This window comes from Oncorhynchus mykiss, chromosome 9 (assembly GCF_057628025.1).
Source record: "Oncorhynchus mykiss isolate SJ-2025 chromosome 9, ASM5762802v1, whole genome shotgun sequence".
Taxonomy (NCBI): Eukaryota; Metazoa; Chordata; class Actinopteri; order Salmoniformes; family Salmonidae; genus Oncorhynchus; species Oncorhynchus mykiss.
In genome coordinates, this window is record NC_143030.1 from 44501723 (window position 1) to 44645901 (window position 144179).

Sequence of the window (144179 nt, forward strand, 5' to 3'; positions counted from 1 at the left end):
ATTCAAATGGTGAGATTAATGCTACTGCCACAAACTACAGACAAACCGCCAAATTTACATCCAATCTATTAAGTCAGGCAATGTCCACATTATTCTCACATATTTTAGAATGTAATAATAGTTTGAATATCAATGCTAGGCCTAAAAAATGAAAGTGGTAATGGCCTACTTTTTCATTTTCTTTTAACGCTTTTTGAGGGGAGATCTATACTACGCCCTATTTGTACAATTATATACATTATACAATTGCATTACATCGAGGTCCTTGAAAATGAAAACGAAGTGCTTGACAAAGTCTCTGAAAGTCCTTGAATTTGACTTGCCAATGTCTGTATGAACCCAGCTTTAAACGATCCTTAGTCCTAGGCCTATAGAACCCAAAATGGTTCTACCTGGAACCAAAAAAGGGTTCTCCTACGAGGACAGCCAAAGAATCCTTTTAGGTTCTAGATAGCACCTTTCTTTCTAAGCGTGTAGGCAGACAGGGTTAGGGTAACAGTCTCTCACCCTCCTCATCCAGTGACAGCTGGTTGAATTTGAGTCCGCTGGGCTCTTTGCCCACGTAGCGATGCACATGCTCAGTGCCAATCTCGTGCACAGCGATGGCGTACTCCAGAGGCTTCACACATGATTGAAGACAGAATGGAACCTTGGTGTCACCTGCAGAATGTCTGCCTCACGCCAGCAGGGCACAGGGGAGAGATCATGGGACAGTGAGAGGAAGGCTGAGGTGAAAGCAGATACAGAGGAGGATTCTACATGAACAAGTTAGGCAGACACTGACAAGGCAAGATGGGGTGGGGGGGGGATGACATGCGAACTGCCTGTTCAATGCTCTTCATTTCAGTGACATGGGATAAGTGTCTTAAAATGGAAACCAGTGGGGGATAAAAGGAGACTATGTACATAGAGCAGATAACACAAATGCTGTAATCTCACCTCTGTCCATCCACGGTGCATAGTGACACACCCCACAGATCAGGGCTGAATTTAGCCAGTTGAGGAATATAATCTGCCACCTGAGCAAAAGACACACACACACACACACAAAGGAATGGAGTGGATAAGTCACGTGTCATGTATGTCAAAGGCAGGTATGTACAGTACATGTGTGTATAGCATGTGCATGCGTCTACGAATGTACAGTGTGTGCATGCTTTCATTCAGTACGTGCTTGTGAGTGCGTTTTCAGTGAGCTCTGGTCCGTGAGCTTGTGTGCAGTGATGTAACCTAGCGAATGTTTTTTTAATGCGTGCAAGCAAATGTTTGGTGGTGTGCTTATTTTAGCATTCATATGTGAATGTGTAGGTGTGTCTGTGTACAGTATGTGAGAGAATGTTTTTAACGTGGGAATGAATGTGTGTATTGTGTAGCCCAGCGGTTCGCAACCTTTTCCATTTCCCTGAGACCATCATTGTCAAAAGCTCTCGAGGACCAAAGATATTTTACGTAAAATATCTGGGAGGTCAAATTTTCTCAATTTTAGCAGTGCATTTAACACATTAAAAAGGCCTATTATAAACTATTTACATTGTAAAAAGTCACCCCAAAAACATCTACCAACATTTGCAGACCACCCGCAGTGCACCGGTCCGCGGACCCAAGGTTTGAACACAGAACTCACGTGTCCCCCAACCTGCCTCTGGGTGCTGTAGTACAGCTGGTTGATGTTGGACGCAAACGCCTCAAAGTCTGGGATGATGAACTTCCTCCTGAACGCCTGGGTCAGCAGCAGGATGTTAGCGCCCACACACCTGAAACACATACATAAATATCACACACATACTTCAGATACTCACTGTGGCTCAGTTGGTGGAGCGTGGTGCTTGCAACGCTAGAGTTGTGGGTTCGATTCCGGCTGGGGTCAGCCATACAAATGTATGCACACACACTGCAATCAGTCACATTAGATTTTTTTTTTTTAATAGTATAACTACTGTATTATCACACACAGTGTCAGTGACCTATGGCCCCAATACAAGGCTGTTGACTCTTATGCAGTGTCTAGGAGTCAGCAGCCATGTATCAGGGCTAAGTGACCTGTAACTGTGGAGCAGATACACCACTGACCCTATGACGAAATCCTAATGACACCAACAACCTAAAAACTGGACCCCAACCCGGGACCAAATTAAACGCTGAGAATAGACAGCCTATCATATTGTAGACACACACCTGCCTTTACCACTAGACAAACATTGCGCTAAGTTTAGTAAGCACTGACGTGATCTCAAAGAACGGCATTGAAAATTGCTCTCATAGCTGTGATGAGCCGAAAGATCCGCCGGGGCTTGTCAATACGCAACTTGGTTTAGAGTTTGGGGCACTGGGGAGGCGAACAGAAGGATCGCATCATTTATAGAAATGGGATTTTTTTTTAGTGGCCTATCGCTAGTGACCACCACAGAAGAAAAGACCCATGTCTAATCACAACACATTCTTATTCTGTTCTACATGACTTTATGTAGTGTGTGTGTGTGTGTGTGTGTGTGTGTGTGTGTCTTTGGACCTAGTTTAGAAACAATACCAAGCACAACACCAAGTATCAATCCAAGATTTACAAAGAGACTGTAGGTATGCAGTATTCAATCACTGGAATATAGTAATTCAATGTAAGAAGAAGTCTACCAGACAGGACTCGCTACTGTAGCAGGCCAGTGTCTGAATCATCACAGCATTCATTAAGTTAGCTTTGCCACTTAGGAAGTAATACTGTTTGGACAGTAGTCTAGAGCCCATCAGACCTCGCTGATAAGCCGAGCTCCTAATACAACCAGCCGCCTGCAGTTCACCCACTACGCTGGCCTTTCATTAGCTCCTGTCCAGCCTTAAGCCCTGCACAAATGTCATACTCTGTTCGCCAACAATTCCAGAACTCTCTCTCTCTCTCTCTCTCTCTCTGCATGTGTTACGTTTACATGTGCATCAGTGAGGATCAGAGGCAGCTGTCGTCCATTAAAACGACAGACGCTGTCCATCTGTTTTCGCCTCACATTAACCGCAACAGAAACACTACTACACACCCACATTCAAACATCCCTGACAATCAAAACATCCCTTCCATAACAAATCTCCACCTGTCCACTGTAGAGGCATGAAGAGCAGACACAGATACGGGCAGAGAGAGAGAGAGTGGAAAAACAAAGTCTTGGACGTTTCTCGTTAACACTGGGGGCAATAGTATAAACAGTTCCTCCGCACAGTGAAATATATATATACTTTCAAGAAAATGCAATGTAAAAAAAAAAAGGTGCGTGTGGTGTTTTGCCAATCAGCCAGAAGAATGAGAACACTCTATGTGGGATAGAGAAAGACACAATACATCATGCAACATTTCTGAATTAAATCATCAGTGTTTACTAGTAAATACTCTCTCTAAACCATCCTACAAGGTCATTTATATGATAAAAGGGCCAAATAAGGATATATCCATTCCATCTAATCCCAAATCATTAGAGAAAAGAATAGAATACAACTTTATTGTCCATCCAGGATGGACATTTTTCCATTCAAATAATCAAATACACATAAATTCTCACATCAGACACATTTAAAACAGTCAGTCCATCATGTTGCATACACTAACAACAGAGGACATTAATACATTCACTCACAAACAACCACAGTCCCAACTGCACTAGATAGATAAGTACATTATACTGATACAATTTACTTTACATTTAGTAGTCCAACAGTACAAGGAACAAATTCATGTTTGAACACGTTCTTCTCGGCCATGGTCATTCTGAAGCGCCGGCCAGAGGGAAGCCTCTCCAATTGAAGGTGTAGAGGGTGGGAGGGGTCGCCAACGACAGCCAGTGGCTTCTTTTTGGTTGCCTTGTGAAACAGACTGCTCAAATGTGCCTGTGGTCGACCAATTACAATTGCTGTGTTTACTATGCTGATAAGTTTGCTTTTGCTACTCACACTCAAATGACTATACCAGACTGTCATATTGAACGTGTCACGCCCTGGTCTTAGTATTTTGTGTTTTCTTTATTATTTTGGTCAGGCCAGGGTGTGACATGGGTTATTTATGTGGTGTGTTTTGTCTTGGGGTTTTTATAGGTTATGGGATTGTGGTATAGTAGAGTTGTCTAGGTAAGTCTATGGTTGCCTGGAGTGGTTCTCAATCAGAGGCAGGTGTTTATCGTTGTCTCTGATTGGGAACCATATTTAGGCAGCCATATTCTTTGAGTGTTTCGTGGGTGATTGTTCCTGTCTCTGTGTTTGTTTTCACCAGATAGGGCTGTTTCGGTTTTTCACGTTACGTTTAGTGTTTCTGTATTGTACGTCATAATCTTTATTAAAGATGTATGAAGATAACCACGCTGCATTTTGGTCCAATCCCTGCTACACCTCCTCTTCAGAGGAAGAGGAAGAAGCAAACCTTAACATAATCACCCACTACAACAGGACCAAGCGGGGTGGTGATAGGCAGCGGCAGCAGGAGCAGCGAAGTATGGAATATACAACTTGGGAGGAAATAGACAGGTGGGCGGTCGACCCAGGGAGAGTGCCGGAGCCCGCCTGGGATTCGCTGGAGCAGTGCGAGGAGGGTTATAGGAGAATGGAGTTGGAGAGACGAACACAGCGGCGTGGATGGAAGCCCGAGAGTCAGCCCCAAAAATGTCTTGGGGGGTGGCACACAGGGAGTATGGCGAAGCCAGGTAGGAGACCTGCGCCAACTTCCTGTGCTTACCGGGGGGCTAGAGAGACCGGGCAGGCACCGTGTTATGCTGTAGAGCGCACGGTGTCTCCAGTGCGGGTGCATAGCCCGGTGCGGTACATACCAGCTCCTCGTATCGGCCGGGCTAGAGTAGGCATCGAGCCAAGTGTCATGAAGCCGGCTCTACGCATCTGGTCTCCAGTGCGTCTCCTTGGGCCGGCTTACATGGCACCAGCCTTGCGCACGGTGTCCCCGGTTCGCCTGCATAGCCCAGTGCGGGCTATTCCACCTCGCCGCACTGGCAGGGCGACCGGGAGCATTCAACCAGGTAAGGTTGGGCAGGCTCGGTGCTCAAGAGCTCCAGTGCGCCTGCATGGTCCGGGCTATCCAGTACCACCTCCACGCACCAGCCCTCCGGTGGCAGCTCCCCAAACCAGGCTTCCGCACAGGAAGTGTCCTCGGCCCAGTACCACCAGTGCCAGCACCACGCACCAGGCCTACAGTGCGCTTCGCCTGTCCAGCGCTGCCAGAGCCTACCTCCTCTCCAGCGCTGCCGGAGTCTCCCGCCTGTCCAGCGCTGTCAGAGCCTTCCTCCTCTACAGAGCTGCTGGAGTCTCCCGCCTGTCCAGCGCTGCCAGAGCTGCCAGTCTGCAAGGAGCCGTCAGAGCTGCCAGTCTGCAAGGAGCCGCCAGAGCTGCCAGTCTGCAAGGAGCCGCCAGAGCTGCCAGTCTGCAAGGAGCCGCCAGAGCTGCCAGTCTGCAAGGAGCCGTCAGAGCTGCCAGTCTGCAAGGAGCCGCCAGAGCTGCCAGTCTGCAAGGAGCCGCCAGAGCTGCCAGTCTGCAAGGAGCCGCCAGAGCTGCCAGTCAGCATGGAGCAGCCAGAGCCGCCAGTCAGCAAGGAGCCGCCAGAGCTGCCAGTCTGCAAGGAGCCGTCAGAGCTGCCAGTCTGCAAGGAGCCGCCAGAGCTGCCAGTCTGCAAGGAGCCGCCAGAGCTGCCAGTCTGCAAGGAGCCGCCAGAGCTGCCAGTCTGCAAGGATCCGCCAGAGCTGCCAGTCTGCAAGGATCCGTCAGAGCTGCCAGTCTGCAAGGAGCCGCCAGAGCTGCCAGTCTGCAAGGAGCCGCCAGAGCCGCCAGTCTGCAAGGAGCCGCCAGAGCCGCCAGTCTGCAAGGAGCCGCCAGAGCCGCCAGTCTGCATGGAGCAGCCAGAGCCGCCAGTCAGCATGGAGCAGCCAGGATCCGCCAGATCCGCCAGGATCCGCCATTCAGCCAGGATCCGCCATTCAGCCAGGATCCGCCATTCAGCCAGGATCCGCCAGTCAGCCAGGATCTGCCAGAGCCGCCAGTCAGCCAGGATCTGCCAGAGCCACCAGTCAGCCAGGATCTGCCAGAGTCATCAACCAGCCTGAGCTTCCTCTCAGTCCTGAGCTTCCTCTCAGTCCTGAGCTACCCCTCAGTCTTGAGCTACCCCTCAGTCTTGAGCTACCCCTCAGTCTTGAGCTACCCCTCAGTCCCGAGCTACCCCTCAGTCCCGAGCTACCCCTCAGTCTAGAGCTATCCCTCAGTCCCGAGCTACCTCAGTCCTGAGCTGTCCCTCAGTCCTGAGCTGTCCCTCAGTCCAGTGGGGCCCTTGGTTAGGGTTACTAGGCCAAGGTCGGCGGCGAGAGTCGCCAATTTAAGGACGCAATGTAAGCGGACTAAGACTTTGTTGGAGTGGGGTCCACGTCCCGCACCGGAGCCGCCACCGTGGACAGACGCCCACCCGGACCCTCCCCTATGGGTTTAGGTGTGCGGCCGGGAGTCCGCACCTTGGGGGGGGGGGGGGGGGGGGGGGGGTTCTGTCACGCCCTGGTCTTAGTATTTTGTGTTTTCTTTATTATTTTGGTCAGGCCAGGGTGTGACATGGGTTATTTACTGTGGTGTGTTTTGTCTTGGGGTTTTTGTAGGTTATGGGATTGTGGTATAGTAGAGTTGTCTAGGTAAGTCTATGGTTCCCTGGAGTGGTTCTCAATCAGAGGCAGGTGTTTATTGTTGTCTCTGATTGGGAACCATATTTAGGCAGCCATATTATTTGAGTGTTTCGTGGGTGATTGTTCCTGCCTCTGTGTTTGTTTGCACCAGATAGGGCTGTTTCGGTTTTTCACGTTACGTTTAGTGTTTTTGTATTGTTCGTCATTATCTTTATTAAAGATGTATGAAGATAACCAAGCTGCATTTTGGTCCGATCCCTGCTACACCTCCTCTTCAGAGGAAGAAGAAAACCTTAACAGAACGCGAGGATGCTCTCCACCAAGCTGCTGTACACTCTCTCCAGAACATCCTGTCTGACCCCAAACCCATTTAAATTCCTGATTAAGAACAAGTGTGGGCTTGCTTTTAAATAAAAAAATACAATTTGTGTCCCTTGGTATTTTAAACACTCAACCACCTCCACTGGTTGGTCGTTCAGAGAGAGTGGTTGGGACATTGGTAAGAATGGTAGCCCTTTTCACTCACAGCTCCTGTCATCCTGTATACGGGTTGAAAACGATTTTGCCATCGATAAGCAAAATTGGAACCCAGAGGCTGTACAGTAAAATACTATACATGACGTCAGAGCTTAGGTTCTCCGGTTAACAGCGTTGTATGGGTCTTGACTGAGCGCAGTTATAAACTTGAGCACCGCGCACAACAAAACGATTCCCCCATCCCACCCGCTAATTGGGCTAACTTTTGCACCTTTGTTGTCATCTGAGAGAGTCGATGTGTTCTGAAAGATGAGATTTCAATAAACATCACTTTGATGTCACACAAGCAAACCGCACACCCGTGGGTCCAAATCTACACTTCACATTTCTACATTTGAAAACATGTCATTTACAGTATCAACCTTTATGATTGCTGTGTTTGATCCACAGTTAGAAGGATGACATGCGCTACAGCCTGGACAGAATGAGCCTGCATTTGTCGTATTGTGTAGAAAATTTGCTGCAGAACACACACTTGAATGCACGCCATTCTATGCACACAAAAAATTACAATCTGTTAGTCTGAAGTGCCTTTTAAAAGCCTAACCATGTATGAGCATATTTTACAGCTTAGCTAGCCATGTTGGCAATAGAATAAGCTTTCAAATTATTCCCGCCTGACCCAGATGGCGATTTTCAAATGGACCGTTTTTTGGGATTGCGTAAACAACAACAGTAATTGTGTGAGGGTGGGGACACAGGGCTGTATTACAAATACAAAGGGGCAAGTGTGCTTGATTCAGTTCCTCAATGGCAAAGCTAGGAGAGCTCAAACAAGCACCTTATAGTTGAAGGCTCTTTCCTTGAGTCATAAAAGTGCATTGAAATTACTAAGGAACTGTGTAAAGTTTGGAGAGGTGTGTGGCCACACCAAGTTAGACCTTTCACTCAAAACCTTGTAATCTTTTTTCCCTCATCTTGCACATGCTTCAACATGCATGTTACTGAATGTATCTAAAGTATTTTGTTATTGACAAATGCTGTGTAAAGTACTGTAAATGTAAAATGCACGTAGAATCAACAGTGTCATTTTGGGGATTCAGTGTTGTGTTGTGTCCTCATCTTTGGTCTGATCATTTCCCCATTAATATCCAAAGTGTTATCTTTCAAATTGCATGCCTATTCTTATTATATTTCTTCTGTTAGAAGATGTGGCCCTATCCTGTTTTAAATGACCCTATCCTATCCTGGCCCTATCCTGTTTTAAATGTTTTAAATGTGGCCCTATCCATATAGGCCAATTTCCACAAGTGTAAAGGGTTAACGTGAAAATAGAGCATTGCTCACTTCCTGAAGAGTTTCGGGTCCATCATGACTGTTCCGGCAGAGTCCTGCATTGACTGGCGCAGCTGACGCATACAGTCACTCAGCCTGGGATCCGATGTCAATAAACCTGTGCTCCTCAACGCCTGGAAGAAGGAGAAAGGAACATTTGCAAAATGAGAGTGAGACAGAGAGACAATTAGACCGAGAGAAATGAGAAGGGAGAGGGGGGGGGGGGGGGGGGGCAGGTTGTGGTGAGCTGATCAACACTGACACACCATCTCTAGAGTAGGGAGGTCCATATTTGAGCTCTCTCAGTAGACTGCTGAGCTAACCCCCGTGCTGGTCCTGCAGATGCTGGGCCTAATAGAGTAGATATATATTTGTACATAATGATAAGGATATGCGTAGTACATTAAAAGGTTAATAATCATAATAATAACTTTTTATTTTCGTTTTAGAGAAAACTGAGGTTATACAGGACTACAATAATTGTTTTAGTGTGTCATCTTCAATACCTGAATTGGAACAAACCCTGTTTTCCATTAAGTGAGCAACCACAAGGGTTCAAGCAGTCCTGTAAACGACTCTGTAAAAGAGGAAGGAACATACTGTACCTACTGTATTGAAATCAGTGGTGTAGAGGTTTTTGTTGCCCACCTTTGGCGGACAAAATGCATTAAACGTTTAGGGAGCGCAACTTTTTTCACCGCAACCAGCGATCAGTTTAGCCACCTACTTTTTTTTTTTTTTACCAGTACATCACTGATTGAAATCCCTCCCCTAAGCCAACTTCAAGTCATTCTGACAGCTATATGCAACAAGTATGCCTATTTCTGGGGCATCATGTGGAGTGACAGCAGACTTGCCTCATGGGAGGGTCCGGGAGGTTATTTTCAAGCCTGTGTGTCTGATCAATGCATTAATGATCAACACACACTGCTTGACTGAACTGTTGTGTTTAGCTATCGCATGTCAATACTTCACATCGGGCAGTGGCTTTCATGAGAGGCTGATATCATATTCAGACATACTGTATAGGACAGCAATATTCAAAGCTATATTTACTGTGGGAAGTACAGTGTATGTGTAATTTCTGGCAGAAGAAATTATGACAGAATTGTAAAGCTATTGAGATATTGAGATGTTAAATGAGAGAAAGTACTTCAAAGAAACTAGTTAAAAAACAGAATTGCTGGCCTCTCGAGTAGCACAGTGGTCTAAGGCACTGCATCGCGGCGTTGAGGCATCACTACAGCCTGGGGTTGTAGTGACGGGCTGTGTCATTGCCGTCTGTAACCGGGAGTCCCACAGACGACGCACAATTGGCCCAGTGTGGTCCGGGTTAGGGGAGGGTTTGGGGTAGGGGGCCTTTACTTGGCTCATCGCGCTCTAGCGACTCCTTGTGGTGGACCGGGCACCTGCATGCTGACTTCGGTTGTCAGTTGATGGTGTTTCCACCGACACATTGGTGCTGCTGGTTTCCGGGTTAAGCGAGCGGGTGTTAAGAAGCGCGGCTTGGCAGGTCATGTTTCGACGACTCGACCTTCGCCTCTCCCGAGCCCGTTGGGGAATTGCAGCGATGAGACAAGATCGTTATCACGAAATTGGGGGATTAAAATGGGGGGGGGGGGGGTTATTCAGTAACCACAGCTACAGTTCAGTGACAGTCCTTTCAGATCACTGTGTGTTACAGCTCCTCTGCCGTGTCACTGTCATGCTAAACATATACAGCATAACATGACAACAAATGGCAGATCTCCCTTGTCTAAACTGGCAGATCAATCTAAGGTCAAAGCAGATATCATTATGTAAGAATATCAAGCATTGCAACATCTTGAAATACAAGGTGGTAAGACATGTTGGTATGTGACATGCACACAAAGATAATACAGTGCTCAGATAGGAAGAGGCAAAGCGAGAGGCTTGACTCTGCCCCAAAATCTGTCAGCACGAAAAAAAACTGCGAGAAGCAGAGAAAGCGTAGCCTGACGGCTCACAGTATATTCTTCCACTGCTCTGTCGCACGCTACATACTACAGTCGCGACTGCCATCATAAAAGTTGTTTGTGGGGATGTACAAAAGAAGTCATTAGCGATTGGATCGTCTCTAACCAAGTAGAGTATCAAAGCCAGTGATGGATTTTCAAACTGCCGCTTTATCCACGTGTTCTGGCTCTGGCCCAACCCATCGGGTTCTGGACCTAGACTAGCTGGCCTAGCTAACTTTAGCCACAACATATTGGAATTTGTGTAATGTACACGAACGTGTTATGAAGAAAGAAAAGGGTGTAATACGCATGAAATGCGTTGTGATGAAAATCGCATAATACAAATGAAAAATGTAACTTTTTCGTGTGCCTGTCACGAATTTCAAATAAGTAACTTGTGTCTATTTCACAATAAGCTGTGACAATGTGATGCATCCTTTCCCAGTTATTTTTACAGCTTATTTCTAGCATAAAATATTACGGTTTCAGATCACTTCATATAATCGGATCCGTTTTTATTTTCTTCAAAATCTTAAAATAACAAGGGGTAGGCCTGTGCTTTAAAAAAAATAAAAGGTAGGCCTATGCAATACCCTCTCATACCTCCTCAATTCGAGTCTTGGATTTAATTTAACAGCCATTCACTGACACGGAGGTAGGCTATTTAAAGAGTACATGGTGGGTGGAGGAATTATGAATATAGCAGCCTATTGCCTAATTTCGTCTGTCAAACCGGTACACCTACCTCTTAAATAGGAAGAAATAGGCTATAACACAAAGCCCCCTTGTTGTTAGTAAAGTCTAATTAAAATGAAATGAATCATGCCTACTATAATTTGCCTACTTTCAGCACCATGAACTGTCCATTTCCCATTGATTATGCCTGCTGCTTCAAGTTTCAGCACCACAATGTCATTTACTCTAATCTGGTTTTACTGTGAGGTCAATAACTCTGCTAAATACATCATGGGCAAGAAACATTGTTTTTAATCAAATCAATTATAGTAGTAGCAAGCTATCAATGTTGACCTCCGGCTCCGGTCTTCCTCGCCTTCGTTCTCCGCTTCTCAAACAGAACAGAACATAGGCTATAAGGTTAGTCCGCTCACAAGATAACAATGAATTCATTAATTCGGAAGAAGCCTTTGACTCTCCTCCTGAACTGCCACCATCGCTCTGCACAGCACAGCCCTTGGTTAAGCAGCACAAAAAAAGGTTTTGATCAGCAAGAGCAGAGCAGGGGCTCAGGGTTGGAATATCCATTGCAGTGTGTAATGCAGCTTAGTTTTATTTACACCATCCCAGCAGCTATCTTAGAAATATAACTTTGCTCTGTGCTTCTCCGAGCATGCACTTCGTAGCCTATAGGCTATGGATTATTTGATTGAGAGCGCACTAAATGGCCTATAGGCCTGCTTGATATTGCGCGCCCAGTGGAGATTCAGAAATGAGGGGCGGCATCGGGCACACATCAATATATATATAGCCTAATGAGAAACTCATTCTAAAACACAGAAAAATATAGAAATTTCATCAATTAAAAATGACATGTCCCTTCTCTGGACTGGATTAAAAAAAAATACTAAACACTCCCCATGACTGAAATTGAAAAAGCATGGCCCTCCCCCATTTTCCTCCAGGTAACCATTCTGTACATTTGGAACCATCCCTAAGGATCATTTAGTTGCTAATGGCAGCCTGCTGTACCCCAGTCGGCCATCAACTTGAGATTCTTAATAAATGGTGGCAGCACTGAGCTGTCACTTCCTGGAGTAGCTCAAACTGCACTCTGTCTCTCCATGAGACACCATCTTTAAAAGGTCCAATGCAGCCGTTATCTCCATATCAAATCATTTCTGGGTAACAATTAAGTACCTTACTGTGCTTGTTTTCAAAAAAAGAATTAAAAATAGCTTCTTAACAAAGAATTTAGCTAGGACTGTCTGAGAGTGGTTCATAGAGGGTAAGGGAAAACTGAAAACTAGCTGTTATTGGCAGAGAGGTTTGGAACTCTATTTCTTATTGGTCTATTAACTCATTTACCACCTGGTGATGTCACCAGGCAGGCCAAAACTCCATCCCACCAAAACAGGCTGAAATTTCACAGTGTGGAAATATACACTGCTCAAAGGGAACACTAAAATAACACATCCTAGATCTGAATGAATGAAATATTCTTATTAAATATTTTTTTCTTTACATAGTTGAATGTGCCGACAACAAAATCACACAAAAATGATCAATGCAAATCAAATTTATCAACCCATGGAGGTCTGGATTTGGAGTCACACTCAAAATTAAAGTGGAAAACCACACTACAGGCTGATCCAACTTTGATGTAATGTCCTTAAAACAAGTCAAAATGAGGCTCAGTAGTGTGTGTGGCCTCCACGTGCCTGTATGACCTCCCTACAACGCCTGGGCATGCTCCTGATGAGGTGGCGGATGGTCTCCTGAGGGATCTCCTCCCAGACCTGGACTAAAGCATCCGCCAACTCCTGGACAGTCTGTGGTGCAACATGGTGTTGGTGGATGGAGCGAGACATGATGTCCCAGATGTGCTCAATTGGATTCAGGTCTGGGGAACGGGCGGGCCAGTCCATAGCATCAATGCCTTCCTCTTGCAGGAACTGCTGACACACTCCAGTCACATGAGGTTTAGCATTGTCTTGCATTAGGAGGAACCCAGGGCCAACCGCACCAGCATATGGTCTCACAAGGGGTCTGAGGATCTCATCTCAGTACCTAATGGCAGTCAGACTACCTCTGGCGAGCACATGGAGGGCTGTGCGGCCCCCCAAAGAAATGCCACCCCACACCATGACTGACCCACCGCCAAACCGGTCATGCTGGAGGATGTTGCAGGCAGCAGAACGTTCTCCACGGTGTCTCCAGGCTCTGTCACGTCTGTCACATGTGCTCAGTGTGAACCTGCTTTCATCTGTGAAGAGCACAGGGCGCCAGTGGCGAATTTGCCAATCTTGGTGTTCTCTGGCAAATGCCAAACGTCCTGCACGGTGTTGGGCTGTAAACACAACCCCCACCTGTGGACGTCGGGCCCTCATACCACCCTCATGGAGTCTGTTTCTGACCGTTTGAGCAGACACATGCACATTCGTGGCCTACTGGAGGTCATTTTGCAGGGATCTGGCAGTGCTCCTCCTGCTCCTCCTTGCACAAAGGCGGAGGTAGCGGTCCTGCTGCTGGGTTGTTGCCCCCCTGCCATCCTCCTCCACGTCTCCTGATGTACTGGCCTGTCTCCTGGTAGCGCCTCCATGCTCTGGACACTACGCTGACAGACACAGCAAACCTTCTTGCCACAGCTCGCATTGATGTGCCATCCTGGATGAGCTGCACTACATGAGCCACTTGTGTGGGTTGTAGACTCCGTCTCATGCTACCACTAGAGTGAAAGCACCGCCAGCATTCAAAAGTGACCAAAACATCAGCCAGGAAGCATAGGAACTGAGAAGTGGTCTGTGGTCACCACCTGCAGAACCACTCCTTTATTGGGGGTGTCTTGCTAATTGCCTAGAATTTCCACCTCTCTCCACCTGTCTATTCCATTTGCACAACAGCATGTGAAATTTATTGTCAATCAGTGTTGCTTCCTAAGTGGACAGTTTGATTTCACAGAAGTGTGATTGACTTGGAGTTACATTGTGTTGTTTAAGTGTTCCCTTTATTTTTTTTGAGCAGTGTATATAAAACAGAGAGAAATCACATTTTTGACTGCACTGGGCCTTTAACCGACTTCCTTGGCTTCAAATGCGCTATATGAGTCTTGGCATGGAAATGAATGGTGTCACGTGATTAATTGCTTTGTTTATTCATATACAGTCATTGGTTGGAGCCATCTAAAAATCATTGCCAGTGTTTCTTTGATTCAATGTTAAAAAGCCATGTTGATGATGATTCAAACACAATGGCCTGTCAAATACCATGCCGTGCCACAACACCACCCAGCGTTCTAATAGACCCCGGTACCCTGTACAGTTCAGAGTTCATTTGAATATGCATATGAGGGGCACCAAGAAAGGCTCCGAAGGTATGAATTACGGTGTAAAAGCAATGGGAGGGGACACTGGACACAGAGTCTCTTCACACATCGTAAAATGCCAAGTTCAGCATGCATGGTGCTATGGATGACTGTGCTTGTATGACCTTTTCACCAACTGAGCTGAGACTTCTATGATGTTCTAAAATCAGGGGATGGACAACTCCAGTCCTCGGGGGCCTGATTGGTGTTACACTTTTCGCCCCCAGCTAAAACAACTAACAATGCAATTTGTTTAATCAGCTGTGTTTGCTAGGGATGGGGGAAAAGTGTGACATCACTCAGTCCTCGAGGACCGGAGTTGCCCATCCCTGTTCTAAATTGTGTCGTAAAAGCCCTGGGAGGGAACACAGCAGGTGTTTCTCCAGTATGCATACTTCCGCGCTCCACACTCTCCTGCGCCGAGTTCGAGGAAGTTCTCTTGAGTATGTTCTGGTGAGGACAAGAGTGTGGAGAACGCGTAGAAATTTACATTTGAGAGGCACTGCGCACTCACCTTTGACCCCTACACACAGAATAAGACGCACTACATCTGATCATCACGAGCACCGCACGAGACTAGACCTCCATCCCTCCCGCGAATTGGGAAACTTTTGCAAAATGTTTTGTTGTCCGAGTGAGGGAAAGGCTGTACATTTTGAGCGCTCTATTTATGGGGAGACGTTGATTATTACAATAAATACTGCTTTGATGTCATACAAGCAAGCCAAAACTCCCGTGAGTCCAAATGTGCACTGGTCCAAATGCCCATGTCATACTGTACACAGTGTTAATGAACACTATGTTTGATGTACAGTTGACATGGCGTCATACCCTGGGTTGTTCTGAACAAAAATTGCCTGTTGTCTATTGTGTAAAAAATAAATAAAAATGAATACACTCATGGTTCCATGTGGACCAGAATTACGATCCGTTTCTCTGTTTTGCCTTGTGAAAGCCCAACACTGTAAAATCACATTTTACAACTTAGCTAGTCATGTTGGCAATCGAACAAGCTTTCAAATGATGCCCACCTGTTCACAGATTGCGATTTATAATGGACCGTTTTTTGGATTGCGATAAACAACAACAGTAATTGTGTGAGGGTGGGTGGGGATGCAGGGCTGTGTTCCAAACAAAACAACTACAAGTGTGCTTGTTCCAGTTCCTCAACGGCACAGCCTGGAGAGCTTCAAAAAAGTACCTTGTAGTTGAAGACTCTTTCTTTGAGTCATAAAAGTATATTGAAATAGCTTAGGAACTGTGCCCACGTTGGAGAGGTGTGTGTGGCCACATGGAGACACCAGTCAGTCCTCTCACCCAAACCTTTTGTAATTTATTTGTCTTAAGTTGCACCTATGGTCACATTTTCCAGGAATATTCTTATCATGTTACTGAATGTATCCAGAGCAGGGGTGTCAAACTCATTTGGCTCCGGGGGGGCCGCATTCAGTCTTCAACAAGGTCCAGAGGGCCATACTGAAAATGTGTTATATTTCCTTGCTGTCCAAATGTGTTAATAATAGTCCCATAACCATAGTTTAGGGAATTAACGATGCAACCTGGCTGTCTAGTGATTATTAGTGAGCTGGACAGTCAAGAAACTGTATGAATATAGGCACATTATTATTTCTACACAGTTTTGATTTGGTTTTAGTAATTTTAAAGTAAATTGAGTTCCCCCCCCCCCCCCCCCCCAAACATATTTTTTTTACTCAAACCACCCGCAGTCCGGATTGGACCCCCTTGATGCTCCTGATCCAAAATATTTTTAGATTTCGTCATCAACAAATGCGGCGAAAAGTACAGTAAATATGAAATGCACATAAAATCAACACTGTAATGCTTGGATTCAGTCATGTGTCAGATGAACTGTTGTGTCCTCCACTTTGGTCTAATAATGTTACCACAATCTCCAAACAGTTCCCTTTTAATTGCTACAATGCTTATGCATTTCAGATTTCTTCCGTAAGAAACATTTCAATTTTGCCCTATCCATATATGCCAATTGCCACGTGTGTAAAGGGTTAAGGGAATTCACTTCTAGCCTCATTAACAACAGCTACACCTGTCTATTAGTCATAAAGTTACATAAGGCGTTTCCTCAACACTTTTCAAACCTGAGCCTGGGCTGGTAACATGGTGTGATGGATTCCTGCCTTGGCTCGTCTTACACTTCCTGGGATTCATTCGGTGTTCATTTAGCTGGAGTGAAAACCGCAAGCCCAAAGGCCGCTTTAGGAACTAGAATGTGTTGTGGAACAGTACATGTTGGGTCAACTTTAAAAGGACGTCACGGAAAGCCGCAGTAGTTGTCAATATGAGCAACTCTCATTCCAGCAAAAAAAAAAAAAAAAATAGGTTAAAATAAAAAAACACTGTATGGGTTAGTGTTGGTGGCACACAGTGAGGGTGGATGTGGTGAGATGGAGACTCACAGAGATGAACTGAGAGACAGGGATCATCTCTTTGCCCTCTGTAATGGTGTAGAAGAGAAGGTCCTCCATCCCAGAGATCAACCTGCTCCTGTGAAGACCAGACAACACAGTGCATCATGTCAATCAGTGGAGGCTGATGAGGGGAGGACGGCTCATAATACCGGCTGGAACGGAGCCAATGGAATGGCATCAAACACATGGAAACCATGGAAACCATGGGTTTGGTGTCTTAAATACCATTCCCCTTTTTCCGCTCCAGCCATTACCACGTGCTTGTCCTCCCCAATTAAGGTGCCACCAACTTCCTGTGATGTCCATACTACTGTAGGTCTGACAGGGTCATTGTTAAAGATTACCAGTGCATATACGTTGTACACTGTGTTTTGATAGTTGACTCTCATCTGCATAACTTTTCTCAAAACATACAACGTGTGCAAAAGAGCACTTAACCACTAAAGACAAGTGTGTATGAACAATGTTCTATGTTTTTGTTTTCTCCCCAGCAAGGAGAGTGTAGTAGTGTTTGTAGTGTAGGCCTAATGTACAGTAGTGTAGTGTGGTGTAGGTCTAATGTACAGTAGTGCAGCATAGTGTAGGTCTAATGTACAGTAGTGTATTATAGTGTAGGTCTAATGACCTGTAGTGTAGTGTAGGTCTACTGTACAGTAGTGTAGGTCTAATGTACAGTAGTGTAGGTCTAATGTACAGTAGTGTGTGTATGTCTAATGCACAGTGGTGTAGTGTGGTGAAGGTCTAATGTACAGTAGTGTGGTGAAGGTCTAATGTACAGTAGTGTGTGTATGTCTAATGTACAGTGGTGTAGTGTGGTGAAGGTCTAATGTACAGTAGTGTGGTGAAGGTCTAATGCACAGTAGTGTAGTGTAGTGTAGTGAAGGTCTAATACACAGTAGTGTAGTGAAGGTCTAATGCACAGTAGTGTAGTGAAGGTCTAATGCACAGTAGTGTAGTGTAGGTCTAATGCACAGTAGTGTAGTGAAGGTATAATGCACAGTAGTGTAGTGAATGTCTAATGTACAGTAGTGTAGTGTAGTGTAGATCTAATGCACAGTAGTGTAGTCAAGTGTAGAAGTGTAGTTCATCTTAATATCTGCTTTCAAACTAATTCCACTGACTATTCAGCTCCATGTTCCTACATTTAGTCTATGATTAAAGTAGTTGTTTGGATGGAGTATTATTGGGAATTTCGTTTGAAGTCCACTTTGTATGCATAACAAAATGTCTGAATCAAAAATAATAGCTTCATTCAATTTTCTGTAGACAGGCCTAATTTGAATACAAAATCAGCAGTTATAGGGATGTTACTCCGAAAATATACCCTGAGTGTACAAAACATTAGGAACAGATGCTCTCTCCCTGACATAGACGGACCAGGTGAATCCGGGTGAAAGTTATGATACCTTATTGATATCACCTGTTAAATCCACTTCAATCAGTGTAGATTAAGGGGAGGAGATGGGTTAAAACCTCTAGTGACTCACCATCCCGCATGAAGGAGCGTAATCATCGACTGACACGAATTAGCATAACGCAGCGGACATAAAAATATTCCTAGAAAATATTCCTAGTCATGAAAATCACAAGTGAAATATATTGTTAATCACCCTGTCATCTCAGATTTTCAAAATATGCTTTACAGCCAAAGCTAGACAAGCATTTGTGTAAGTTTATCGATAGCCTAGCATAGCATTTTGTCCAGCTAGCAGCAGGTAACTTGGTCACGGAAATCAGAAAAGCAATCAAATTAAATTGTTTACCTTTGATGAGCTTCGGATGTTTTCACTCACGAGACTCCCAGTTAGATAGCCAATGTTCCTTTTTTCCTAAATTATTATTTTTGTATGCGAAATAGCTCCATTTGTTCTTCACGTTTGGCTGAGAAATCGCCCGGAAATTGCAGTCACGAAAACGCCTAAAAATATTCCAAATTAGCTCCATAATATCGACAGAAACATGGCAAACGTTGTTTATAATCAATCCTCAAGGTGGTTTTCAAATATCTATTAGATAACATATCCACCGGGACAATTAGTTTTTCAGTAGGACCGATTGGAGTAATGGCTACCTCTGTATTTTACGTGAGAATCTCTCTGGGAGCATCAGTTGACCACTTGCGCAATGTAGCCGCTTACGGGTATTCTTCAACATAAATGCGTAAAACTACGTCACAATGCTGTAGACCCGTTGGGGAATACGGAGAAAAAGTAATCTGGTTGATAACCCATTCACTGCTCAATAGGGACGCATTGGAACGCAGCGCTTTCAATACATGAGACACTTCCGGATTGGATTTTTCTCAGGCTTTTGCCTGCAACATCAGTTCTGTTATACTCACAGACAATATTTTTACCGTTTTGGAAACTTTAGAGTGTTTTCTATCCTAAGCTGTCAATTATATGCATATTCTAGCATCTTGTCCTGACAAAATATCCCGTTTACTACGGGCACGTTATTTTTCCAAAAATGAAAATACTGCCCCCTCGTCACAAAAGGTTATTAAAGAGGATTTTTAAGCCTTGGGACAATTATGACACAGTTCATGATGCCGATTTGTGTCAAGAACTACAACACTGCTGGGTTTTTCATACTCAACAGTTTCCCGTGTGTATCAAGAATTATCCACCACCCAAAGGACATCCAGCCAACTTGATACAACTGTGGGAAGCATTGGAATCAACATGGGCCAGCGTCCCTGTGGAACGCTTTCGACACCTTGTAGAGTCCATGCCGTGACCAATTGAGGCTGTTCTGAGGGGAAAATGGGGTGCAACTCAATATTAGGAAGGTGTTCCTAATGTTTTGTACTCTCAGCGTGGTTTACCAAGCCACCAATGACTTCACACTGGAAGGAGTTAAGCTACATTAAAACTAGAAACATATAGTTCACTTAAAGTTACATTGAAAAAGTAGTTCACTACATCCAAACTACTTCGTGAAAAATGATATTTAAATCTGAAACGTCACCAACTACAAATTGGAAGAACAGATCACTTTGGAGTCAGAAGTTAACATAATATGTCATTTAGCCTATTAAACACAAAAACTGTTTTAAGTGAAAATTAGGCATGTCTGATGCTGAAAAAGAAAGGAAATGTTGCCTACCGTAGCCATATTTTCTGTTCTTTTTGAAAAAATTTAGTGTGTAGTTCCTGTAGTTAGCTACACCACTACATGGCAAAACAATGTATTACTTACTGGGCACGCACTGGTTGAATCAATGTTACTTCCACATTATTACAATGAAATGACGTTGAGCCAATTGAATTGATGTCTGTGCCCAGTGGGTAACTACTGAAAACACTACCAAGATTTGAATTTAGTTCAACTACCACCACCAAGCTACAGCTACATTTATTTAAATGACTAGTTGATGTACATGTAGTTCACTACTCCCCATCACTGAAAATCAGTAACTCATTATTATAGGGTCGTTCCATTTGGTTTCAATCCCTTTTTTTCCGCACCCCTTTTGATTTGAACAGCACTTCCCATACATATTTGATTTGAACAGCACTTCCCATTCATATTTGATTTGAACAGCACTTCCCATACATATTTGATTTGAACAGCACTTCCCATACATATTTGATTTGAACAGCACTTCCCATATATATTTGATTTGAACAGCACTTCCCATACATATTTGATTTGAACAGCACTTCCCATACATATTTGATTTGAACAGCACTTCCCATACATATTTGATTTGAACAGCACTTCCCATACATATTTGATTTGAACAGCACTTCCCATACATATTTGATTTGAACAGCACTTCCCGTACATATTTGATTTGAACAGCACTTCTCATACATACAGTGCCTTGCGAAAGTATTCGGCCCCCTTGAACTTTGCGACCTTGTGCCACATTTCAGGCTTCAAACATAAAGATATAAAACTGTATTTTTTTGTGAAAAATCAACAACAAGTGGGACACAATCATGAAGTGGAACGACATTTATTGGATATTTCAAACTTTTTTAACAAATCAAAAACTGAAAAATTGGGCGTGCAAAATTATTCAGCCCCCTTAAGTTAATACTTTGTAGCGCCACCTTTTGCTGCGATTACAGCTGTAAGTCGCTTGGGGTATGTCTCTATCAGTTTTGCACATCGAGAGACTGACATTTTTTCCCATTCCTCCTTGCAAAACAGCTCGAGCTCAGTGAGGTTGGATGGAGAGCATTTGTGAACAGCAGTTCTCAGTTCTTTCCACAGATTCTCGATTGGATTCAGGTCTGGACTTTGACTTGGCCATTCTAACACCTGGATATGTTTATTTTTGAACCATTCCATTGTAGATTTTGCTTTATGTTTTGGATCATTGTCTTGTTGGAAGACAAATCTCCGTCCCAGTCTCAGGTCTTTTGCAGACTCCATCAGGTTTTCTTCCAGAATGGTCCTGTATTTGGCTCCATCCATCTTCCCATCAATTTTAACCATCTTCCCTGTCCCTGCTGAAGAAAAGCAGGCCCAAACCATGATGCTGCCACCACCATGTTTGACAGTGGGGATGGTGTGTTCAGTGTGATGAGCTGTGTTGCTTTTACGCCAAACATAACGTTTTGCATTGTTGCCAAAAAGTTCAATTTTGGTTTCATCTGACCAGAGCACCTTCTTCCACATGTTTGGTGTGTCTCCCAGGTGGCTTGTGGCAAACTTTAAACGACACTTTTTATGGATATCTTTAAGAAATGGCTTTCTTCTTGCCACTCTTCCATAAAGGCCAGATTTGTGCAATATACGACTGATTGTTGTCCTATGGACAGAGTCTCCCACCTCAGCTGTAGATCTCTGCAGTTCATCCATAGTGATCATGGGCCTCTTGGCTGCATCTCTGATCAGTCTTCTCCTTGTATGAGCTGAAAGTTTAGAGGGACGGCCAGGTCTTGGTAGATTTGCAGTGGTCTGATACTCCTTCCATTTCAATATTATCGCTTGCACAGTGCTCCTTGGGATGTTTAAAGCTTGGGAAATATTTTGTATCCAAATCTGGCTTTAAACTTCTTCACAACAGTATCTCGGACCTGCCTGGTGTTCCTTGTTCTTCATGATGCTCTCTGCGCTTTTAACGGACCTTTGAGACTATCACAGTGCAGGTGCATTTATACGGAGACTTGATTACACACAGGTGGATTGTATTTATCATCATTAGTCATTTAGGTCAACATTGGATCATTCAGAGATCCTCACTGAACTTCTGGAGAGAGTTTGCTGCACTGAAAGTAAAGGGGCTGAATAATTTTGCACGCCCAATTTTTCAGTTTTTGAATTGTTAAAAAAGTTTGAAATATCCAATAAATGTCGTTCCACTCCATGATTGTGTCCCACTTGTTGTTGATTCTTCACAAAAAAATACAGTTTTATTTCTTTATGTTTGAAGCCTGAAATGTGGCAAAAGGTCGCAAAGTTCAAGGGGGCCGAATACTTTCGCAAGGCACTGTATTTGCTTATGGGAGGAGCGGTAACAAAGTGACCTGAATGCCAAAACATGTAATTATTTTAATAACAATCATGTACTTAAAAATACATTTTTAAAAAATTATTATTTTGCTTTTCGCAAATGTTGTAGCTTAAGGCCCTTTTTTGACATCATCTGAGGTGTTTGTGTTGCGCCTGCCATCGGTTGAGACACAGCATGCTCTTGAATAAGGGTGCATGTCATTCAACCATAGAAACACAATTCATCGTTGAATATCATCGTAAATGCAACTATCTATTGTATTAGCCATCGTTCCATGATTTCAATAGGTTTCCTATGGAGGGTTGACAGTATAATTGATTTATAAACTAATATTCCCATGCAATTCCCATTCAACATTCTCTGATGTTTGGACCTCCAACCATCTTTGTGCTACCATTTTAAAGTTGAAATGCACATTTCATTCCCATTTCAGTCAACCAATCAAATGTATTTATAAAGCCCTTTTTAGATCAGCAATTGTTGCAAAGTGTTTACACAGAAACCGAGCCTAAAACCCTAGAGAGCTCTCAATGGAGATGTAGAATCACGGTGGCTAGGAAAAAAACTCCCTAGAAAGTCAGGGAACCTAGGAAGAAACCTAGAGAGGAACCAGGCTACGGGTGGCCAGTCCTCTTCTGGCAGTGCTGGGTGGAGATTATAAGAGTACATAGCCATTAAGGCCAGATCGTACTTCAAGATCGTCAAAACGTTCATAGATGACCAGCAGGGTCAAATAATAATCACAGTGGTTGTAGAGGGTGCAACGGGTCAGCACCTCAGGAGTAAATGTCAGTTGGCTTTTCATAGCCAGGTATTCAGAGGTCAAGACAACAACATGACACCCACCCTGTATTCAAGAGCATGTTGTGTCTTAACCCATGATGGACACAACACAAACTCCGGGGGTCTAAATTATGACATATGCAAAAATGTTATTATTTTTGATCATTTAAGTTAAAAGTTAAAAAATGGCATGATTATATACATTTATCTTATGTTTCAATAAATTATTAAATAGTTTGACAACCTTGTTTGCAAGCTTTTAAATCATATCAAACTCGACTGTTCATCTTTTCTAGTGATGAAGACGTGGATGTCTCATGGTAGGTTAGTGTATACAAAATGGGTCAACTTTGAGCACTTCCATTTTCGAAATGTTTTGGCATTCAGGTCCAAAAAGTTACTTTCTGTCCACTTTACCATCGGCAAATATGTATAGAAAGTTTCGTTCAAATCAAAAGTTGTGCGGTCAAAAAGCGATTTAAATTAAATGGAACGACCCTATAGGATCGCAACAGAAGAACATCATTTCACTCTTTCAGACAACGTGCCACTACTGTAGGCCAGGGTTCCCCAACTAAATTCAGATTTGGGCCGATTCTTTCTTGAGCGGATGGTCGGGGGGCTGGAACAATTATATTCAATTGTTGCAGCTTGACATCAAGAAGCACAAGGATATAGTAATTGACAAAAACCGAATCATTTCAAACCTGTATTCCATTAGGATACGATAACACATGTCTATATTTATGGGTGGGAATACTTGGGAAAATATTTCCTCAATTAAAATTGATATCCTGGTGATTTTAAAGTATTGTATGTCCAACAAAGAAAATGTATTTTAATAAATGGAGGTTTAAATAAAATCACCTGCTGGTCGAATTCGGCCTATGAGCCGCCAGGTGGGCAACCGTTCTGTAGGCACTGCATAGTCACATTATTCTACAGTACCAATTAGGGAAAGAGTAAGTATTTACCTGCACTCTGCTTCATCCATGTCATTGACAGCTTGATGATGGAAGGGTTGCTGACGCTGGCTGTGTGATGCTGCGCTTGTGCATAACAGCTGAGACTGTTGCTCGATCCTGGATAAGCCATTGCTGTCACTCCCAACCCGTGCGGAGTTGACAGCGTGTTTGAGCAATTGTAAAACTCCCGCATTTGTAGTCCGCAGACGTTTCAGACAATGCATTATTAAAGGGGTGGATCGCAACCAAAAGAACAATACACTTAGAATATAATAAACACTGTAGAGGCATCAGATCTGTGTCCAGTGCTTCGTTCCTCGGAGGCTTTATGTCAGTTTTCATGTACGCGAGCGCACTTGAGGACTTGATACTATCGCGTGGGGGGTGGAGTTGTGACTGGCACAAGTTGGTCGACAGATGAAATGGGCCAGTGACCAATGACAAGTGAATCCAGAACGGGAAGGTGGCTGTGCTGTTTCGGGATCCTTGGGACGTCCATAACTTAAACCTCAAACCTAACCTAACACCCTACCATTACCCCGACCTTTACCTAAACCTAACCCCAATCTTAACTCTTACCCGGGTAGAGCTGTCAACCTCAATGGGGGTGACGTCAGAGTTTTTCGTCCCGAGGATCCAGATTAGACTTTTCCCAGGGAAGAGGGTGAGAAATGTACGATCCTTGGCACGCGCATGGATAGGATTTCAGTTACGTGATTCAGTGGCTAGGGGCACAGTACAAATCTAATTATAGGCTACTTCTCTGAGCAGTTTCTATGGAAAACATTGCCAAAACCTTTAAATACCTCGCTGCAAGATGTAATATGATCTAACCTTGTTGCAACTGTTGAACAAGAAGTTGTATTATCACCTGTGTCGTGTCTTTGGCTATGCCGGAATAGGTGATATGACATGCTATTCTATAAAATCCTTTCTCTGTAATTAACATTACCTGATTAAGCTAATCATGTAAATGTAATTAACTAGAAAGTCGGGGCACCACAAAATAATATTTATAGAGCAGTTATCTTCCGAATAAACTCTTAAAGACCTTTGTAATATTTTACATCAATAGCAGTCAATTATTAATCTTCACCTTATTTCAGTCTCATCTGAAAGTTGTAAATTCCTGGATATCTTCACGAACCCTGGCTAACAGGTTGAATCAGCAATACAAAATTGGGTTTCATTATTTATTTACTAAATACCTAACTAATCACACAGAATTACATATACACAGAATGAACCATACATTGATTACAAATGATGTCATAAAGGAAAACGTCCCTAGCTGAGTGAAAGAGCAGGAAGACTGAAGAACAAAGGGAGAAGCGATGTCTCTATCTATAGTTATTATCTGAACCCTTCTGACATCGGATCATCATCCTAATGTACCCGGAACAGAAAGTTATATTGTCATCAAGGCTTTATATAGGATGGGAGAGGAGGGCGTGTTTCATAGTTTATAACCAATGTCTCTTCACGTGGGCGGGCCACTGAGTCGGGCCTAATTCACTCATGAAAACCTAATTCTCACATTTTAGAAGCTAAAATCACATTTCATCCCCTCCCAAATAATTTCATGTTCAAACATTTAAATTGCACAACAATTCCATGTGAATCTGATAAGCATAATGTGTAGACTTTCCACTGTACCGTTTATGTCATCCTATCATCGATGAGAATGTCTCAGATGACAACCGAACTGACATCATATTCATTAAGTACCAACGCATATGTTCAACTGGTTGGATTACCAAAATATAGTTCATTTCCCCTCACCTTCTGAGGTTCCCAGAATCTCTGTTTAACAAAGGCTATTCAAGAGTCCCTCTGTAGAGTCAAGAGAGAGGGAAGGGAGAAAGGGGGGAGGGGGGGGGGGGGGGGGCAACGTCATGACACCTGTGAACCTGTGAATAAATAAATAATACAATTACCAATTATTATTATTTTTGAACTACTTACAATTTCATGGTTACATTGGTTATGGTGAAATGAAGCATGCCAATGAGCAGAGGGGGATTTTCTAGTAATTTGCAGCTTGTGTAGCGACACCATATGGTAGTGTGTCACGTAGCATACATTGCTTTCAGAAAGTATTCTTATTTTATTACACATTTTGTTCTGTTACAGCCTGAATTGAAAATGGATTCAATTGATGTTCTCCCCCATCTACACACGATACCCCTCAATGACAAAGTGGAAACGTGTTTTTAGACATCTTTGCAAATGTAGGCTATTGAAAATGAAATACAGAAATATCTAATTTACATAAGTATTCCCAACCCTTTGCTATGACACTCCAAATTGAGCTCAGGTGCATGACATTTTTGTTGATAATCCTCGAGATGTCACTACAACTTGACTGGCGTCCACCTATGGCCAATTCAATTGTGTGGACTTAATTTACAAAGAAACACACCTCTTAATATAAGGTCCCACAGATGGCAGCGCATTTCAGAGCAGAAACTATACCACGAAGTCCAAGGAACTGCCAGTAGATCACCAAGGTAGAATTGTGACGAGACAGATATCTGGAGAAGGGTATAAAACAATTTCTATAGTGTTGAAAGTTTCCGAGAGCACAGTGGTCTCCATCATTGGGAAATTGTAAAAATATGGAACTACCCAGACTCTGCTTAGAGCTGTTTGTCTGACCAAACAGGACCTTGTTAGGGAGGTGATCAAGAACACAATGACCGCTCTGACAGAACTACAGAGTTCCTTGGATGAGATGGAAACTACAGTTGTAACAATGTGTACTTTTATTTTACTAGGCAAGTCAGTTTAGGAACAAATTCTTATTTACAATGACGGCCTAGGAACAGTGGGTTACACTGCCTTGTTCAGGAGCAGAACGACAGATTTTTACCTTGTCAGCTCTGGGACTCAATCTAGCAACCTTTCAGTTACAGGCCCAACGCTCTAATCACTAGGCTACCTGCTGCCCCAGGAAATGAATGGGGAAAGAATGGGGTTTTGGGATAAACGCAGAAAATAAGGTCTGAAGTTAACACACGCTTGGGAGATCTTAGACGTTCTGTTCAATGATGTAATATCAGTCAGTTAACTTAACCTTTAGGAATTTTGAAGCTTTCGTGTGATTCAAGTGCTTGTTTTGATTACACAAATGTCACAAAAAGTGACGTGAGCTGATGAAAATCTCATAGAACAAAACGTATTAGAACGCCCAGGCCAGTGTTCACCACGATCTTATTCTCTGCGTTTATCCAGTTCCCCATAGGCTTTGGCCAATGAGCCATGCTGGAGTTAGTGCCTAAAAAAGACTGTTACTCTATTGTTTAAAATAACAACCGGTCCCCCCCTATGCACTAGGCAAGTCCACAACCTTGAAAAACAGTAAATACACAACCGTTTTAAGATCAGTAGGGCAGGGCAGGTGGCGCTTCACATTTCTAGGCTGAGGCAACTCAATGCTACTCCACAAGAACCCCAGAAGACCTGTTCTGCTGTCTGTTTACATCTCTTGCCTGCAGGTGGCAGACTGATCCCAGATCTAAGCACCTCACATCCGGGCTGCGTCACTGTGTCTGTTGTATCCATGAGAGGGCATCCCTCAGGGGTCCATCACACACAAGCACACTTTCTCACGCTGCACACACACACAGGCCCAGTGTTCCTACCCACAAGCCTCTGAGTGAGGGGACACATCACCTCTCTGATCCTTCATGTGCTCGTGTACAACACAGGTGTAGAATATCAGCACACTGGTATTTATTTTACTAGGCAAGTCAGTTAAGAAAAAAACCTTATTTTTAATGACTGCCTAGGAACAGGGGCAGAACGACCTTGTCAGCCCGGGGATTTGAACTTGCAACCTTTCAGTTACTAGTCCAATGCTCTAACCACTAGGCTACCCTGCCTCGCCTGCTAAGGGGAAGTTATTTGACTGATTAAGACATTACCGGCTGTTACAGTAAACATAAGATAAATGGAACCGACACAGGTGCATTTATCAACTTTTTCCTCAAATCTTTAAACAGTTACAACTCGCATGTAGCATGAAAAACCTCACTAAGGAGAGGAATACATTGGTGGATTACATTTACCAAGACTCTATCAAGAGGAGCTCACTTCAAGGCACTTCAAGGAATTCTTTCAGGAGACATTATTGTCATGCAGACGGTCAAGGCCCCCCCAATGGTCCCCAGACTCCCCATCCAAAAACGTCCTCGTAGTTGAAAAGTTCCTGCACCCACCCGTATAGGGTTACATGTTTTTTTTAGACTGTGTAGTCTGTGCAGCTGTTGGGTGTAGAATGCTATAGTATCCTCTCCCAGATTGACTCTACGAGGTGACATAATGTTACCTGCGTTACCAAATAAACGAGGCCTCACCCGGCACTGGTGGAGCCTTTGGATTTGCCTCGCTAGGAATGTGACCGCTCCAAAGGGCCACACGCTAACCAATGGTCTACCTACACCACCTCTCCCAGGTTGTAGCTTCAGGAGTTTTCAGGAGAAAATGTTTTCCATTCCTCAGCCCATGAATGCCAGCTTTGTCCCCCCCCCCCCAGCCTCCATCGTGTGTGAGAAGCCCCCATGCCCCACCCTTCCTGCCTGCACAAACTTAACTACCCACCCCCACCCCCGTCGTCGTCTCACACAGGAAAATAAATATACCGGAGCCTGCTGCTTTGATTCAGCCTCAGTAGTCTGAGAGCCTGGATAAAGCCCTGGAGCTTAGAATAACCTACAATGGACAGTCAGTTTGAAACACTTGGGGGTTGGAGATTCTGTATTTGGACAGGATTATGGGTCAAAAAGTATTCTGGTGAAATATGGTAGTTAACAGACTCACCTAAAATGTCACCATGATATCCTGGATTTAGGAGAAACTGCTATATATTTCTATTGGGTCCAAAGCTTGTCTGGGATTCCTTCAGCAGTTCAGGGCGTCTCAAATAGTGGTATCTACCTGACCAGGTTTGGGGAGTAACTGATTACATGTAATCAGTTACATGTAAACTGATTGCAAAAAAACCCTAACTGTAATAAGTTATGTTACCAGCTAATATATTGTATTCAGATTACAGATACTTTAGAAAAACTTCATGATTACTTCTTGGATTACTTTTAAATTCAGAAAGGATGTTTGCAGAGAAAATACATTATGACATTCAATTCAACATTGAAAAAAGGTGCAGATTTAAGTTTGTTCCACATGAGCGAGTCTGACCACAAGTCAGATACCATTATGATGACACACCAGATGCGTTTGATGGAACATTTCTGTCTTCTAATGCCTGTTAAAGTGAAAGTAATCCAAAAGTAACTGAAAGTAATCAGGTTACGTTACTGAGTTTGGGTAATACAAAAGTCACACTACTGATTACAATTTTGGGCAAGTAACCTACTAGTAACTGTAACGGATTACATTTAGAAAGTAACCTACACAACCTTGTACCCAGCTAATATCATTGGACGATTTCACACAAGCACATATCAGAGTGCACACAACCCCAAAATCACAACTACTTCCCGAAGTGCTAAAGAAGAGATCAAAGAGAAGTGTTTTGCCCACTTCTCACTGGCATCTTTCTCCATCTACACTGTCGTTCTCTGAGGAAGAGGGGGATGTTGTTTTTTTGCATTAATACTGAGGGTTTGGCGGGACTTTGCAACATATTACCACAATCATGACTACCTCGGTTGGTGGAATTAAAAGTACAGGCTTTGCTGTTGGCAAAATCGTTCAAATACAGTACAAAGAAAAGTCTGCAAAAAGTTGGCGGTACGCTAAAATTGGCGGCAAAACGTCTTGGTTTGAAAGGTTCGTTTTTCTGACCCTCGCTAAACTCTCTTGGGTCTGAGAGGCATGCTTTCTACTTTGTAGGACAGAAGGTTAGAATGATGTTGGAAGAAAAGCCAATGAGGAAAAAAGTGTCTGCGACATCTTCATTTTATGCTTTTACTATCCAAAGGGAATTGCTACTTTCCAATCTCAACATATCCTCTGCTTTCAATTTTAGATGACTTCTTAGACCTTAATTTGATATTGATCATAGCGAGAGGAACATTTTAATTGTGTGCAGAGTGGTGAAACAAAACTCCCTAATTAGAGAATTGTAGAGATTTGATGCATCGTTCATTTCGCTTCTCAAATTAAAGAACACGGTCCATTATCCATCTACCACCCAGCGTGAATGGAATTCTCACTCATTGCCAACTTTACTCTCTCCCACATTCCTCCCCATAATGACACAGACATACAGGCCTTACAGTGCAAACAGGCACGCACACACACACACACACACACACACACACACACACACACACACACACGCACACACACGCACACGCACACGCACACACACACACACACACGCACGCACACACACACACACACACACACACACACACACACACACACACACACACAGCTAAAGCAAGAGTAGCCAGACAGTTCTACCCGACTTCCACTGGAGGGAGTTTTTTCACCAAGACATCTTTACGCCAGAGATGTGCACTGAAATCCAAATATTCCACAGATTTCCCTCATTCTCTTCAGCAGAAGTTAGAGTTCCTTTAGTTAAACACAGCGCAATTGTACAGCGTTGAAAAAAATGTAGATTATATTCTATCACCTTTTTGGTCCCATTATCTACTATTTGGTAATCTGGGTATGCTATTCAACTATACAAATGTTACCTCCTGCACCATTTATGAAATTATAATAGAAAATGGATACAATAACAAATATATTTCATAGACTGAGCCTGGCCCTGTCCTTTGCTCGACTTCCCCAGGCACGTTGTGTACTCAGCAAACCACAGCCACCCTTCCACAGTGGTCACCGTGCTGAAACCTAGACACCCTCTAGACCCCTGGAGCCTCTTTGCAGTCATACAGTCCTGAATGATCACCCCCCCCCCCTCCCCCCCCGAACCCCTCCATCCTCCCACCTTACCCACCATTCCTCAACCCCCCCAGCCACCATCCTCATCAGGCAGCGATCCCCACTGCCCTGCCATCTCACAGCATTCCGTGGGCCCAGCACACAGAGGCCTATTGTGTGCTCAGGGAGACGGAGGCAGCGTACAGTCGGGGGAACGAGAGACATTTCTTGAACGGACAGTTTTCTATCGCACATTAAGTTCTTTGGACCTTGGCTACCATTGTGGAGGCGCAGTTCAATTGATCTAATGTTGTGATCATAAGGCATGGTACACTGTGAAATCCAGCAGAAGTTCCAAATAAGTCCCCAAGATGGCCGTCTAGTAGTCATGCATTTGAGTGATGCTTTCAGATTGCAGTTCTATGTACAGGTAACTGCCTAAATAATGGAGACACATGAGTAAATGAGGGATACACAATACCTTGAAAGTAGGTGCTTCCATACAGTTAATTAAGCAATTAACATCCCATCGTGCTTAGGGTCATGTATACAAATGCTGGGCAGGCCATTATTTTGGCAACCATGGCTATGTCCCAATAGGATGACAATAGGATGACATCACAGGGCATCACAGAGTGGTCACCGAATTATTTGATGAGCATGAAAACAGTGTAAACCGTATGCCACGACCGTCTCAGTCACCAGATCTCAACCCGATTGAACACTTCTGGGAGTTTCTAGAGTGGCACCCGAAACAGTTTTCCACCACCATCAACAAAACACCAAATTATGGAATTTCTCGTGGATGAAGGATGTCACGTTACTATGACAGAGTTCCAGACACCTATACCCTATTTAGTCACTTTATGTTGCCATTTCCTTTATTTTGTCAGTTACCAGTATATTCCAGTTCTACAATGAATACACCAAACATTAGGAACACCTTCCTAATATTGAGTTGCACCCCCTCAACCCCTTTTGTCCTCAGAACAGCCTCAATTCGTCAGGGCATGGACTCTACAAGGCATTCAACGGGGATGCTGGTCCATGTTGACTCCAATGCTTCCCACAGTTGTGTCAAGTTGGCTGGATGTCCTTTGGGTGATGGACCATTCTTGACACACACAGGAAACTGCTGAGTGTGAAAAACCCAGCAACGTTGCAGTTCTTGACACAAATTGGTGCGCCTGGCACGTACTATCATACCCACGTTCAAAGGCACTTAAATATTTTGTCTTGATCATTCACGATCTGAATGGCACACATACACAATCCATGTCTCAATTGTTAAAAGGCTTAAAAATCCTTCATTAACCTGTCTCCTCTCCTTCATCTACACTGATTGAAGTGGATTTAACAAGTGACAAGTCAATAAGGGATCATAGCTTCCACCTGGATTCACCTGGTCAGTCTGTGGCATTGAAAGAGCAGCTTTTCTTAATGTTTTGTACACTCAGTGTATGTACCTTCTGTTGGTGCTATGATCTACCAATCTCCCATTCTCTGGGGCAGCAGGTAGCCTAGTGGTTAGAGTGTTGGACTAGTAACTGAGAGGTTGCAAGATCAAATCCCTGAGCAGACAAGGTAAAAATCTGTCATTCTGCCCCTGAACAAGGCAGTTAACCCACTGTTCCTAGGCCATCATTGAAAATAATAATTTGTTCTTAACTGACTTGCCTAATAAAATAACCTGGCTTCACTTTGTAAATTGGAGAGGGTGTTAATGAGAGTGTGATATTGTCTTAATAGAACGTAATATTGGTTTAGCTAGGACAGGCATGATGGTCATTTAAGACAGACATTCAGAGCTCGCTAGTTGCTTTAGGAACAGATATGAAGACTGCATTGGTCAAGATGCTTCCTGTGTTCTTCCAAATTAACTGATTTAGGATCAGCTCTCCCTAACCTTAACCAATATGCACCAAATAATAAAACTGTCCCTGGATCAGGGGTGTGATGGAGGGTTCAGACGCTTTCTTCCCTATATGACAGGTCTCTCGAAAAGGTTATGACCCCGGTGTGACTGTGCCTCTCCACTCAACAAAGACCCGCTTTCAGACCCTCTCACCTGGCCCTATCTGCCTCAGAAAGATACACGATAAAGATCATACAGGCATTTCATCCCCTGGTTCACTATTTCTGAGCTTCACAATGAAGAGAGCCCATGTTGTTTGCCTGGAGGGGACTGTTGGGCATCTGAACTGTTGTGACAGGTAACTAGTATAACATTAGCAATAACAACAAGCTCCATGTACTGGTGGAATTTGGATGTACTGTATGTACTGCAGGTACTGTAATTTGAAGGGATACATTGTTGGTTTAGAATAGACAGTGGGGTGCTGCTTGCTGAGTAATTACAGTTGGTGTGTATTTCTGTTCACAGTTACATTTAATCAAGCCAACACTATTACTGCATATGCAGGAAAGTTCATGGAATTGCATACAACACGCCTTCAGTTTCCAGCCCCTTAATATACATTGCAAACAGTCATGGCAGACATCTTCTTTTAACTGGTTCTCACAGCCTCATGTCAACTGGTCTTTGCTCAAACAGACAGGCCTCTTGCCGAAACTCTGACTGACCCTAAGTATGCAACGTGACCATGACATAACACTGTCATCGACTGGAGTGCTCTACACACCCAGGGGTAGCCTCAGGTCCCGCAATAATTAGACACCCATAAAGCCCTAATCCAAGAATCTCTGTAAAGTCAGACAGGTTTAGAATGAGTTAATCCTCAGAGACAGGCTGGCCGTTTCCCATGCCCTCAGTGCTCCCTATGGTAGTTCACACCATGGTCCACTTCATACACCCTCAACTCCCATTGTTAGCTAAGTGGATTAGCCTTATTTTATTTTGTATATTCTTTTTACATGTAGGTTAGTTGGAGGCCTGTGAGCAGATGAACACCAAGTTTATTAACATTTCCTGCCAATAAAGCCCTTTGAATTTAATTGAAAGAGAGAGCGAGAGAGAGTAAGAGAGAGAGAGAGACAGAGAGAGAGAGTGACAGACAGAGACAGAGAGAGAGAGAGAGAGAGAGAGAGAGAGAGAGAGAGAGAGAGAGAGAGAGAGAGAGAGAGGGAGAGAGAGAGAGAGAGCGAGAGAGAGAGAGAGAGAGAGAGAGAGAGAGAAAGAGAATATTGAAATGTAGAAACTTTCTAAATATAGGCCTACAACATTTGCCAAGTGTGGGCACATGTATAGGTGGACAGGTCGACAGTGTCATTCACTCTCAATGAGGGGATCGGTTTCCTCTTGGGGGAATCCATGGACTTCAATACAGTAATCCTATATTTGTGTGCACAATAGCTGATCCATCTTAAAAGCCTGTCTCTCATCTATTGACCTGAGTAAGTTCTGTTCTGGGTCCTAAATCTAAACTGCAAGTCTATGGACATGATCCCAGGTAGACTTCCGATACTATTGCATCAAAAGAGCCATGATGTAATTCAGACATCAGGTCATTACTGCATTACACCTTTGTTATAAGCCCATATATAAGAGAGTTGCCTATTTTAAGTGCCAATAAAAAAAAGTGTATGAATAAACATGAGTTGAATGAATGTAGGCCTATCCGTGAAGGCCTAAATCCACTTGCAAATGGTAAAATGGAAATCTGTTATTGGTTATTGTAGCCTATTGAGCAACATTCGGAAAAGGTCTACTTCAAGTATTGTAATGCAAAATTGTGGTGAGTGGCTATACTCCACGCTATTGTAATGGGGGGTCGAAAGCGAAGCAAAAAGTGTGATTTATAGGTAGGCTACCTCGTCCTCGCAGCGCGTGGGAGGAATAGGAGAAAGAAAGAGGTCCCTGGGAGAATAGATTATGCTGGTGCTGAGGGGAGGGAGATGTGGGTTGGGTTTCAAGCTCGACTGGGGGTCGGGGGGAGGTCTAGTATTTTGGAATATACGAAGATCCGTAGAAGGTACTGTGGACATAAAACCGCGGTTCTTGCTCTGACGCGGTGGGTGTAAAGTGCCGGCTAGGGCCCCGCGTTGGATTCCACTTCGATTTTGGAAGGTTGACTGCATGGTTCGGTTGTAGTCTCTGGGAACACACAAACACACTCCATTAAAAGAGAGCATCGTCTGATCCGTCCCATCTTTTTCTTCACCCAAGGTCCTGCATGTCTAAAATTTAGACATGTTCAGCTTTGTGGATTCACGGACTGTTCTGCTACTTGTAGCATCCCAAGTTGTTTTAATATCCATTGTCAGATGCCAGGAAGAGGATGACCGTAAGTTACATAATTCCGTTGAATTGTCTTTTGCAAAAGTTTCGATTCTTCTGCTGATGCCATTTTATCAACTCATATTTTACTTTCTGCGCTTCTACACTACCTTGGCATCAAAAGTTCCTGCGCAATTCTCACCTTCACAATGAATAGGGCAAGTGTTGGTAAAACTGCAGCAAACAAGATATGATAATTGGATGATTTTGTGAACCACTTGGGTACATTGGCATTGATGGAGGGGCACAAACTCATGCAAATATATCTATCGGTCATTGGAGGAATTGCCCAATTATGAATTAGAATTCTTGCAGATACAATTCAGAGGTGAAATGTTAATTATCTGGACTGTTATACTGTTCATGATATCAATTTAAGAAATTACTATTTAACTATGTAAATAATGGTATTGAATTGAACATTATCATCCTAATACTGGTTCGATATTGACATCGTTAATTGCTACATTTTGGTTACATTGTAAGTGTTTGCAGATATAAGGGGCCTATGAAAGAGTTGACCTTTCTTTTGGGAGGATAGTTGAGGCTATCAAGGCACATCTGTGTGGGATGGAGAACCAGGTGAACAAGTGTCCGTTTGTTTCACTCCTGGATACTCACTGTGGTTCCTGTCTCTGAACAAGCACACTGTCAGTGTGCTCTCTCTAGCCGTGGTGCCAGTGTTTAACAACACAAATCCACTTGGTGGAGACAACAGACGAGACACAGTGGCTCACTTGAGATGCTTTGACAGTTCAAGAGCTTATTGGGCAATTTAGAAAACGTTTACTTTGGCACTTTGGAATTGTTTATTTGTTAGATGAGGGGGATTAAAAGTGTAATTATTTGTGTTTCATGCTGTGGCTGAAATATTTGAAAAGGTTCATTATATTCATAATTTAAAAAGACAGGGTCAGACACAGCTTGACCCCAGACTAGAAGGCTCAAAGGGTAGCAGGAAGTGAATGGCAGTTGGTCGCTCAATAAGATATTTTATTTTATGAAGAAACTATGGAACAAGATACTACTGTCGCTAGAGAGATAGGCTACACCACACTATATGCAATGTGTAATGTATCATGTGTTGCTTTACAAATCCTCATATTCATAGGCTTGTTTCCACATAGCCTAAAATGGTTCATCAATTTCTCTTGAAGTACTCCAAAGAACAGATTTTAGGGGCCACGTGTCCATTGTTGCTAGTAGTTCTAAGCATTTAGTAAGGAATTAGAGATTGTGGGTCCGTATACATATTGCCACAACTCAAAGAAAAGTTGTGGAACAACATGCTACCAACCAAACCCACCCACCTCGTGTGTTATATAGTATAGTTTGGTGGCAGGTACGTGCTAATAACCACTTTCACATAAATGCAACACAAACAAATAGCTGCATTTAGCCTCGTAGACCCAACCTTAGACCCTGTGCATGAAAGCTACCCATTCTCAATTCTCCAATGTGTTTGAACTGGCGCCTGACACAGCTGTGCGATCCCGATGGAGAATTTTAGAAGGACTCCCTGTTTACTTAGGGCAGCAGCTTGTCAATTGGGCACAGTCGCCCAGTGTGAGGGACTCATTCATAACAGGTCCACTGGTCACCAGGGAGCGCAGTAGGCATACAGGTTAAACAGACTAACTCCACCACGCAAAAAAAAAACTATTTCCACTGTAAATGGCACCGCTATATACATTCATTGTCGGCTGCCTCAGAATCCTCCTGCATATGATTACTGTGATCTGAATGGATGCTTTATCTTCCGTTGGAGTTAACGAATCTAGCCGTTTGAGTGCAGGAGAAATAAACCTGGATGAGGCTTGTTGAGCTTTTATTTTTTTTTACCAGGTAAGTTGACTGAGAACACATTCTCATTTACAGCAACGACCTGGGGAATAGTTACAGGAGAGAGGCGATGAATGAGACAATTGTAAACTGGAGATGATTAGGTGGCCATGAAGGCCAGATCGGGAATTTATCCAGGACACCAAGGTTAACAGCCCCTACTCCTACAATAAGTGCCATGGGAAGTGCCAGGACACCCATTTAACATGCCATTGGAAAGTCAGCACCCTACAACAGGGCAATGTCCCCAATCACTGCCCAGGAGCATTGGGATAAAAAATAATAATAATTGACCAGAGGAAAGGGTGCCTCCTACTGGCCCTACAACACCACTTCCAGCAGAATCTGGTCTCCCATCCAGAAACTGACCAGGACCAACCCTGCTTAGCTTTAGAAGCCAACCTGCAGTAGGATGCATGGTGGTATGCTGCAAGATTAAACCAAGCGACAGACCGGTGGTTAGATTTTGTGAGACTACGGCCCCCAGGTAGAATCAGCATCCACCCAGACCAGTACGTTGAAAGATCCAGTCTGCCATGCTGCCAATCCATGTTGCATCGTGTTGAGATGAGTCTATTAGGCATAATACCTGGATATGATGAACATAATGATGCCATACATTATTGTAAATTATGCTGATATGCTTCTGTCTTTAATGTGGTTAATAATAAGTGCTTTTGTGTGATTCTGGACATCTCTGTTCTTCTTTGAATAGGTCACTCCTACTTACTTTTAAAGAGCAGATCGGATCAAGGCAAAAAGTGTTTTAGCTACTCGGCTCTGTAGTCTTGTAATTCTCTCCAGGATCTTCTCACCTAGCAGGAGTTTAAAAGTTTGGTTGATTAACATGCTATTGAGGAATGTGATTGGCATTAGGACTTGAGGCAGTGGTACAGTTGAAGTCGGAAGTTTACATACACCATAGCCAAATACATTTAAACTCAGTTTTTCACAATTCCTGAAATGTAATCCTTGTAAAAAGTCCATGCTTTAGGTCAGTTAGGATCACCACTTTATTTTAAGAATGTGAAATGTCAGAATAATAGTAGAAATAATTAATTATTTCAGATTTTATTTCTTTCATCACATTCCCAGTGGGTCAGAAGTTTACACACACTCAATTAGTATTTCATAGCATTTCCTTTAAATTGTTTAACTTGGGTCAAACTTTTTGCATAGCCTTCCATAAGCTTCCCACAATAAGTTGGGAGAATTTTGGCCCATTCCTCCTTACAGAGCTGGTGTAACTGAGCCAGGTTTGTAGACCTCTCCACGCTTTTTCAGTTCTGCCTGCAAATTTTCTATAGGATTGAGGTCAGGGCTTTGTGATGGCCACTCCAATACCTTGACTTTGTTGTCCTTAAGCCATTTTGCCACAACTTTGGAAGCATGCTTGGGGCCATTGTCCATTTGGAAGACCCATTTGCGACCAAGCTTTAACTTCCTGACTGATGTCTTGAGATGTTGCTTCAATATATCCACATAATTTTCCTTTCCTCATGATGCCATCTATTTTGTGAAGTGCACCAGTCCCTCCCTCAGAAGTTTACACACACTCAATTAGTATTTGATAGCATTTCCTTTAAATTGTTTAACTTGGGTCAAACTTTTTGCATAGCCTTCCATAAGCTTCCCACAATAAGTTGGGAGAATTTTGGCCCATTCCTCCTTACAGAGCTGGTGTAACTGAGCCAGGTTTGTAGACCTCTCCACGCTTTTTCAGTTCTGCCTGCAAATTTTCTATAGGATTGAGGTCAGGGCTTTGTGATGGCCACTCCAATACCTTGACTTTGTTGTCCTTAAGCCATTTTGCCACAACTTTGGAAGCATGCTTGGGGCCATTGTCCATTTGGAAGACCCATTTGCGACCAAGCTTTAACTTCCTGACTGATGTCTTGAGATGTTGCTTCAATATATCCACATAATTTTCCTTTCCTCATGATGCCATCTATTTTGTGAAGTGCACCAGTCCCTCCTGGAGCAAAGCACTCCCACAACATGATGCTGCCACCCCCGTGCTTCACGGTTGGGATGGTGTTCTTCGGCTTGCAAGCCTCCCACTTTTTCCTCCAAACATAACGTTGGTCATTATGGCCAAACAGTTCTATTTTTGTTTCATCAGACCAGAGGACATTTATCCAAAAAGTACGATCTTTGTCCCCATGTGCAGTTGCAAACCGTAGTCTGGCTTTTTTATGGAGGTTTTGGAGCAGTGGCTTCTTCCTTGCTGAGCGGCCTTTCAGGTTATGTCGATATAGGACTTGTTTTACTGTGGATATAGATACTTTTCTACCTGTTTCCTACAGCATCTTCACAAGGTCCTTTGCTGTTGTTCTGGGATTAATTTGCACTTTTCGCACCAAAGTACGTTCATCTTTAGGAGACAGAACGCATCTTCTTCCTGAGCGGTATGGCGGCTGCGTGGTCCCATGGTGTTTATACTTGCGTACTATTGTTTGTATAGATGAACGTGGTACCTTCAGGCATTTTGAAATTGCTCCCAAGGATGAACCAGACTTGTGGAGGTCTACAATTTTGTTTCTGAGGTCTTAACTGATTTCTTTTGATTTTCCCATGATGTCAAGCAAAGAGGCACTAAGTTTGAAGGTAGGCCTTGAAATACAGCCACAGGTACACCTCCAATTGACTCAAATTATGTCAATTAGTCTATCAGAAGCTTCTAAATCCATGACATGACAGTCAACTTAGTGTACGTAAACTTCTGACCCACTGGAATTGTGATACAGTGAATTATAACTGAAATAATCTGTCTGTAAACAGTTGGAAAAATTACTTGTGTCATGCACAAAGTAGATGTCCTAACCGACTTGCCAAAACTATAGTTTGTTAACAAGAAATTTGTGGAGTGGTTGAAAAACGAGTTTTAATGACTCCAACCTAAGTGTATGTAAACTTTCGACTTCAACTGTACATATGATAGATTCAAAAATATATATAGATATGTCTGTGATTGAAATATATTTGTGTCTGCGTCAAAACACGGTGTACCAGTCAAAAGTTTGGACACACCTACTCATTCAAGGGTTTTTCTTTATTTTTACAATTTTCTACATTATACAATAGTAATGAAGGCATCAAAACTACAAAATAACACATATGGAATCATGTAGTAACCAAAAAAAGTGTTAAACAATTCAAAATATGTTTTATATTTTTCAAAGTAGCCACCCTTTGCCTTGATGACAGCTTTGCACACTCTTGGCATTCTCTCAACCAGATTCACCTGGAATGCTTTTCCATAAGTCTTGAAGGAGTTCCTACATATGCTGAGCACTTGTTGGTTGCTTTTCCTTCACTCTGCAGTCCAACTCATCCCAAACCATCTCAATTGGGTATGGTCAGGTGATTGTGGAGGCCAGGTCATCTGCTGCAGCAATCCATCACTCTCCTCCTTGGTCAAATAGGCCTTACACAGCCTGAAGGTGTGTTGGGTCATTATCCTGTTGAAAACAAATGATAGTCCCAATAAGTGCAAACCAGATAGTATGCCGTATCGCTGCAGAATGCGGCGGTAGCCATGCTGGTAAAGTGTTCCTTGAATTCTAAATAAATCACCAACAGTGTCACCAGCAAGCACCCCCACACCTCTTCCTCCATGCTTCACGGTGGGAACCACACATGTGGAGAACATCCGTTCACCTACTTTGCGTCACACAAAGACAAGGTGGTTGGAACCAAAAATCTCTCACTTGACCAAAGACCAAAGGACAGATTACCACCGGTCTAATGTCCATTGCTCGTGTTTCTTGAACCAAGCAATTCTGTTCTTATTATTGATGTCCTTTAGTAGCGGTTTCTTTCCAGCAATTCGACCATGAAAGCCTGATTAACACACTCTCCTTTGAACAGTTGATGTTGCGATGTGTCTGTTACTTGAACTCTGTGAAGCATTTATCTGGGCTGCAATTTCTGAGGCTGGTAACTCTAATGAACTTATCCTCTGCAGCAGAGAAAACTCTGGTCTTCCTTTCCTGTGGCGGTCCTCATGAGAGCCAGTTTCCTCACAACGCTTGATGTTTTTTGCGACTGTACTTGAAGAAACTTTCTAAGTTCTTGAAATGTTTTACGGATTGACTGACCTTCATGTCTTAAAGTAATGATGGACTTTCATTTCTCTTTACTTATTTGAGCTCTTCTTGCCATAATATGGACTTTGTCTTTTACCAAATAGGATCAAATCTGTAAACCACCCCTCCCTTGTAACAACACAATTGATTGGCTCAAATTAACTTGTAACAAGGCACACCTGTTAATTGAAATGCATTCCAGGTGACTACGTCATGAAGCTGGTTGAGAGAATGCCAAGAGTTTGCAAATCTGTCAACAAGGAAACGGGTAGCTACTTTGAAGAATCTCAAATATAAAATGTATTTAGATTTTTTAAACACTTTTTTGCTTAATAAATGATTCCATATGTGTTATTTCATAGTTTTGATGTCTTCAATATTATTCTACAATGTAAAAAGTTGTACAAATGAAGAAAAACCCTTGAATGAGTAGGTGTGTCCAAACTTTTGACTGGTACTGTATATACTTTTTATGGTGTGTCTATGTAAGTTCCTACAGTATGTCTGACATTTGTCTCAAATATTGTTCCCCCCTGCTGCTGTCTTGGTTGGACCAGGTCTCTCTGTAAAAATAGATTTTATTGCAATGAGACTAACCTGGATAAATAAAGGTTAAATAAAATAAAATAAAAAGTATATGTGAAACCTGTTGATTGTCCCAAGCTGTGAGTGTAGTCATGAGTGTGGGTGCTGTGATGCTGTGTGCTGTGCATGTGGTGTAAATGAGGCCTCATGCTAAGCTGATAACTTGTCTCTCCCCCCTCCTCCCACCTGCCTCCACTTACCTTCACCCATCTCACTCTGACCCCCACCTTGCACTCAATGCCCTTCCTGCTTGCCCTCCACCCTACCCTGCCATTTACACATGTGCCCCCCTCATGCTTCCTCCCCCGCACCTACACACCATGATCACTGTCATGCCCTCTGACACCCACCCATCCCTATTTATCCCTCTCCTGCCACTTCTCACATCCACCACCACCCTCCACCCCCGTCTCTGCCCCCGGCATGCCCCATGGCCTCTGTACCACCTCCTGCCGGTGGTCACAGAGGAGGCAGGCAGCTGCATCCAGGATGCCCAACGCTATAACGATAAGGATGTGTGGAAGCCGGAGCCGTGTCGTATCTGTGTGTGTGACAGCGGGTCAGTGCTGTGTGATGAGATCATCTGCGAGGAGATCAGAGAGTGTGCCAACCCCATCATCCAACCTAGAGAGTGCTGCCCCATCTGCCCTGCGGACGCCAGAGCCCCAACTGGTTGTAATTTATTTATTCACACAATCATGAATAAATTACTGTGCCCTTTTAACATGCCAAAACTTTTGAATGGGGAACTAAATGGTAGTTAAGATGTTCACTGGGTTTAACAGGTCCTCAGTAGCTTATGTTCAGGACTTTGGTGTGCAGACATGAGTCTGGACAGGAGTCAGGACAGATTTTGAGGCTCATAAATGGGTATTAAAGGGATTTATAAGTAGCTAGGTGTGATGTTCCCTATTCAAAAGTGTTACCCTTTTCCCTGCTTGTTTTGGATTGGCGATCAGACCTGCAACATTCTCTGGATAATCTCCCTCTATGGATGTTCACTTCATAAGGAGTTTATTCCTACCGTTGTGGCATCTGGTTTCCACTTAAAACAACCAGGGTCAATCTTGAAAACAAGACACTTCTATGTTTGCTTTAACTAGTGGCGGGTGACTAAGAAGCTATCCTGAGCTGCCAATCATGGTGTCATTTTTTTTGTCCAATGGAAGCTTTTTTCCCACCACATCAAAGCGATCCTATTGGGGTGAAATAAGACAAATGATTGACAAGACATGATAGTCCCACCCACTTTTGGGGTTCTTGAAGTCTCATTTCCTCCATCACTAGTGTCTAAGCGTGAACATTTTTGACTGCTTTGCCTTCTTTTCCAACACCGGTCCCACGTTACTCCCATCGCGTCTGGATATGATCCTATTTCCAGGGACATACGCATGTGGGAGTCATTATTGTTCTTCACTTCACCAGACTTGACCCAACCTACACTCTTAGAAAAAAGACTTATTCGAGCTGTCCCCATAGGATACCCCTTTTTTGGTTCCAGGTAGAACCCTTTTGGGTTCCATGTAGAACCCTCTTGTGGGAAGGGTTCTACCTGGAACCAAACGTGTTCTACCTAGTACCAAAAATGGTTCTACAAAGGGTTCTCGTATGGGGACAGTTGAAGAACCCTTTTAGGTTCTAGATAGCAGCTTTTTTTCCTAAGAGTGTACTCCCAGGCTCAACACACACAGCAGATAACATATGCAAAGAGAAGAGAGGCAAACACATGATAATATAGAGTGCCAATGTGCTATTATTATCAATATTCAAAGATACAGTATATGCACTTTGAACATAGAATACTCATACTTGCTTTCCGAACAACACAAATAAACCAAAGCTGTTCGCACATTTCACATTTGAATCGTTGTTCATGTTTTATGATTGAACAAAGCGTATATATTCTGAGACATAATATTTTCGAGCATTTTGAAAAAATGTGTCTTTGAAAATGAAAAAAACGATTTTCATGCGTCATGTTCTTTTCTGTCAAGTATAGTAGTAACCTTTAACTTTTGAGAAGATATACATTTTTGGTTCTAACAATCCATCATCAGTCTATCATAATAACCACGAAATGTGCCATTTCGTCGAATGATATGCTCCTCGCTAAAGCCATTTATACAATGAACTCTGTTGTTCGCTCCAAAATATGCTATATTGACAAATGTTTTTTCACGCACAGACGATTTGATCCAAACATCTGTCCCACCCCCACGCTTTGCTTTGCTTCTGGCCCCATCCCCTCAACATGGATCTACAGCTAACCCTCAAACCCACTCGGGATGGGTTGTCAGGGCCTTGGAGTTTGGTCTTTTGGTTTCCACAGGTTTTCCTTTTAATCTGGAGGTGTTCAAACTCTGGAGGTTTGGACCCCACACAGATATCAGCAGTCTCAAGTTCACCCTTTTTAATGTTGTTTTCTCTCTCTCTCTCTTCCTCATCCACCTCAAATGCAACCTCAGAGGCGGTGATTGGTGCTAAGGTGAGACCACGGGAAACGATGATGTGATGTGCCACCCTGAAAGCTGTTATGAACGAATAACAATAACTTGGCAAAATACAATCATATTTTCTGTTGGACAAACCAATGTGTCATTTAGACAATGCTTATCAGACTATCGCCGACACAATCATCTAAACACCGTGTATAACCATCCACACACTCAGGCTCCAAAATACTTCAGACTTACATGATGTGAATATTATGTGTCTATATACTGATAGAGTCTTCATTGGGACCACAGACTTTCATTGGGACCACAGACTTTTGTTAGGACCACAGACTTAAGACCAGAGACTTTCATTAAGACCACTGACCACCATTAAAACCCACTGACTTTCATTTGTTCCTATTAGGGCCAGAAAGGGGAACCAGGCGAGATTGCAGATGTAAGTATGCACACTCAGATTTACTGTATAGTCAAATAATTGCGGCAGTATTCAGTGGAATACTGAATACTTTTTATTATCTCATGTACTTATTTCTTCTCCGCCTTATTCAAGCGTACAGTCAGTGATGAGCTGCTGTATGCAAAGGCATGCACTACAGCTCACGCTCACTCAGGAAGAGATCAGAAGACTTGTTTGTCCGTTCAAATCAGAGTGACATAGGGATTTTTGGTCAACGAAGGCACTGACGCTCCTTTTTTAGGTACCTATGCATGCCATTGCCAAGCATTAGTCAAGAGGAGGCTACGGCATGTCTACTTCTAATGATGACACTTTAACACGTTTGTATAATAGCCTCACCTAAAAGTCACATACATGCAGCATCGCTATCCCAGTCAGTTTGTAGTCATTATCGGGGTTGACTCTCTGGAGTGTAACGGACTACTAATTTGCCTATTTGTGTTCTTCTTCTTTTGGGGAATCATATGATTCCAAGAGAGCCTCCGAATGATAAGTGATTAGCTACCCTGCTTTGAACCTGGTGGTTTTAGACAGATTTTCTTTTGTTTTGTTGTCAAAACATGGAAGGAAGCCGACATTCCTAGGACATAACGGACCGAAACCAATCGTCTTACATCCATTTAGTAACTTTTTTTATTCATTGGTATGCAAGGCTTCTTGGGAAATGAACAAACCCTGACATGCGGAAGACGTTTTTTTCAGCCAAAGTAAATTGTCAATGGACTTCCTGCTATTCCCAGCATCTTAGCAATTCAAAGCAGTGCAACCCGAAACCTTTTCAAAGACATCAGGGCTTTGAAAAGACTACTTTCATCCCACTAAGTATTGAGAACTGAACAAGCTCTCTTTCTGTTCTGTTGTCCAGGTTGTAGGACCGAATGGACCAGCAGGCCCTATGGTAAACCTATTCTCAAACATTTACTTGCTATTTTTGTTTTGTGAATAATGTGCTCTGTTTGTCAAGCCTCTTGCTCATCCTAACATGTTTGTTTGTGCAGGGCCCCTCGGGCGAGCAGGGACCGCGTGGAGAAGCTGGCGCTAAGGGTGATAAGGTAAGACAGTAAATCCCAGTCACCTTTGTGCAGGTAGGTTATGCTTAGAAATCTGTCTGTGGTATGGACTGAAATAAGGGCTAACCATTCAACATCTTCAATTGCTGCCTAGTTTATCATGTGTGAGACTTTGCATTTAGATCCAGGATAGTGAGATTTACAGTATACGCTACCTTATTGTGGATAATCCAATATATTCCAATCTAGAAATAGTACAATAAGATTGTAACGAAACAGTGGCATACTCCGCAAAGCACCTCAATACGTCCTCTGCAGTTCTTCAACCAATGGCCAGGCTAGTTATGCAGCAAATGCATTACAGTTGATTGATTGGTTAATTGGTTGATTGTTTGGGTGATGGACTGATTTGTTGATTGGTTGGTTGGTTGATTGATTAATGGATTGTTTGGTTGATCGATTGATTGATTGATTGATTGATTGCGAACAGAATTACATTCAGTAACATAGTCTCCTAAGGCAGACAACACCATCAAAGCCATGCAACAATATCGATCACTCACTTTTCCCAATGAAAGCTGATAACACTGAACATGTTTGTGTATTGAACCCGTTGTTGAATGTGCTTGTCCCTCTCGCCTTTTCCCTAGGGAAATGTTGGCCCCAGAGGCAGAGATGGCGAGCCTGGAACCCCCGGGAACCCCGGACCCCCTGGCCCTCCCGGACCCAACGGACCCCCAGGTCTTGGCGGGGTAAGTGGTAGAAAACGGAGGAGAGGACAGGAGAGTAGATGAGAGAGGATGTCACCACCACACATAATCTCTGTTTATGTCGTTGTGGTGCAGAGAAGCACTCCCTGTTGATGGACTAGCAGTACAATATCGCCATATTCTCACTGTCAGATGTGTGTGTGTGTGTGTGTGTGTGTATGTGTGTATTCGCACGCACACACATGTGTGTGAAAGAGACTAAGCCATACGCCTATTTGCTCATCTATGTGTTAGTTAGTAGAATAGAGAGAGAAGAATGGACGACACATTGGTAAGCTACTGTGCCACAGTCAATATCACCAATGTAATCCCTTCTGACAACTGTAAACGTGCCACCAGAGTTTTTGTTTCCTCGGAGCCCTGGTGAGGTCATACATCCTGTATAGCAGAAATACAGGCGGTGATAGCTTTGGCGGACACCAGGGGGCAGTGCATCTACTGTAGATACCGTGGACTCACGAACAATGTCTCTTGACCTGTGTTGTGTTTCTGCAGAACTTCGCGGCTCAGATGGCTGGTGGATTCGATGAGAAAGCCGGAGGCGCACAGATGGGAGTGATGCAAGGACCTATGGTTAGAGGACAAGAGATGTTACTGTACCGTCACATGAACTTCACAGAATCCAGAGGGGGTTTAAAAAGACTCAAATGAATGATTGAAACAAATAAAATCATAGTGGTAAACTAAAGAGCTATATGGTATGTGGTAAATGTCGGTCGGTAGTGGCATGCTGTGTTACAGACTTGAAGACAGTACTGACGTCAGACTGCAATCTTGTCATGGAAATGAACCACTGAATGGAGCATGCTGTAGTACAGATTGTGCTGGCATACCAAATCGATAGCTAATGCTGTCCTGTTGGTATGGAATATGAGCTATATTATAACGGCAGTCAGTAACAAAGACATAGAAATGATCATGAAACATATGCTATTTATATTACCTATGGTCGATGAATTGACGTATCTATGGACACGCCCTGCAGCATTTGGAAGCATATGACCCCTCCCCCAATTCCCAAATAAGAGTCAACCTACAGTCTATTATTCTACCCGACGACTCATTGAAATACACAGTTTTTTGGGGGGGGGGTTTTCGTATGACCAGATAACCATGGCCTCAAACCTTTCTACACCACAACTCTAACTAATTATTACACAACATCGGAAGACCCACAGGCCATGTTATTTGAATTACAATGGGACATCTGGCAATTTTAAGTGTTTTTTTCTCTCCCTATAAGACATGACTAAATAGCAAATACCCCCAATAGTCTTTGAGCTATGAATTGCTATCAATATTATGCATTTCCTCTCATTATCTCTCTCCCTCTGTAGGGCCCTATGGGTCCCCGTGGTCCACCTGGCCCTTCTGGAGCCCCTGTAAGTATACACCACCTTCATAACTGTGGGCTGGACACTAAGCCCTAATAATAACCACAACAGAAGGAGAATGTGGACAGTGCTGTAGATTAGTGCTTGACCCTTTGACCTTCTGTATCGGATGGATAAACATTTATGGTCTACCTGTGTCCTAATATACTATGTTGGTCCCTAATGTGGACACCCTACGCCTATAGAAATATGCAGACTATTAAGATGTCTTTGACTTGATGTCCCTTCTAATCAATTCCAGGGCCCACAAGGTTTCCAAGGTAACCCCGGAGAGACTGGAGAGCCAGGCCCTGCTGTGAGTATCCAGAACTATCCCAGGGTGCACCATACATCTCTGTGCCACAGCACCAATGTAGAAATATAATACGTAGAGCTTGGCAGCAGCACCAGAGCATTCTAGTATCAGCTCTCTCGGGAGCCGTATTCGACTGAGGGCTATATGATTGCGTACTAACCACATGAAATATAGAGAAATTAGTGTTTACTGTGAAAGTGTCTCATAAATCCACTCAACCCAGTTCGACCTCTAACCCCTGACCCCTAGAAGTGGTAGGAATGTCTATCCATGTGAGGATCACATGGAGCTCCGCCCCCCTCAGAGCTCAAGTGAAAATCACCAACATCATTACCCGTCATTAAAATCAAACCACAAGCAACAGGAAAATGCCCCCTTCCTCTACATGCTGTGAATGTCAGATATAAATAGACAGGAATAGACAGGGTACCTTTTTAACATGACTGCCTGTGACATAACATTTTCATTAGAGTTGGCAGTGAGAATGCAAAGACTAGGTGAAAGGCCCCGAAATCATGAAGTGATTTCATTTTTAGTTTACTGTGGGAAGGTAGCTTCTTGCACTAGTCTGTTCTAAGTCACAGTAATTAGGCCTACACATCAATGACAACAAGCTCTTTGCCCTTATGACAGGGTGCACTGGGACCCCAAGGACCCCCTGGACCTTCTGGCAAACCAGGAAGTGATGTAAGTATTGCCTTCTTCAGCAACCAAACCAGAACCATGCCAGGCTTGGACCAGATCCACGGCTCAGGCCTGAGCTCGGTTGTCAAAGCCGTGCTCGAGTAGAGCGCGAGCTTTATCAGATGTAGAGCTCTGAACACGCTTTGTTACTTCAATTTCCTCATATTTCCTCTCTTGCCACCTGCCCAAACTATCATTATCTTATTGACTTCGTCAGGCGGACCTTGTTTCTTCCCCCACTGTTTACAAAAACACAAGCATGATCCTCGTTGACACAGTACCAGCGAAGCAGTCCACAAAGCACTGACCTACCATTTCTAACTTGTAATACAATTGTTTAATTGAATGTGCCTTTAGAAAATCCTAAACTCCTAGCCATTTACATTCCCACACTGAACTCCCCACCCACCCACCCACCAACCCACCCACCCACTCACCCCACCCCACCCCACCCCAGAGGGCCTTCTCTCGCTGAAGTAAACTAATTTTAATCTAAAATGTAAAACGTTAAGACATTTACTATTCAGTTGATAAACTCCTGATTTGAATCATATCTTCAAGTGTCTCCCTTTCTTTATTGCTAGGGTGAGGCTGGCAAACCTGGAAAGGCTGGTGAACGTGGACCTGCAGGACCTCAGGTAAACACTGAAAGATTAGACTATAGTAGAAAGAAAAACATAAATCTATGTCCACAACATCAGAGCACAATGCCATGGATAACAGTTCTCTTATGTACTACAGACTTAAGTTTATTTTTTATTTTTTATCAATTGCCTTTGTTTACATCTTACTATATACTGATCAATTCAATGTTCAATATCTTAAGGTAGGAGTTCCAGATGAATCCCACACAGAATCCTTTAGTATCCAATTTCCTCATGTATTTCTTTATTTCAGGGAGCTCGTGGATTCCCCGGGACTCCTGGTCTTCCCGGAATCAAAGGACACAGAGTGGGTGCTTCATCGTGCTTATTTTAACAATCACAACTCCCTCAGCATGGATATTATGATGTTACACGTCCCAGCTTGATTAGCAACGCAACAGATTAGCTCATTAGTGTTCATTAAATCAGTCTAATGGGGCTGATGTAGGACTAATAAGTCCTGATGAAGTGTCTCACTGCTGTCTGTCTGTCCGTGTGTGTAGGGTCATCCTGGTCTTGATGGATCTAAGGGAGAGGGTGGTGCTGCTGGAGCCAAGGTAAGACTTCTGCCCCGGTCTTCTACTCATCCAATCTTTTGAGTTTTCTATTTCTGTGTCTATTTGTCTGTCTATCTGACAGACTGTCTGAGAAGCCGTCCGATTGGCTAACTGACTGACTGTCTCCTCTCTATAGGGCGAGGGTGGCGCTCCCGGAGAGAACGGCGCCCCTGGACCAATGGTAAGAGAGCGTTACACCTGTGCAGAACCTGCATAGTATGAGTATAATGCTTTTATTTGCCAACTGTAACTTTTACCTGAATGTTACCAAGCTGAGTGTTCATCACTTGTCTCCTGTAGGGACCACGTGGTCTGCCTGGCGAGAGAGGCCGTCCCGGAGCTTCTGGCTCTGCTGTGAGTAACAACGCAGACATTTACCTTTAACACTCTCTGATTAAACTATTACACTCCTGAACAATACAAGCTAGCAATGCACCAAAGCTAAGGTGTAGCCCTAGATGATATGCCGTATAGTTTCGACCATTTATGTCCCCAATCCCAATCAATCCTAACCAGACCCAATCATAGTCTGTACACTTGTCTACCAGACAATCCCAGCCTAGAGTTTGGGACTTTCTCTTTGGTTAATGTTGCCACACGATAAAGACCTTCTCAATCTGGCTGTGTATCAAAATCAATTACAGTCAAAATTGCAATTCTGAAAAGCCTGCCTATAGGTAGTCTCGTGAAGCCGACCTTAGGCCTTTGGAGACGGAATATTGAGACACAACGGTGTGAACGTGTTCATCCATAAACACCTCACGGTACCTACCACCATCATAATGTCTCCTGTGTCTGCTCTCTCCTCAGGGCGCCCGTGGTAACGATGGCTTGCCTGGCCCTGCTGGTCCCCCTGTACGTATGAGCTCCTCATGTTGGTTCCTCACTGTTTCAAAGACATCTAGCTTTTATCATTGTCGTACAAGATAACCGTAATGCAGAAATCAATAATACACCTATTACATCACAATTGTGCATATTTTCAAAATAATTTCAAATGGATTTGGACCGCTTTGTCTGTTTCTCCCAGTCCATGTTGTATTTGTGCGATAATAACAAAACCAGGAATTAGTGAGTTTGTGAACTCTGACCTTTGAACTGGGATTCCTACAGGGGCCTGTTGGACCTGCTGGAGCACCTGGTTTCCCTGGATCCCCTGGCTCCAAGGTTTGTACTATTTACAATTACAGTATGTACAATTTTTGACATTCTTCATTTCTTTCTGCCGTGCATCCTGCCAGCCATGAACCAAATCGAAGCCTATTGGTGCGATAAAGGATGGGTCTGTTCAATTCCCACCAATCGCGGCGGTCAGACACTTCATTTCATTAGACCACGGGTGATAAACTCTGACGAGGTGATCCATAGTGATAAGCTGCAACGAGGCGAGATTCTCAGTAACTCGACGTCAAGGACTCGGAAGAGTCACATTGAACCGTGACTGTATGCCGGTCTATCACAGGGAGACAATGAGCTCTAATCACCACACCATTTGACTTTGTCGCCGAGGGCAGTTTGAAGAACAGTTAGAAGCAACAGAGAAACAACGGCAGTCCTAATGGTCCTCTGAATTGCTTCCATCCTACAGGGAGAAGCTGGCCCCACTGGTGCCCGTGGAGCTGAGGGCGCACAGGGACCCCGCGGAGAGGCTGGCACACCCGGATCTCCCGGTCCCGCTGGCGCCTCTGTACGTAACACCCAGGCTCTGTGTGATACAGTCCGAAGTGCATCATCTCGTACTGATTATCTCTCACAATTAAACTGATGCATTGTTTTCGTCTCTTCACTCTCTTCCTTTAGGGCAACCCTGGTACTGATGGTATCCCCGGAGCTAAAGGATCTGCTGTAAGTTTACTCTTACACTATATGGTTTAGAAAGTACCCTCTACACTCAGCATGAAATAAACAGTGCTCTTGGTCACCATTATCGGTCTACTACTCAGCCAGTAACGCTCAGTTGTGTTCTCTCTGTCGCCCTCTGTAGGGTGCTTCTGGTATTGCTGGTGCACCTGGTTTCCCAGGACCCCGTGGCCCCCCCGGACCTCAGGGAGCAACAGGACCTCTTGGGCCCAAGGGCCAGTCGGTAGGTCCCCCATGTTCCCCCCAAAACCTGGACACCCTAGTATTATGTTGGTGGTGCTTATTGGTTTTACTTAGGGGGGAAACCCATGTTTCTGGTGAGTCAAGTCATTCCTATTTCAACTGTTCTGAGTGATTTCTAGAATGATGACTTTGCCCCTGCGTTTGTTACAGGGAGACCCCGGTATTCCTGGTTTCAAAGGAGAGGCTGGACCCAAGGGAGAGCTTGTGAGTTCTGTTTTGATGGGTCATATAATTTCATAACCACACATGGATATTTTCACTCAATTGAGTTGGACTTGGAAGTATGTTTGGGATAAATCCGGCATCTTCTTGCTCACCCCCTGTAGGGCCCTATTGGTCCCCAAGGCGGCCCTGGCCCCGCTGGCGAGGAGGGAAAACGAGGAGCAAGAGGAGAGCCCGGTGCTGCTGGACCACTTGGACCTCCTGGCGAGAGAGTAAGGATCCGAACCATCACAGACCTCGCGGCAGTTTGCTCTGTTTTTGTCCTGTGTCATTGGGTCATATCAGTTGTTCCCACATCCTATTCCTCATCACAGAAATGTCCTCTCTGTCCTTGTTTCTAGGGAGCTCCCGGTAACCGTGGTTTCCCGGGTCAGGACGGTCTTGCTGGTGCTAAGGTGGGTCTTACAATGCTGATTTGACACGTTGACACTTTTATCTCACCTGATAAACAGGAATGGACAGGAGCAAAATCACCATAACAACTAGTTCTACTAAAGGAGTCCTTAACTGTAAGAAGACGGCCATGTAGACCAATGAGTAAAAAACAACTACAAATAAATTGTCCAAAACCAGCTATGATTAATACAATTAGCTAGTCACAGTTCATCAGCAATGTTGTTTAAACGTGAGTGACGAAAGCAAAACAATACTAATCTTTCTCTTTCTCTCCCCTCTTCCTCCTCAGGGAGCCCCTGGTGACCGTGGTGTTCCCGGCGTGGGTGGGCCTAAGGGAGGCACTGGTGACCCCGGCCGCGCAGGAGAGCCTGGTCTTCCCGGAGCCAGAGTGAGTAGTAGTAGTACCTCTGGTCTCCACCACCACAACAACAAGCCAAAACAGCCATCGATACGAGCTGGGGCTCATCGTGGCTTTAAATCGGTTTCCATCTACATGTATAATGTTGACACTGTCTTTGTGTGTGATGCTCACAGGGTCTCACTGGTCGCCCCGGAGATGCTGGTCCTCAAGGCAAAGTTGGCCCTGGTGTAAGTATGCCTCGTTAACCGGCTAGCACCGCCTAGTATTCCACTCTTACCAAACATTTTGCCATACAATTAAACCTTCTCTCCTCCGTGTGTGGTACTGTAGGGTGCTGCTGGTGAGGACGGTCGCCCCGGCCCACCTGGTCCTCAGGGAGCACGTGGCCAGCCTGGTGTGATGGGATTCCCCGGACCAAAGGGAGCCAATGTAAGTGTCACAGGGGTTTCCAGTAAAGTTGTGATACCCAGAGGGAAGAAATTGCTAGTCAATTTTCCTCCAGCTCTAGACACAGAGTATCTGACAGTGCAGACACATACAGTACAGGAAGTGTATGGAAACATCCCCATTAAGCCCCCTTGCACTTGTCTTCTCTTCTTCCCTGTGACTGACCACTGTGTTTTTTTTTTCTCCAACAGGGTGTGCCTGGCAAGGCAGGAGAGAAGGGTCTCGTGGGTCGTCAAGGTCTGATAGTAAGTGGATCAGCGTTTCAGATGAACTTCCTGTCTTAGCAAAGTTGAGTTCACCTCTGTGCAATTTTTTGGGTATTTTCAGCCCCACAAAATTTCAAGGAATGGAGGAACCGGATATCGATCGCCATCCCTTTGCAGCGGTGGTTCACGATGAACTGATTCATGTTCCTCTCTCTCTCTGAACAGGGTCTGTCTGGTAAAGATGGTGAGACTGGCGCTGCTGGACCTAACGGCCCTGCTGTAAGTGTTCAACCTCTGACCGACGTTGTGAAAGACAATAGACGGTTCTGGAGGAGTGAAAACTGCACCTCGTAGTAATAGAATCTCTTGTTGCGATGCGCCTATAACAGAATATGTGTAGCCATAGTATTTGTAAAAAGCTAGCGTCTCCCTTTGAGCACTTGAGGATGCAATGGAATTCCCAGACTTTCCACACAGCACCACAGGGTGCTGTCGCTGTCTAACCTGTGTTGATCACTTTTGATGGCTCTCCTCTTAGGGACCTGCTGGAGAGAGAGGAGAGCAGGGAGCTGCTGGGCCATCTGGCTTCCAGGTGAGTTTGCCTTACTTTTCTGGAATGGCTAGAACAGGAATGATTCTATTCCGAACAACTTGATGTCTATTTTTGATGACGTCATAGGAAGTCACTGATTGTCCTGTTGTTGTTGTGCAGGGTCTGCCTGGACCTGCTGGCCCCCCGGGAGAGGGAGGCAAGCCTGGTGATGCGGTGAGTGTCCACGGTCACAGCAGTACACCAGGTCGACCTGTTCAGGTCCCTTATTGATTGATTGAACACATTAGGAACATCTAACCCTGCTACTCACGTCACATTTGTCATCACACGCCTCAGGCCTGTATCCTGATCATGTAATTCTAGCAAACACAAGAACATGCTGTATTCTCACGGTATCATTTATCTACTGTAAAAGTATGCAGCTATAATGTCTCTCTCCTCTCTCTGTAGGGTGTTCCTGGAGAGGCTGGTGCTGCAGGCGTTACGGGACCCAGAGTGAGTTTTCATTTCTACAATAAGTCTGATTTAGATGTTTTTTCCTCACTTACTGTCACAATCATGTAGTTAGCCACCACCATCTACTTGTCAAACCTTTATGTCTGTAGTCCTTCCTGTTTCTGCCTCTCACTTCCTGTCTCTCTGTTCCCTGATAGGGCGAGCGTGGTTTCCCTGGTGAGAGGGGCGGCGGAGGATCTCAGGGTCTGCAGGGACCTCGTGGACTTCCTGGAACTCCCGGAACCGATGGACCCAAGGTTAGGAGCCCCTCCCCTCAGCCAACCTCGTCTTCAATAAGAGTTTCCGTTGCTATTGGAGACGGAGTCCTGAGCTCCTATAGTCGGGCAATCACAGTGCCACTACTGAAGAGAGAAACATCAGAAACAGTGTGATCGGCCATCTTCTAACTCCATGTTCCTCCTCTCTGACAGGGAGCCATTGGGCCAACTGGTGGTGCTGGATCTCAGGGACCCCCCGGCCTGCAGGGTATGCCAGGAGAGAGAGGAGCTGGTGGTATCCTTGGAGCCAAAGGTGACAGAGTGAGTAACAACTGTCAAAAATATTGAATCATTGTTGTAGAAAATTTGACGGCGGACTGCAAGGTTATATCATGATACATGTCATGGTTTTCTGTGTTTTGCAGGGTGACAACGGCGAGAAAGGACCTGAGGGCGCTCCTGGAAAGGATGGTTCCAGAGTGAGTATCGCGGAAGCAGAGAAAATAGCCACACTCTTCTGTGGCAACTCTGATCCAAAGTCCCAATGGAAATACAATGATCCAATGACCAAGTGAGGTTGATAATAACTCCATCTCTCTCCTTTCCATCTTTATTCTCTCCTCCCACTCAGGGCTTGTCTGGTCCCATTGGTCCTCCTGGCCCAGCTGGTCCCAACGGCGTGAAGGTATGAATTACCATACTGATCAAACACACCTGTTATTATGTGTATGGTGTAATATTCATTTGACAGATGGTTTCTCACTCTTCTCTCTCCTTCCCTCTCAGGGTGAGGGTGGACCTTCTGGCCCAACTGGTGCGGCTGGTGCCCGTGGTGCTCCTGTAAGTTGGGTCTTTCCGACCCAAGTGTCATATCGTCCGTTTTTAGACTTGTATTGAATCAGCCACGTTGTCGACGTGCTCAGGTTCGAAAATGTACCTCCGCGCAAACTCACTCCCCTCCAGTACAGAGAGCAGGAAGAAACTAGAGAGGAAGCAGAGCTCGACAGATCAAAATATAAGATCACTCAAAGTCACCAGATATTTTGATGGCCACATATTGTTCAGTTTGATTCCAAGACCACTCACTTCCCAAGTAGCCCGGCAACAGTTATAAATAATAAAGGAAGTTCCAAGTACACTAAATCAAAGTACACTTAGTCCCTCAGAATATATTCCATTCCAAAAGGTTTGATCTCCGATGAGTACAGCCTCCTCCACTTTCAACCACCGCACCTGCAGCATGACGGACAGGGCCACATACATGTGCAGTTAGAAAGCCTTTCTCTGTGGTGCCTGTGTCTCGAGTCCATCTCTCTCTCTTCCTGCAGGGTGACCGTGGTGAGGGTGGTCCTCCTGGGCCTGCTGGCTTCGCTGGGCCTCCTGTGAGTAGAACCACAGCAGTCACATACGTTTCAATGAAAACATTCACATCATCCATATCAAATGTTGGATCTTTATTGACCTGTATCTTCCATCCACCAAACTCCAGGGTGCAGATGGTCAGCCTGGAGCCAAGGGAGAGTTTGGCGAGGCTGGACAGAAGGGAGATGGTGGTGCCCCTGGACCTCAGGGACCCTCTGGGGCCCCTGGACCTGTGGTAGGTACCCATCGAAATGCACTTTGAGATACCAAAAAACCTGTATGTCCCTGAGACAGATATCTTATGACCCAAGACATTACCATTTGGAGAAAAAAGAAATGGAGAGAACACAATTGATGCACTTCTTGTTTCATTGTTCTTGTTTCTTTGTCTAATTGTGTTTATTGTTGCTTTTTGTTCCAGGGTCCCACTGGTGTTTCTGGATCTAAAGGAGGCCGCGGTGCCCAGGGTGGCGCTGTAAGTCAACAGTTCCAATGATAAGAGATTATTACCCAATAGTAAGTGAAAATATCACATGGTATGTTCTGTTATTGAAATATTGTCTTGTCCCTTTCTTGTTGGTAGGGTGCTACTGGTTTCCCTGGTGCTGCTGGAAGAGTTGGATCTCCCGGTCCCAATGTGAGTATCACATCCTCACAACTCTTCCATAGACAACAGAAATGCACCTTTTCATTCAGATTACCTGTGTGTATGTGTGTGGTTGAAAAAATGCTGCATCTCTCTGTTCCCTCTCTCAGGGTAACCCTGGTGCTGCTGGCCCCGCTGGTCCTGCTGGTAAAGACGGTCCTAAGGGAGTTCGCGGTGACGCTGGCACCCCAGGAAGACAGGGAGATGCCGGGCTGCGTGGAGTTGCTGGAGCCCCTGGCGAGAAGGGAGATGCTGGAGAAGACGGCCCCCCTGTGAGTCTACCTCATCCACTCTTACATTGGCTAAATTATATCTCACGGAGGTAATGCCACCCAGCCTCTTAAAGTTACTGTCCAGTGTTTCCAGATTTCTAGGAAATCTGACCTTTAATTAATTACAATGAGTGAAATACTTTCCTTCCAAACATTTTGAATTAAGTATGTTAAAAAGCAGCTTGTCTTGGAATGGTGTGGGCGTATACCGGTCATAAAAAGTAAACCACTGATTGGCCAGCTCATCCAATGAGGCATTCTCTACGAGGAAATAGCAAACATTTTTTGAAATGGTCTGTTTACGACACAAGTTTGAGGTGGTGTTTTGGAAGTGTCTTTTCTCCAATTTAACCTTTGGCCACAAATACGAGTCAGCAACATTATCTGGGTATGAGTTAACCGAATATATACGTTTAAAAAGTGAGATTTTCACTGAACAGTTACTTTAAGCTTCATGGATGTACCTTGTCGGCCTGGTAACACCAACTCACCCACCTTGATAGTCAACCACTTCATTTAAAATGTGCCTGATTTTTCTGGAACTGGAGTTATGAACTCGATGAGCTGGGGTTGTAAAGTCAATGTAGTGAACTTTGACCTAATTGTCTCCTCCATTTCTAGGGCCCTGATGGTCCTTCAGGTCCCCATGGTCTGGCTGGGTCTCGTGGTATTGTTGGTCTGCCTGGGCAGCGTGGAGAGAGGGGCTTCCCTGGTCTTCCTGGACCGTCTGTGAGTACCTCACCCCTGATAATAACTACCACACTTGAATTAGGCTATGATTAGTGTGAGTAAAAAATTGTCACAGTATTTTCTGAATCAGGAAGAGAGGTGAACTTTGAAAGCCAGGTCAGTGTTAGAGAACCATTGCCCTTACTGGTCCAGTTGTAAGTTAAGGTCTCTCTATAAGCTGACATACCCACATATAGTGATAGAAAATATGAATGACAATTGGCCTGAGAACCTTCTAAGTCCAGGCTCATATAACTCCCACTACTCATGCACCATTGAGCGGTAACTAAACAACATATGTCCCCTAAAATCATATATGGGATGCCTGGAGTGATTGCCTGTGTAATATCATGGAGTCCTGATATCCACATACATTCAATATGACAGATCTATACCCAGACTTCTTTCTCCTTAAAACGGTCACAAAGAAGTCGATCACTCAGTGACCAATTGGCTGTAACTGAGATGCATTCAGAACTAAGTGTCCATCATACTACGTCATATTGGGGGTTTTGATGCTTTTCTTACCAGCTAGGGGCTTTTAGACCGTTGCTGATGTCCTACTTACCATGCGGATCAATATTGAAGTCCATGAGTCCATTGACTAGTCAGTCGCATGTTACATCGTTGCAGTTATTGATATCAGATATAATTGGACTGTGGTGACATCTGACACTTGATGGTGAGTCTGATGTCCATGTTCTGTGTGTCCCAGGGAGAGCCCGGTAAGCAGGGAGCTTCTGGTGCTGGTGGTGACCGTGGACCGCCTGGCCCTGTGGGACCCCCTGGACTGTCTGGACCTGCAGGAGAGCCCGGAAGAGAGGTCAGAACTAAAACACAACAGCAAAGGCCACAACAACAACAACAATTATAGGCCACTGTAGCTGCACACAGCAATGACAGAGGTGTGGGCCATAGCTGCACTATAGTGCCACCTGCTGGCCAATATAATTACACCTCTGAATTGAGCCACTGCAAGAACCATAGCAACGACAGCAGCAGCATAAGCAACAACAACATTAACATAAATATCAATAATCACCACACAACAACAGCAACCTCCAAAAACAAGAACTTCCCTCCCCCACACAGTCACAATAACCGCCAAGCAGAATTGTAAACAATGACCACAGCACTAACAACAACAACCGCAACCAACAAAAAAGCAATACATTTCAATGAATGATTAAATCTCTGTCTCTACCTTACAGGGCAATGCTGGATCTGATGGACCCCCTGGTAGAGATGGATCCACTGGAGTCAAGGTGAGACACCTGCATTATACACCAATCAGACCAATCAGTCCAAACCAATCAATCCAATTGATGGATAAGCTATCATATGCGCTTTGATGGCCTTATATTCTATGATCTTCTCTCCCCCTGTAGGGTGAGCGTGGTAACACTGGTCCTGCTGGTGCTCCTGGTGCCCCGGGCGCTCCCGGTGCCCCCGGCCCTGTCGGCCCCCTGGGCAAGCAGGGAGACAGAGGAGAGGGAGTGAGTACCCATACAAAACTAGACACAATATGAATGAGATAAATGTCGGTGTTTTGTAATTCACACTGGTTTGGGTGTTGTTAGCCTGTCTAATGGGAAGAACCTCACTCTTGTTTTTAGGGTGCCCAAGGACCTGCCGGACCCGCTGGACCAGCTGGCGCTAGAGGAATGGCTGTGAGTTTCAACATCGCTCATTTTGAAACACACACACCATTCTCTAGTGAACTATTACCAACTGTAGCTGCACCGGCATTGGCACACCCTTTTTTTTGCTGAGCTGATTGACACTCTCTGCCTCTCTAAATCAGGGACCCCAAGGACCCCGTGGAGACAAGGGAGAGGCTGGCGAGACAGGAGAGAGGGGACAGAAGGGACACCGTGGCTTCACTGGTCTGCAGGGTCTTCCCGGACCTCCCGTAAGTCACCCAAGTCCTCTGGCCACGCTGGACCTTTAGCCATTATACCTCTCCATCTTCATAGATCTGTATTCATGACACTTCTGCGTGTGGAATAAGTTCTGTTCCCTGACTTCCAGTCGTCTTTGTCTAAACTAACAGGGCTCCGCTGGAGACCAGGGAGCTGCTGGACCTGCCGGACCTAGTGGCGCTAAAGTGAGTCCAGGCGAGAGGGAAGGACAGAACACTTCTCTAATCCCTCCAGACTTATGATAAGACAAAAGGACTACTCCTATACAGTAGTTATCCCGTGATATAATAATGAGGGTCAAAGGCTAGTTTTTTTTTATAATCCTCCAACACTGTGATAAGGTAGAGGATGAGAATGGCCACTGTGTTTTAATTAGTCTGTCCTAGGATAACAGGGAAGGCTAATGCTTTTGTGATTACCACATGTTGTGGCAGAGAGGAAGACAAGACAGGAGAGGCTACTACTTAAAAAATATACGCATAAAGATTAATTACATGATAAAGAAGAGGAAAGGGATGTGAATAATTATCACCCATAGAGAGATACACTACATATACAAAAGTATGCGGACACCCCTTCAAATGAGTGGATTCGGCTATTTCAGCCACACCCGCTGCTGACAGTTGTATAAAATCGAGCACACAGCCATGCAATCTCCTTTGACAAACATTGCCATTAGAATGGTCTTACTGAAGAGCTCAGTGATTTTCAACGTGTCACCGTTATAGGATGCCACCTTTCCAACAAGTCAGTTCATTAGATGTCTGCCCTGGTCAACTGTAAGTGCTGTTATTGTGAAGTGGAAAAGTCTAGGCGCAACAACGGCTCAACCGCGATGCGGTAGGCCACACAAGCTCACAGAACGGGACCGCCGAGTGCTGAAGCGCGTAGCGCATAATAATCGTCTGTTTCTCGGTTGCAACACTCACTTCCGAGTTCCAAACTGCCTCTGGAAGCAACGTCAGCACAATAACTGTTTGTCGAGAGCTTCATGAAATGGGTTTCCATGGCCGAGCCGCCTTCCCTGTTTCAGGAATGACAATGCCCCTGTGCACAAATCGAGGTCCATACAGAAATGGTTAGTCAAGATCGGTGTGGAAGAACTTGACTGGCCTGCACAGAGCCCTGACCTCAACTCCATCTAACACCTTTGGGATGAATTTAAAGGTAAACTGCGAACCAGGCCTAAGTGATAAACATCAGTGCCCCTCCTCACTGAGGCTCTTGTGGCTAAATGGAAGCAAATCCCCTCAGCAATTTTCTAACATCTAGTGGAAAGCCTTCCCAGAGAAGTAGAGGCTGTTATAGCAGCAAAGGGGGGACCAACTCCATATTAATGCCCAAGATTTTGGAATGAGATGTTCGACGAGCAGGTGTCCACATACTTTTGGTCATCTAGTGTAGCTGCTAAGTTTGTAATTTCCGATAAGCAGGTTGTTTTTGAATTAAAGAGTGTACACTGTAGGACAATTGAACATGAACAATGTTACATCCGGTAAAAGTTTCAAACTAACTGTGAATCCAGCCCCTCTACAAAGAGACTCCCATTCATACATGCTATGCTATGCTCCCATTCATACATGCTATGCTACACACCATGTGTGTGAGCTGTGACTGACCCCACCCTATCTATCTCCTCAGGGACCCCCTGGCCCAGCCGGTCCCGCTGGTAAGGATGGATCAAACGGTACCCCTGGACCCCTCGGACCCTCTGGGCCTCGTGGTCGTTCTGGAGAGACTGGTGCTGCTGTGAGTAACGCTTGGCAACGTTTATAGCATGTAGCAGCAAATATGTTAGTCTTCATGTAGTCCCACCTTGTAACAATCGTCTCCTCTTCTCCTTCAGGGTCCTCCTGGTAACCCCGGACCTCCTGGTCCTCCTGGTCCTCCCGGCCCTGGCATCGACATGTCTGCCTTCGCTGGCCTGTCTCAGCCAGAGAAGTCTCCGGATCCCCTGAGGTACATGAGGGCTGATGAGGCATCCAGCTCCCTGAGGCAGCACGACGTGGAGGTGGACTCCACACTCAAGTCCCTCAACTACCAGATCGAGAACCTGCGCAGCCCCGACGGTAGCCAGAAGAACCCCGCCCGCACCTGCAGAGACATCAAACTGTCCCACCCCGAATGGAAGAGTGGTGAGTGGGGGAATGGTTAGAGGAGAGGGAGAAGAGAGAGTGAATGGAAAGGAAAGACCACAGATGTGTACAACGTGATCAGTCCAAACCATGCTAAGGTTTGAACCATTTGTCCTCTCCCCCTCCTGTTCGCCAGGTGACTACTGGGTGGACCCGAACATTGGCAGCACAGCTGACGCCATCAAGGTCTTCTGCAACATGGAGACCGGCGAGACCTGCGTGTACCCCAGCATAGCCAACGTGCCGCACAAGAACTGGTGGACAAGCAAGAGCAAGGACCGCAAACACGTCTGGTTCGGAGAGACCATGAATGGAGGATTCCACGTGAGTCTCGACATGAATAATCACTTCACTGGCACGTTTGAGCGAAATACGGCTACTGCTTCAGTAGGGCAACTTCCTTTCAAGGGTTACCCTGATCAACGAGTAAAGCACTTCCTCTCAGTGTTTCTTTTTATGAATTGCAGACTGAACCTATATTTCCGGCTTGCAGATACGTTCTAGACATCACATAAAATCCTACCACCCATAAACCTGTGTGTGACCTCCATGACCTCCTCCACACCTTCCTTGCCCCGTGTCCCGTTTAACCCTAAGCTCTTCCTTCTCTGGCTCCCTCCACAGTTCAGCTACGCTGAGGACGGTACCAACGCCGCCAGTATCCAGCTGACCTTCCTGAGGCTGCTGTCCACGGAAGCGTCTCAGAGCCTCACCTACCACTGCAAGAACAGCGTGGCCTATATGGACGCATCCACGGGCAACCTGAAGAAGGCTCTGCTGCTCCAGGGCTCCAACGACGTGGAGATCCGAGCTGAGGGCAACAGCCGCTTCACCTACAGCGTGGCGGAGGACGGCTGCAAGGTGAGGGGAATAGGCACTGTCAAAGTAGGGACAGGGGGAAAGATGGACATAGTAAAGTAGGACCTATTGGGGAAGGCACAGTCCAGTTTCACAGTAAACAAACAAAACAAATCTGTCATTGTAGCCTATGGGAATGTACAGTGTTTCAACACATATCGTTGTCGTCCCACAGAAACACACAGGCCAGTGGGGCAAGACTGTCTTCGAGTACAAAACACAGAAGACCTCCCGTCTGCCCATCGTGGACATTGCTCCCATGGACATCGGAGGAGCGGACCAGGAGTTCGGCGTGGACGTGGGCGCAGTCTGCTTCTTGTAAAAGTGGGACAAACGAGACGAGAAAAAAAACTAAAACATGAAAGAAATAACTATGAAACAATACACGATCCAAAAAAAGAAGACCGGAACTAAAAAAAAAAAAATGATAATTGATATTCTCTCTTACAAAGAAGTGCTCTCCAAGTTGTACACCCTGGATGTTAGCACTGAAAGACACCAGCAATATCCGTACGTAATTCCAGCATTCCCCAGTCGTGTTTCCTGTGGCCCACAGTCGGTGGGAATGAGTTTGAGCCAGAAGGAAAAGGGACCAAGCCAAGGGACGAGTGATGGAGAAACAGAAACATGACTCGATGTCACTTATTTATTGTCTAAACTTTAAAGGGGCATAGATGAGGTACAGTGGGACTGGGGGGGGGGGGGGGGGGGGCTTAACCATAAGAACAGCACAAGCTCCTCCCACTACAGAACACCTAGAACCTCCCACTCCACCTCCCTCTCCGACCTAGCTACAAATACGCCATTTTGAATCAATGTAGACCAAAAAATATTTTCAGTAATTATAAGGTGCTTCAAAATGTGCTTTTTTAACCATCAAGACCAGGAGCTAAACTTTTACTGTGTATTAAAAATACTTGGTTCTATTGTTGTAAAAGTCTGTGTTTATAAACAACCAGATGATTTTATATATATTTCCACATTATGTGTGTACATGTGTCTATATGCACACCAACACTTTTTGGAAAGTGAGGTTACATTTGGGATATGTTTTTCCTTGTCCTTTACCCCTTGATTGCCCATTAGAGGAAAATGTCTTACTCGGTTGACAAACAACCCCCCAAAAAAATTCTAATAAAATTTGGGAAATTAAATCAGTTTTGTTGTAGTCATCCGGATTGTTTAAAGCTACCTCACGCTGAAAAACAAAGTGAAAAAGTTGACCTTAAATCTTGAGCTGACCAAAATGAGCTTCCGGGTGGAACTGGTGCTGAACAGCTATCTTTGCTTTGCTGTCTTCAGAAGGTGCTATGAGTTCTAGAATTCAGTCATTGTTCCCCCAAACCCCCACTAGCCTCACACACCACACACACACACCCCACCTCGGACGACAGGTGCAGCCATTCAAGGCAGGGAACCAAGTGACTCTGGATATTCTCCTATGGAGTCTACGCCCCACAAATAGAATCACGGGACTCCAAGGAGAGCTACCCAAAACAACCAGGGTGGCTCGTCTCTGTGTGTGTGAGAGGGTGTGTAATTTCTTTTGTTGTTACTCATTTTTATTATGATCATGATCATTTGTCTGTTTTTATTTTGGTACACTTTTAATTGATGTAAATTGGAAATAAAAAGGAAAAACCAAGTAACAATGAAGTTGATTTTTAATTGCGTTTCTTTTGAGAAAGTACGGACATGGCATGGGAGTTGAATAGCTTTTTTTTTGGTAACTGAACCCAAGGTCTGTATACTTTAAGGTTTTTGTTGTAGTTGTATTTCTTGGGAGTTCAGTTAACTTTTTTTATGTTTGTGAGTGCATGGTATGTGTGTGAGTATGCGAGACTGTGCGTGAGTGTGTGTTTTAGCTATGAGAAAATCTCATTACACAGGAATGAAAGTACTGTCTGTAATCATTCACCGGTTTCAGGGTTGGGCCGGGCATGGTTGGCTTCTGTTTGTTTGAATTAATAAGAATAAATAAAGAAATTGTGCTGAACGGAATTGTGAAGTATTTTGTTTATTAACAGTAATGTCTTACTGACGCGTCAACACGTTGACATAGGTGTTTGCCGTTGTGTGCTTTCCCCACAACACCTTTCCATATCTTTCTGCTGAGCAATAAAAATTAGACTGAAGACTAAACAGTGATATCTTCTTAAAGGGAAATTATTCTCATTACAAACCTACATTGAAAATCACAAATATCATCTTTGTAGACCTACATCTTTTCGAGTTATTGACCGAAAGCAAAGCTATACCATTGATGCCAGGTTGTTTTTGTTTTTTTAAAAGATTGAAAACATTATTGCCAAGATAAACATAGATTAAGAGAATATACAGTAGACTTGATTAACTTAGACAGGGATCCTCAAATAGATTTAGCCGCGGGATGATTTTTTCTTGAGCGAAGTCAGGGGGCCAGAACATTATTATAAATAATCTGTAGACTGCAAATTGACCGCAAGAACCCCAAACAGATGCAGTATGACAAGAACTGAATAATGTCAAACATTGATTCCATTTGTATATGATCATAGACACTCACCGGACAGTTTATTAGGTACACCACCCCCATTCACAAAAATCGATCGCTCCTACAGACAGTGAGTCATGTTGCTTGCTATATAAAGCAGGCAGACAGGCATCGGGGCATTCAGTTCCTGTTCGATTTAATGTTAAAATGGGCAAAATGAGTGACCTAAGGTGCGTCGGATCCAGTATCTCAGAAGCTGCCACCCTCCTGGGTTTTTCCACATATGACTGTGTCTAGGGTTTACAGAGAATGGAGCGACAAACAGAAATCATCCAGTCAGCAGCAGTCCTGTGGGTGAAAACAGCTTGTTGAGGAGAGGTCGAAGGAGAATGGCAGGAATCGCACAAGCGAACAGGCGGGCCACAGACAAATAATGGGACAGTACAACAGTGGGGTGCAGAACGGCATCTCGGAATGCACAATTCATCGATCCTTGTCACGGATGGGCTAATGAAAATCTCCAAACGCTCCAAACTCCCAATCACCTTGTTTATCTCTTTTGAAAGAACGGGCCAGCGCTGCCTAGACCTTAACCCCATTCCACCAACCCCCTTACCATGTCTTGGTCTAGGAATTCAAAAAGACACAATCATTCACAACTTGCATTACACTTTGTGCACGTTTATTTAGAAAGTGTTAAAAAAAAAAAAGTATAAATTGTACTGAAATATGGTTTCTGTGTTAGTTTGAGTGTGTGTATGTGTGGGTGTGTGGTCAGGAGATGAGTTCTGTGTAGAGAGTCTGGTTGTTGTAGTCGGCTGGTCTGCCCTGGGTCAGGGGGAGAGACGGGCTGCCTCCCAGGCCAGGCTGGGGATTACCAGCACTCATAAAGCAGAAAGGCACGTGGGTAATCTTCCCATTGGACCAACACTGTAGAGAGAGAATTCACGACAGTCACTAGGATGAGTTAAGTTACACCTCACTACACCTGTTGCTCTAGTCACTGATGCACTACTGTACAACAACAGCCATGTAAAAGGGAATTTGTGTGTGTGGGCCATGTACCATTTTATGTTGCCCATGTCTCCCCATACGAATGGAATTAAGGCAGAAACAACTTGAGGTTTGAAAACAGCTCTACATTTCAAGTTTATCAGTGAACTCTAGCTTTATTAAGACCAGTTTAAGCAGCACTGTGAGGCGTCGTCTAAATGACTGGAGGCCCGCGACTGTAAAGAGAAGAGTTTGAAGAGAGACTAACCACAGTGAGCTGGGCTCCATGCTGGTAGTTGGGGTTAAACTGCATCAGTCTGGGCTCTGTCCCGGCCTCCCCCTGGACAAAACCACTGACACACACACAGTTATTACCACTGAGATACAAACAACTGATTACCACTGAGATACCTTCCTTGCAATGTAACATACTAGAGCACATACCATGGCAGAAGCTTAAAAGCGGGGCTGATTTGAGTCTTGAACACTGCGATCATGGCAGGGCGGCCTGCTCCGGCGTCTCCTGGCGGAGCCGATGAGAGGAAGGAAGTGAGCGGAGGAGAGAAGACGTCAAAACACACACAATCTCTCAAGTCGGAGAAAGTGGGAAGAGACAGAACAAGCCTGACCTTTGACATGCACGGCTAGACGCTCTCCTCTCGGATCCCACGCCAATGACTGGATCTCTCCTCCGACCCTGACACATAGACAAACGCAACAATCCAATCGGTGAGGGTAATCGACAACTAGTTAAGTAAAGGACTAGTTAACCCGGGCCTTTCCTTACATGATATCTCCGTCAGGTGTATTTAAGGTGGTCTCGGACAGGTCGGCCACCACTGTTGCTGCCTTTGGCCCACCTGACATCATTAAGGGCACTCCTAGTGGACAAAGAGGAGAACACACATCAAAACAAACGCAAGCACACAGCACAGTGTAAACAACTATAAAAAGGTTGAAGTGCCTCATATTGTACATGGAATAGTGTGTGTGTGTGTGTACCTGGGTTGTCAGTGAAGGTCAGGGCATAGATGACGGTCTCTCCTTGCACAGTGAAGAGCAGCCGACTCCCATCAGGACTCCAACAGCCAGACTAGACAGTTACAGAGAGACAGTTAGCCAGACACACACACACACACACACACACACACAATCTCACCTGACAGCGTCCCTTCAGACTAGGCCACCGCTCACAAGTCCACATCCTGGTTTCCCAAACCCTGCAGCAACACAAACACATAAATAACACACACATACAGTAATACAGAAACAGCCGACCAACACTACACGAAGCATGAAGCTCTCCTGCACTACCGTCTCTGACCTGAAGAGGGAGGAGGGTGTAGCTGCCAGCACACGACTGCCATCGGGAGACCAGGACAGGTACGTGACTCCTCCCCCTCCCACGCGGTGGAGAGGCACACAGCTCTCAACAGCGACGTCCCACACCTGACAGAGAGGAGATGGCGAGAAGGAGAGAGACAGACAAGAGTCACAAAGCCCTTACGACATCACAGTAAAATACTTTACCAGCCGAGTAGCAGATCCTGTGTGTGTGTGTGGATTGAGACGATTCCTACCAGCAAGGCAGTGTCCCTGGGAGAGGCCGACACCAGGAGAGGTCCGTTAGGTGACCATGCGACGGACGTGACGGGGGAATGGCCTGGGTGAGACAGGACCTGGGCACAGCCAGAGGAAGGCCTGTGAGAGGGAGGGAAACCAAAAAAAGATTAAGAGAGAAATAGGGAGGGCAGAGGAAGAAGAACATTCAAGACATAGAAATGACTCTATAATGCACACAAGTGTGTGTGTGTGTGTACCTGGTAGAAAGTGAGGTGGGATCCACGTGCCAGACAAGCAGGCAGTTGTGACAGGCGACGGCCAGGGCAGACGCACACAAAGGCTTCCACTGCAGAGCCGCCACACTGCGCTGCAGACGGTGCTTCAGGGTGGGAGTAGTAGCACTGAGGAGAGAGAATGTGCGAGAGACAGAGAGACGAAGAGACAGGGAGACCAAGGCAGGGAGACAGAGAAGAGATAATTTCACTCACAAACCGTACGTAAACACTGCAGGAACGGTGCCATAGTTTAAACACTGCACTGCACTAGGCTGGTCTGACAATATGATTGAGGACATACAGTGCATTCGGAAAGTATGTCCCCTTGACTTATTCCATATTGTTACGCTAAAGTCTTATTCTAAAATGGATTCAGTTGTTTTTTTTGTCCTCATCAATCTACACAGTATACCCCGTAATGACAATGTACAAACAGGACGGGCAGCGATTACAGCCTTGAGTCTTCTTGGATATGACGCTACAAGCTTGGCACACCTGTATTTGGGGAGTTTCTCCCATTCTTCTCTGCAGATCCTCTCAAGTTCTGTCAGGTTGGATGGGGAGTGTCGCTGCACAGCTATTTTCAGGTCTCTCCAGAGATATTCGATCAGGTTCAAGTCCAGGCTCTGGCTGGGCCACTCAAGGACATTCAGAGACTTGTCCCGGAGCCACTCCTGCGTTGTCTTGGCTGTGTGCTTAGGGTCGTTGTCTTGTTGGAAGGTGAACCTTCGCCCCAGTCTGAGGTCCTGAGTGCTTTCGAGCAGGTTTTCATCAAGGATCTCTCTGTACTTTCCTCTGTTCATCTTTCCCTCGATCCTGGCTAGTCTCCCAGTCCCTGCCACTGGAAAACATCCCCACAGCATGATGCTGCCACCACCCTGCTTCACCGTAGGGATGGTTCCAGGTTTCCTCCAGACGTGATGTTGCCTTTTGGCAAACTCCAAGCGGGATGTCATGTGTCTTTTACTGAGGAGTGGCTTCAGTCTGGTGACTCTACCATAAAGACCTGATTGATGGAGTGCTGCAGAGATGGTTGTCATTCTGGAAGGTTCTCCCATTATTCACAGTGGAACTCTGGACCTCCTGACCAAGGACCTTCTCCCCAATTGCTCAGTTTGGCCCCGCGGCCAGCTCTAGGAAGAGTCTTGGTGGTTCCAAACTTATTCCATTTAAGAATGATGGAGGCCACTGTGTTCTTGGAGACCTTCAATGCTGCAGACATTTTTTTGATACCCTTCACTAGATCTGTGCCCCGACACAATCCTATCTCAGCGCTCTACGGACACGTCCTACGATCTCATGGCTTGGTATTTGCTCTGACATGCATTGTCAACTGTGGGACCTTATATAGACAAGTGTGTGCCTTATCAAATCATGTCCTATCAGTTGAATTTACTACAGGTGGACTCCAATCAAGTTGTAGAAACTTCTCAAGGCTGATCAATGGAAACAGGATACACCGGAGCTCAATTTCGAGGCTCATAGCAAAGGGTCTGAATACTTTTGCAACAGTTGCAAACATTTTCACTTTCTCATTATTGGGTACTGTACGTAGATTGATGAGGAAAATGTTTTATCTAATCAAATGTTATAATAACGCTGTAACGTTACAAAACATGGAAGAAGTCAAGGGGTCAGAATACTTTCCGAATGCACTGTAGGTTTCATCCGAAGCCAGCCCGTAGAGTTTGATAGTCACTGACACACAGAGAGAGAGAGAGAGAGAGAAAGAGAGAGAGCACCATTGCGACAGACTTAACCTCTTGGGGTTGTAGATCTTGATGGAATCGTCTGAAAGGGCCACGGCACACTTCTGAGTGTGTGGGTGCCAGGCAAAGCCCCGCACTGCACAGTCCGACCTGAGACACAGGGAGCAAGAACAGGAGGACAACTACAGATACATAGCATACTTCAGCCATGATTTCAGAGAGCATGCTTATGTGAAAGTAAACAAATACCTCACATTTGACAAGGACATACATAACATAAGAGAGAGTATATTTAAGGATCCGATTGGGGATTCATCAACTAAATAAGGTAGTCTTACCAGTCCAGCACTTGGGAAAACTCGGCGGTCATTTCCTCGCTGCTCAACTGAAGACAAAGGGCCAAATAATGACAGTCACTTAGAGAAGCCTGCAGAATCCAACACACCCCGGCAAGTTCTGTATTGTTTGATTGGAACTGCCTGAGAATTAGCCATGTGAAACGACAGACTGGACCACTTACTGTTAGGTGAGGAAACAGAGAGCTGTGGAAGGAGGAAACCCAGCGTAGCAAGGCCAGGACACAGCTCGAGCTCACCCCTAGCCACTTGGGCACTGGGAACACACTCAATTAGGAGATGGACTGAAACACTCAAATCAACCTGTAACATTGGTTTACACGTCTCGAGGTTAGGTAACCTTGTTGAACGTGATGGTATGAAAATGCTTTTAGAACATAATATTACACGTTTTTCGAGAGATGTTTTATTTTATTTTAAAAAATGTAACCTTTATTTAACTAGGCAAATCAGTTAAGAACAAATTCTTATTTACAATGACGGCCTACCCCAGGCCAAACCCCAGACAACGCTGGGCCAATTATGCGCCGCCCTATGGGACTGCCAATCACGGACGGATGTGACGCAGCCTGGATTCGAACCAGGGACTGGAGTGACTCCCTTTGCACTGAGATGCAGTGCCTTAGACCTCTGCGCCACTCAGGAGCAGCCATAATCAAACAAGTGAATAAACGAAAAGCTAAAACAACCAATTTGAGATCGAAAAACAACAAAATACTCACAACCACAATAACAAGCCTGTATAGTCCGGTCAAAAATGCATTTGCATATGAGCACATTCAACTTGGCTACATTACATGGGCAGAGGCATCAAGATCTACTGTTACCCGTCATTAGTAAACTAGCTAAATGCATGATGTATACAATCACATTCAAAGCAGGTAGCTAGCATCGAATAAGCGCCTATTGTTCATTCAAAAATCCACTTACACATGTTGTGTTCATTCGGAGGGTAAGCTCTAGCTGTGTTAAACATTACAGTAGTTTTGACATGGGTAACGGGACGAACTGCGTTAGCCAAAGCAAGCCAACAGGCTAACTGCACGGTAATGCCCACAATAACGAAGTCACTTTTGCTGGCAGATCATGTACACTACACATTAAAATGGTATTCAATATGGTTTGCAGTGAGGGACTTCAGATGTGCCAAACCTAGGAGAGGCTAGCTAGATACCTGGGCTAGAAAAGCGAGTATTCAGTCAATGCAAGATGGTTAGGTGTCTGTCTGTTCTGAAAGAGTTAGCTACCGATATGCAGGGTTGTTAACAGTGTCCACTCCTGTTAAATCAATGGCAGCTATTGGTGAGACCTAACAAATGATGCTGCCAATGTCCATAGTAAAAATAACTGTAGCAAGACGTCCCGCTAACGTCACTAGATGGCAAAAACATCCATCAATGATAGCTGAGCTTACTGTGGTTTGGACTAGCTGGCTAGCTATGGATAGCCAACCTTGCAGGGTATATATTTTTGTCAATTTATCACTCATGCCACGTTACACTACCAATTTCTAACGGAACAGCCTTCTAAAAATGGCACTTATTTCCCTATGTTTTTAATTGTCAAAATGAAAATGATCAATGAGGCTAATAACATGCATTGTAATCGGGGCTGCTTGTCAGACCAACCATTCAAGTGATGTCAGTGATGATGCGTTATCAAAACGGCGGCATGCAGTAGTCAGCTGAGGCCAACGTTTAAATGTTTGAACATAAATTTGTTTTGGAGCAGTTTTAGGTGTAGGAATATGCTCCTTTATCACGTTTGGTTATCAAAATGACCTTAACTCACAAAAATGTTACAGAGCATATTTAAAAAGACACAAAGTCTTGCATGACAATTTCTTATCTAAAGCGCATGCTTGCATGTAATACTTTCGTGACAGTGAAAGAACGACGATAACATGGCACTCACCCTCTGCACTGGAGTTGGCGATCTCATTTAGGAGTCCAGACAGGCCGGCATCACGCCTAGCAGACAGACAGAGGTGGGGATTAGTGAACAGGGCTTCGGAATTGCGTGTGAGTGAGCGTGAGAGTGTGTGAGATAGAGAGAGAGAGACACACCAAGCCCCTGCACTCCTCGTGTACAGCGTCTCACAGTGGTCCCTAAAGGCCGACTTGCTGCTGCTCTCTTGGCGGCTGTGAGGCTTCAGTGACTCTCGCGGGAAGTACAGATTCAGAGCAGGTGAATCCTACAGCAAAATGGAAACACATACAACATTATTCATACTGTAGCTCTTGCTCTCCACACACACCATAGCCTAATATTAGGTGATAACATTAAACATCCAAGCAATGCACTGGCAGACAGTTTGTGGCAACTCGATAAGTTACACTCTAGCTAGTGGTGACTAGTAAGTTAACAGGGGTGGGTATAATTTGTGGATCGTTCCAACAGGAATCTGTTCCAAAAACGTAAAGTACAAGGTTGCCAACAAACAACGCATACAAAGTAGCATGATCAACCCCGTATCTTATTCTTAATGTTTGCCCATAGGCTACCAGAGTGAGGAAAGACATTTTTCGGGAAATAAACGTGGTGAGTGAAAAACGTTATGAAATAGCCCACTCTCTACCCGGCATCTTATTCTGCCGCTATTCAAATTTGTATGCGTTGTTTTGTTGGCAACCTTTGTTATTTGCGAAGTTTTTTGGAACAGATTCCTGTTGGAACGTTCCACAAATTTTACCCACCCGGTTAACAGTAGTAGGGATTGACAATGATACGGTAGCCCGCCCACCTCAAACCAGACGGATGGATCTGTGTTAGACTCGTTGTATTGAGAAGTCTCTCCATCGCCGGACAGCGGTGGGGGGAACAGAGCCAAAGAACACATCATAACCACATTCCTCCTGAAAAAAGACACATCACATTTAGCAAGCTCAACATTCAGCCATCACATGCAGCTGCTAGCGAAGTTAGCTAGATTGCTAGCTAGTCCTAAACGTTAGTAGTAGCTTAGTTATGATTGGCAATTTAGCCATGCTAGCAAGCTAGACCGAGAATGACTAAAAACAACTACTCAGTTGCCCATGTAGCTGATGTTAACTACCTTCCTTATCCTGTAAAATGTAGCTAGGTTTGCTTCAAAACGCAGGTGAGCGTCCGTCAGGAAAGTTTCGTAAACTACGGAGGCCTGTAAAAGGCATACAATACGGAGAATTTCCACAACGCGGACGTACTTTGTCCAATGGTGCATGCGCTGCTGTCATCTACCGGAAAAATAGCAGCATTACATCCTACTTCTGTTCACACCAGATGTTGGCGGGTAGAGCTGGAGCAGAGCGATCCCAGTTTGGCAGGAGCTCGGAGCGAGATTCTCAAAGGCTGGAGCGTCGGCCTTATCGCCCGCTCCAGTAGCGCTTACTTCACGACTTTAGGCATGCCCGGCCCAGCATGTATTTGTAGTCTACTTCTGTGCTGCTATAGCCCCTTGCTTTAGCTACTGACCTGGAGTTAGCTACATATTTTCATAAAGAAACTGATAAAACACACATGTGCCTAATCAAGATGACTTACAATGATGAGGAGAGCAAGAGAGGGAGTTGTCCACAACTAAATAATCCTAATGGAATCTGAAAGGACACGTGTCCTGAGGCATGGTGGTGTACTACATTCACATGCTAAAAGAAAGGAATGAGGTGATAGATAACTATGTGTGTCATTGAGCAAAGTGTTTCTAAACAAAAAAAACACATATCTTAAACGTTTCGTTCATGTTTGTTCTATTATCTATCTATACAATAGGCCATAGTTGATTTTGGCCCAATAGGCTTGGTATATGCCGGTATTCAAGAAGCTTTCCGTTTTCATTGGGTTATTTTGCCTAAAAAACCTTTAGGCCTACCTATATAAATAAATACAAAACTCAGGGTCTCTGCCCAGCCTGTCAAGAATGGCGAAAATTATGTTTAGCATCCTGCAAGTGTGGAATGGATACTCTCCGCTACTGGCCCGATCTCCAGGCACCATCGCAGTATCCTGAAGCCACAGACAGGCCAAACTCATGTTTCTAAAAATGTATTCTAAAAATAAATTCAAAGGCAATAATGTCATTTTTTGTTTAATTTGTATTTAATTATAAGTAAGTCACAACCTATATACGAAATGTATAGACTACAATGATTTAATACAATAATGTTGAATGCTTTATGTTCCTACCAGCCTTTTGTGTGTGTCACACTCGCAAATGCTTCACAATGTATTTATTTGTAGGCTATAGCCTTGAAATAATATAAATAATATAGCCTAAATAATTCCTTTCCATTCCTTCTTGGGCTCCCTGTCTGGCTCCTGACCTATTTGGAGTGTTTATATGCTGTTTAAAATGACATGTGCACTTCTTACGTTCACCTTTTCATGTTTATTCAAACACTTTTCATTCAAATCATATGATTTGGTTTCAATAATTCAAAACCAAATGGTAGGCCCAGGTAGTCACAAAAATAGATGGGTGTTGGTTAAATTGTGATTTTAATGAATGGAGAAAATATCAAGCGGCAGTTTTCTTTTCTGAGCACAGAGCGGTTTGTAGCAGAGACGTTGAAAATGACCTGGAGCACTTGAGCAGTGCGGTATTTCCAACCGCTCAACTCCACTCACATACTCTGGTTCACACTGATGCTGTTTGTTTCATGGCCAGGATGAACCAAACAAATTGTAAAAACAAATTGTAGACATTGAATGTTGGCAGTGGCGACCTGTCATTCAGGGCCCCACCGGTTTTGACCTCACATGTTTTTTTTTGTGTTTTTTTGGGGGGGAGGGGGGAGGCTTGCCTGTTCTGCATGTTATTTGGCATTGTTCTGCATGTTATTTTGGCATTAATACATATCACCTATCAGTTTGGAAACAATGTAAAAACAATATATAAATATCACTGAGTTAATAAAGCTGCATACAAACATGTGGTCTCGTTGTTGTTTTCTTGAGTAAGGCAGCTCCAAAATGCAGGTGTTTCAGCCTAGCTCAGTGTTTTCTGTTGTGGTGGGGCAAGCCAGCAGAAAATGCAGAGAGTTGCACTGTGATTGGCTCAGTGTTCTGTCACTCATGGGGACACTACATCACAGCCAAGTCTAAGGGTAGACATTGAAAATTCTAGCCCCTTGGGTGCTGCCACAGAGTTAAATTAGAAGTGCCCATCCAAGAAGGCTAAAGGTCACTTGCCACAGATAAAATGACATCGAATCACGTTTTATCTATGGTAGCTTTGATTGGACTGATCATGTCAACATCATACTTTCAAAATCTTAGCTAGCAGTCATCATCATGAATCAAGTCGACAATCTACTGGCAAATCCTTTTTAATCCTTGTCATATGAAGATAAATAATTAAGAGAAATGATAGATAAAATGTATTGGTGCTCATCGGCCATTGGACATAAACATTACACAACAAGTTGGAAATTGCAAATTCAACAATGAGTGGTTTGGAAGGAATCAGTGGCTAACTGCTATTCAATGGAGTGGCTGTGTCTGTGTGGTCCCAGGTCTAAGAATAAGGGTCTCTTTTCCTAGTTTAAAATTATAAACATTCAACATTGGCCATGCTGTCAATGAAGCATGATTTGTGCCACGCTCAAAACAATTGTTAACTCGGAACTGCAAAATCTGACTTTAGTGAATTCAAGACAACTGGGAACTCGGCAAAAATGAGCTACGACTGGGAAAATACGTTTTGAACTTTCATCCAACGGAATTGTAAATCGGGAACTCATCCCTTTTTCTAGAGCTAAGACCTGAAGATCACTGACGTCATCATGATTCAACCTTTTTTTTTTCAAGTTATAAATCCAGAGAATAGCAGACTTGAGAGTTTGAAGACAAAATTTGCACACGAAGGACCGCCGTTCCACCTTTCTGTTCAAGTGAGCACAGAATCGGCCCAGAAGCGGCCCTCTTCCGGAATCAGGTTTCAGACTTGGCCCGGAATCAAAATGAATGACTGCCCAGAATCAGCCCAAGTACATCAGGCCGTTTCTGTCTACTGGAATTCAGACGACTTTGCCGACATCTTACCAGAATCCCCCCAGAAGTGGCCCGATGCAAATTTAAATAAATGTATACAAAATTAACCGATTTAGTCATTTTAAATATTGCTCTTATACATTTTATTCATACAAATTATACCCATCCACCCCCAAAACAATGATGTCAGAGGAAACACCGTACACCTGGTGACCGTGTCAGCGTGCATGCACCTGGCTCGACACAGGAGTCACTACAGTGCGATGCAACAAGGACATCCTGGCCAACCAAACCCTCCACTAACTCGGACAATGCCTGGCCAATTGTGCATCACCTCATGGGTCTCCCATTCGTGGCCAGCACAGGTATAGAACTAGCATCTGTAACAATGTAGTTTGCACTGTGATGCAGTGTCTTAGACCGCTGCATCACTCGGGAGGCTCCATCCACAAAGTTTTGAATGCTTATCAGTGACCTTGCACAAGGTATCAAAATACTAAAATACAACTTAAACAGGACTCTTAAATAATTTAATTTAAATGTTAATTGTATTTTTTGATCACAGAAACAATGAGAAAATATGGAAAAATAAATAAATATGAAATGTTAATGATCTCAGCCGAGTGCCCCGAGTGCTGGGAAGGTGAGTCCAAAAATGTCTTGTATGCTGCTGCATAAATGATGTAATATGCCAGGGAGATATGTATACTGCAGCTAAGAAAGTAATACTGAGTGTATGTTGTGTAAGCAAGCTGTTAGTAGCCCATGTGCCTCACCCTAATAATTTGGTCTATTTTCACCTCTTAATTTCACCTACTGTTCTGACTTGGTGGTGCACATGTAGCCTATAACCTTTTTTTAAAAGTGTAATCATCTAATATTGTAAGAGCTTTCATTGTCTGCTTATATGCCCCCTTTATTTATCCTACAGTTCTGACTTGGTGTACAGGGAGAACACGGTAAGAATGGCCCATGTTCTGAATTCTGTCGCTGTACACTTCAAAAGTGTATAAGTATACCTTAGTATAACTTAAAATAGTTATATTGACTACGTCCGTCCTAGCTCGCTCATTAATGTCGCAATCGAAATTACGGATTGCCTCTTATCCGCTTGTCATCCCCTTATGCCATAGTTTGCACATCTCAATTGTCAATAGAAACCACATTTGTTTAAACACTCAGCCATACCAGCTGTTTAAAAAAAAGGCAATAAATGAGGCTGAATGAACTGTTTCACTGCCAGACAAGGCTCCGCTGATATCCAGGTGAAGCAGGGGTAGAGTGCAATTCATGTATTGTTTAGTGTTGTGTTGTGTAGTGGCTTTGTTGGCATGCATCCCACATCCCCCCCCCCCCCCCCCCCCCCCCCCACCAAGATTCACATGGCAAAATCGCCACTGATTGTTGGCATTTCAAATTACGTTTTGAGTAGTGCATGCATCATGGTGTCTAGATCTTGGTGGATCAATTCTAGACTATAGGGTAGCGTGGTGTAAATAGCCCCCCCCCCCCCCCCCCAAAAAAAAAACCTCTTGAGGTAATTTGATTGAATATTTCTTAAGTGAAGACATCAGAACTATGAAATAGCACACATGGAATCATGTAGTAACTACAAAAGGGTTAAACAAATCCAAATATATTTTAGATTTTAGATTCTTCAAAGTAGCCACCCTTTGCCTTGATGACAGCTTTGCACACGCTTGGCATTCTCTCAATCAGCTTCATGATGTAGTCACCAGGAATGTTTTTCAATTAACAGGTGTACCTTGTTAAAACTTAATTTGTGGAATTTCTTTCCTTCTTAATGCATTTGAGCCAATCAGTTGTGTTGGGACAGGTAGGAGTGGCATACAGAAGATAGCCCTATTTGGTAAAATACCAAGTCCATATTATGGCAAGAACAGCTCAAATAAACAAAGAGAAACGACAGTCCATCATTACTTTAAGACATGAAGGTTAGTGAATGGGTAAAATTTCAAAATTTCAAAACGTGGAAAGCTGCCGTTGCAAAAACCATCAAGAGCTATGATGAAACTGGCTCTCATGAGGACCGCCACAGGAAAGGAAGACCCAGAGTTACCTCTGCTGCAGAGGATAAGTTAATTAGAGTGACCAGCCTCAGAAATTGCAGCCCAAATAAATAACAGACACATCTCAACATCAACTGTTCAGAGGGGACTGCGTGAATATGGCATTCATGGTCCAATTGCTGCAAAGAAACCACTACTAAAGGACACTAATAATAAGAAGAGACTTGCTTGGGCCAAGAAACACAAGCAATGGACATTAGACTGGTGCAAATCTGTCCTTTGGTCTCATGAGTCAAATTTTTTGGTTCCAAGCGCCGTGTCCTTTTGAGATGCGGAGTAGGTGAACGGATGATCTCCGCATGTGTGGTTCCCACCGGGAAGCATGGAGGAGTAGGTGCGATGGTGAGGGGGTGCTTGCTGGTGACACTGTCAGCAATTTATTTAGAATTCAAGGCACACTTAACCAGCATGGCTACCACCGCATTCTGCAGCGATACGCCATACTATCTGGTTTGTGCTTAGTGGGACTATCCTTTGTTTTCAACAGGATAATGACCCAATACACTTCCAGGCTGTGTAAGGCCTATTTGATCAAGGAGGGGAGTGATGGATTTCTGCAGCAGATGACCTGGCCTCCACAATCACCTGACCTCACCCAATTGAGATGGTTTGGGATGAGTTGGACCGCACAGTGAAGAAAAAAAGCAATCAACAAGTGCTCAGCTTATGTGTGAACTCCTTCAAGATGTTTGAAAAAGCATCCCAGGTGAAGCTGGTTGAGAGAATGCCAATAGTGTGCAAAGCTGTCTTCAAGGCAAAAGTGGCTACTTTGAAGAATCTCAAATATAACATATATTTGGATTAGTTTAACACTTTTTTGGTTACTACATTATTCCATATGTGTTATTTAATAGTTTTGATGTCTTCACTATTATTTATTTATAAAATAGAAAAAAATCTCGAAAAATCCTTGAATGAGTAGGTGTGTCCAAACTTTTGACTGGTACTGTGTATATATTATCTAATTAAGTTAGATCTGATGTAAGTCAATAGTGACTAAATTAGCATTTTCCAAATCATGTTCAAATCATGTCCAAATAACTTAAATCAGTTACATAGTCATTTTGTAGATACTTTAGGATGTGGACATGATTTGATGGGACAATAAAAAGAGGGACCTTACATCAAAACCTCATCATAGTGAGGATATTAACAGTGAGATGATGCCATTTTATCTCAATATGTGATACTTGGACTTTAACTTAATCACTAGTTAATTTAGTTAATCACTCAACACATTTAAAATAAAATGATTTTAACATAAGTTACCCAAAAATATTTTATTAAAAAAAAACATTTGATTAAAAAAGCCTAAACTGTAGCCACTTATTTGCCTTCATAGTTTGTTTTTCTAAGCATGACCATCATCCATATTCCAAATGTTTTACCAAACTTTGCTTTTCTTGTGTCAGCAATTGGACATTGTTCTTGGGGAGTGCTAGTTACCCCACGTTATCCTACCGTATCTGAACCATTAATTGTGTGTGCAAAACATTTCCAAAGGCATCATCTCAAGCAAAGAACAAAGAAGTCAGTGGAACTCACATGACTCGAAGACAGTTTATGAAACGTTGCTGAAAAGATGGAAACCACTGTACAATTTTGTGGGGGCGATATTCGCGCCCCCTTGTGGGTAGCTTGCTCCTCCGTGACGTCAATTCAGCACTGGGAAGGAGACAGCTCCCTCCCCCAACCCAGCGCGCGACTCACGTTCCATGGTTCCCCGGTTATTGATAACACAATTTGCCCGCTGGGATTCGTTCTGATAACGTGAACTCGTGGAAAGGGACTTTCACGCAATAAAACGACTGTAAGTCCGGAGAGGAAAAACGACAATTGTTCTTAATTATCGCATGTAGCAAGCTGAACCCATCCCGTACTTGACAACGCGACATCAACGAGGCAGAAAGGTATGGGAATGTCATGCTATCAAGTATTATAGATCAAATAGGAAATCAGGCATTATGAGATGTTCATGTAGGTTTGTCTTTGCCTCATGCAATGTACTCTGTTCGTACTCTGTTCACATTGTAGCGTAACAGCACGTCAATCTAGGAGAAAATGCATAATCGCTGATTAATGCGAGAGATCATATTTATGCAGCAGCGTGATAATCTATTACGAAATATGTTTGTGTTGGTGCCAACATTAAGTAAATTTACAGACGATGCGGCAGTTAGACTTGGCATGGATGGACTCGTACGGTTCGGGCTTTAATTCATGCACGTCGACTGTGATGCTAGTGAGTGTCATCATCACATCCTTGGTTATTTAAAGATAGATCTCCCTGCATTTGTGAGCGAAAGTGCTCCTTCCCACTGTGGCCCAGTGTTTTTCCCATTTAACGCTCTCTATTCGCTCGAGCGTCGCGATTCTCATGCGGTGGTGCAGTACAGAGTAAGGGGCTGCCGTATAATGTAAATTGGGTACATGTGGCAGTTCTCTCTCTCTCTTACTTACACACACACGCACACGTGCACGCGCACGCACGCACACACACACACACCTCAATGGGTTAGTTATGCAATTTCGTCATATTCTACGGAGATACAATGCCATGACTTGTACAGTATTGTAAATTAATTGGTTGCAGCATAACACTGTCAAGCCAAGCATGTAACAGGACCATTCAATACATACAGTACCAGAAGAAGCATAGCAGCTTACTCATCCTTATTGATTCCAACAGAGTACTATCCATATCCATAATGTAACAAATATATAGGCTTTCCTGCCCTATGGTGACACTCCTAAGGGAATCACCCTGGGGATAAAGGTCAGGTTTATTCTGTAGTCAGTGCTATCTTCCTGGTTCATTCATAAAACTATTTCCCATTCCAGATGATTTGGCCCTGTTTGACTGCCTCGATCCCGTTCATAGATTCATAGATATTAAAATGTGGTTTACTGAATAATTGAGTCTTTACTGAGGAGAAATTGCATTGAAACGGTTGACTTGTTCTCACAGGAGTGTTTTTTTTAAAGAAAGGTAGAGCAAGATTTTTTTGATTCCCTGTAGTCATTTTTTTCTCTCTCTCTCCCTCTCTTCTCCCACAAAGTAAGGCCCATCTGTCTGATGTTTAGTCTGTTACAGACAGTCTTTCTGCTGAGTGAACAACACCTTTGTAGTTGACTTGATTACAATCATTTCTACTCTACTTAAACTTAAAGAAGGTACCAAATTGTACTGAAAGGGTTCCAAACGCTTGTCACTGTAGTGGTACCTGTAAGCAAAATCCATTGTTAGTTATAGGTATATATCCTTGCAGTTTGTACAAATTTCCCTTTTTAGAGTACCATCACAGTGACAAAGCCGTGTGTTCCTTTTAAGTGACAAAAAATGTACCTCTTCTCTATACCAAGCTCCTCATGTGTTCACACCGCTCCGCCATCCCGCTTCTGACACCAGTGTAGTGAATTCGTGGGGGTAGCCTGGGACTCGAACCTGGGTCGAGCAACTGTCAAGTCAACACGTTAATCAGTACGCTTAAGAGGTCCATATACCTCTTGACTAGTTTGATCAGTGTTGGGTTAACGTCTCTGAAATATTAATTACAGCTCTTTATTGTCACATACTTTTATGTAAGCCTTTATAAAGACGTCAGAACTAGCAGCAGACATGCTCAAACTTTAATTAACATAACCATAGACTGCTTAAACTGGTACACCACTTTCAATCACAGGTGGCCAAAAAATAACTAACTGAATGCCACTCCGACTCAGCCATGCCTCCTATGATTGTACCTTTTATATTCCAAATATCGGGTACAACATTTTTACATTATACTAGATTATCCCCAAATGTACAGAACAAAGGTACAGAACAGCACCGTGTGAGATTATACAGTGCATTCATAAAGTATTCAGACCACTTCCATTGTTCCCACATTTTGTTGCGGTACAGCCTTATTGAAAAAATTATCTCATCGATCTACACACAATACCCCATAATGACAAAGCAAAAACAGGTTTTTATATTTTTTTTGCAAATGTATTAAAAAAAAAAATTTAAAAAAACTTATTTACATAAGTATTCAGACCCTTTGATATGAGACTCGAAATTGAGTTTGGTGCATCCTGTTTCGATTGACCATCCTTGAGATGTTTCTACGACTTGGCTGGAGTCCACCTGTGGTAAATTCAATTGATTGGACATGATTTGGAAAGGCACACAGCTGTCTATATAAGGTCCCACAGTTGACAGTGCATGCCAGAGCAAAAACCAAGCCATGGGGTTGAAGGAATTGTCCGTAGAGCTCAGAGAAAGGATTGTGTCAAGGCACAGATCTGGGGAAGAGTACCAAAACATTTCTGCAGCATTGAAGGTCCCCAAGAAGAATAGCCTCAATCATTCTTAAATGAAAAAAGTTTGGAAGCGCCAAGACTCTTCCTAGAGCTAGCCGCCTGGCCAAACGAATCAATCGGGGGAGAAGAGCCTTGGTCAGGGAGGTGACCATGAAACAATGGTCACTCTGGCAGAACTCCAGAGTTCACCTGTGGAGACGGGAGAACTTCCAGAAGGACAACTCCTTCTGCACTCCACCAATCTGCACTCCACCAATCAGGCCTTTGTGGTAGAGTTGCCAGACGGAAGACAATCCTCAGTAAAAGGTACATGACAGTCCGCTTGGAGTTTGCAATGACCTTCCAATGACCTTCCAATGACCCTAAGCACACAGCCAACACAACGCAGGAGTTCTTTCAGGACAAGTCTGAATGTCCTTGAGTGGCCCAGGCAGAGCCCGGGCTTGAACCCAATCTAACATCTGATGAGAGACCGGAAAATAGCTGTTCAGTGACGCTCCCCATCCAACCTGACATAGCTTGAAATGATCTGCAGAAAAGAATGGGAGAAACTCCCCAATACAGGTTTGCCAAGCTTGTAGCATCATACCCAAGAAGACTCAAGGCTGTAATCGCTGCCAAAGGTGCTTCAGCAAAGTACTGAGTAAAGGGTCTGATTTCATTTTTTCATTTTTAAGACCTGAGGGGGCTCGCAAAACTGTGGTATGCCACTGACCCTAACCGTACCCTATTTTCTGAGAGTATATGTATCATACTGACAAGGCCAAACATTCAGAAAACACTATTTTGAATGAGAAACTGAGATACAGGTGTATTTCAACACTGGACAGCTCCAAACAGCCAAAAGAGCAGGTATTAATGGATTATGCTGATTGATAGTGATTCATTTTATTTTTTCTTCCCTCTTCATTTTTGTTTCTCCCCATCCAGGCCTCCCCTTCTCCCTCTGTACTCCCATCCATCCTTGGCTACTGTGTTGTGGGACCCCCTGATGAGTGGGACCTGCCTCCATGAGCCCCGCGCCCCCTCCCCCTCTCTCTCAGGCTTCAGCACCCCCATCTCAGAGCCCCCCTTCCGCAGGTTGGATGCCGACACCCCTGCCTGCACCCCCGAGACCGACCTGACCCCCACCCAGTGTGTCCTCCGCAACGTGTTGTCCATCGACACCGGTGGGGCACCAGGGGTGCCAGGCGGGGTTGAGGGGTGCCCCCACACCTGCGGCAGCAGCCCCACCCCTAGCGACGGGCTCCCGGCCCACTTTGACAACAGTGTGCTGAAGTTACACGAGCATGAGGCTTGCCAGTGTGGGGGCGGGGCAGAGGCAGGGCTTAGCTCGGAGGCTGGGGCCGTCCGTAGCCAATCAGACAACATCCGGATGCAGCAAGGAGGTGGAGGGTTTCTGGAGGGGCTGTTTGGCTGCCTGAAACCCGTCTGGACCATGATCGGGAAAGCATACTCCCCCGAACACAAGCATAACCAGGAAGGTGTGTGGAGTGAGTATAACAGCCAGTTCTTTGTCACTTCAGCACAAGGTCTTCTGTGTTTAATAACGACTTTTGTATACTTTTAGGATACTGAATACCTTAACCAATACAGAAATACATGGCGATGTCATGTAGGATACTGAATCTATTGTCACTTGAAATGTTAGTCATTCACTGTGTAAAGATGTTGAGGTAAATCTGTAACCATGGTGATGCATTATATATCCAATAAAAAGGTTCAACTTCGAGATGCTGCTCTTCCTTGCTACTTTTCATTTTGGAGGGTATTCACTAAAATGGCTTACATTTCTATCTCTTTTTATATCTCTCACTATGCCTTCCTGCCACCATCCCCTACTCTCCGCCATAATGCGGCTGATGTTACCTTTGCACTAGCCTCATTCACAGTCTTATCTACGGTAGTGGATTCACAGCTGGTTAACGAGACAACAAGAACAGCTGCCTCTACAGCAGCAGGTCCCTGGAGACCACAAAACTTCAGTGGACCTCATGCAGAATTAATCTGCTTGTCTCTCTTATTCCGCCTACTGGCGTCTGTCTTCTCACAGTGACCAAACTCTCAGTTATTCATCTATCTACTGTACTCTTATGACAGATTATGGGAGATGAGAGATTAGCTCTGGGGAGATGTGCAGCTGTTTGCCTTCTACATGTCTCTCCAACTGCAATCTTACTGTACACTGCACATATTGATCCAATCGTGAGCTATGATGCTATAACAGGGAAAACACCTATTAATATGTCAATATTAAGTACTTTTTTCCATAGGAAAGTTATATATACAGTGGGGAGAACAAGTATTTGATACACTGACGATTTTGCAGGTTTTCCTGCTTACAAAGCATGTAGAGGTCTGTAATTTTTATCATAGGTACACTTCAACTGTGAGAGACGGAATCCAGAAAATCACATTGTATGATTTTTAAGTAATTAATTTGCATTTTATTGCATGACATAAGTATTTGATACATCAGAAAAGCAGAACTTAATATTTAGTACAGAAACCTTTGTTTGCAATTACAGAGATCATACGTTTCCTGTAGTTCTTGACCAGGTTTGCACACACTGCAGCAGGGATTTTGGCCCACTCCTCCATACAGACCTTCTCCAGATCCTTCAGGTTTCGGGGCTGTCGCTGGGCAATACGGACTTTCAGATCCCTCCAAAGATGTTCTATTGGGTTCAGGTCTGGAGACTGGCTAGGACACTCCAGGACCTTGAGATGCTTCTTACGGAGCCCCGCCTTAGTTGCCCTGGTTGTATGTTTCGGGTCGTTGGCAGACCCAGCCACGACCCATCTTCAATGCTCTTACTGAGGGAAGGTTGTTGGCCAAGATCTCACGATACATGGCCCCATCCATCCTCCCCTCAATACGGTGCAGTCGTCCTGTCCCCTTTGCAGAAAAGCATCCCCAAAGAATGATGTTTCCACCTCCATGCTTCACTGTTGGGATGGTGTTCTTGGGGTTGTACTCATCCTTCTTCTTCCTCCAAACACGGCGAGTGGAGTTTAGACCAAAAAGCTCTATTTTTGTCTCACCAGACCACATGACCTTCTCCCATTCCTCCTCTGGTTCATCCAGATGGTCATTGGCAAACTTCAGACGGACCTTGCTGCAGGATTTTAATCCATGACGTCGTAGTGTGTTACTAATGATTTTCTTTGAGACTGTGGTCCTAGCTCTCTTCAGGTCATTGACCAGGTCTTGCCGTGTAGTTCTGGGATGATCCCTCACCTTCCTCATGATCATTGATGCCCCACAAGGTGAGATCTTGCATGGAGCCCTAGACCAAGGGTGATTGATCGTCATCTTGAACTTCTTCCATTTTCAAATAACAGTTGTTGCCTTCTCACCAAGCTACTTGCCTATTGTCCTGTAGCCCATCCCAGCCTTGTGCAGGTCTACAATTTTATCCCTGATGTCCTTACACAGCTCTCTGGTCTTGGCCATTGTGGAGAGGTTGGAGTCTGTTTGATTGAGTGTGTGGACAGGTGTCTTTTATACAGGTAATGAGTTCAAACAGGTGCAGTTAATACAGGTAATGAGTGGAGAACAGGAGGGCTTCTTAAAGAAAAACTAACAGGTCTGTGAGAGCTGGAATTCTTACTGGTTAGTAGGTAATCAAATACTTATGTCATGCAATAAAATGCTAATTAATTACTTAAAAATCATACAATGTGATTTTCTGGATTTTTGTTTTAGATTCCGTCTCTCACAGATGAAGTGTACCTATGATAACAATGACAGACCTCTACATGCTTTGTAAGTAGGAAAACCTGCAAAATCGTCAGTGTATCAAATACTTGTTCTCCCCACTGTATGTAGATCTCTTTCCCTTGTGGACCATTAAAATGCAACAGATGATGTCGTTTATATGATACATCTCAGCTGGTTTGCTTAGAGCCGTCTGCCACCCACTGCCTGTCACTTACTGCTTCCTTGTGTTGATGTTGCATTCTTAGAATCCTGGGAGGTTCCGTTTGAAGAGATCTCGGACCTGCAATGGGTTGGCAGCGGGGCCCAGGGGGCGGTCTTCTTGGGGAAGTTCCACGGAGAGGATGTGGCCGTCAAGAAAGTCCGGGACATCAAGGAGACGGAGATCAAGCACCTACGCAAACTCAAGCACCCCAACATCATCACCTTCAAGTGAGAAAAACTCCCTGACCCTGACCCCAAGAGAACAGAGATGTAGAGATGTATATGACTATAGTAGTAGAACGTATAAACATATACCCAACTGTTGGTCCGAGCAATTGTAGCCTAGACCAGGCAAACCATCATGACATCATCAGACATTGACTCTAGTATTCTCCTCTTTATCATTGTCCCTCCCTCCCTCCATTCCTTCTTCCCTACCTCTCTGTCCCCCAGGGGTATCTGCACCCAGGCTCCCTGCTACTGTATCCTGATGGAGTACTGTGCCCAGGGCCAGCTGTACGAGGTGCTGAGAGCAGGCAGGAAGATTACCCCCTCCCTGCTCATTGACTGGGCCATGGGCATCGCCGGGGGCATGAACTACCTGCACCTCCACAAGATCATCCACAGAGACCTCAAGTCCCCCAAGTAAGTCCATGTGCTCGATATTATCAAAACCGTCCGCCTATATCAGGTGTGGGCAATCATTTTGGCTCGAGGGCCCCATCGCGATTTCCAAATTCAACCAAGGGCCGTACATATTTTTTTTTGCGACCGATTTGCTACTCAAAACCAAGTCCGTTCAAGAGTGTCCCGGAGTGTTTTTTTAACACCCCAAAAAATTATAATTCCACCCGTGGGCTGGATTGAATGGGCTCGCGGACCAAGTCTGGTCGGCGGGCTGTATGTCGTCCACCCCTGGCTTATAGAGACTAGAAGTCTCCAAAGTGAATCAGTGAGCTCTTTCTAATAAAATGTTTAGCTATTTCTGGCTTAAGAACATCTACAATAATAGTGGTTTTCTTTCTACCCTTGGAAGTATGCTGATTACCCATGATGACCTAGTGAAGATCTCTGACTTCGGCACCTCCAAGGAGCTCATTGATAAGAGCATGAAGATGTCCTTCGCTGGTACGGTGGCCTGGATGGCCCCAGAGGTCATTCGGAATGAACCCGTATCGGAGAAGGTAGACATCTGGTAAGTGAAAGATTCTTGGCCATAGAAAAGATGACCAATGCAATCCCATCTCAGTGATCACTAACATAAGGAGTGTTGTGAACTGCAGGTCGTTCGGGGTGGTGCTGTGGGAGATGCTGACCGGGGAGGTCCCCTATAAGGATGTGGACTCCTCTGCCATCATCTGGGGGGTGGGCAACAACAGCCTGAACCTCCCTATCCCCGAGAGCTGCCCAGACGGCTTCAAAATCCTCCTGAGGCAGTGCTGGTGAGTGGAGATGGAGGGAGGGAAAGAGAGGGATGGTGGAAAAGAGGAGAGAGAGGTGAGAGGCGGCAGTGGAAATAGATAGCGGGAAATTCTGTCCTTTTAAACCTTTAAGACTTGGCCCACGTAGAACCATATTGATTATACAGTAGATATACCAAAGTTGTCTCTGACTGAAAATATCTCCTTGGCTTTGCAGGAACTGTAAACCCAGAAATAGACCCTCTTTCCGTCAGATCCTTCTCCATCTGGATATAGCCTCAGCTGATGTACTCTCCACCCCACAGGAGACATACTTCAAGTCTCAGGTAGCCTACTCTACACTATATCTCACACAACCTGATGAACTCATACACAAGCAAACACGTTCCCAAGTGACAGATATGAGTGCACAAATATGTGCATGCACGTGTACACTCACACACATACCCAGTGTCTAAGTGTGTGTGTGTGTGTGTGTGTGTGTGTGTGTGTGTGTGTGTGTGTGTGTGTGTGTGTGTGTGTGTGTGTGTTGCGCAGGCTGAGTGGCGGGAGGAGGTGAAGCAGCACTTTGAGAAGATTAAGTCTGAGGGGACCTGTCTGCACCGACTGGACGAGGAACTGATCAACCGGCGCAGAGAGGAGCTCAGGTCTGTACCACGACACTCTGACAGGCAGAGTTACTCTTCCCTTTTAGATGCTGGAAGTGATGCTATGCCAGGATAGTGTCAGAGAAAAACCACCACCCACTGGGCCCAGACTCAATTCATTGAAATGACATGGACACAGCATTGATTCAACCAGTGTGTGCCCAGTGGGCAGTGCCTTGTTATGGGCTGTGAAACTATAGTACAGTAATCGCATGGTCATGTCGACAGGCAGTTTCACTAACATCAAATGTCTACCGTTCCTTTTTATCCAATGCCCTTCCCTTATCTATCTTTGAAGATAGAAAAAAGAAAGAGATAGAAAATAATAGTCTCAGGGCACACTTCTTGCATCCTTTCATGCGGAGCATGATGTCATTTGTGCGCTCTTTTCTATTCAGGCACGCTCTGGACATCCGGGAGCACTATGAGAGGAAGCTGGAGAGGACCAACAACCTCTACATGGAGCTCAACGCTGTCATGCTGCAGCTGGAGCTCAAAGAGAAAGAGCTGCAGAAGTAGGTGGCTCCCTCAATCAAAGCACTTCGATGCTTATTTAGTTGTTTAGCTAATTCTCGGATCATTTGCATAAAGAAAAGTCAAATTTATCACATGAATCATGTCAGCTATTATGGCATATAGACCTTCTGAACATGCAGTGTTTCAAAATGAGTTGATAAATAGTCTCTGCTATTTCGGGTTATAGAGGATACAAGTCATAGAAATAGAATATGTAGAACAGACTAGTTTCTCGATTTCTTATGCAATCAACATGAATGGTATTGATGTGTTCCTAGGAGAGAGCAGTCTTTAGATAAGAAGTATCCAGGACTGTTCAAGCACCACAGCTCCAGACAGACTAGCTCCTCCAACTCCATGGACAAACTCATCAAGAAGAGAAATGTCCCACAGAAACTGCCCTCTGGAAAGAGGTGAGAGTTCATTCCGAGAGCCAAAAGCATAGGAGACAAGCGTAGTTCTTATCTGAACCCTATAAGGAGGTGGATCATGCAAAACTAAATACTTGATTGAAACCATTATAAATAGCTGAAGATTTATTATCCAATTATTTCACATCTGACCATCATTTCCTTTTCTATTATGTTCTCATAGGCCAGACATCCTCAAGTCAGAGGTGATCATTCCCAAGATGGATTCCTCTGTGATGCAGGTCACTATCCCCTCCTGCTCCAACAGGGGCTCCACGTCTCCTAGCCGCTCGCGTAGGGTCAAGACCCGCCACCGCAAGCCTGGCAAGGGCAGCAGCGGGGACCTTGCCGGCCTGAAGGCCACTCAACCCTCTCCCGACGGGGAAAACCCTGCCCAGGCCAACAGCTCCAGCACGGGCCCCTCCAAGCAGCTCCAGGAACCCAGCGTGGCCCTGCGGGCCCTGGGCCACGAGCAGCAGCAGAGGCAGCTGTCCTCCTCCAGCCCGGACCTCATCTGCACCACACTGGCGGCTGAGGGTCAAGGGAAAGCAGAACCTACCGTTGGGGGGCTTGAGAGGGGCGGCAGCCTGAGCGCCTCCGCGGGCCTAGGGGGGTCCGAGGGGGGCGCAGGGGGTCTGGATGACCTCACAGAGACCACCCCACGCAGCGACACGCCCAGTGAGGACGCAGCCTCGTTCCCCTTCTCTAGCAGCCCAGACTCGCCATGTGGAAGGGGGGTGGCCGCCGGGAGGGGGTCTGTGCTGGGCGGCCCACGCCTGCCCCACGATGGGGACGATAAGGAAGAGGGAGTGAGTGGTATGAGGTTACCCCGGGGGGCATCAGGCCATCTCACTCCCTCAGCTATCCTGTACAGGGCGGCCATCGCACGCAAACAGGTACAGTCCCAATGGAAGCTAGTTATGTTCAGTATGTACTCTCTCTTTTCATCTCTGTGAATCTGTTAGCTAACCCATTCTGTTTTCCCTGCTGTGTCCACAGAGGCGTGGCGTGTCTTCAGAGGAGGAGGAGGGGGAGGTTGACAGCGAGGTGGAGTTGCCACGGAGACGGTGAGCAGTGTTGGGGAAGCTACTCGGAAAATCTAGTTTACCAAGCTACAGATTACTTCACACTGGAAGAAGTTAAGATACACTAAATCTACCCTTAAGAAAAATATAGTTGAAAAAGTAGTTCACTACATCCAATCTACTTTGTGATACATTTTCATATCTAAATCTCAAACGTCATAGACTACAAATTGCAAGAACAGACCACTCTGGAGTCAGACGTTAACAGAATGTGTCATTTAGCCCATTAAACACGAAAACTGTGTTTCAAGTGAGAATTAGGCATGTCTGATGCTGAAAAAGAAAGACAATTCTTGCCTAAGCATATTTTATTTTAGCAAAACAGGTAGTGTGTAATTCCAGTAGTTAGCTACACTACTACATGTCAAAAGTAATGAAAGCACTACCAAGATTAGAATGTAGTTCAACTACCACCAAGCTACTGCAAAATGTAGTTAAATCACTAGTTGAATTATATGTAGGTCACTACTCCCCAACACTGAAGGTGAGTACAGCATGTTGCTGTACTCCAGTGCCCAAAAAACAGATAAAAATGTCTTATTTTCTCATCTTTGATATCTCCACTAAATGGTAATGTGATATCATTTTAGGAGTCATAGTGTTTGGTACCGTTATAAAAATAATATTTGTAAAATATTACTATTCTAATCAGAGATTTTGTGTAAGTGGTGTAAGTGGTTATTCAATGTTCAGTAGGAAGGACTGTTCAGTATGACTATTCAGTATGACTGTTCAATATGACTGTTCAGTATGACTGTTCAATGACTATTCAATATGACCGTTCAGTATGACCGTTCAATATGACTATTCAGTATGACTGTTCAGTATGACCGTTCAGTATGACTGTTCAATATGACTATTCAATATGACTGTTCAATATGACTGTTCAATATGACTGTTCAGTATGACCGTTCAGTATGACTGTTCAATATGACTATTCAATATGACTGTTCAATATGACTGTTCAGTATGACTGTTCAGTATGACTATTCAATATGACTGTTCAATATGACTGTTCAGTATGACTGTTCAATATGACTATTCAATATGACTGTTCAGTATGACTGTTCAATATGACTATTCAATATGACTGTTCAGTATGACTGTTCAGTATGACTGTTCAATATGACTGTTCAATATGACTGTTCAGTTTGACTGTTCAGTTTGACTGTTCAATATGACTATTAAATATGACTATACAATATGACTGTTCAGTATGACTATTCAGTGTGACTATTCAGTATGACTGTTCAGTATGACTGTTCAATATGACTGTTCAGTTTGACTGTTCAATATGACTGTTCAGCATGACTGTTCAATATGACTGTTCAGTATGACTGCCAAATATGACTATTCGATATGATTATTCAATATGACTGTTCAGTATGACTGTTCAATGACTTTTCAATATGACTGTTCAGTATGACTATTCAATATGAATGTTCAGTATGACTATTCAATATGAATGTTCAGTATGACTGTTCAATATGACTATTCAATATGACTGTTCAATATGACTGTTCAATATGACTATTCATTATGACTGTTCAGTATGACTGTTCAATGTGACTATTGAATATTACTATTTAATGACTGTTCAATATGACTGTTCAGTATGACTGTTCAGTTTGACTGTTCAATGTGACTGTTCAGTTTGACTGTTCAGTTTGACTGTTCAGTATGACTATTCAGTATGACTATTCAATATGAATGTTCAGTATGACTGTTCAATATTACTATTCAATATGACTATTAAATATGACTATAAAATATGAATATTCAATATTAATCAAATGAATGGATCAAAACTGAAACTAAACTGGATTCCTCTCTTCTTTCATCTCCCTCTTCTCCCTCGTTCATCCTCGTCAGACGTCCGACCAGCATCACCAAGTGCCAGTTGGTGTCTACCTTCAGCTCGGAGAACCTCTCTGTGTCGGATGGCGAAGAGGGCCACACCACCGACCACTCCCACAGTGGCACGCCGGACGTCGTCAGCACCAACACGGACGACCGTCTGGGCGACCGTAGCGATGACCTCCTGTCGCAGGGGTCAGAGATCCCAGCAGACAACACTGACCCGGTGCAGGCCTCTGGCGGGCTGTCTGAGAGGGAGGGAGCCCTGGGCCAGGTCAAAGCCCTGCTGGACGCTTCACAGAATCCTAATGAGGCAACACAATTCTCTCTCTCTGATACTGGATATACAGTGCATTCGGAAAGTATTCAGAGTATTTTTTAGAATTTTTTGCAAATGTATTAAATAGAAACAACTGAAATATCACATTCACATAAGTATTCAGACGCTTTGCTCAGTACTTTGTTGAGTACTTTGTTGAAGCACCTTTGGCAGCAATAACAGCCTCGAGTCTTCTTGGGTATGACGCTACAAGCTTGACACACCTGTATTTGGGGAGTTTATCCCATTCTTCTCTGCAGATCCTATCAAGATCTGTCCGGTTGGATGGGTGAGCGTCACTGCACAGCTATTTTCAGGTCTCCAGAGAAGTCCGGGCTCAGGCTGGGCCACTCAAGGATGATTTTGAAACTTGTCCCAAAGCCACTCCTGCGTTGCCTTGGCTGTGTGCTTAGGGTCGTTGTCCTGTTGGAAGGTGAACTTTCGCCCCAGTCTGAGGTCCTGAGCACTCTGGATCAGGTTTAGGGATGGTGCCGCGTTTCCTCCAGACGTAACGCTTGGCATTTAGGCCAAAAAGTTCAATCTTGGTTTCATCAGACCAGAGAATCTTTAGGTGCCTTTTGGCAGACTCCTAGCAGGCAGTCATGTGCATTTTACTGAGGAGTGGCTTTCGTCTGGCCACTCTACCACAAAGGCCTGATTGGTGGAGTGCTACAGAGATGATTGTCCTTCTGGGAGGTTCTCCCATCTCCACAGAGGAACTCTGGAGCTCTGTCAGAGTGACCATCAGGTTCTTGGTCACCTCCCTGACCAAGGCCCTTCTCCACCGATTGCTCAGTTTGGCTGGGCGGCCAGCTCTGGGAAGAGTCTTTGGTGGTTCCAAACTTCTTCCATTTAAGAATGATGGAGGCCACTGTGTTCTTGGGGACCTTCAATGCTGCAGAATTGTTTTTGCCACTCTTCCTAGATCTGTGCCTCGACACAATCCTTTCTCAGAGCTCTATGGACAATTCCTTCGACCTCATGGCTTGTTTTTTTATCTGACATGCACTGTCAACTGTGGGACATTATATAAACAGGTGTGTGACTTTCCAAATCATGTCCAATCAAATTAATTTACCACAGGTAGACTCCAATCAAGCTGTAGAAACATTTCAAGGATGATCATTGGAAACAATATGCACCGGAGTTAAATTTCGAGTCTCATAGCAAAGGATCTGAATACATATGTAAATAAGGTATTTTTTTTATTTAGGTTTTTATATATTTGCAAAAAATATGAAAAATCTGTTTTCACTTCGTAATTATGGGGTAATGTGTGTAGATTGATGAGGAAAAATGTTAATTTAATCCATTTTAGAATAAGGCTGTAACGTAACGTGTAAAAAGTGAAGGGGTCTGAATACTTTCCGAATGCACCGTATATCTTGTGTTATTTTTAATTACTGTGAAGAAAAATATAAACGCAACATACAACAATTTCTTACAGTTTATATGAGGAAATCTGTCAATTTAAATAAATTCATTAGGCACTAATCTATGGATTTCACATGACTGGGAATAGAGATATGCATCTCATGGTCACATATACCTTAAAAGAAACAGGCCTCAGGATCTCATCATGGTATTTATGTGCATTCAAATTGTCATCGATAAAATGCAATTGTGTTTGTTGTCCATAGCTTATGCCACCATAACCCCACTGCCACCATGGGGCACTCTGTTCACAATGTTGACATCAGCAAACTACTCGCACACATGACGCCAGACACGTGGTCTGTAGTTGGCAAAGGAGAAATGCTCACTAACAGGGATGTAAACAAATTTGTGACCATAATTAGAGAGGAATAAGCTTTTTGTGCACATGGGAAATGATCTGGGTATCTGTTATTTCAGCTCATGAAACATGGGACCAACACTTTACATGTTGCATTTATATTTTTGTTCAGTCTAGTTTATCTGTTCCCCACCACTAGTTTCTAATCTACACTACTTCCACGGACAAGAACCATTAACACCTCCCATAACTCTGAGGTTTCAGTTGTTTGTCTTCTACCTCTAGCATAATGTTTCTCTTCTCTCCCTCTACCTCAGAGTCGGGCCCTGTGCGACGACTCGGACTGCGACAGCGCTGAGCTCGACCAGTCAGGAAGTGGGGAGCCCAGTCGTCCACCCAGCGCTGGGGCCTGGGCACCTCCATCAGGGTACCCCTCTGGGCCCCAACAAGGGTCTCCTCAGGGGCACCAGACAGGGCCTCCATAGAGCCAACACACTGGACACTATAGAACGACAGCTACCTTACAGTAAACAACCATCACAGAGCCTACCTACGCCAGTATCTAAAACAGGACTTCACTGAATGGGATGAGTGGTCACATCAACTGAGCTCAGGCTATGACAAGTTAACGACCAGTGTCTCGTGCAGCAATATGGGTTTGTTAGTTAGCATATCTTCATAAAATAAACACAGGTGATTTGTTATAAACTGACAGCAGTTGTTAGGACAGCTTGTGATATGACTTGTTTAGATTTCATTTTATAGAGAGTTTAGATCAAGTGTTAATACAGGAACCTTTAGACACTGCTCCAGTTCAGCAAACAAAAAAAAAAACTTGCACACCGACAAAACAGACATGCGCACACACTGTCCCCTTGCCAACTGGTACTTTACCATCACAGCTCTTGGAGGAGCCTAATGTCCAAATCACAAATTTCTCCCATGCAAATTAATAATGTAGATATTCACATATCACGTTACAAAAAATAATATATTTTACATGTAAGATAACTGATGTATAAAAAAAATAAAGCAGTATGCAGCCCAATTAACAAATGCATGACTACACGTTTATATTAAGTTTTGGATGTGTCCGTTTTATATTTTGTGAGAAGGTTTACACTTTTTTTACCCTGAAAGTATTCATTTCCATAAGAATTTTTGTTAATGAATTGAGGTTGGCACTTAAAAAAGGTTATATCAAAAGGTGAATGAACAGCTCAGTAAAATGTTTGAACCTTCGACAGGTCCCTCAGCTGGTAATGTTAAAGTCATACTTTTATCTTAACTCTCCTACCACAGAGTTTTGAATACACAACCCTTTAAGATCACAGAGAAACTAGCCAGAACAGAGATAGAATACTGCTCTCTGGTGGTAGTAGTGGAATAGTAAGTATCCTTTGAATTTCAAGAGGTTTTTGTTTTTAATACAGCATTGCACATTGTACTGTAACATAGGAATTATATCAAAATATGAGCAAGAAAATAAATACTGTATTGGTAAATCTTCCCGAGGTGTGACAGGTGTGTTATATTGTGAACATGTAAACTTCTTACAGAACTTAGGTGAGGCCCCTGTATGACAAGTGAAGTAAAGTGAAAAAGGAAACCAAACTGAAATGTGCAGTACAAAATGCTTTGTTCCATTTCATTCAGTGGGCTCAGGCAGTTGTTTTAAATCACATTTGGTTTCTACATTAGTAGTAGGAAAGTTCCTCATATTTTTACCCCAGGAAAGATGTAAATAAAAAAAAAATGACAGGTTACATCCAGGGGTAGTTTTAGCATTTCACATCTTTTTATTTATGTATTGAAGTTCTTCAACAATTCAGTTTGCACCCGAATCTACAATAGTTTGAAAACGTGCACAAAAACGTGAGTTTCTTCATCCTGCAAAGAATAATAAAAAATAAAATCTGATCCAGGCAAAGGAGATAGCAGGAAACTAGTGTTCATTTTAGAATCTTCCTTCAAGTTATTTTAAATGAATACCTCAAGTCTTATCCTATAAAGACACGCAATAATTGTTTTGTTTTACCCCTTGCAGCACCCTCCCACCCCTGCAGTTAAAAAAAATATTTTCTCTATTCAAAACAAATATTCCAACGTTATCAATGTTTATCTTCTATCTTAATCATTTCAGAGAAAAGAAATTCATCCCTCTGGCCCGTTGTCTCCGGGTTACCACGCCCCACCCACCCTATCAGAATCCAGTACACAACAACAACACTCAAATGTCCTGAATAAGGAAAACATTTAAAACGGATGAAAACAGGAATGACAAAATAATTATACAGCAAATAAAAGAGGTGACAGAATTCAGTTAAAAACACTCCTCATAGTCCCACTTCAGAGACGTTTCAATTAGTTCCTGATCTTGTCTTTCGTTACATCTTAAGAGTACATCATTTACACCCCACGTATACCCATTACCCACAATGCCTCATTTAGGAAGTTCAGCTTTAAAGAATGGTAAATATCAGTGAATTCTAACAGGAGGACTGGTGTGTATTAAATAAACAATAAATATAAATCATCAAATACAGGGAAGGAACAGTCCACAACAGCTTGTTATTATTGGGTCTTTTTTTTCTTCATTTTTTAAAACATTTTCTAAGAAAAATCTGACATTAAAAAAAACATATTCCTTTTCAGATTTTTCCAAAATGTTTCTTCCCCGGCTACCAAGGTCAAAATATAAATACACCAAAAAAATATCTTTAAAAAACTATATGCAAAGGGAATTTAACATAATAAATAAATAAAATACCTTGATGTAATTACAGCTGAGTAGGTAGGTGTTTAACCAAAGGATTGGTTTTTGCATTAACTTTATTGAGGGACCTCTCGGTAAAAAGTAGGGGGGTTTCGTCAGGTGCTGATGAAGATTCTCCATGTCAGTTGGCTGCCAGTCCAGTAGCTTCAGATGACAGCCTACAGAAACATAAAAAAACAAGAGGAGATTCAAAAACTAGCCTTAAATGCAAGCCGCTTTGATTTCCTAGTCATATTGGTCCTCTTATTCTGAACCATGACTTGGCATATCAGCAGTTCCAGCGTGTTGTCCCTCACCTGGCGTTGATCAGGTACTCAGCCAGGCTGATGCTGGCAGGGGAGCCGGTGATGGTCACCTGCCTGTCAGAAGAGCCCTCCACTGGGTTGGCAATCTTGATCTGAGCCCCGGACATCTGGCGGATCTCATTGATCTTAGCCCCCTGACGGCCAATGATGCAGCCAATCAACTTAGGCCAAGGAAGGCAAGAGAGAAAGTTTCAGAATACAAGACATTTCAACCACTCTTCTCAGGAGTGAAATGTTTTTTAAACTAAAAACCCGGATAAGACAAGTATGCTACAACTAACACTAAAGAAATTCCTGAAAGATTTACATCAATCTTGGGCTGAAGTATCGAGAACAAGTAGGGAAGAGAATTCCAGAGTGGACGGGGACACTTACATCATTTGGAATGGTCAGCTCATGGGAACCAGTTTGTGCAGAAGCATCCATCCCAGCTAAAGAGAGAAAACACAAGTCAGTGCCGACAAAGACAAAAATGTTGCAGAGAATGCAACAAAAATCAATAAAATGCTTCCGGTCTCTTTTCCTCCTCTGTTGACCTACCCTGGAAACCCTGGTTGTTGGGAGCGATGGGGAAAGGGCTCTGCTGCATGGCCAGCTGGTGGAGTTTAGTAAGCTGTGGAGAGCGAGGTGGATACATGGAGGGAGAGATGGAGAGGAAGAGAGAGAGAAGGGTTGATGAAAGGAGAAAGACAGGAACTATAAAGCCAGGAGATACACAGGGTTATGTTCTGCATTAACACACGTATACACTACATGACCAAAAGTATGTGGACACCTGCTCGTCAAACATCTCATTCCAAAATCATGGGCATTAATATAGAGTTGGTCCCCCCTTTGCTGCTATAACAGCCTCCACTCTTCTGGGAAGGCTTTCTACTAGATAAGTAGTTCCCTAACTTTTTATAGGCCAGTACCCCTTTCAAAACATTCAACCTCCAGCTGCGTACCCCCTCTAGCACCAGGGTCAGCGCACTCTCAAATGTTTTTTTGCCATCATTGTAAGCCCCCCCCCCACACACACACACACAACGATACACTTATTAAACATAAGAATGGGTGTGAGTTTGTCACTTTCCACAATCCGGGTTGTGACAAAGAGCTCCATAAGACCAGGGCACAAATAATAATAAATCATTTTGCTCTTTATTTAGCCATCTTACATATAAAACCTGATTTGTTCATAAAAAATTGTGAATAACTCATTGGTTAATGAGAAGGGTGTGCTTGAAAGGATGCACATAACTGCAATGTTGGGTTGTATTGGAGAGAGTCTCAGTCTTAAATAATTTTCCACACAAAGTATGTGCCTGTATTTAGTTTTCATGCTAGTGAGGGCCGAGAATCCACTTTTACATAGCTACAGTGCCTTGCGAAAGTATTCGGCCCCCTTGAACTTTGCGACCTTTTGCCACATTTCAGGCTTCAAACAAAGATATAAAACTATTTTTTTGTGAAGAATCAACAACAAGTGGGACACAATCATGAAGTGGAACGACATTTATTGGATATTTCAAACTTTTTTAACAAATCAAAAACTGAAAAATTGGGCGTGCAAAATTATTCAGCCCCCTTAAGTTAATACTTTGTAGCGCCACCTTTTGCTGCGATTACAGCTGTAAGTCGCTTGGGGTATGTCTATCAGTTTTGCACATCGAGAGACTGACATTTTTTCCCATTCCTCCTTGCAAAACAGCTCGAGCTCAGTGAGGTTGGATGGAGAGCATTTGTGAACAGCAGTTTTCAGTTCTTTCCACAGATTCTCGATTGGATTCAGGTCTGGACTTTGACTTGGCCATTCTAACACCTGGATATGTTTATTTTTGAACCATTCCATTGTAGATTTTGCTTTATGTTTTGGATCATTGTCTTGTTGGAAGACAAATCTCCGTCCCAGTCTCAGGTCTTTTGCAGACTCCATCAGGTTTTCTTCCAGACTGGTCCTGTATTTGGCTCCATCCATCTTCCCATCAATTTTAACCATCTTCCCTGTCCCTGCTGAAGAAAAGCAGGCCCAAACCATGATGCTGCCACCACCATGTTTGACAGTGGGGATGGTGTGTTGCTTTTACGCCAAACATAACGTTTTGCATTGTTGCCAAAAAGTTCAATTTTGGTTTCATCTGACCAGAGCACCTTCTTCCACGTTTGGTGTGTCTCCCAGGTGGCTTGTGGCAAACTTTAACCGACACTTTTTACGGATATCTTTAAGAAATGGCTTTCTTCTTGCCACTCTTCCATAAAGGCCAGATTTGTGCAATATACGACTGATTGTTGTCCTATGGACAGAGTCTCCCACCTCAGCTGTAGATCTCTGCAGTTCATCCAGAGTGATCATGGGCCTCTTGGCTGCATCTCTGATCAGTCTTCTCCTTGTATGAGCTGAAAGTTTAGAGGGACGGCCAGGTCTTGGTAGATTTGCAGTGGTCTGATACTCCTTCCATTTCAATATTATCGCTTGCACAGTGCTCCTTGGGATGTTTAAAGCTTGGGAAATCTTTTTGTATCCAAATCCGGCTTTAAACTTCTTCACAACAGTATCTCGGACCTGCCTGGTGTGTTCCTTGTTCTTCATGATGCTCTCTGCGCTTTTAACGGACCTCTGAGACTATCACAGTGCAGGTGCATTTATACGGAGACTTGATTACACACAGGTGGATTGTATTTATCATCATTAGTCATTTAGGTCAACATTGGATCATTCAGAGATCCTCACTGAACTTCTGGAGAGAGTTTGCTGCACTGAAAGTAAAGGGGCTGAATAATTTTGCACGCACAATTTTTCAGTTTTTGATTTGTTAAAAAAGTTTGAAATATCCAATAAATGTCGTTCCACTTCATGATGGTGTCCCACTTGTTGTTGATTCTTCACAAAAAAATACAGTTTTATATATTTATGTTTGAAGCCTGAAATGTGCCAAAAGGTCGCAAAGTTCAAGGGGGCCGAATACTTTCGCAAGGCACTGTACATGCGCACCCAGCTCACTCCGGTGCTTCGCTATATCACATTTGACATTGTCCGTAAGCTTCAGTTCATTTGCACACAACAAAAAAATACAAATGATGGAAAGACCGGTGTGTTGTCCTTGTTAATGATGACAGGGAAGAGCTACAACTCCTTAATCATAGCCTCAATTTTGTCCCGCACATTGAATATAGTTGAGAGTCTCTGTAATCCTAGATTCAGATCATTCAGGCGAGGGAAAAAAAAAACACCCAGATAGGCCAGTCGTGTGAGAAACTATTCATCATGCAAGGTCAGACAAGTGAAAATTGTCAGTAAAAGAAAACTAAACTTGTCTCAATTTGTTTTAAAAAAAAGTGTCAATACTTGATAACCAGCGCACTTCTTCTGTATGTTATAAAAGCGTTAAATGGTCGCTGCCCATATCATTGCATAAGCGGTCAGTCATTCCCTTGGCAGCAAGAGCCTCTCGGTGGATGCTGCAGAGTATCTAAGTGGCGTCGGGAGCAACTGCTTGCACGCGCGTTACCACTCCACTATGTCTCCCTGTCATGGCTTTTGCGCCATCAGTACAGATACCAACACATCTTCACCACAAAAGTCCATTTGCTGTCACAAAGCTGTCCAGCACTTTAAAAATATCCTCTCACGTTGTCCTGGTTTCCAGAAGAGGATGTCTTCCTTAATTGACCCCCCATAAACGTAACGGACATATACCAGGAACTGTGCCAGGCCCGCCACGTCTGTTGACTCATCCAGCTGTAACGCATATAATTCACTGGCTTGTATGCGAAGCAGAAATTGTTTCAAAACATCTCCTGCCATGTCACTGATGCGTCGTGAAACAGTGATGTTTGATGAAGGCATTGTCTGTATAGTTTTGGCCTTTCCCCCAGCTGTATCAGCAAGTCTTCCACAATCGTATGGGCTTGCCTGTCCTAGGCACTCGGTAGCTGACCATATAAGATGCGTCTAGCCCCTTCTTATTAATGGTATCTATTGCTTTTCTAAGTCTTACTACTCGAAAGTCATCTTTATTCTTGATCAAAAAACTCCTGTGGTTTATTTCTCAAATTGTCATATTTCGTATCTAAATGTCTGCGCAAGAGTGAAGGTTTCCCGCGAGAGAGTAAAAGTTAATGTGATTGGATGTTAATTATTTGACTAGGCTACCTGTATTTGACGTTGGGTTGTTATTTCGCTGAACACTGGATGGTTTAATTTTATTTTTGGCAATGAAACGAGGCTACTCAGGCGAGAACAAAACCTCACTCAAATGTGTTAAAATTTCCCTTCACTGGAACTAAGGGGCCTAGCCCAAACCATGAAAAACAGCCCCAGACCATTATTCATCATCCACCAAACTTTACAGCTGGCACTACGCATAGGGGCAGCTAGCGTTCTCCTGGCATCCGCCAATCCCAGATTTGTCCGTTGGATTGTCAGATCAGGAAGCGTGATTCCTCACTCAAGAAAATGTGTTTCCACTGCTTCAGAGTCCAATGGCGGAGAGCTTAACAGGTGGCATCCAATGACGGTGCCAGGGTTGAAAGTCACTGAGTTCTTCAGTAAGGCCATACTACTGCCAATGTTGGTCTAAGGCGATTGAATGGCTGTATGCTCGATTTTATACACCTGTCAGCAACGGGTGTGGCTGAACTAGCAGAACCCACTTATTTGAAGTGGTGTCCATATATTTGTGTCTGTAATATATATTTATAAACTGGGTGGTTCGAGCCCAGAATGCTGAATGGCTGACAGCCATGGTATATCAGACGTATCCCATGGGTATGACAAAATATTTATTTTTACTGCTTTAAATTACGTTGGTAGACAGTTTATAATAGCAATAAGGCACCTCGGGGGTTTGTGGTATATGGCCAATATCCCACAGCTAATGGCTATTTCCAGGCACCCCGCCTTGCAACTAAGAACAGCCCTTAGTTGTGGCATATTGGCCAACAACACCCCCTCTGGCCTTATTGCTTAAAAAACACACACGTCAAAAGTTTGGAACCACCTACTCATTCAAGGGATTTCCTTATTTTTTTTTACATTGGGAATAATAGTGAAGACATCAAAACTATGAAATAACACATGGAATCATGTAATGAAAAAGTGTTAAACAAATCAAAATATTTTATATTTGAGATTCAAAGTAGCCACCCTTTGCCTCGATGACAATTTTGCAGTCTTGGCAATCCTCTCAACCAGCTTCATGAGGAATGCTTTTCAAACCGTTTTGAAGAGGTTCCCACATATGCGGGCACTAGTTGGCTGCTTTTCCTTCACTCTGCAGTCCAACTCATCCCAAACCATCTAAAATTGGGTTGAGGTCAGCTGATTGTGGAGGCCAGGTCATCTGATGCAGCACTAAATCACTTCTTGGTCAAATAGTCCTTACAAGGGGCCTCCCGGGTGGCGCAGTGGTTAAGGGCGCTGTACTGCAGCGCCAGCTGTGCCATCAGAGTCCTGGGTTCGCCCAGGCTCTGTCGTAACCGGCCGCGACCGGGAGGTCCGTGGGGCGACGCACAATTGGCCTAGCGTCGCCCGGGTTAGGGAGGGCTTGGTCGGTAGGGGTGTCCTTGTCTCATCGCGCACCAGCGACTCCTGTGGCGGGCTGGGCGCAGTGTACGCTAGCCAAGGTGGCCAGGTGCACGGTGTTTCCTCCGGCGCATTGGTGCGGCTGGCTTCCGGGTTGGATGTGCGCTGTGTTAAAGAAGCAGCGACTTGGTTGGTTGTGTATCGGAGGACGCATGACTTTCAACCTTCGTCTCTCCCGAGCCCGTATGGGAGTTGTAGCGATGAGACAAGATAGTAGCTACTACAACAATTGGATACTACGAAAATTGGGGAGAAAAAGGGGTAAAATTAAAAAAAAAAAAATAGTCCTTACACAGGCTGGGGGTGTGTTGGGTCACTGTCCTGTTGAAAAACAAATGATAGTCCCAAGCGCCAACCAGATTGGATGGCATAGCACTGCAGAATGCTGTGGTAGCCATGCTGGTTAAGTGTGCCTTGAATTCTAAATAAAATCACGGAAAGTGTCACTAGTAAAGCACACCCACAACATCACACCTCCATGCAGAGAGTACCTACTCTGCATTTCTCAAAGACAGGGCAGGTAAATACTAATACTTTTTTTAAACTCAAATTTGGACTCATTAGACCAAAAGGACAGATTTCCACAGATCTAATGTCCATTGCGCTTGTTTCTTGGCCCAAGCAAGTCTATTCTTATTATTGGTATCCTTTAGTAGTGGTTTCTTTGCAGCAATTAGAACATAAAGGTCTGATTCACACAGTCTCCTCTGAACAGTTGATGATGAGATGTGTCTGTTACTTGGACTCTGTGAAGCATTTATTTGGGCTGCAATTGATAGTTTTTGTGACTGCACTTGAAGAAACTTTAAAAGTTCTTCAAATTTTCCGCATTGACTGACCTTCATGTCTTAAAGTAATGATGGACTGTCATTTCTCTTTGCTTATTTGAGCTGTTCTTGCCATAATATGGACTTGGTCTTTTACCAAGTAGGGCTATCTTCTGTATACCACCCCTACCTTGTCACAACACAACTGATTGGCTCAAACGCATTAAGGAAAGAAAGAAATTCCACAAATTAACTTATAACAAGGCACACCTGGTCATTGAAATGTATTCCATGTGACGACCTCATGAAGCTGGTTGAGCAAATGCCACGAGTGTGCAAAGCTGTCATCAAGGCAAAGGCTACTTTGAAGAATGTCAAATATAAAACTGATTGGTTTAACACTTTTTTGGTTACTACATGATTCCATGTGTTATTTCATAGTTGAGGTCTACACTATTATTCTACAATGTAGAAAATAATTCAAATAAAGAAAAACCTTTGAACGAGTAGGTGTCCAAACTTTTGACTGGTACATACACACACTATACCAAACATTAGGAACACATTCGTAATATTGTCCTCAGAACAGCCACAATTCATCGGGACATGGCTCTACAAGGTGTCGAAAGCGTTTCACAAGGATGCTGGCCCATGACTCCAATGCTGGGTGTCCATTGGGTGATTGACCATTCTTGATGCAAAACGGGAAACTGTTGAGCGTCAAAAACAGCGTTGTACTTCTTGACAAACTGGTGCACCTGGCACCTACTACCATACCTCGTTCAAAAGGCACTTGTACACAAACTATAGTTTTGGCAAGTCGGTCAGGACATCTACTTTGTGCATGACAAGTAATTTTTCCAACAATTGTTTACAGACAGATTATTTCACTGTATCACAATTCCAGTGGGTCAGAAGTTTACGTACACCAAGTTGACTGTGCCTTTAAACAGCCTGGAAAATTCCAGCAAATTATGTCATGGCTTTAGAAGCTTCTGATAGGCTAATTTACATAATTTGAGTCAATTAGAGGGGCACCTGTGAATGTATTTCAAGGCCTACCCTCAAACTCAGTGCCTCTTTGCTTGACATCATGGGAAAATCAAAAGAAATCAGCCGAGACCTCAGAACTTTTTTTTTTAGACCTCCACAAGTCTGGTTCATTCTTGGGAGCAATTTCCAAACACCTGAAGGTACCACATTCATCTGTACAAACAAGAGAAGGCAAGTATAAACACCATGGGACCACGCAGCTGGCATACCGCTCAGGAAGGAGACGCGTTCTGTCTCCTGGAGATGAACGTACTTTGGTGCGAAAAGTGCAAATTAATCCCAGAACAACAGCAAAGGACCTTGAAGACGCTGGAGGAAACAGGTACAAAAGTATCTATATCCACAGTAAAACGAGTCCTATATCGGCATAACCTGAAAGGCCGCTCAGCAAGGAAGAAGCCACTGTGCCAAAACCGCCATAAAAAGCCAGACTACGGTTTGCAACTGCACATGGGGACAAAGATTGTACTTTTTGGAGGAATGTCCTCTGGTCTGATGAAACAAAAATAGAACTGTTTGGTCGTAATGACCATTGTTATGTTTGGAGGAAAAGGGGGAGGCTTGCAAGCCGAAGAAAACCATTTCAACCGTGAAGCACGGGGGTGGCAGCAGCATGTTGTGGGGGTGCTTTGCTACAGGAGGGACTGATGCACTTCCCAAAATAGATGGCATCATGAGGCAGGAAAATTATGTGGATATATTGAAGCAACATCTCAAGACATCAGTCAGGAAGTTAAAGCTTGGTCGCTAATGGGTCTTCCAAATGCATACTTCCAAAGTTGTGGCAAAATAGCTTAAGGACAACAAAGTCAAGGTATTGGAGTGGCCATCACAAAGCCCTGACCTCAATCCTATAGAACATTTGTGGGCAGAACTGAAAAAGTGTGTGGGAAGCTTGTGGAAGGCTACCTGAGACATTGCTACCAAATACTAATTGAGTGTATGTAAACTTCTGACCCACTGGGAATGTGATGAAATAAATAAAAGCTGAAATAAAATCACTCTACTATTATTCTGACATTTCACATTCTTAAAAATAAACTTTAAATACATTTTTTACTAGGATTAAATGTCAGGAATTGTGAAAAACGGAGTTTAAAAATATTTGGCTAAGGTGTATGTAAACTTCCAACTTCAACTGTATATAGCCATACCATTAGGGATGCACATAAAAATTCTGTCCAACACCGATAAATTATTAGTGGCTCAGACTTAACACTGAAATATATGGACAAAATACTGGCTATGAAATCATCCGATACTGATATATTTCTTTAGGCAATTATCAACCGATACAAAGGGTGAAATACTGTGCAGCCCTTCTTCAAGGCAAAACTCCAAAATGTGCAGTCCCAAAAAAAACGGTGCACCTCAACACAAAACAATAGATTGATTTGACAGTTAAGGCTAGCACCACAAACAAATTTGACAAAGCCTAATTTCAGAAATTCTCCCAAACATAATCAAGGCTGCAAAATAAATTAAACGATACACATGGCAACAACCTAAACATTTAAAAGTACCAGAAGGCCTTAGCGATGCATCACTGCAGTGCATTTACTGATTGAAACTTAAAAATGGAACTAGAGTGGTTGAAGGGGGGGGGGGGGGTGGAGAAGGTACAGCATTTAAGAGAGGGTGGGTGCCATGACTACCCAGGAGGGTTGATGTGTAGATATATGGGCTCACTTACAGAATGACCTTCACTTACGTCAGGCTGTGGAATGGCGTGCTGTCCTTGGACAGCGTATGCCTGCAATGAGAGAAAAGCACTTAGGAGGGTGCGTGGGAAATGGGCACGAAAAGCACACTCACAGACTGTTAGTATCCTGGAGACCCATGGCTGCGTTTAGACAGGCAGCCCAATTCTGATCTTTTGGGCACTAATTGGTCTTTTGACCAATCAGATCGGCTCTGACAAAGATGTGGGGAAAAAAAGATCAGAATTGGGCTACTGTCTAAACGCAGCCAAGTCCTTGGATGTCTGGGATGAGAACGCTATGGGGTAATTCAGACAACACCATACACAACAAGGATATGGACATATGGGTGACGCATATAGCCTAGTGGTTAGAGCATTGGGCCGGAAACTGAAAGGTTACTGACCTGCCTAGTTAAATAACTGACTTGCCTCGTTAAATAAAAGGTTAAATAAAAAAATATGCACCCTCCAGCTAGTACTCAACCCATCTGACAGCTCAGCTACTCTACAACTACTGGAGGGGATTTCTCTCCCTTAACATAGAAACTCTGGAGGCCATTTGGCAATGGTGCTGACGTCTGCACAGTGCAGAATAACACACTACTGAAATGTAGAAACAGACTTAAAAATACAGTGTTATTCAACTTCCCTTAAACAACTGACAATGCTATCATTTTAAAAAGGGAAAAGGGAAAACTGACATATGAATTACAGACTAATTAGTTGATTAATTACAGATGAATAAGGTTGGTTTATTTACCTGACCTCCCGCAAATATGACAGGAGAGCCTGAGGGTTTGGGCCTGTAAGGGATGGTTACACCCTTAGGCGGAGACTGAGGAGAGAAACAAAATCAACCATTAGGAACTGGAAAATGTACATAAGCGGTAGTTATTTTGAACACACTTCAAAATGTAGGACAATGATATAAAAATAATAAAAAAAATAAAATCAGGAACCTAAGCAACATCTCGGATGAAATAGAAAAAAAGCAGAGACAAAAAGGGGGTAGTGCGCAATGGTTCCCATACTACTACCTCGAGCATGACAACACAGATCTGCTTGACACACTCGATGATGGACTGGGGGGTCCCTGCAATGGTGATGGCACGCTCTGTGGAGTTAGGCAGCATGTCCCCTGCCACCTGTACCTGAGCTCCTGTCGACTGGAGAGAGAGACAGGAAGGAGGGAGGGTCAACATTAAGTGTTCAGAGTTCTCTTTAGAATATCTGGTGGCACAGTTCATCTAGAGACCGTGGGTGATCATTTCTATTTAGCATAATAACGTACTTGTGTGGGTGTACTGTACGTACCTCTCTGATCTCTTTGATCTTGCAGCCGCCCTTGCCGATGAGGGAGCCACACTGGCTGGCAGGCACAACGATGCGCAGGGTGACTGGCGGTTGGCTGGTGGCCGTGCTGTTAGTCATCGAGCTGCTGATGTCCTGTAGGGAATCGAACGGAAAAACAAGATACACTGCTGAGGATGGCTTCGGTCCAAAGGCTTGGACTTAGATTTTTTTCTCATGATCTTTACTATGCTATGGTGTATTGTTCATGGGTGCGTGAAAAACATTTAAATTTCTTAGTAATAGGTTTCCAGCCTGATTGAAATGTTCTATGGCTTATTTGAAATCTGTAGTTAGGAGTCAAACCTCCTCCAGCTTCTCGATGATCATGGAAAAGGCTTTAAAAATGGCGGTGGTGGGGCCTGCCAGGGTGATGATCCTCTCTGGGCAGTTCCCCTCAGAGATGTTGATACGAGCGCCACTCTGTACAAGGCAAACAGTCACGTGGACGTGACATGTTATTCATGCGTTTTCTCATTACAATGCTAAAATATTAAGACAATATATTTAATTGCATTTACACATTCAGCGCTGGCCTAAATTTGGTTGTAACATTGCAATCTGTCAACCCTCAAGCATGAGTCATCGGAATCAGTAGAAAATGTCTAGAAGTGGCCACTTCTCTCAAACTTCCTTCAATACGTTAATCAATGCAATGACGGACAACTCACCTCCTCTCTCATCTTCTTCACAGACTCTCCTTTCTGCACAGAAAGCACAATGTTTAAACAACAGTCCCAGCCATGAATGAAAAGTGAAAAGCAGAACACAGTGAGAAACATCAGGAAGGCACACTCACCTTGCCAATAATGCTTCCAACTTCCTGCAGACAAGAAAAGCAATAACACATTAAAATCAGTAATCCATCTTTTTATATATATTCACTTTACAAAAGCTTTACTCAAGAATGAAAGAACCCCATGTAGTAGTATTTTCTACTGTATGCAAGTTATCCATGTAGTGTGCAGTGTAAGGTTTATATTAGTCTCGCGTTGCCATACCTCCAAAAACACGTTGTCGTCATGCCGCCGTTGGAGGTCTAGAGGATTTATTGCAAACATTTGATGTTTTTGAAGATTTTGATTGGACGTTACATTTCAAGAAGCTCCCGAGTGGCACAGCGGGTCTAAGGCACTGCACCTCAGTACTAGAGGCGTCACTAGACCCTGGTTCGATTGCAGGCTGTATCACAACCGGCCATAATTGGGACTCCCATAGGGTGGCGTACAATTGGCCCAGCGGCGTCCGGGTTAGGGTTTGGCCGTCATTGTAAATAAGAATTTGTTCTTAACCGACTTGCGTAGTTAAATAAAAAAATAAAAAATAACCCTCCTCCCACACACCTGTAGAAGGGGTGGTGTGTTATGTGCGTCACCGTTTTCCGCCCGGGTAGTTGTTGCCTACGCTAGTGCTCGTTTCCAAGCTATCAAGTGTGGCCGACTGTCTGCGATTTATATTTATTGAAATTTCAAGTGGATTGTGCTCCGGTGACAGACCTTTTCCGCCATTCGTCCACTTGGCGGCTGAATATATTCAATAAGCAAATACATGTAAAACTAATATATATATATATATTACCATGTATTATTAGCTAAGCTAGCTGGCTACAGTAGGCCACTTTATAGACTAACTCAACTGAGCTGCTAGCTTGCTAAATTTACACAGTGTTTAGCTAAGTGAATTAGAATGGCATAAGCTAGTTAACTGTCTCCAAATGCAATTGTAGATAAAGACATAAAAGAGGGTGAAATTACAGCTCCAACTGCCAGTAAAGGGAGATTGTAGGCTACTGGATATGGCAGGTCATTTTGTGGAGACATTATGAAAAGATTCCCCAGTTACAGTCCCAAGGGGGGAAACCTTTTGAGGACAGAGAGATAATAGCAACATAATATTCAGGGTTGTCTAATTTGAGTAGAATGAAGCCTGTTGCTTTGTCATGTTTTCGGTTGGGTGTACAGGGCCCAGCCCTGCAATAAACAGACCTGACTCAACTTATCAAATCTAATTCTGTGATAATCAATTGTGCTATTGCTGGGATGGAATAGATGTCTGCTGACATGCATACCTATATAACGTAGGTACATGGCGTAATGACGCCACGACACATGCAACACAGCATTCCTAACCTAGCCCACAATGTCTGCTGTGTGGATCGAGCAGTCAACAAGTTGAGCAGTCATTTGAAAGAGTAAGAACATTAAAGCGAGACAACTCAAAGACGAAATCCATTAAAATGCCAGGATAATGGGATTCATTGCCCTTGACAATCAACCGTTCTCTGTCGTGGGTGATGTTGGCTTTCGCGACTGGTCGAGCACCGGTACACACTAACGTTACCAAGTGCGCTATTGTTCAGATGGTGCCCTACCGGAGTTACACAGTAATAGTATCACTGCTATTAGCTTCTCACTTCTCACTGCCAACTGCGTAGGGCAAACTTAACATGTGTAAATATTTGTATGAACATAAGATTCAGCAACTGAGACATAACCTTAACAAGTTCCACAGACCTGTGGCTAACAGAAATTGAATAATGTGTCCCTGAACAAAGGGTGGGGGGGTCAAAATCAAAAGTAGCAGTCAGTATCTGGTGTGGCCGCCAGCTGCATTAAGTACTGCAGTGCATCTCCTCCTCATGGACTGCACCAGATTTGCCAGTTGTTTCTGTGAGATTTTACCCCCCTCTTCCATCAAGGCACCTGCAAGTTACCAGACATTTCTGGGGGGGGGGAATGACCCTAGCCCTCACCCTCCGATCCAACAAGTCCCAGACCTGCTCAATGGAATTGAGATCCGGGCTCTTCGCTGGCCATGGCAGAACACTGACATTCCTGTCTTGTAGGAAATCACGCACAGAACGAGCAGTATGGCTGGTAGCATTGTCATGCTGGAGGGTCATGTCAGGATGAGCCTGCAGGAAGGTTACCATATGATGGAGGAGAATGTCGTCCCTGTAACGCACAGCATTGAGATTGCCTGCAATGACAACAAGCTCAGTCCCATGATGCTGTGACACACCGCCCCAGACCATGACGGACCCTCCACCTCGATCCCGCTCCCGAGTACAGGCCTCTGTGTAACGCTCATTCCTTCCACGATAAACGCGTTTCTTTATTTGCTGAGTTTACTATGGAATGCCGTTTGGGTATTTGACAATAACACTATTTGACGCGTTAAATAAGCTTTTAATTTGACAAATCGAATAACAGTTCTATTATAGAATGTTGTGTGTGCTGAATTTGCACATGCAAGCCAAGCGCCACCACTACTATCAGTAGCACTGTCAATGCTGTACAAAAAAGTCTGCAAACAAGCAACCACCGGCCACGAACGATGTGCCTACAATACTGTGTCGGTAATAAAGCATTATTTGTTCGACCGAATAGCTTTAGCTTGGTACCTAGCTAGCACCAATACAACCAGCCTGAAAACAATAACCAGTAGAAATGGCAGTCATTTTCAACATTCTTAGCAATGATTTAGGAATCCTTATAAGTAATTATTTGCTAGGAAGCCACTTGTTGTTCGCCTACTGAAATTGAACTTCAGTTCATGAAAAATAAATAGCTAACCAGCTACTTAAACCCTGTTGCCCAAAGCTAACGTTATAAACAGCCAGCTAGCTTCATCTGGTTAGTGAGGCTCGACCTGACCGTGTTATGTGTTGTGAAGCTAGCCACAATAAGGATTAGGCACAATAGTGGAATTTGCGGTTGTCCTTCAAAATAAAAGTACCTCTTTGAAAATGATACAATGGTTACAATTGGTGGAATTACGCCATATTTAGACGAGATAATGTTAAACAAGATTGGAATGTGAAGCAATGAAATGGGGTATCAGTCTACCCAGTGACACCCACAGAACACAACTCTGAAGAGTTTACGCAAATATTAGCGTTGTTGCTCTTATCGCGGGACTGTGACTGTGTGAAATCCCCTCCCCAGTCAGTCAGCCTATTGTGTGTATTGACATTCATATTGCACTGTACAGCTTTACCTAAGGATTGGGGATCAATGAAATGGGGTAACAGTCTACTCAATACCCAATATATCCCCCCGCCCCCCAACGTCCTCCCCACGAGTTATCAGACCCCAAAACATCCACGCAGTATTGTTTTTTCTTGGGAATAGTGTTCAATACACTAAATGTGGCTCAAGTCACAGCTGTTTCAGAGTCCAGCAATAAGAGCTACGATGCCAATGTTCTCTGGGTGTCACTGAGTAGACTGATACCCCATGTCATTGAGCCACAATCCATAGGTAAGGCTGTACAGTGAAATAACTATGGCCCCAATGCAATTCAAAAGTATAATGCATCCAGTGTGATTTCAACAAATGATTGTCTTTTGTTGATTTTATATAACATTTCAACCTCATTTAGCATTATCTATTCAATTATGGCATAATTCTACTATTTGTATTCATTTGCATCACTGTCAATGACACTTATTTTGTAGGCTAACCGGAAAGTCCACTATTGTGGCTAATCCTTATTATGGCTAGCTTCCGACCACCATTAATCAAATAACTGTCTTATAAATCAGGGTTATTTTAGATGACACCTAGCAATATAATTAGCTAGCTAATGATAGCTACTGAAACCGATTGTCGTTTTGCTATGTTTTTGGGGAAGAACATTGTTTGCATCCATCAGCTAGCAAGCTTTTTTTTAATGACCAGCACTGTAGGTACGCGAGACAACTTTACCAGCATCATAGCATACATAGCAGCTGATGAATCGTTGTGACATATGAAATACGAGTGATAGTGTAATCAATGTGTAATAACTACATACAATTTTTATGAACGCCTTAAATTATGTAACGTGCAGTAATATTCAAGACACACAAAGACCCAAATGGCGTTCCATAGAAATCCTGGCTGAGAATGAAACGATTGAACAACGAAACAGCACAGCAGTAAGTGAAAGAAATAGGTTTTGATTATGTTTTACTGGTAATGGGGACATACGTAAATGCCACCAAAAAAACATTTTGTTCAGTGTGGTGTATGTAACCTTTATTTAACTAGGCAAGTCAGTTAAGAACAAATTCTTATTTACAATGATGGCCCGGACGACGCTGGGCCAATTGTGCACCGCCCTATGGAACTCCCAATCTAGGCCGGATGTGATAGAGCCTGGATTCAAACCAGGGACTGTAGTGATGCCTCTTGCAAAGAGATGCAGTGCCTTAGACTGCTGCGTCCATGTGTGTGTTACCTATTTAACTGTATTAGAATGCTTAAAAGGCCGCAAAAAAAAAATAATTATCTCGGTATCTGATTTTTTTTGGCAAAGAATATTTGGGTATTAGCTAAATGATGCAATCATTGGTGCATCACACACACACAGTCAAAGGTTGACACACCTACTCATTCTAGGGTTTCAATTTTTTACTATTTCCTACATTGTAGAATAATAATGAAGGCATCAAAACTATGAAATAGCACATATGGAATAATCTAGTAACCAAAAAGCTTTAAAACAAATCTAAATATATATTTTAGAATTGAGATTCTTCAAAGTAGCCAGACTTTGCCAAGAGTGAGCAAAGCCGTCACCAAGGCATTCTCTCAATCAGCTTCATGAGGTCACCTGGAATACATTTCAATTAACAGGTGTGCCTTGTTAAAAGTTAATTTGTGGAATTTCCTTCTTAATGTGTTTGATCCAATCAGTTGTGTTGTGACAAGGTAGGGGTGGAATACAGATGATAGCCCTATTTGGTAAAAGACCAAGTCCATATTATGGTAAGAACAGATCAAATAAGCAAAAAGAAACTACGGTCCATCATTTAAGACATGAAGGTCAGTCAATGTTGAAAATCTCAAGAACTTTGTTCTTTGTTCTGTCGTTCTGCCCCTGAACAGGCAGTTAACCCACTGTTCCTAGGCCGTCATTGAAAATAAGAATTTGTTCTTAACTGACTTGTCTAGTTAAATAAAGGTAAAATAACAAAATAAAAAAAATTCTGCAGTGATTCGCCATCCCATCTGGTTTACGCTTAGTGGGACTATCATTTGCTGTTCAACAGGACACCTACAGGCTGTGTAAGGGTTATTTGACCAAGGAGGAGAATGATGAGTGCTGCATCAGATGACCTGGCCGAACTCAACCCAATTGAGATGGTTTGGGATGAGCTGGACCGCAGAGTGAAGGAAAAGCAGCCAACAAGTGCTCAGCATATGTGGGAACTCCTTCAAGACTGTTGGAAAAGCGTTCCAGGTGAAGCTGGTTGAGAGAATGCAAAGAGTGTGCAAAACTGTCATCAAAGCAAAGGGTGGCTACTTTGAAGAGTCTCAAATGTAAAATATATTTTCATTTGTCTAACACTCTTTTTCATTACTACATGTTTCCATAGTTTTGCTGTCTTTACTATTATTCTACAATGTAGAAAATAGTACAAATAAAAACCCTTGAACGAGTAGGTGTCCAAACCTTTGAAAATATATATAACATAAATCACTAGTTAACTACACATGGATGATGATATTACTAGTTTATCTAGCTTGTCCTGCGTTGCATATATTCTTAAAATCAATACACAAGTATATGACTTTAAACCTGCATATTTAGTTAACTTCTTAATGCTGCAGGGGAAGTATTAAGTAGCTTGGAAGAAAGGTGCCCAGAGGAAACGGCCGGCTCTTAGTCCCAGTTACTAATATATGCATATTATTATTAGTATTGGATAGAAAACACTGACGTTTCTATGTCTGTGAGTATAACATAACTCATATGGCAGGCAAAAACCTGAGAAGAAATCCAAACAGGAAATGAGAAATCTGAGGTTGGTCAATTTTCAACCCAGCCCCTATTGAACTCTCAGTCGGATATGGATGAAGTTGCATTTCCTAGGGCTTCCACTAGATGTCAACCGTCTTTAGAAACTTGAATGAGGCTTCTACTGTGTTGTGGGGCTGAATGGGAGCTGAATGAGCCAGGTGTCTGGCAGAGAGCCAAGGGCTGTTGACACGCAATTCACACGAGAGCGACCTGCGTTCCATGGCTTTCCTACAGACAAAGGAATTCTCCGGTTGGAACTTTATTGAAGATTTATGATAACAACACCCTAAAGATTGATTCTATACTTAGTATGACAAGTTTCTTCGACCTGTAATATAACTTTTGAAGTTTTCGTCCGACATTCGGATGGACCTGCACGAGTGTTTGGATTTGTGTACTACACGCGCTAACAAAAGTAGCTACTTGGACATAAATAATGGACATTTTGGAACAAATCAAGCATTTATTGTGGAACAAGGATTCCTGGGAGTGCATTCTGATGAAGATCATCAAAAGTAAGGGAATATTTATAATGTGATTTCCGATTTCTGTTGACTCCAACATGGCGGAAAATGTTATTTATTTTCTGAGCGCCGTCTCAGATTATTGCATGGTTTGCTTTTTCCGTAAAGTTTTTTAAAAATTTGACACAGCAGATGCATTAAGGATAGGTACATCTATAAGTACATGTGTATTGAGTATGAGTATTTCTGTTTAATTGTTATGGCTATGCAAAATCACTGCATGTTTTTGGAACTAGTGAACGTAACGCGCCAATGTAAACTCAGATTTTTTTATATAAATATGAACTTTATCAAACAAAACATACATGTGTTGTGTAACATGAAGTCCTATGAGTGTCATCTGATGAAGATCATCAAAGGTTAGTGATTAATTTTATCTCTATTTGTGCTTTTTGTGACTCTTTGGCTGGAAAAATGGCTGGGTTTTTCTGTGAGTTGGTTGTCACTTAACCTTTCTGATCTCCCCATCCCGGATCCGGGATCGTGAATACAGACTCAAGCTCATTACCATAACGCAACGTTAACTATGCAAATGAAATTAAATAAATATGCCATCTCTCAAGCTTAGCCTTTTGTAAACAACACTGTCATCTCAGATTTTCAAAATATGCTTCTCAACCATAGGAAAACAATCATTTGTGTAAAAGTAGCTAGCTAGCGTAGCATTTAGCGTTAGCATTAGCGTTAGCATCCAGCACACAACATTTCAACAAAAACATAAAAGCCTTCAAATAAAATCATTTACCTTTGAAGAACTTCTGATGTTTTCAATGAGGATACTCTGTTAGATAGCAGATGCTCAGTTTTTCCAAAAAGATTATTTGTGTATTAGAAATAGCTCCGTTTTATACATCACATTTGGCTACCAAAAAAACCCGAAAATTCAGTCCTCAAAACGCGAACTTTTTTCCAAATTAACTCCATAATATCGACTGAAAACATGGCAAACGTCGTTTAGAATCAATCCTCAAGGTGTTTTTCACATATCTCTTCAATGATATATCGTTCCTGGAAGCATGGTTTCTTCCCTCAATCAAATGGAAAAGTACAAGCAGCTGGCAATTGCGCACCGAATTCCACGCAGGACACCAGGCGGACACTTGGAAAATGTAGTCTCTTAGGGTCAATCTTCCAATGATTTGCCTACAAATACGTCACAATGCTGCTAACACCTTGGGGGAACGACAGAAAGTGTAGGCTCATTCCTTGCGCAATCACAGCCATATAAGGAGACAATGGAAAACAGAGCTTCAGAAATTCTGCTCATTTCCTGGTTGACGCATCATCTTGGTTTTGCCTGTAGAATGAGTTCTGGGGCACTTACAGACAATATCTTTGCAGATTCTGAAACTTCAGAGTGTTTTCTTTCAAAAACTGTCAAGAATATGCATAGTCAAGCATCTTTTCGTGACAAAATATTGCGCTTAAAACGGGAACGTTTTTTATCCAAAAATGAAATAGCGCCCCTAGAGATCAAAGAGGTTAACATAATCGTTTGTGGTGCTTTCGCTGTAAAGCCTATTTGTAATCGGACACTGTGGTAGGATTAACAACAAGATTACCTTTAAAACGGTATAAGATACATGTATGTTTGAGGAATTTTAATTATGAGATTTCTGTTGTTTTGAATTTGGCGCCCTGCACTTTCACTGGCTGTTGTCATATCATCCCGTTAACGGGATTGCAGCCCTAAGAAGTTTTAATATTGCCTGCTAACATTAATTTATTTTAACCAGGGAAACTGTCACTTCTCTTGCATTCTGTGCAAGCAGAGTCAGGGTATATGCAGCAGTTTGGGCCGCTTGGCTCGTTGCGAACTGTGTGAAGACCATTTCTTCCAATCAAAGACCAGAATTATTTGCCAGAATTGTACATAATGATGACATAACATTGAAGGTTGTGCAATGTAACAGCAATATTTAGACTTAGGGATGCCACCCATTAGATAAAATACGGAACGGTTCCGTATTTCACTGAAATAATAAACGTTTTGTTTTCGAAATGATAGTTTCCGGATTTGACCATATTAACGACCTAAGGCTCATATTTCTGTGTGTTATTATACTATAATTAAGTCTATGATTTGATAGAGCAGCCTGGCTGAGCGGTGGTAGGCAGCAGCAGGCATTCATTCAAACGGCACATTCCTGCATTTGCCAGCAGCTCTTCGCCATGCTTCAAGCATTGCGCTGTTTATGACTTCAAGCCTACCAACTCCCGAGATTAGGCTGGTAATACTAAAGTACCTATTAAAACATCCAATAGTCAAAGGTATATGAAATACAAATGGTATAGAGAGAAATAGTCCTATAATAACCACAACCTAAAACGTCTTACCTGGGAATATTGAAGACTCATGTTAAAAGGAACGACCAGCTTTCATATGTTCTGAGCAGGGAACTTAAATGTTAGCTTTTTTACATGGCACATATTGCACTTTTACTTTCTTCTCCAACACTTTGTTTTTGCATTATTTAAACCAAATTGAACATGTTTCATTATTTATTTGAGATTAAATTGATTTTATTGGTGTATTATATTAGGTTAAAATAAGTGTTCACTCAGTATTGTTGCAATTGTTATTATTACAAATATAAATATATATATATATATGTAACGGATGTGAAACAGCTAGCTTAGTTAGCGGTGGTGCACGCTAAATAGCGTTTCAATTGGTGACGTCACTTGCTCTGAGAGCTTGAAGTAGTAGATCCCCTTGCTCTGCAAGGGCCGTGGCTTTTGTGGAGCGATGGGTAACAGTGGTTGATGTGTGCAGAGGGTCCCTGGTTCGCGCCCGGGTATGGGCGAGGGGACGGTCTAAAGTTATACTGTTACATATATATATATATATATATATATATATATATATTTTTTTTTTTTTAATCGGCCGATCAGTATCGTTTTTTTGGGGTCCTCCAATAATTGGTATCGGCGTTGAAAAATCATAATCGGTCGACCTCTAACATCAACGGTACCGACTTCAGACGAGTCCTTTGACACTTGTGGGGGTCATAGAGCTAAACGGAGAACACCATCGTGATTGCAGTTGTTCCCATAGATGGAGCAACCATGTACAGTCTATGTATCACTGACCCTGGATAAGGTGGCGACTCTGCTAACACAACTAACCTTTTAGTTCAATAATATGCCGTTTTTATTCAAATGTAGTTTGCTTCTTAATCTTAAGTGGAATTTAACTAGCTATTTTACAAGGTTAGCTGACGTTTCTCAAAACTAACCCCATTGTGGCCAGCTTCTTCTTGTCCCTCATGCTAGCCATTACAGCCATATATCACTTCAGAAAAGTCCATAGCAAATATACTGATGTGGCCATTGTAGACCATTTCGCCGCTCTGGTTGCAGCTTTAGCTCATCTTGAAATAACAGAGAAATGCTATGAAAACCAGCATGTTGCAAATGTTCTAAAATGTTTTGTTTATATTTTTAGTCCTCATGTACTGTTGCTCCTACGGTACTAATCTGGTGCGCACCTTTGGAGCTCCGCTCAAGCATGGCATTTCATTAGTTTGACGTTTTGCGAGGAGTCTTTTACACCGGCTTCTGGCCCGTCTAGCAGATTTTTGCAATGGAGCTTCCCCAGGCTTCCTGGTTCATGACGATGCTCTGTTTATGCTGACTACACAGTAATGAATGAGGTGTGTGAATGGAACAACCACGGTGTAATGGTCATATCTTTTATCGTCCATCTCCTGTGCACACTCACCTTTCCGTGCATAAGGAGTCTAATGGTTAGGGTGACATTGAGCCCTCCTTCAATCACACCGGTGTCCATAGTTGTTGTAGTGTCTGAAGTCTATATTCGCCAAGAAGTAGTATTTGGTCTTCAAGACAAGAGGGAGCAGAGAAAAAAAACAGAAGTGTTAAGTTACAGATGGCAAACAATTGATGAAAAAAATCTATTCAAGCAAGAAACCAACCAGTACTACTGACTTACATTTTTACATTTAGTAATTTACCATTTAACAGATTCCAGAGCAACTTGCAGTTAGTCCATTCATCTTACAATAGATAGGTGAGAAAACCACTTTTCAATCATAACAAGTACATTTTACAGGATTTAGCAAATTTACTTATCTTGGTTTTGCTAAAAACAGTGAAACTAGCTACTGAGAGTGCTGACCAGGGCATTGTTACCTTAAAAGCATCCTAAGACTAAGTTAATCGAATAAGTGAATCCCATTGTTGAACTTGATTCATTACACCCAAGGTTCACCATCTCTGCTCATATTACAGTGTATTGATTCAGATATAGTTTAGCTAATGATTATGCAGCGAGGAAACCAGACGTAGCAACTAGTTAGCTACATTTATTTACACCATGAAAATACATAACACTGATTTATCAAAGCCAACGTTTGCTTACTAGTTAGCTAGTACTAGTCTGTACTTAAATTACTTAATTAAGCATGGCTAAAAATGGTAAGTTCATTACTTTTGGATAACAAACGGAAAAAATTGTATTTAAAAAGCCAACTGACGTTAGTTAGTTCCAGTTGCCTGTATGTAACTTAGTATGATAATTAGCTTGCTAACGTTAGCTTGCCTGCTAGCAGCATTTCTAGCTAGTAACCCTAGTGACATTGGCTAGTTACCTAAAGATTTAAAACCTAAAGTTGATGAACCTATGAATGAAAGACGGTCCCTACTCAGTCTTGGTAGAATGTGGATAGCTTCATCAATATTGTGCAAACTGCTCAATGGCTAGATAGAAACGGATAGTAGCAGCTAACGTAGCTAATCAAATCAGAATGAGCGCAATGCTAGCAAGCTAGCCTAGTATGTGACGATTAATCCGCTATTTTGAATGCTGCGGCCTAGGTCCTGAATCACTCAGGCGCAGTTAACTCTGTCCTTCACACTCCAAAGAAAATTGAGTAGTTAGGGCAGCCTTACCCGAACAGTCCCGTGAGGTGTGTTTAGGGGGAGGGTAGAAGGGGAGAGGTTCGGGAGGGAATTTTAAAAGGATTCGGGGAAGAGGGAAGAGACGCTGCTGCTTGATCGGGCTCCACTCTCCTGCTTAGCACAAAAGACAACAAAATGAAAATCGTTCAACTTTCACCTTTAACCCGATCCTCCCCTACGATTTAACCCCGCCCACTAAAAACCTTGGCCCACGTCATAATATTTCTCAGTTGGCAAGCACACTGAGGTAATGGGCACAGTCCCACACATTGGTGCTGGTAAATAGATCGATTTTTACAAGCCATTTTAGAAAATATAAAATATATATTTTGGCTGTGCTGAGTGACTATATGACGGCCATATGAACAACAAGAAACGCATTGAGCTAAGAAATATATATTTTTACTTTTCTTGCATTTTTTTGGTATCTTATTCTTTTGTTGTGAATTAACAGTAAAGAAGGGTCTTACATTTGTGTTAAAAGAGAGCAGGGAATACAGTATAGGTTTGTGGCCTTATGTAGCAAAGCCACTGATGTGAGAGTAATTTCACCAGATGGCCATGCACAGTTAGCTCATTACTGGAAAAAATAGCAGAGTATGTCTGGGCAAAAGCTGTTATTCAGAATGGTGTTGGACAAAGAAACACAAAGGCTTCCAGATAACACTTTACAATAAGGTTCCATTTGTAAAGGGTTTATAAAAGGTTCTAATTATGTTATTAACGGTTAATTGATCAATTGTAAATGCCTTATAAACCAGGAATAAACAGTTATATATTGCAATAGCTGGTCAGTGTTTGCCAAATAGTAATCCAATTTTTACCTACTGAACAAAAATATAAACACAACATGCAACAATTTCAAAGATTTTACTGAGTTACAGTTCATATAAGGAAATCAGTCAATTTAAACAAATTCATTTGGCCCTAATCTTTAGATTTCATATGACTGGGCAGGAGTGCTTCACCCACCAGGTCCAGCTAATCAGAATGAGTTTTTCCTGCAGTCAGCATGCCAATTGCACGCCCCCTTAAAACTTGAGACATCTGTGGCATTGTGTTGTATGATAAAACAACATTTTAGAGTGGCCTTTTATTGTCTGCACCATCAAGAGCATCCAGACTGGTTGCATCACCGCCTGATATGGTAACGGCTTGGTATATGACCGTAAGGCGTTACAAAGGGCAGTGCATACGGACCAGTACATCACCGGGGCGCCTATATACTAGGCGGTGTCAGAGGAAAGCCCATAAAATTGTCAGAGACTCCAGTCACCTAAGTCATACTGTTTTATCTGCTACCGCACGGCAAGCGATACCGGAGCTCCAAGTCTAGGACCAAAAGGCTCCTTAACAGCTTCTACCCCCAAGCCACAAGACTGCTGAACAATTAATCAAATGGCCATTAATACATGGGACTAATACATTGACCCCCCCCCCTCCATTTGTTTTGTACACTGCTGCTACTTTCTGTTTATTATCTACCTACATGTACAAATTACCTCAACTAATCTGTACCCCCGCACACTGACCCTGTATATAGCCTTGTTATTGTTATGTTATTGTGTTACTTTTTAAAATGTATTTGACTTTAGTTTATTTGGTAAATATTTTCTTAACTCTTGAACTGTACTTTTGGTTAAGGTCTTGTATGTAAGCATTTCACGGTAAGGTCTACACTTGTTGTATTCGGCGCATGTGATAAATAAGGTTTGATTTTATTTGATTTTATTTGATTGTCAAAAGCAACCCACTAGTAACACAGCCAACTGGTGCAGTCAATGGCTCATTGTTCCAAAACTGTTTGCCTGTTTCTACGTCGTCAAGCCAGGACAACTTCTTCTTTGATGAGGTTTATCGGCAGTTGGCATCCAGTCTTACCTCAGGCCAACAGTCTGAAAGGATGGAACACCACCACTCAACACACCCTGTAAGTCTTCTGACGTTAAATCTCTCATACCCAAATACTTATCTGCAGCTGCTACCCCAACCTTTATTTTCTGCAACTTACTTTCCATCACTGCAGTACAGTTGATAACCATTGCTATGAACACTAAAAAGCCAATCTAACTGAAGCATATATTACTCGTTGGCCTATCCCTCTACGATACAGATCTACTACTCACACGAATCCTCTCAGGATCCTGTCATGACAGTCCTGTGAGGATCCAAATGGGCCAGATCAGGTTTGCAATGAATTACTTCAACCAGACCCCCTCTTACCTGCAGAGGGAGGGGAGGGACTGGTGGGAGTTAACTCACGCCCTGTTATAAATCAAGGACAGAACATTCAGCTCTCCCTCTCCAATGTTCACCAGAGGAATGTGCCTTTCTTTCAAGAATACATTTCCCACCGAAACCCTAACACGTTCTAAAGCAAATACTGGAACAATATTTCTAACATTGAACATGGGGAATGGTCAGAGGTGATCTAAATTATACTATTGTCGTTTAGTTTGTTCTTTTGTGATGTCATTGATGTCATGATGTCATGTTATAAAGGAAATACTGTAACTTGGAAAGTATACCCACTACACGTACAATGTTTCCATCTTATGCGTTGTGCATATGTAACGGCATTCGTCTTCCTCTGACGAGGAGTATGAGAGATCGGACCAATACGCAGCGTGGTAAGTGTTCATGATATTTAATAGAACGGAACACTTAATGACAAAAAACAACAAGAGAACGAAAATGAAACCGAAACAGTTCTGTCTGGTGCAGACACACAAAACAGAAAATAATCATCCCCAAAACACGGGTGGGAAAAGGCTACCTAAGTATGATTCTCAATCAGAGACAACGAACAACACCTGCCTCTGATTTAGAAGCATACCAGGCCAAACACGTAGAAAATATAACATAGAAAAAAGAACATAGACAACCCACCCCAACTCACGCCCTGACCAACCTAACACAAAGACATAAAAAGAAACTAAGGTCAGAATGTGACAGTATGAAAAATGAAAAATGATGAAAGTGTTTTTGTTAAGAGAGGGACATGATTTTAGGAGCTATAAGCGATAATTGTTTAACATAAACTTTGCACATTGACAAGTCATGCCCCTGAGTGAGGTCAGAGTTTGTCAGCCTGATGGGACTGCTATTTCGAACAAACTGTATGAAATGATGGGTTAAGAATTAACATATCCGATCAGAGAGACGTAGAGCTGTAGCTTTACGTTTAAAGTGGTTTGAACTCTGAATCTCAACACAAGGTATCCCCCTTTCCCACACACTGGACACATACTGCTTCTTTCTCCAATGTGTAACGAGCGTCGTCGTAGGTGGAAGGAGGTGAGGACCAAGGTGCAGCGTGGTAAGTGTCCATATTCTTTAATAAAGTACTTGAACACTGAAAAAATAAATAAAACGACAAACGAACAGTCCTGAACGGTGCTGGAAAAACACTGAACAGAAAATAAACACCCACGAAACCCAGGTGGAAAAAGGCTACCTAAGTATGATTCTCAATCAGAGACAACTAACGACACATGCCTCTGATTGAGAACTAGGCCGAACACAAAAACAAACATAGAAAAACAAACATAGACTGCCCACCCCAACTCACGCCCTGACCATACTAAAACAAAGACAAAACAAAGGAACTAAGGTCAGAACGTGACACAATGCTACACATTCCTTTGTCTCATGCCCTTATGCACACGTCCCAGACCTAAGAACCTCCCTTCTACACACTGCTGCCACATGCCCATAAGCTTGACACCTGTAACAACATAATGTATTTGGCACACAAGCTCGTACTGGATAACTGAAATATCCTAACGTAACTTTATTGAGCAGAGACTCAACATCTAAACTCAAAAGAACAGTCAATGAGGCTTCTGATTCATCACATGCCACATCTGTGTCACACCAAACTAGGAGCAGCACAAACAAAGGGAATCAAACAAAGGGAATCTTTCCCTTCAATTGGTCTTCTTTCACATCTAATGCTACCCTAGTAATCACTCCTTTCAATGGTACCCTTTTCTGGAGTGCAAAATAAGTCACATTTCCTGTCCCAATTCTTTAGGCGCAAAGCGCCTGCTCCACTTCTGGTATCTTTACCGATGCCACAGCACCCAACTCCGTTTTCACCCACACTGAAACCACAAATGGATCAGCCAAAAGGCAGGGATCCACTTACTCCAAAAATGTCACTCCTAGCGTCACAGACTCATCTTTATCCTGACCATCAGTGCAAGCCTCGGGCTCCAAGGACTTCACCATTTCTATTTTTCCTCCAGACCTCGATGCGGAGTAAGGCTCACTCTGCTTATACTTTCTACCTTTCTTCTTCGACAAACTATTTCCCTTTTACCCGCCATTTTTACCCAACTCAAGCTCCTTCCTTCCTCTCTCTCTTCAACGTCCTCTGCCTCTATTTTTTCCTCCATTCCTCGCCCGTATTCCAATTATATGTCTGCTTATGATAATATAGTACTTCTCCTAACATGCATCTCATTGTTGCCCTCTCAAGGGACGCTGATTTCTCTCATCCAGCGACAGGTCTCCAAAAATACGACACTCACAATGTTCCATTTGTTATTTTTGTATGTTTTTATTGTGCAAAATAGCAGACATTGAATATCCCTTTGAGCACGGGGAATTTATTAATTGCACTTTGTATGGTGTATCAATACACCCAGTCACTACAAAGATACAGGCGTACTTCCTACCTCAGTTACCGGAGAAGAAGGAAGTCACTCTGGCATTTCACCATGAGGCCAATGTTGACTTTTAAACAGTTACAGAGTTTAATGGCTGTGATAGTAGAGAACTGAGGACGGATCAACAACATTGTAGTTATTCCACAATTCTAACCATATTGTCAGGGTGAAAAGAAGGGAGTCTGTACAGAATACAAATATTCCAAAACATGCATCCTGTTTGCAACAAGGCACTAAAGTAATAATGTAAGAAATGTGGCAAAACAATTATCTTTTTGTCCTGAATCCAAAGTGTTATGTTCTGGGCAAATCCAATACATCACATTACTGAGTACCATTCTCCATATTTTAAAGCATCATGTTATGGGTATGCTTGTAATCATTAAGGACTGGGGAGTTTTTCAGGATAAAAAAAAGGAATGAAGCTAAGCAAAAGCAAAATCCTAGAGAAAAACCTGGTTCAGTCTGCTTTCCACCAGACACTGGGAGATGAATTCACCTTTCAGCAGGACAATAACCTAAAACACAAGACCAAATCCACACTGGTGTTGCTTACCAAGAAGACAGTGAATGTTCCTGAGTCGCTGAGTTACAGTTTTGACTTAAATCTACTTAAAAATGGTTGTCTAGCAATGATCAACAACCAATTAGACAGAGCTTGAATTATATAAAAAAAGAGACATACCCAGAAAGACTCAGCTGTGATTGGTGCCAAAGGTGCTTCGACAAAGTACTGACTCAGGGTTGTGAATACTTATGTAAATGAGACATTTCTCTCTTTCATTTTCAATAAATGAGCAAAAATGTCTAAAAACATGTTTTCATTTTGTTTTTATGGGGTATTGTGTGTAGATGGGTGAATTTTTTACAAATATTTAATGCATGTTTTATTCAGGCTGTAACACAACAAGAAATGGAATAAGTCAAGGGATAAGCATACTTTCTGAAGGCACTGTAGATACCACCCACTTGTGCTTGCTTGACTCCCCTTCATTATCATATTGGATCAAGAAATACGTAAATAAATAAATAAATAATATAAATTAATAAAATGAAAGATAGTGGGATTAATGATTTAAATAATTATTTATCTATTTATGTGTGCATTTATGTATGTATTAATGTATTTATATATTTCTGTGTGCATTTATTTACGTATGAATTTATTTCTAATTAAGGCAGCTTTGGTCCTCCAAGATCATCTCAAGATCTAAAGCCATATTATTGGTATGGTTCGCTGGTTTCTGAAAAATTCCCCCGACTTTGTGAGATCTGCCCATCTGTGAAACACGCTTGTAAAAAAAGACGACCATGTTGACAGTGACATCATGATGTGACAGTGCGTCATGAAGAATCCTGACGGACGTAATAAAATTTCAAATTAAATGATAAAAAAGTTAATAAGAATAATCCTGATGGATGTGGCTATGAGAAGTATGCAAAGGCCAGTCAGAAGAGATTGTGCGAAAGAAACATTATTCACAAGATACAAATGTTGACAGAGGAGAGAGGGTAAATTCTCTATCCAATTTGTTTCACTTTTGAATACAGAAGTTCTGCTGGATGATTTAGCATGCTGCTCAGCTAGCTAAGTAGCTAATGTTTGCTAGCACCTGCTCTGTCCTACCTAGCAAGCTTGGAAACATTAGCTAGCCAGCTAGCTAGCATTAGGTAAAAACCTAAAACTTATTTTTGAATATAAACATTCTGCTAGATGATTTAACACAAGATACTCTTTGGCATTATATAGCTAACTAGCTAAGTAGATCACGTTTTCTGGCTGACTAGCAAACGTTAGGTGCCACTTATCTAGCTAACATCAACATGACAGAGTTTCCATGCAGTTTGTTTAGCTTTTGTGGATTAGCATGCTAGCTAGCTAGCTAGTTATCTAACCTTTGAACAGTCTAGCTAGGTAGCGACCTTCCCAGCACACTAACATGAGTGGTTCCAATTTTAAGACTAACTTACTAGTTAGCTAGTGTATTAGCAAACATTTGGATAGCTAGCTAACCCCTTTCATCTGTGGTGGCTAGCTATTGAGTACCATAGTATGAGTCATAATACCCATAAAACATTACTGTAAAACCCAGAAATGGTTCTAAGAATTTTTTCCCCATTCACTTTTTCCATCTGGGATTTTATAAATACTCTATATAAGTTCTGTGTTTTGTGTAGGCTTACCCTGGCGTGACGTTTTGATAACCGCTCAAATCTCTCTCAGACAAGGTAACTTTTATCAATATATTTGCCTGTAATTACACCCCTTCCCCCCCAAAAATGTATTTTTAATGCTAATGTGGCTATCATACAGAACTACACATCCTGTTGCAAGTTTTAACGCCATCCCTCTTGCGTTTGTCACGAACAACCTAATCTTAGGTCTCTTCATCGATCTGAAGCAAGGATCGTTCTGTGTTATGTTCCGATTGTAACCACTACTCCGATAAGCATACGCTAATTTTATTGTTTTCTGACCTCGAGGGGTGTAGCAGGAGCCGTGTGATAAGGTAAGCCCTGTTTTCTAACAGGTAACAAGCTATTTTGGTTAGGTCAAAGAGATGTGGTTAGCTAGGTACTGTAGTTACGTGTACAACGCACGTTTCCTCAATACAAGTAAAAAAAACTGCAATATGACTGTTGTGACCTTATTATTGCCAAGTCCTTTGTGAGGTATTCAGCTAGTTATGGTTAAGTCAGGGTTTGTGTAGTCATACTTTTTCACATGGTGACTAGCTAGCTAACGGTAGCCCACCAGGGCAAGGGTATAGCTAGGTAGCTAAATATCACCTGGTAGGCTAGCTAGTTAGGCACCTTGGTTGGCTAGTTGGCTACATTAACTAAAGTTGCACCACAGGTTTATTTATGAAAATCTTTGGTTGCACGGTATCTCACTGTGGTGTCGTCAGACTTTCCCGACAGTCGGTGACATTGGGGCGGCAGCGTAGCCCTTAGCGGTTAGAGCGTTGGACTAGTAACCGAAAGGTTGCAAGATCGAATCCCTGAGCTGACAAGGTACACTTTCTGCCCCTGAACAAGGCAGTTAACCCACTTTTCCTAGGCCATCATTGAAAATAATAATTTGTTCTTAACTGACTTGCCTAGTTAAATAAAGGTAAAATAAACATGCTAAATGTCTGACTACATGAGCGATAACGAACGATAACTAGGTAGCTAGCTCTTGATATGCCATACCTTTCAGATGGATGGATTATCTTGGCAAAGGAGAAATGCTGACTAACAGGGATGTAAACACATTTGTGCACAACATTTGAGAAATAAGCTTATTTGTAGGCATGGAACACTTCTGGGATCTTTTTCAGCTCATGAAACATGGGACCAACACTTTACATGTAGTGTTTTATATATATTCTCAGTCTATGCAGTCTGCCTGTGTGACAAAGCATATTAATCAGGGCCACAGGTTGGATTGGATTTACTCACACAGTCAAACTCATGCTCTTTCCTCTCTGTAAAAGTATCCCCGACTTTAATCAAAACTGACGTGTCCATCCTCCTATCCTCATGTGAGTCTGCTGGGCCATGGAACTCTAGAGCAGCACATCAAAACTCCTGCCACTGTGTTGTCAGCTATCTGCAGACAGTTCCCTGGGGAAGGATGCAACTATTAAGGCTTTCAAAGGCCATATTTTGGGGTTGACCAATTGCAATAAAGTTTTGTATTGTTTTGTATTGTCTACTGTTTCATGTTCTTGTTAGATTACAAAACAATAACTTTTTAATGTCAAGGTGGTCTTCCCACAACCTTCTGTGGTAACTTAAAGATAACACTTAGAGCGTATGATTCAAAAGGTCTAAAGTAAATTGAAGTCTCATGTCCAGGTGAATACATTTTTAGTCATGTAAATAAGACATCAAACAGGTGTGTCAACTAAAATATATATCCAAGACAAGATTGAAGATTAGGACAAGTAGACAAAGTGATTGCATCCGTAGCAGTTTGTATGAATTTGAGTGGTTAACAATACATGTGGACAGAATGGTTGTGAGACAGAGTGTTGCTGTACTCCCAGGTAAGGCCCTTGCTTCTGGTACCACCGAAGGCCACAGTCAGGCAGCTTGAAGATGATGACACTATCCAGGCCCATGTCACAGCATGCAGTGACCTAATGAGGATATGACATGCATTATGTACCCAACCAAAGTCATGTTAGCATTTACTGCACAACAATTCAACCCTTTTGTTAGTGTCATTCATATATGGAAATGCACATAAAATATTCCGTTCATAAGCATTGACTAATATGTTTCCCAAACCCCAAGGGGTGTACGTATTGGTTTCTGCCCTGTGTCACACTGGTATAATGGATTTTGGAGACAGGCGCACCCAAAACAAACACGTATACAAAAATACTGGGCTGTACCCAAACAAAAGAGTGAGGGTAAACCTCGTTGAACGACACGGGACAATACCCGTAATACACACACACATATATATATATATATATATATATATATATAGCACGCAGCATAACAGCTGCACCACCACATATATATATATATATATATATATATATATATATATAGCACGCAGCATAACAGCTGCACCACCACATAGGTACTTACACCACCAACGGACATGGGAAAAATAACCGACAACGACAGAGGGAACATATATAACATACTAATCAGGAGAAATGGGAACCAGGTGTGTGTAATCAGACAAGACAGTCCGGGGTTGATGATAATGAATCCTGTTCAGTGAAGCCTAGAAAGCTGGTGACGTAGACTGGTGAACAGAATGAGCATCAGTACCGGGGGGGATCCGTGACAGTACCCTCCCGACGCGCTGCACCAGCAGTGGGATGACACAGGCCTCGGGGTCGTTCTGGGCGCCGACTGTGAAAATCCCTGGTCAGCGAAGCATCCTGGATGTCCACCGCAGGAACCCAGCACCGCTCCTCTGGGCCATACCCCTCCCAGTCGATGAGGTGAGGTACTGGAGATGCCCTCCCCCCCAACGCCTCGAATCCAGGACCTCCCGGACTGAGTATGCCGGAACTCCCTCGATGTCCAGAGGGGGAGGCGGGGCATCACTGGGTCCAGCCTCAGCGAGGGGACCAGGCACCACTGGCCTGAGAAGAGACACATGAAAGGTCGGGTTAATGCGGTAATCAACAGGGAGTTGTAAACTGAACGTTACCTAATTAACCCTCCTCAGGACTTTAAACAGCCCCTTGAACCGCGGGCTCAGCTTCCCGGCAGGACAGGCGAAGGGGCAGGTTCCGGGTGGAGAGCCAGACCCGGTCGCCTGGGGAGAAAACAGGCGCCTCACTGCGGTGGTGGTCTGCCTGTTTCTTATGCCAACACATGGCGCGCTGGAGATGAATGTTCGTAGCTTTCCAGATCTCCTCACCGCTCTGAAACCACTCATCCACCACAGGAGCCTCGGTCTGGCTCGGATGCCAAGGTGCCAGGCCCGGCTGATACCCCAAAACACTGGAAAGGAGTGAGGCTAGTGGAGGAGTGGTGGAGGGAATTCTGCGGGGACTCCGTCCAAGGTAGAATCTCTGCCCACTCCCCTGGCCGATCCTGACTGTAAGGCCTATACCTGGAGGTGAGACTGATCATGACCCCCAGGCATTCCATGAATGCCTTCCATACCCGTGAGGTGAACTATGAACCCATAGTGCCGGATACGTGCGTAAAAAGAGCCTCCGTGGTTTGCATGGCCGACGGAAGCTGAGGCAGAGGAAGGAGGCGACAAGCTTTGGAAAAACGGTCCACAATGACAAGAATGGTGGTGTTCCCCTGGGAGGGGGGGAAGGTCAGTGACAAAATCCACTGAGAGGGGAAACTAGGGTTGTTGTGGAACCGGCAGGGGAAGGAGCTTTCCATAAGGGAGGTGTCTGGGTGTCTTAGACTGAGCACAGATGGAGTAGGAAGAGACGTAAACCCAGGCATCCCTAGCCAAGGTGGGCCGCCAGTACTTCTCCGTTAGGCAGGCAATGGTATGGCCTATCCCAGGATGACCCGACACAGGCACCGTGTGTGTCCAGGAAATGAGGTGGTCCCGCATACCTGTGGGCATGTAGGTGCGGGTTCCTGTCGTATGTCAGCTTCCACGTCTCATAGCACTGGCGCGATGATGTGGCACGGAGGGATGGTGGGAGTCTCCTCTCCCTGCATTATAGAGGCGAAACTTGGCGTCCGCCACATTCTTCGAGCCTGGCTATAGGAAATCGTGAATTCCAACCTGGCGCAGAACAGAGCCCACCTGGCCTGTCTCGGGTTTAGCCTCTTCGCTGCCCTGATGTACTCCAGATTGCGGTGATCCGTCCACACCAGGAAAAGGTGTTTGGACCCCTCAAGCCAGTGTCTTCAGAGCCTTCTTGACTGCCAAGAGTTCCCGGTTCCCTACGTCGTAGTTCCTCTGGGCAGGGCTCAGCTGCTTAGAGTAGAAAGCGCAGGGCTGCACTGGGACAGCACTGCCCCAACTCCTACTTTGGAGGCATCCACCTCGATGATGAAGGGGAGTAAGGAGTCGGGATGTGCCAACACGGGAGCAGTGGTAAAATGTGCCTTCAGCGTGTCGAACCAAGGAAGCCGCTGGGGACCTCCTCTCAGCAGGGAGTTAAGAGGCACGACCACCGTGCTGAAGCCCCGGATGAACCTCAGAAAATAGTTGGCGAACCTCAGGAATCGCTGCACTGCTTTCACAGAGTTGGGGATGGGCCATGACCTGACTGCGCTGACATATTGCTTCTCCATCTCCACTCCCTCCGTTGAGATGATAGCCCAAAAAGGACATGGACCGCTGGAAAAACAAACATTTCTCCTGTTTAACATATAGATCATGCTCTAACAGTCTTCTCAGCACAGACCTGACTTACGAGACATGTTGGATGCGGTCAGCAGAATAGACCAAAATGTTATCTATATAGACCACTACGCCCGTCCCAGCATGTCTTGAAACACTTTGTTGATGAAGGCCTGGAATACTGAAGGAGCATTAGACAGGCCAAAGGGCATTACGAGAAGGTTGGGATGAGGGGTAAAGGATAGCTGAACTTGACAGTGGCCCTGTTCAGTGCTCGATAATCAATGCAGGGGTGCAGCCTCTTTGTTCTTGACAAAAAATAAGCTTGAGACTGGTGACTTAGAGGGGCGGATAAAACTCTGCTGGAGACTCTGTACATAGGTCTCCATGGCCTCGGACTCCGCATAGGAGAGGGGATAGACATGTCCTCTATGGAGGGCTGCGTCAGACAACCGGTCAATGGCACAGTACCAGGGGCGATGGGGAGGCAGGTGTGTAGCCTGGGTCTTTGAGAAAACACGGTGCAGATCCTGGTACTCCTTCGGTAAATCCACTTGCACAGTCGAGACTTTCCATCATAGTGGTTTTGACAGACTCCGCAAGACACCTCCCCTGACACTCCGGCGACCAACCCAGCAGTCTCCTCTCGGACCATGAAATAACCGGGTTATGCAAACTCAACCAGGGGAGACCTAAAACAATGGGGTGCGTGGGGGTGTCTTTAATCAAGAAAGTGATCTGTTCTAAATGTGTGTCATGGGTCAGCAAAGAAACAGGAACAGTAATGTGATGTATGAGCCCTGTCCCTATTGGACGATTATCCAGGGCTCGAACTGGAATGGGTGAATGTAGGGGAACCAGAGCAATATGTAATGCAGTGGCCAGTGCGCTAGCTAAGAGATTCCCGGCAGCTCCGGAATTAATCAGAGCTACAGGGAATGAAGGGCTAGGGTACTCAGGGAATTTAACGGGAAAACACATTGGTTGATTTGATAGACAAGGAGAGGAGACCTTGCCTTCTACCTGGGTTGGTGCAGGAGAATTGCCTGGCTTGTCACCTCGCCTCCTAGTGGATAGAGAGCAGGTTGGGGAGAAAGGACCACTTTCTCCACAATAGAAACAGAGGCCCAGATTCCTCCTATGCTCTGCCTCAGGCAAACGTGTTGAGCCGACCTCCATCGGCTCTGGCCACGGAGCAGGGGTAGCCATGGGCTCCGAATTCCACGCAGGTCTTCTTCGGGGCCACATGAGGTTGTCCGACCGGATTGCCATGCTGATAAGCTGGTCGAATGACAGGTTGTCATCACGGCAGGTTAACTCCAGCTGTACTTCCTCCCACAGTCCACTGCGGAAAACTGTGACCAGAGCCAACTCGTTCCATCCGGTGGAGGCTGCGATGGTCCGGAACTCCAGGGCGAACTCCGAGGCGGTCCTAGATCCTTGGCATAGTCGGAGTAGACGCTCACCCTCCTCTCGGCCCTCCACAGCATGATCAAACACAGAGCAGAAGAGGTGTGTGAAGAACTCATAGAACTCGGCCTCGGGTCCGCCCGCCTCCCAGACCGCGGCACCCCAGTCCAGAGCCCGTCCGGTCAGTGCCGAGATGACAGTAGCAACCCTGTATCTTCCGGAAACAGCCCCTGCATAGCGAGCGAGGTACAGGTTGCATTGTAGAAGGAACCCCTTGCATCTTGCTGGTGCGCCTTCGAAGCGCTCCCGGAGGGACAGGGTATTCCACGGACCGGCTCCGATGGAAAGGTGGTAGGTCGGGGTGTGGGAGGTGGTACCAGAATCTGTGCTGGAGACTGGGGGGACTGCACACTCCCCTCCATGGGCAGGATGTTTGCCAGCACACTGTCCATGGTGATACAGAGTCTGGAGAGACAGAAAAAGTGCACCCCTTGGGGTCTGATGACCGAGCTTGGGAAACCCTGGACTAATACCTCTAGGGCAGGGTTAGGCAACCCTGGTCCTGGAATTACGCAGGCACTTCATGTTTTTGAATTTAACTGACCTGGAACAGGTGTGTTGAATTCAGGCAATCACTGAACTGATCAATTAGCTCAATTGGTCAGGGATGCATTCAGTACATAAAAAACTTAATAGAATGTTTAATTGAACAGAAGTGGTGCTAAATGACCAGTTAAAAAACGGGAAAGGGTTGGGTTTGGTTGTGGGTTCAAAATGCACTAATGGACAGATGAGTCAAAAGTATGACTTAATTGGTCCCATTATGCCTGGTGTAGCTCTAGACTCTGATTTCTCTTTTGACGAACATGTCAAGAATATTTTAAATACAGCTTTTTTTCCATCTTCGTAACATTGCAAAAATCTAACTTTTTGGCAAAAAATTTGGCAAAAAAACTAATCCATGCTTTTTTCACTTCGAGATTAGACTACTGCACTGTTCTACTCTACTACCTGGATAAAGCACAAAAAACTTAAGTTAGTATTAAATACGGCTGCTAGAATTTTGACTAAAACCCCAAAATGTGATCATATTACTCCAGTGCTACCCTCTCTATGCTGGTTTCCTGTTAAGGGCTAATTTCAAGATTTTACTGCTAACCTACAAAGCATTACATGGATTTACTCCTACCTATCTCTCCGATTTGGTCCTGCCGTACATAAAGTTGAAGTCAGAAGTTTACATACACCTTAGCTAAATACATTTAAACTCAGTTTTTCACAATTCCTGACATTTAATCCTAGTAAAAAATTCCCTGTTTTAGGTCAGTTAGGATCACCACTTTATTTTAAGAATGTGAAATGTCAGAATAATAGTAGAGAGTGATTTATTTCAGCTTTTATTTCTTTCATCACATTCCCAGTGGGTCAGAAGTTTACATACACTCAATTGGTATTTGGTAGCATTGCATTTAAATTGTTTAACTTGGGTCAAATGTTTCAGGTAGCCTTCCACAAGCTTCCCACAATAAATTGGGTGAATTTTGGCCCATTCCTTCTGACAGAGCTGGTGTAACGGAGTCAGGTTTGTAGGCCTCCTTGCTCGCACACGCTTTTTCAGTTCTGCCCACAAATTTTCTATGGGATTGAGGTCAGGGCTTTATTTTGTTTTTTTGCCACAACTTTGGAAGTATGCTTATTGTCTATTTGGAAGACCCATTTGTGACCAAGCTTTAACATCCTGACTGATGTCTTGAGATGTTGCTTCAATATATCAACATAATTATCCTGCCTCATGATGCCATCTATTAATTTTGGATTGGAGCTACTTAATGTGAGTCTGGAAGGAGAGTTTACAGTCTAGCCAGACACCTAGGTATTTGTAGTTGTCCACATATTCTAAGTCAGAATCGTCCAAAGTAGTGATGCTGGGCGGGCGGACAGGTGTGCATTTAGTTTTAATGGTCCAAACACACCAAGACAGTCGTGAAGAGGGCACGACAAAGCCTATTCCCCCTCAGGAAACTAAAAATATTTGGCATGGGTCCTGAGATCCTCAAAAGGTTTTACAGCTGCAACATCGAGAGCACTGGTATGGCAATTGCTCGGCCTCTGAGCGCAAGGCACTACAGAGGGTAGTGTGTATGGCCCAGTACATCACTGGGCTAAGCTGCCTGCCATCCAAGACCTCTACACCAAGCGGTGTCAGAGGAAGGCCCTAAAAATTGTCAAAGAGCCCAGCCACCCCAGTCATACACTGTTCTCTCTACTATCGCATGGCAAGCGGTACCGGAGTGCCAAGTCTAGGACAAAAAGGCTTCTCAACAGTTTTTACCCCCAAGCCATAAGACTCCTGAACAGGTAATCAAATGGCTACCTGGACTATTTGCATTGTGTGCCTCCCCCCAACTCTCTTTTTACGCTGCTGCTACTCTCTGTTTATCATATATACATAATCACTTTAACTATACATTCATGTACATACTACCTCAATTGGGCCGACCAACCAGTGCTCCCGCACATTGGCTAACCGGGCTATCTACATTGTGTCCCACCCACCACTTGCCAACCCCTCTTTTACGCTACTGCTACTCTCTGTTCATCATATATGCATCGTCACTTTAACCATATCTACATGTACATACTACCTCAATCAGCCTGACTAACCAGTGTCTGTATGTAGCCTCGCTACTTTTATTGCCTCACTACTGTATATAGCCTGTCTTTTTACTTTTGTTTTATTTCTTTACCTACCTATTGTTCACCTAATACCTTCTTTGCGCTATTGGTTAGAGCCTGTAAGTAAGCATTTCACTGTAAGGTCTACTACACCTGTTGTATTCGGCGCACGTGACAAACAAACTTTGATTTGATTTGAAGTTTGAATAATTTGTCATGTATTGTCATGTTGTGTCTTGTTTCTGTCCTTTCCCTTCACCCTGTCTCCCTCTGCTGGTCGTTATTAGGTTACCTTTTCTCCCCCTCTTTCCCCCAGCTGTTCCTTGTCTCCTCCTAACTACCTCGTCACCCCTTTTCCCACCTGTTCCCTTTTTCCCTCTGATTAGTCCTCTATATCTCTCTCTGTTTTTGTTCCTGTCTTTGTCGGATTCTCGTTTGTGTTACTCATGCCTGAACCAGACTATCGTCGTGTTTGCTGCAACCTTGTCCTGTCCTGTCGGAATCTGCCTGTTCATCTAACCTTGTCCTGTCCTGTCGGAATCTGCCTGTCCATCTGAGCCTACGTGTGTTTCGTCATTAAAGTAACTCTGTTTTGTTAATTCGCTTTTGGGTCCTCATTCACGCACCATAACAGAAGAATCCGACCAAGAATGGACCCAGCGACTTCGGATCCTCTCCACTCTGCCGTCGAGATCCAGGGAGCGATGCTAGGCAGACACGAGCAGGAATTGTCTGCTGCTCGACATGCCGTTGAGACCCTGGCCACCCAAGTCTCCAACCTCACAGAACAGGTTCACCATCTCCGCCTCGATCCACCGGCCACTTCCAGGGCTTTCGAATCTCCGGAGCCCAGAATCAATAACCCGCCGTGTTACTCTGGGGAGCCCACTGAATGCTGCTCGTTCCTCACCCAGTGTGATATTGTGTTTTCTCTCCAGCCCAACACTTACTCCAGGAGCACTGCTCGTGTCGCCTACGTCATATCTCTCCTTACTGGACGGGCTCGTGAGTGGGGCACGGCAATCTGGGAGGCAAGGGCTGAGTGTACTAACCAGTATCAGGACTTTAAGGAGGAGATGATACGGGTTTTTGATCGATCTGTTTTTGGGGAGGAGGCTTCCAGGGCCCTGTCTTCCCTATGTCAAGGTAATCGATCCATAACAGACTACTCTATTGAGTTTCGCACTCTTGCTGCCTCCAGTGGCTGGAACGAGCCGGCTTTGCTCGCTCGTTTTCTGGAGGGTCTCCGCGCAGAGGTAAAGGATGAGATTCTCTCCCGGGAGGTTCCTTCCAGCGTGGATTCCTTGATTGAACTCGCTATTCGCATTGAGCGACGGGTTGATCTTCGTCACCGAGCTCGTGGAAAGGAGCTCGCGTTCTCCGTTGCCCCCCTCTCCGCATCACTACCATCTTCCTCTGCCGGCTCGGGTGCTGAGCCTATGCAGCTGGGAGGTATCCGCATCTCGACTAAGGAGAGGGAACGGAGAATCACCAACCGCCTCTGTCTCTATTGCGGTTCTGCTGGTCATTTTGTCACTTCATGTCCAGTAAAAGCCAGAGCTCATCAGTAAGCGGAGGGCTACTGGTGAGCGCTACTACTCCTGTCTCTCCTTCAAGATCCTGCACTACCTTGTCGGTCCATCTACGCTGGACCGGTTCGTCAGCTTCCTGCAGTGCCTTAATAGACTCTGGGGCGGAGGGCTGTTTTATGGACGAGACCTGGGCTCGGGAACATGACATTCCTCTCAGACAGTTAAGGGAGCCCACGGCCTTGTTCGCCTTGGATGGTAGTCCTCTCCCCAGGATTCAGCGTGAGACGCTACCTTTAACCCTCACTGTCTCTGGTAATCATAGCGAAACCATTTCTTTTTTAATTTTTCGTTCACCTTTTACACCTGTTGTTTTGGGCCATCCCTGGCTAGTTTGTCATAATCCTTCTATTAATTGGTCTAGTAATTCTATCCTCTCCTGGAACGTCTCTTGTCATGTGAAATGTTTAATGTCTGCTATCCCTCCTGTTTCCTCTGTCTCTTCTTCACAGGAGGAGCCTGGTGATTTGACAGGGGTGCCGGAGGAATATCACGATCTGCGCACGGTGTTCAGTCGGTCCAGGGCCACCTCTCTTCCTCCACACCGGTCGTATGATTGTAGTATTGATCTCCTTCCGGGAACCACTCCCCCCCGGGGTAGACTATACTCTCTGTCGGCTCCCGAACGTAAGGCTCTCGAAGATTATTTGTCTGTAGCTCTTGCCGCCGGTACCATAGTCCCCTCCTCCTCTCCCGCCGGAGCGGGGTTTTTTTTTGTTAAGAAGAAGGACGGGTCCCTGCGCCCCTGCATAGATTATCGAGGGCTGAATGACATAACAGTGAAGAATCGTTATCCGCTTCCTCTTATGTCTTCAGCCTTCGAGATCCTGCAGGGAGCCAGGTTTTTCACTAAGTTGGACCTTCGTAACGCTTACCATCTCGTGCGCATCAGGGAGGGGGACGAGTGGAAGACGGCGTTTAACACTCCGTTAGGGCACTTTGAATACCGGGTTCTTCCTTTCGGCCTCGCTAACGCTCCAGCTGTCTTTCAGGCATTAGTCAATGATGTCCTGAGAGACATGCTGAACATCTTTGTTTTCGTTTACCTTGACGATATCCTGATTTTTTTCACCGTCACTCCAGATTCATGTTCAGCACGTTCGACGTGTCCTCCAGCGCCTTTTAGAGAATTGTCTTTTTGTGAAGGCTGAGAAGTGCACTTTTCATGCCTCCTCCGTCACATTTCTCGGTTCTGTTATTTCCGCTGAAGGCATTAAGATGGATCCCGCTAAGGTCCAGGCTGTCATTGATTGGCCCGTCCCTAAGTCACGCGTCGAGCTGCAGCGCTTTCTCGGCTTCGCGAACTTCTATCGTCGTTTCATCCGTAATTTCGGTCAGGTGGCAGCTCCTCTCACAGCCCTTACTTCTGTCAAGACGTGCTTTAAGTGGTCCGTTTCCGCCCAGGGAGCTTTTGATCTCCTCAAGAATCGTTTTACATCCGCTCCTATCCTTGTTACACCTGACGTCTCTAGACAGTTCGTGGTCGAGGTTGACGCGTCAGAGGTGGGCGTGGGAGCCATTCTTTCTCAGCGCTCCCTCTCTGACGACAAGGTCCACCCTTGCGCGTATTTTTCTCATCGCCTGTCGCCGTCGGAACGTAACTATGATGTGGGAAACCGCGAACTGCTCGCCATCCGCTTAGCCCTAGGCGAATGGCGACAGTGGTTGGAGGGGGCGACCGTTCCTTTTGTCGTTTGGACTGACCATAGGAACCTTGAGTTCATCCGTTCTGCCAAACGACTTAATGCGCGTCAGGCGCGCTGGGCGCTGTTTTTCGCTCGTTTCGAGTTCGTGATTTCTTATCGTCCGGGCTCTAAGAACACCAAGCCTGATGCTTTATCTCGTCTCTTCAGTTCTTCAGTAGCCTCCACTGACCCCGAGGGGATTCTCCCTGAGGGGCGTGTTGTCGGGTTGACTGTCTGGGGAATTGAGAGGCAGGTAAAGCAAGCACTCACTCAAACTCCGTCGCCGCGCGCTTGTCCCAGGAACCTTCTTTTCGTTCCCGTTCCTACTCGTCTGGCCGTTCTTCAGTGGGCTCACTCTGCCAAGTTAGCCGGCCACCCTGGCGTTCGGGGTACGCTTGCTTCCATTCGCCAGCGTTTTTGGTGGCCCACCCGGGAGCATGACACGCGTCGCTTCGTGGCTGCTTGTTCGGTCTGCGCGCAGACTAAGTCCGGTAACTCCCCTCCTGCCGGCCGTCTCAGGCCGCTTCCCATTCCCTCTCGACCGTGGTCTCACATCGCCTTAGATTTTGTCACCGGACTGCCTTCGTCAGCGGGGAAGACTGTTATTCTTACGGTTGTCGACAGGTTCTCTAAGGCGGCTCATTTTATTCCCCTTGCTAAGCTTCCTTCTGCTAAAGAGACGGCACAAATCATCATCGAGAATGTTTTCAGAATTCATGGCCTTCCGTCAGACGTCGTTTCGGACAGAGGTCCGCAATTCACGTCTCAATTTTGGAGGGAGTTTTGCCGTTTGATTGGGGCTTCCGTCAGTCTCTCTTCCGGCTTTCACCCCCAGTCTAACGGTCAAGCAGAACGGGCCAATCAGACTATTGGTCGCATCTTACGCAGTCTTTCTTTTCGCAACCCTGCGTCTTGGTCAGAACAGCTCCCCTGGGCAGAATACGCCGACAACTCGCTTCCTTCGTCTGCGACCGGGCTATCTCCTTTTCAGAGTAGCCTCGGGTACCAGCCTCCGCTGTTCTCATCTCAGTTCGCCGAGTCCAGCGTTCCCTCCGCTCAGGCTTTTGTCCAACGTTGCGAGCGCACCTGGAAGAGGGTCAGGTCTGCACTTTGCCGTTATAGGGCGCAGACTGTGAGGGCTGCTAATAAGCGTAGAACTAAGAGTCCTAGATATTGTCGCGGTCAGAGAGTTTGGCTCTCCACTCAGAACCTTCCCCTTAAGACCGCTTCTCGCAAGTTGACCCCGCGGTTCAATGGTCCGTTCCGTATTTCCCAGATCATCAATCCTGTCGCAGTTCGACTTCTTCTTCCGCGATATCTTCGTCGCGTCCACCCGGTCTTCCATGTCTCCTGTGTCAAGCCCGTTCTTCGCGCCCCCGCTCGTCTTCCCCCCCCCCCCCCCCATCCTTGTCGAGGGCGCACCCATCTACAGGGTCCGTAGGATTTTGGACATGCGTCCTCGGGGCCGTGGTCATCAGTACCTAGTAGATTGGGAGGGGTACGGTCCTGAGGAGAGGAGTTGGGTTCCCTCTCGGGACGTGCTGGACCGTGCGCTGATCGATGATTTCCTCCGTTGCCGCCAGGTTTCCTCCTCGAGTGCGCCAGGAGGCGCTCGGTGAGTGGGGGGGTACTGTCATGTATTGTCATGTTGTGTCTTGTTTCTGTCCTTTCCCTTCACCCTGTCTCCCTCTGCTGGTCGTTATTAGGTTACCTTTTCTCCCCCTCTTTCCCCCAGCTGTTCCTTGTCTCCTCCTAACTACCTCGTCACCCCTTTTCCCACCTGTTCCCTTTTTCCCTCTGATTAGTCCTCTATATCTCTCTCTGTTTTTGTTCCTGTCTTTGTCGGATTCTCGTTTGTGTTACTCATGCCTGAACCAGACTATCGTCGTGTTTGCTGCAACCTTGTCCTGTCCTGTCGGAATCTGCCTGTTCATCTAACCTTGTCCTGTCCTGTCGGAATCTGCCTGTCCATCTGAGCCTACGTGTGTTTCGTCATTAAAGTAACTCTGTTTTGTTAATTCGCTTTTGGGTCCTCATTCACGCACCATAACATAATTAGATAATACATAGATAAATAATTGAATACATAAAGATATATAGAGAAAATGAATTCATTTTAGTCTGTATTTTTGTATTTCCTTGCTCATTTATTTCATTATGTGTGGATTTACTCATTAATTTATTTATCTGTTTATGTGTGCATTTCTTTCTTTCTAATTATGGCTGGTTTGGTCCTCCATAAGATGAAGCCTTCATTCCTGGAATAAAGAAGTGTACCAATGCATCTTGAGGGTTTCACATGTGGGGCAAGACACATCATGGGAGTTGACCAATGGTCTAAAAACCAACCATTTCTTTTCTGGGGACGGAGCAACAATGCATCACACCAAAAAGTGAGAAAATAACTATAGTTTAACTGTGCAATCATTGAAAATAAGGTTGCATGATGCTACATAAGGGTTCAATGTTTTATACGCATTTGTAAGTGCATTTATAAATGATTAATAGCTGTAGGTGAATAATGGCTCACTATTTGGCAAGCACTGACTGGCTGTTGCACTAGTTTGACCAATTTGTTATAACCCATTTATTACTGGTTTATAATGCATTTACAGATGATTAAATAACAGTTAATAACATAATTACAAACCCTTTACAAATGGAACCTTGTTGTAAAGTGTTACCGGCTTGCCTTGGAAAATCAAATTTTGTTTTCCAGAACTGAAAGGAATCTATGATGTAATTTATTTGTATTTTATTGCCTTCCTCAAAAATGTAAATTTCTTGGTACATTTTTATTTATTTAAAGAGCCCATGAGATATTTAGTAAATTATATAACCCCTATTTTCTTTCAAAATTGTAATTATTTTTACAAAATGTTCTGAGAAATAATTATATATCATTGGGGAAAATGGAGGAGAAACCAACTATGACTGATATCAATTTGGACAAGATCCTTTCTACACCTCAAGAAGTACCATATTCCGTTCTTCTTGAAACTCACACCATTTGCAATTACTGCTTTGAAGAATTGACATATAAATACAGTGGGGAGAACAAGTATTTGATACACTGCCGATTTTGCAAGTTTTCCTACTTACAAAGCATGTAGAGGTCTGTAATTTGTATCATAGGTACACTTCAACTATGAGAGACGGAATCTAAAACAAAAATCCAGAAAATCACATTGTATGATTTTTAAGTAATTAATTTGCAAGTCAAAATGAGGCTCAGTAGTGTGTGTGGCCTCCACATGCCTGTATGACCTCCCTACAACGCCTGGGCATGCTCCTGATGAGGTGGCGGATGGTCTCCTGAGGGATCTCCTCCCAGACCTGGACTAAAGCATCCGCCAACTCCTGGGCAGTCTGTGGTGCAACGTGGCGTTGGTGGATGGAGTGAGACATGATGTCCCAGATGTGCTCAATTGGATTCAGGTCTGGGGAACGGGCTGGCCAGTCCATAGCATCAATGCCTTCCTCTTGCAGGAACTGCTGACACACTCCAGCCACATGAGGTCTAGTATTGTCTTGCATTAGGAGGAACCCAGGGCCAACCGCACCAGCATATGGTCTCACAAGGGGTCTGAGGATCTCATCTCGGTACCTAATGGCAGTCAGGCTACCTCTGGCGAGCACAAAGAAATGCCACCCCACACCATGACTGACCCACCGCCAAACCGGTCATACTGGAGGATGTTGCAGGCAGCAGAACGTTCTCCACGGCGTCTCCAGACTCTGTCACGTCTGTCACATGTGCTCAGTGTGAACCTGCTTTCATCTGTGAATAGCACAGGGCGCCAGTAGCGAATTTGCCAATCTTGGTGTTCTCTGGCTCATGCCAAACGTCATTGTGTTGTAAGCACAACCCCCACCTGTGGACGTCGGGTCCTCATACCACCCTCATGGAGTCTGTTTCTGACCGTTTGAGCAGACACATGCACATTTGTGGCCTGCTGGAGGTCATTTTGCAGGGCTCTGGCAGTGCTCCTCCTTGCACAAAGGCGGAGGTAGCGGTCCTGCTGCTGGGTTGTTGCCCTCCTACGGCCTCCTCCACGTCTCCTGATGTACTGGCCTGTCTCCTGGTAGCGCCTCCATGCTCTGGACACTACGCTGACAGACACAGCAAACCTTCTTGCCACAGCTCGTATTGATGTGCCATCCTGGATGAGCTGCACTACCTGAGCCACTTGTGTGGATTGTAGACTCCGTCTTATGCTACCACTAGAGTGAAAGCACCGCCAGCATTCAAAAGTGACCAAAACATCAGCCAGGAAGCATAGGAACTGAGAAGTGGTCTGTGGGCACCACCTGCAGAACCACTCCTTTATTGGGGGTGTCTTGCTAATTGCCTATAATTTCCACCTGTTGTCTATTCCATTTGCACAACGGCATGTGAAATTTATTGTCAATCAGTGTTGCTTCCTAAGTGGACAGTTTGATTTCACAGAAGTGTGATTGACTTGGAGTTACATTGGGTTGTTTAAGTGTTCCCTTTATTTTTTTGAGCAGTGTATTTTTATAATCAAAGTCACCAGATAGATGCTGTTCTCTCTGCTGCTTACTCTTTGGGGTTTAGGCCTAGATACTGTAAAACACTTTGTTACAGTTGTTTTTTAAAGGGCCTTATTAATAAAATGTGATTAATTGGTTGACTGCTGTAGAACAGGAGCTGGTGGGGAGTAGGAGATGGAGGAGTGTGAGGACATCCGGGAGGTGGGTGACATCACTGAGGAGTGAGATGAGAAGATGCAAGACAAGATCCAGAGGTCCATGTTGGACATCCAAGGTTGCATTTATAAGTCTTCAAGAGCTTTGTGGATTTCTCTTCGAACTCGACATGAAGAAAACCACCAAAACAGAAGCAGCACTCAACAAGGGAGGTGTGCGGCGCTGGTGGCGGGAGTCAGAAGTCGACGCCAGGAGCATACTGAAGATCCAGGAGCTTCAGCCGCCCACACTGGCCTCTCCTGGGCGACATCGCCAGGTCCCTGCCCTGCAACAAGGCCATGAGCATGGTCTTTAAGTT

General features: G+C 43.9%; 5 protein-coding genes across 9 annotated transcripts in view; 2 read left to right on the forward strand and 3 right to left on the reverse strand.

The window, feature by feature from the left end:
* LOC110532039 (glutaminase kidney isoform, mitochondrial) overlaps positions 1-24814 on the reverse strand; it is a 34838-nt gene extending 10024 nt beyond the window's left edge. The window contains exons 1-6 of the mRNA XM_021615632.3: positions 24140-24814; positions 16901-16988; positions 8460-8581; positions 1625-1754; positions 940-1019; positions 508-671 (exon numbers count right to left, since the gene is read on the reverse strand). Of these exons, the coding sequence (XP_021471307.2) occupies positions 508-671; positions 940-1019; positions 1625-1754; positions 8460-8581; positions 16901-16988; positions 24140-24354 (799 nt within the window). The 5' untranslated portion in view covers positions 24355-24814. The remainder of the gene's footprint in view (positions 1-507; positions 672-939; positions 1020-1624; positions 1755-8459; positions 8582-16900; positions 16989-24139) is intronic.
* A 9809-nt stretch (positions 24815-34623) lies between these two features.
* Positions 34624-63336, forward strand: LOC110532038 (uncharacterized). Its single transcript, XM_021615631.3, has 53 exons — positions 34624-35232; positions 44206-44225; positions 44600-44632; positions 45519-45551; positions 45652-45705; positions 46314-46415; positions 46929-47006; positions 47771-47815; positions 48069-48122; positions 48756-48809; positions 49391-49444; positions 49704-49757; positions 49954-50007; positions 50144-50188; positions 50308-50361; positions 50818-50862; positions 51121-51174; positions 51596-51694; positions 51808-51852; positions 51992-52090; positions 52261-52314; positions 52437-52544; positions 52674-52727; positions 53018-53116; positions 53263-53316; positions 53420-53518; positions 53728-53781; positions 53968-54021; positions 54281-54334; positions 54455-54508; positions 54746-54790; positions 54949-55047; positions 55222-55329; positions 55434-55487; positions 55640-55693; positions 55795-55848; positions 56337-56390; positions 56498-56605; positions 56792-56845; positions 56954-57007; positions 57127-57288; positions 57910-58017; positions 58733-58840; positions 59229-59282; positions 59406-59513; positions 59634-59687; positions 59822-59929; positions 60071-60124; positions 61581-61688; positions 61786-62074; positions 62211-62398; positions 62699-62935; positions 63108-63336. The coding sequence occupies exons 1-53, from the start codon at positions 35139-35141 to the stop codon at positions 63252-63254; spliced, it is 4263 nt and encodes a 1420-aa protein (XP_021471306.2). The 5' UTR covers positions 34624-35138; the 3' UTR covers positions 63255-63336.
* Positions 63337-66065: 2729 nt separating this feature from the next.
* LOC110532040 (aladin) lies at positions 66066-73663 on the reverse strand. 2 transcript variants are annotated; one of them, XM_021615633.3, is made up of 17 exons: positions 73357-73663; positions 73045-73156; positions 72368-72495; positions 72216-72271; positions 70466-70557; positions 70284-70330; positions 69997-70095; positions 68219-68362; positions 67979-68099; positions 67723-67847; positions 67558-67618; positions 67401-67491; positions 67186-67279; positions 67028-67095; positions 66843-66921; positions 66667-66751; positions 66066-66335 (listed from the first exon to the last, which is right to left on the reverse strand). In XM_021615633.3, exons 2-17 carry the CDS (start codon positions 73141-73143, stop codon positions 66180-66182), a joined length of 1545 nt encoding a protein of 514 aa, XP_021471308.3. In that variant the 5' UTR covers positions 73144-73156; positions 73357-73663; the 3' UTR covers positions 66066-66179. The 2 variants fall into 2 exon arrangements, with proteins under 2 accessions (XP_021471308.3, XP_090040400.1); XM_090184274.1 differs by having other exon boundaries at positions 70284-70372; positions 73357-73654.
* Positions 73664-79991: 6328 nt separating this feature from the next.
* On the forward strand, positions 79992-96091 carry LOC110532042 (mitogen-activated protein kinase kinase kinase 12). Its single transcript, XM_090184275.1, has 13 exons — positions 79992-80271; positions 83597-84159; positions 86636-86819; positions 87045-87236; positions 87628-87786; positions 87875-88033; positions 88230-88338; positions 88550-88659; positions 89058-89174; positions 89454-89588; positions 89770-90481; positions 90585-90652; positions 92543-96091. Exons 2-13 carry the CDS (start codon positions 83658-83660, stop codon positions 92907-92909), a joined length of 2814 nt encoding a protein of 937 aa, XP_090040401.1. The 5' UTR covers positions 79992-80271; positions 83597-83657; the 3' UTR covers positions 92910-96091.
* A 266-nt stretch (positions 96092-96357) lies between these two features.
* LOC110532044 (poly(rC)-binding protein 2) lies at positions 96358-120533 on the reverse strand. 4 transcript variants are annotated; one of them, XM_021615638.3, is made up of 13 exons: positions 120328-120533; positions 119138-119255; positions 108900-108923; positions 108772-108804; positions 108407-108523; positions 108065-108196; positions 107785-107916; positions 107511-107585; positions 106742-106801; positions 98203-98275; positions 98038-98093; positions 97654-97823; positions 96358-97515 (listed from the first exon to the last, which is right to left on the reverse strand). In XM_021615638.3, the coding sequence occupies exons 2-13, from the start codon at positions 119204-119206 to the stop codon at positions 97479-97481; spliced, it is 978 nt and encodes a 325-aa protein (XP_021471313.1). In that variant the 5' UTR covers positions 119207-119255; positions 120328-120533; the 3' UTR covers positions 96358-97478. The 4 variants fall into 4 exon arrangements, with proteins under 4 accessions (XP_021471313.1, XP_021471316.1, XP_021471314.1 ...); XM_021615641.3 differs by having other exon boundaries at positions 106760-106801; positions 107788-107916; positions 120328-120531; XM_021615639.3 differs by having other exon boundaries at positions 107788-107916; positions 120328-120531.
* Positions 120534-144179: the final 23646 nt, after the last annotated feature.

Excerpts from the sequence above, each read along its gene's own strand:
- LOC110532040 (XM_090184274.1), bottom strand. The coding sequence starts at position 73,143 with ATGATGTGTTCTTTGGCTCTGTTCCCCCCACCGCTGTCCGGCGATGGA. Across the intron at positions 72,272-72,367 it reads ACGAGGAGTGCAGGGGCTTG|GCGTGATGCCGGCCTGTCTG; the intron begins GTGTGTCTCTCT and ends TCTGTCTGCTAG. Across the intron at positions 68,100-68,218 it reads CCCACCTCACTTTCTACCAG|GCCTTCCTCTGGCTGTGCCC; the intron begins GTACACACACAC and ends TCCCTCTCACAG.
- LOC110532042 (XM_090184275.1), top strand. The coding sequence starts at position 83,658 with ATGAGTGGGACCTGCCTCCATGAGCCCCGCGCCCCCTCCCCCTCTCTC. Across the intron at positions 88,034-88,229 it reads ATCCTCCTGAGGCAGTGCTG|GAACTGTAAACCCAGAAATA; the intron begins GTGAGTGGAGAT and ends TTGGCTTTGCAG. Across the intron at positions 90,482-90,584 it reads CGGCCATCGCACGCAAACAG|AGGCGTGGCGTGTCTTCAGA; the intron begins GTACAGTCCCAA and ends CTGTGTCCACAG.
- LOC110532038 (XM_021615631.3), top strand. The coding sequence starts at position 35,139 with ATGTTCAGCTTTGTGGATTCACGGACTGTTCTGCTACTTGTAGCATCC. Across the intron at positions 50,362-50,817 it reads CCGGAGCTTCTGGCTCTGCT|GGCGCCCGTGGTAACGATGG; the intron begins GTGAGTAACAAC and ends CTCTCTCCTCAG. Across the intron at positions 62,075-62,210 it reads CCACCCCGAATGGAAGAGTG|GTGACTACTGGGTGGACCCG; the intron begins GTGAGTGGGGGA and ends CCTGTTCGCCAG.
- LOC110532044 (XM_021615638.3), bottom strand. The coding sequence starts at position 119,206 with ATGGACACCGGTGTGATTGAAGGAGGGCTCAATGTCACCCTAACCATT. Across the intron at positions 108,924-119,137 it reads GACTCCTTATGCACGGAAAG|GAAGTTGGAAGCATTATTGG; the intron begins GTGAGTGTGCAC and ends TCTTGTCTGCAG. Across the intron at positions 108,197-108,406 it reads TCATCGAGAAGCTGGAGGAG|GACATCAGCAGCTCGATGAC; the intron begins GTTTGACTCCTA and ends GATTCCCTACAG.